Source organism: Vipera ursinii (assembly GCF_947247035.1).
Source record: "Vipera ursinii genome assembly, chromosome: 2".
In the NCBI taxonomy this organism is placed as follows: Eukaryota; Metazoa; Chordata; class Lepidosauria; order Squamata; family Viperidae; genus Vipera; species Vipera ursinii.
In genome coordinates this window covers 24,211,041-24,341,738 of record NC_139513.1, presented here as the reverse complement: position 1 = coordinate 24,341,738, position 130,698 = coordinate 24,211,041, and the positions used below count along the sequence as shown (strand labels likewise).

The 130,698-nt window shown below is 42.1% G+C and overlaps 7 protein-coding genes across 12 annotated transcripts; 3 read left to right on the top strand and 4 right to left on the bottom strand.

Moving 5' to 3' along the window:
- Positions 1 to 12,337: 12,337 nt before the first annotated feature.
- LOC310634792 (putative olfactory receptor 2B8) lies at positions 12,338 to 31,313 on the bottom strand (the record flags this gene model as incomplete). Its single annotated transcript, XM_083353329.1, has 2 exons — positions 12,338 to 13,153; positions 31,176 to 31,313. 2 exons carry the CDS (start codon positions 31,311 to 31,313, stop codon positions 12,338 to 12,340), a joined length of 954 nt encoding a protein of 317 aa, XP_083209455.1.
- Positions 20,896 to 21,837, bottom strand: LOC310636331 (olfactory receptor 2G3-like; the record flags this gene model as incomplete). The annotated part of the gene is made up of 1 exon (XM_083356076.1): positions 20,896 to 21,837. The coding sequence occupies one exon, from the start codon at positions 21,835 to 21,837 to the stop codon at positions 20,896 to 20,898; it is 942 nt and encodes a 313-aa protein (XP_083212202.1).
- Positions 31,314 to 36,746: 5,433 nt separating the features above from the next.
- On the bottom strand, positions 36,747 to 37,689 carry LOC310634791 (olfactory receptor 2G3-like; the record flags this gene model as incomplete). Its single annotated transcript, XM_083353328.1, has 1 exon — positions 36,747 to 37,689. Exon 1 carries the CDS (start codon positions 37,683 to 37,685, stop codon positions 36,747 to 36,749), a length of 939 nt encoding a protein of 312 aa, XP_083209454.1. The 5' UTR covers positions 37,686 to 37,689.
- Positions 37,690 to 42,328: 4,639 nt separating this feature from the next.
- On the top strand, positions 42,329 to 54,213 carry LOC310634790 (olfactory receptor 2G3-like; the record flags this gene model as incomplete). Its single annotated transcript, XM_083353327.1, has 3 exons — positions 42,329 to 42,352; positions 52,736 to 52,801; positions 53,317 to 54,213. The coding sequence occupies 3 exons, from the start codon at positions 42,329 to 42,331 to the stop codon at positions 54,211 to 54,213; spliced, it is 987 nt and encodes a 328-aa protein (XP_083209453.1).
- Positions 54,214 to 56,540: 2,327 nt separating this feature from the next.
- Positions 56,541 to 63,929, top strand: POLR1H (RNA polymerase I subunit H). 2 transcript variants are annotated; one of them, XM_083356104.1, is made up of 5 exons: positions 56,541 to 56,617; positions 57,939 to 58,088; positions 60,601 to 60,698; positions 61,241 to 61,346; positions 63,242 to 63,929. In XM_083356104.1, exons 2-5 carry the CDS (start codon positions 57,959 to 57,961, stop codon positions 63,352 to 63,354), a joined length of 447 nt encoding a protein of 148 aa, XP_083212230.1. In that variant the 5' UTR covers positions 56,541 to 56,617; positions 57,939 to 57,958; the 3' UTR covers positions 63,355 to 63,929. The 2 variants fall into 2 exon arrangements, with proteins under 2 accessions (XP_083212230.1, XP_083212231.1); XM_083356105.1 differs by having other exon boundaries at positions 61,241 to 61,350.
- A 2,813-nt stretch (positions 63,930 to 66,742) lies between these two features.
- Positions 66,743 to 94,189, top strand: PPP1R11 (protein phosphatase 1 regulatory inhibitor subunit 11). 4 transcript variants are annotated; one of them, XR_014491691.1, is made up of 6 exons: positions 66,743 to 67,069; positions 69,961 to 70,069; positions 71,555 to 71,930; positions 82,039 to 82,223; positions 92,916 to 93,067; positions 94,106 to 94,189. XR_014491691.1 is itself a non-coding variant. In XM_083356109.1 (3 exons), the coding sequence occupies exons 1-3, from the start codon at positions 67,004 to 67,006 to the stop codon at positions 71,776 to 71,778; spliced, it is 399 nt and encodes a 132-aa protein (XP_083212235.1). In that variant the 5' UTR covers positions 66,743 to 67,003; the 3' UTR covers positions 71,779 to 72,592. The 4 variants fall into 4 exon arrangements, 1 of the variants encoding a protein (XP_083212235.1); XR_014491690.1 differs by lacking the exon at positions 82,039 to 82,223; XR_014491692.1 differs by lacking the exons at positions 82,039 to 82,223; positions 92,916 to 93,067; positions 94,106 to 94,189 and adding an exon at positions 72,537 to 72,592 and having other exon boundaries at positions 71,555 to 72,434.
- On the bottom strand, positions 82,020 to 112,935 carry RNF39 (ring finger protein 39). 2 transcript variants are annotated; one of them, XM_083356108.1, is made up of 4 exons: positions 112,577 to 112,935; positions 94,310 to 94,335; positions 92,848 to 92,957; positions 82,020 to 82,256 (listed from the first exon to the last, which is right to left on the bottom strand). In XM_083356108.1, exons 1-3 carry the CDS (start codon positions 112,919 to 112,921, stop codon positions 92,891 to 92,893), a joined length of 438 nt encoding a protein of 145 aa, XP_083212234.1. In that variant the 5' UTR covers positions 112,922 to 112,935; the 3' UTR covers positions 82,020 to 82,256; positions 92,848 to 92,890. The 2 variants fall into 2 exon arrangements, with proteins under 2 accessions (XP_083212234.1, XP_083212233.1); XM_083356107.1 differs by lacking the exon at positions 82,020 to 82,256 and having other exon boundaries at positions 92,255 to 92,957.
- Positions 112,936 to 130,698: the final 17,763 nt, after the last annotated feature.

Genomic DNA, 130,698 nt, shown 5'->3' with positions numbered 1-130,698 from the left:
AAGGTTCAAAAGTAAATGTTTCCTATCCACCATTCATTTCAGCAGTCACAGGGAGCAACACTGCTTGCACTGTTCTGAGCTTTGAAAGTGTATAAATAGTCCTTGACTTACAAATGTTTATTTAGTGTCTGTTTAAAGTTACAACAATAGGTAAAGGTACTATTTGCACTAGCAAATAGTATTTAGACTTACATACTGCTTTACAACACTCTCTGGACAGCACTGAAAAAAGTGACAGGTTGTTTTTCACACTTACAACCATTAGAGCATTTCCACGGTCACGTGATCAAAATTTGGATGTTTAGCAGCTAGCATGCATTTACGGTGACCTCTGCGACTTTTTGACAAGCAAAGTCAATGGGGAAACCGGATTCATTTAACAACCATGTTACTAACTTAACAACTGTAATGATTCACTTAACAACTGTGGCAAGACAGCTTGTAAAATGGTGCTAAACACAGTTAACAACTGTTGCTTAACACCAGAAATTTTGGGCTCAATTGTGATGGTATGTTGAGGACCACCCATATATACATCATAGTATTAGAATATCTCTTCCAAGGCTTTCATGGCTGTTCTATCATGGCTAGTCTGTTTCTTCACTGCTTGTTCCTTTGCTGTTGATGATTGATCCTAAAAGGCAGAAGTTATCTGTAATGTATTGGGCTTGTTTTGTTAAGGGAACACCAGGGGTAATTGCTGGAAGGTTGCTTGAGCTGGGAAGCTGGCTAACGGCTTCCAGCTCCTCAGACAACCCATCTCCAGCGCCGCTATTGGTTGCCTCTAGGGTGGCAATAGGTTGCTTTAAACCTATTGGCCGCTGCCTAGAGGCCAGGGTATAAATTGCTGCATTTGCAGCTTGGTTTCTCAGTTCAGATCCTGCAAGCAATAAACAATAATCTTTGCTGAACTCACTTGCCTCGTCTTCATCATTAAGCAACAAACCCAGTACATAACATTATCCATCACTGGATGCCTTCCCTGTCAAAAATTAGGTTGCTGTATCCCTTATGATAAACAAAACCTCTCTGATCTGATGAGAACAGGACACCCCCTCCTCACCCCAAAAGACAAAATACCTTGGCAAATACAGGAAGAATCCTGTATTTGTCTGTATTCAGACTAGTCTGAATCAATGGCAGGCTGAGGCTAAACAAACACTTTACACACATGTTGCAAAGTATCAAATTTAAACCACAGGAATGCAGAACCAGCTAACAGCAATTAGAATTGACAGGATTAGAATAGAGACACTAAAAAGTACACAAGAAAATAATTACACCGGATCCCTCCTGGAACAAAAATTAACACTTTTTAGACAGAATTGATAAAGGAATTAACCCAACAATAGACACTGACCAACAAATCAGAGAAGACAAATTTTAAACTCACCAATTTTGGAAACCATGAAAGCGTATGAGAACTCACGTTTGAGGACCATTCTGTCTAGCTAGCCAGAGATACAGTACATGCTGAATTGTCACTCAACTTTAAACTCCGTGATTAAACCTCTCTTTCCAGTGTGGGAAGTCAGCTCCCCAGAGAAGGAAATATTAAAAGGGCAGAAAAGTATATTTCCTCAAAGGATCTTAAAGAGGCAGGAAAACATGCCCAGTTTTTCTTGATAACCCCAGGTCTCCCTCCCTCAAGCAGAAACCAGTTCTGTACAAATGCAGATGTAAATCCAGGAAGGTTGCAGGCCCCCAGCTGGGAGATTAAGAAGACAAAGACCTAAAATCTACATACCCCAACCCCAGGGAAGCAGGACATGACCTTTGGACATAATAGGATTAACTCATCACCAGCAGAATATCAGAAAGGCACACTCAGACTCAGGTCAAAAGTTCATGACACAGAAAATAGCCTCAAACAGGAAAAGGAAGCAGCTCCAAACAAAAGGCTCCAGAGGGTATAAAAACCCACTCCCTACATGTGTTCAGTCCTTTTTTTTCCTGCCAGACCATCTTCCTGTCTGGCTCACCTCTTCAATAAACTACAACCTTCTTCCTAAAGCAGTCGCCATGTTTATTCCCAGCTTGGATGGAACCATGATGAAGACTTTTCTTCCAACACCAGTAGCTGGCTTCACGTTCTATTTGTTCTCCTCTGCACTGCTTGTGAGAATCACAGCTGGAAGAGCCTGAATGGGGGAATTCCTCCCAACACACCAAAATTATTTGTTGCATGAAACTCAATATAGTGTTTTGTAAGGCAAGAATTGAGAGTGAAGATTTGCCTCTAAAAGGGGAAGCATGGTGTGGCCCCAATGCTGCAGAAGGCTCCAATAGTCCCCCCACCCATCTTTGTTGCCCCTTCCTGTCTGAGGGGGGGGTGGAGAAAGGCAAATATTGATAGCTCTTTTCACATGCCTGTTGACTTGCCAGTTGATAGTGCATTTTTGCCTAGACTCTTGGTGGGTTAAAAAAACATGAAAAAGCCAAATGAATTTTCAATACTAATCAAATTAGGGGGGGGAAACCCTTGTTTCTGGAATTTGCTGTTAAAAACAAAAGCCAGTATGACATTCTATCTTCCTTTCTCAAACTTTTTTTTATATATGAGCATATGCTTTAAATAAAATGAAGCATTAACAAGAGTGCCATTTTACCATCTTTGAAAACAAAGCATACTTGTGTGCTCAGATATGAGAGAAAGCGTACAATTCCACTAAGATGTATTTTAATAAGCCACATGATTAAAAAAAACTGTTCTCACTGTTTGCATTATGGAGCACATCCAATTGCAGAAGTTGCCAATAAAAGCTCCTTAAAGACTGCCAAGCACCAGCAAATTAGCCAACAGGGCAGTTTATCTGAATCCAAGATTGTAAGCCAGAAACTTAAATGAGATCCAATAAAATCAAATAAAATACAGCATGTAGACGCCATACAAACTAAGCAGCAACAAAGCAGTCATCAAAGTTAGAGATAGTGTGAATTAATATCTAATTAGAATACAGATGAATGCAATTGAAAAGCCTGGGAAAATAAAAAAAATCTTCGGAGAAGGGCGGGATATAAATGGGATTAAAAAAAAATTGATGCTAATATTGATGCCAGTCATGCCTGACAGGGGAAGGAATTCAAGAAATTATAGGTTTATTATGGCTCATGTTTATCTAGGGCAGCGTTTCCCAACCTGGCTGGGGAATTCTGGGAGTTGAAGTCCACACATCTTCAAGTTCCTAAGGCTGGGAAACGCTGATCTAGGGAATCCACTTAGAGCCAGACAGTATAGCAATATTTGTAACGAAATAACATTGGAGTGTGGGAGAATGGTGTGTTTCTAAAATGTAGAAAACATTGGAATTTAGCTAATGACACTGATTAGTTGGCCAGCAAGAAGACTTGTCTCAACCCACATACTATAATGAACTGGTGGATTTGAATATGTTGAGAGGAGAACCTGTTGTGGGAGTACAGCACCTCCACCCCACCCCCGAGAAAGAAATATTAAGGGAATATTAAAAGGCAGAATATATTTCTCCAAAGAATCGTAAAGGCAGAAAAGCAAGTCCAGTTTTTCTTAATAGCCCCAAGCAGAAACTAGGCAGAGGCCAGCTTTTAGAAATGCAGATGGGATAATCCTATTCAGAAAGGTTGGAGACAGGAAGCTAGAAACTGATGAGATTAGGAAGACAAAGACCCCTAAAATCTACGTATCCCATCCAAACTCATGACCTTTAGGACATAATAGTATTAACCCACTACCATCAGAATACCAGAAAGACAGACTGAAGCCCAGGTCAAATTTCATGCCACAGGAAGAGGAAACAACCTCAAAAGCCCAAGAAGGTATAAAAACCCACCACACACGGCTACGTGTGCTCAGCTTTCCCAGAGCCATCTTTGTGTCTGGCTCTCCTCTTCAATAAACTACAACCTTCTTTCTAAAGCAGTCTCCATTTTGTTTGTTCCGGTTTTGGACTGGACCCTGATGAAGATTTCCAAATGGCTGTTCCTCATGAGCAGATTGCAGGACAATGGTTTTATTTTGAATTTGAGTGCCAGAAGATTATAGAATCAGCCATCTTGCTCACAACCATGGCAAAGACTTTTAAAGGATATTGAATTTGTAAACCTCAGTTTCTAAGCATTTTCAGAAATTGACTATTACCTATTCTAAAAAAGAACTATTAGAGCCCTGTGGAACAACAGGCTTGAAAAATCTTCATGGGGATAATTTTTCTGCAATTCTGAACCAAAAAATAAATAGATAAAGAATCACAAGCCTAAGAATTTAAAGAATGTGTAATAAACAGCAAATAGCTAAAGATTTTGATTTAAGAAAGTTATAAATGTATTAAGGTTCGATATACATTTGGTATATTGACTTTTACTATAAGAGATTGGAATAGAAAATAAAAAATAAACAACTTCTCATGGGAAACAGACTTATTTTGGTAACAAGCTGGCAATTGTAAGTCATGACAAAAGGTAGGTGTTGATTTTAGAAACTGTGACATAGAACAGGAGTCCCCAACCCCTGGTCTGTGGCCTGCTAGAAACTGAGCCACGCAAACAAGCGAATTCCCATCTATGGGATGCAGGCAGCACATGAAACCACGCCCCCTCCTATCAACATAAATCTCTTTTAAATTTCATCCCCTTCTCTCCTTTAGTCACTGGGATAATGAAGTTTTGCATTTGGGTGGTTGCTAAAATAGTCCTTGATTGGTGGATTCTTTCCCCTCTCAACCTCACCAAGAAAACCTTTGGTGAAGAGTTCTTTTGAGATCTGGTAGGAAAAAAAGAAGGATTTTGCAGCTCTTCCAGTCAGTGGGAAATTGCACTCAACTTCTATCATTTTTGATTCTCCAACAAATTGATCGATCATTGAGCAAATCAACCCACTCAAGGCACTATCATCCAAGGGACACCCTCACATCCTACTATATCCACTGCTTCCCTGTGTAAAGGGTGGATCCCTTACCAGGTTTTTGCACAGTGGTGGGATTCAAATAGGTGAGCAACCGGTTCTCTGTGTGGATGCCACTTTCGGAAGTCCATTCTGGGTCTGGGCAACAAAAAATTAGCTACCGTTTCTGCCAAAGTGGTGCAAACCGGCTGGAAGCCACCACTGGATTTGCATTATAATAAGAATCGCACAAAGCTTGAAATAAGTGGGAGAAGTTTGCAGCACATCCTGCATATGATTTCACAAATGTTGGAGTGGGAATGACACTGATAGCTGTATTGGTAAGCAGATCATCATGAAACAGAAAGACTAATAAGACACATAGATAATCTGAGATCCCTGACTAAGCAGCTTTGTGTATATGAAGATGGGATTGTTTCAAAGTAGGAAAAGGTCTTCCAGATGGAAGAAATAGACTTTATTACCACCTGGTTACTGGTGTTACAGTATTCTGCAATCTTTTAGAGAGAGGGCAGAACCAAATTGTCCTTTCAACACACAACGCCAGAACACCTGAAGGTCTTGCAAGTTGGAGGGAACAAAGTATTCATGTCATGGTCATATGAAGATGTAAAAGTTCCTAAGATCCTCAGTGTGGAATCCAGGTGTTCCACGCCACACAGAAAGATGGAGCATATGAGTCCTACATACAACCTTTAGGAACTCTGTGGAACCAACTGTGGAACCAACCCTGTGGAATCAACTCCCCCTTGAGCTCCAGATGGCCCCGGATCTCTGGTCCTTTCGCCGCGGCCTTAAAACTTTCCTTTTTCATCAGGCTGACCTGGACTGACGACAGGGGTTTTTAAAATGTTTTTTTAATTTTAATTGTTTAGTTTAACTTATTTTGGGGCTGTTTATTTAATTTCTTTTAACTTTTGTATTGTTGTTTTTATTGTTGTTAGCCGCCCTGAGTCCTTCGGGAGATAGGGCAGCATATAAGTCCCAAAAACAAACAAACAAACAAATAAATAAATAAACTCAGGACTATCCAAGGACAGTTGGTGTCATGCATGTATGGCTGGCTGTAGGCTCACAGAAGACTTTCAGGTTCTGACCAAAAAGTTGTCCTGCACAAGCTAAGTCAGGATATCAGTTAGAGAGGACAAGGTCTTGGCAGGATCAAGGCTGCTTGGTGGGTCTGAAGCCTTCTCCACAAGGAAGCACAAGAGTAATGTTGAGACAATAACACAGAGAGAGAGACTATCACTTATGGTGCCTGCGTGGGTGAGTTATACATCTCTCTTGCTCTGGGCTCCACGGAGTGTGTTTTGTTGGCTGTCATGGCCTATGATCGCTATGCCGCCATCTGTCATCCACTACGTTACACTACCATTATGAGCCAATCTCTGTGTTTCACAATGGCTGCTATCTCGTGGGGAAGTGGCTTCAGCAATTCAGTAGATGAGATAGAAAGGGGGTAGACAGGGTAGACAGCCTAATGCTGGGAAAGATCGAGGGCAATAGAAGAAGGGGACGACAGAGAACGAGGTGGCTGGATGGAGTCACTGAAGCAGTAGGCGTGAGCCTCAATGGACTCCAGAAGATGGTAGAGGACAGGAAAGCCTGGAGGAACGTTGTCCATGGGGTCGCGATGGGTCGGACACGACTTCGCAACGAACAACAACAACAAGACAGGGAAAAAGAGAAGGGGAGAAAGAGATAAGTGGGAGGGGGAAAGGGAGAGAGGGGAAGAAAGGGGGAGACAGGAAGAAAAGGGGAGAGGGAAAAGGGGAGAGAGAGATTGGGATTGTGAGGGGAAGGGGGTAGAGAGAAAGAGAGGGGAAGAGAGAGAGGGAGACAAGGAGGAGGAGAGAGGCAGAGGGAGGGGGAGAGAGCAAATAAAAACCAGTTTGGTGTAGTGCCGTGGTTTTCAACCTAGGCAGCTTTCAGATGTGGGGACTCCAAGTCCCAGAATTCCCTAACCAGCAGAGAAATTCCCCAGACATGTGTTTCTCTTGCTGGACATTTGGTAGCCCTCCCCAGGATGGATGGGATACATGTCTGGCCAAGATCTTTGCTCATTCTGCTCCAGCACCCTACAGGGTCTGTTTATGTCTCACCATTCCTGAATTGACTCTGCCCCCTTTTTTTGATGCTATTGAAGCCTGGAGCACCACCTGAAGGCACGTGTTGCCTCTCACTTCTTTCAAGTCCTCTTCAGAACTCACTCTTTCTGTGAAGTCTTTGGCACAATCCTTTCATCCATTCTGGAGGCTCACCAAAGAATTTGTGCATTCAATTAGATCCTGCCTGGGAGCAAATAAGGAAATCCAGTTGGAGACTACTAGGCTGGGAAACTGAAAAGCCTCTGAAATAACGCGGTGGCAAACTACTTCCATCTTGTTGCCAAGAAAATAGCTTGAATGTATCCAAGAACTGCCCAGAGTCAAGTTTGACTTGAAAACTATTTTTTTCCCTAGCAAAAGGCACTTTGGGATATTGTTCCTTCTTTTGCTCCTCCCTGTTATGTGCTCCTGGCCACTTTCCTTTGTGATCAGAGGCAAGCTCGTCTGCCCTATAAATAGCCAAGACACAATGAACACCTCTCTGTTTCGTTTATTGCAACAAACGGGGAGAGAAGCGTATCAAAGTTGGGTTCTCTCCAAAGTTTATAATCTCAAATCAACATCTTTATACATTCCTTGCACTGACCGTCCATCCTGCTCATTCCCCATTGGCTGTGGCACTATGAGGTTACATTCCTTCCAAATGTCTTCTACATATTTTCTGCAACCCTCCCGAACATACTAAATCATACATTGCATCTGCATTATAATTAGCAGGTAATAAAGGCAGCTAATATTCAATAGTCTATTGAGCATGCTTTCTTAGCTTGTTTTTGAGTTCTGGGATATTTTATGATTTCTTAGAACAATATATTTTTTCCTGTTATTTAGTTTTAGTTTTGCCTTTCTATTTATCCAATTGCAATTTTAATTTTTTTTTACAATATTAAATTTTGAAGAGCATTCGCTTAGTCCTATCATCCCCATTTTGTTTCTCTTTTTTATCATTTTAATTTTTACCTACATTGAATGTAGGTGGAACTTTCCTCTTGTTCCTTGTAAAGTCTTAACTTACCTTCCTCCTCCTATTTTCCCCACAATAAAAGACCTGGGTGGTTGAAAAATTGGGCTGAGAGACAGTGACTGCCCAAGGTCACTCAGCAGGCATTCATGGCTACGGGAGAACTAGAACTCACTGTCTCCCAGTTTCTAGCCTAGTGCCTTAACCACCAGGTCAGGGGTGTCAAACTGCCGGCCTGCAGGCCGGATGCATCGTCTGGAAGCCCCACAAACCCCATTGCCAGAAATGACAAAACCTTCCCAATACGTTTCGCGATGTCACGTGACGTTGCGAGTTTGACATGTCTGCACTAGATAAAAGCACTATTCAAACAAAGTTTCCTGATGAATGTAAGACCCTATTTATAAAGTTATAAATTTTATAAAGGTATAAATCCCTATTTAAGAAGCTACCAGGCCTGTAATTATTTCTGTTGGATTGTTAGTGACATTCTTAGCGTCAACCCTACCCTGAGTCCAGTTTGGTCAAGCTCAGTTCAAAATAGATCTAGATAAAATTCTGGGAGATAAAATTTGCAAAAGCTTCATGAACCTCTGAAGAATTGCTGAGGTGGATAGGATTATCACCACCTTCTTCCTTTTGCACATGATTATGTACCTTTAGGTTTGCATGACTGATACCAGTTTATTAGGTGGGTTTTCTCCTCCTCTCTTTCCAGTTCATTATCTATCTGCCATGAACCTATAAAATGCAGAGGAATAGTACTAGAAGATGCATGGAGTGGTAATTCCCAGAATAGGGTTCCCCAGTCTGGTGGTCTGCAGATATATGCTACTTTAGATCAGGGGTCTTCAAACTTGGCCCATTTATGACTTGTGGACTTCAACTCCCAGAATTCCTCAGCCAGGCACACCAGGGCTAAGTTTGAAGACCCCTGATCTAGATCAACAGTCCCAACCTTTTTGGCACTAGGGACAAGTTTCATGGAAGATAATTTTCCCACAGACCAGAGTTGGGGGAGGAGAAGTGTGCAACCTAGATCCCTTGCGTGTGCAGTTTACAGTAGGGTTTGCACTCTTATGAGAATCTAATGCCTGATAATTTGGGGTAAAGCTGAATCGGTGGTGCAAGTGCTGGGAAGCAGCTGCAAGTACAGATGAAGCTTTGCTTACTCGTCCGCCACTCACCTCTAGCTGTATAGCCCAGTTATTAACAGGCCACGGAGGAGTACCAATTCATGGCACGGGACCCCTGCTCTAGACTGAATTCCAAGCTAGTATTATTTTGTAGGATTCCTGGAGTTGAGATCTTAATGTATCTAGAGAGTAGCAGCTTAGGGAAGCTGCTGAAGGATTCTCTGAGGACTACAATAGCTCATTAAAGTTTTTTAAAAACACATCATAGTTAGCCACTGTTGGCAACTCATTTGGGATTCATCAATAAACTTTCTGCCCTTAAAAATTTGAAGATATATTTTTGTGGTTCTATAATTATTAATAACTATCAGTGTTACTATAAAGCACAGTCCTCTTTGGGTACAATTTACCAGCAGAGAAAAAACTAATGAGACTCATTGTGCCATTTAAAACAATGAGATGTAATGATGACCTCAACTGGGGATCGGGCCTCCTTAGATAATACATCGCTCCTTACTCATTCAAATGTTCTATGAACACAAATTGCTAAAAGAGAAAGAAAGAAAGAAACAGCTCGGGAGATTCCACATAGGTTATTTCTGAATTTCAGATCTAATCAACACAAATGGCTGCATGTTTAACAGAAGAAACTTTATTTGAGATGAGGTGAAGTTAGTCCTTCCCCCCTGTGTGGTTTCATGGAGGACTTCCTTGAAGTTGCAGGATGTTTCCCCATCTCTTAAAGGGGCTGGCAACAGCTTTAAGAGCTGGCCAATCGAGAGCATAGAAATGGCATCATCCATCCAATTTCCCTAATCAAAATAAGGGAAACTTTGAAAACAAACACATTTAAGACCAATGCTGAATAAACCTTTCTGGATTATAGTCCCAACAGATGTCTGTGGAGGTTCTCAGTCACCCAAGTCAAAGTTGTCCCAAAGGTGCTTTTTCAAGAGGCAACTGGACTTTCTTGGTTTTTCCTTGAAGACGTTTTGCTTCTCATCCAAGAAGCTCCTTCAGTTCATGGCAGTTGACTTTTGAAAAAGCACCTCTAAGCCCTACTAGATGGTCACCACTCTGTCTCAAGTGAGTAGAAGAAGTCTAAAGAAGTTAGTAGAAATCTAAAAGGAGATTACTTGAACCCTTTACAACTGGACTGCTACTATAGATCTGGAACTGAAGCAGCTGTGCCTGTACGTCATTCCAATAAAAGGTGTACAGTATTTACTCATATTTGTTCTGTTGGTCTTCACAACCACTTTACATACCAACATCAGTGATAATTTCAGAGTTTCTACTAGAGATAACAGAATAACAGATTTGGAAGGGACATAGGAGGTATTCTAGCCAACCCCTACTCAAGCAGGAGACCCTCAGATAAGGTTATCCATTCATTAGAGCAGACATGTCAAACACAAGGCCTGGGGGCCGGATCTGGCCCGTGAAGTGGTTTCATATGGCCCGTGAAGCCATCCTGGAAACAGTGAGGGAACGGCCCCCGCTGCCTTGCCCCTGGCCCAGAGACCCTCCTTCTGCCAGAGACCCTCAGATCTGTCCCACTCCTGCCCAGGCCCCCATAGGCACCCTTGATGCGAACGATGTAGAGCTGGCCAGGCCCACCCAGCAGGCCATACGCACTCTAGCCACGCCCACCCAGTAGGCCACACCCACCCTGGCCATACCCACCCGGCCCCCTGAGGGCAACCTCAATGCTGATGCGGCCCTCAGTGAAATTGAGTTTGACACCCCTGCATTAGAGGATAGTGGACATTATTATTTTGCAGTAGCTTTGATCCAACAGTGAAGCAAGTCCAAGAAGATGGTGGTATATGTGGCATCTGTTCCATTTCCTGGTTTATGGTCTCTGGAATTCCTGCATTTTTCATCTCATTGCTTCTGTTAATTAGAATAATGAAACTGGAGATGTATATCTTCAATATGCTTGTCTACCAGCTCAGAATTTTCCTTCTCTTGCGAGTCTGGAAAGATTGTGGCAATCTTGAGGCAATCAAAAATGGAATTAGGGTGGATGGGAGCTACCAAGTAACAATTTTATTCCAGGCAAGAAAGAAATTATGGTGGTCAACAAGAAAATCAGTGTCAGATTTGGAGTACTATCTGTTTTGAACAGGTTCACTTCATTCTTCTGAGCCTGGACCTGGCATTGCTTCTGAATTTATGGCAACTACTGCAGGAACAGCTTTTCCAGCGCTTCAGCTAGTGACCCACTTACATCTTTTTTTGGGTTATGAACTGGGGCTTTCTACAAAATCAGTTCTCTTTGAATTTTGAACACCAATCTATTATTATGAGCCTTGGTGGAGCAGTGGGCTAATGCCTCCTTAAGTAACACCAGCTGCCTGCAATTAGTGCAGGTTCGAGTCCCACCAGGCTCAAGGTTGACTCAGCCTTCCATCCTTCCGAGGTAGGTAAAATGAGGACCCAGATTGTTGGGGGCAATTAAGCTGACTTTGTAATAATGCCACCTGGGTGTGTGTGTGAAAGCCCTAATAAGCAGGCATATACATAGAATGAAGGCTACTGCTAAGCTTGTAAGCCGCCCTGAGTCTTCGGAGAAGGGTGGGATATAAATGGAATTAAAATAAAAATAAATAAAATAAAAAATAAAAAAATATTAAACAGGTCCATGTGTTCTGGAAGCTCCAAAATGCAACTATCATTAATAACCCATCAATACCATTTATTAAATAATCATTTTGGGGGAGGCAACTGTTTTAAGAGGACTGAGATGGTAAGATCAGAATCAAACCGTTGAAAAATGTTAACAAAACCTGAGGCAGATGCCCTCTATGTTCAAAACTAGAGAAACAAGAGAAAGTAGTTGCCATGTGAAAACAGGTGAAACAGACCTCAAAGTTAAAGCCTGTTAGATTTTGCAGTAGTTTATTTTAGCTGGAATAATTTTTATTTGCAGCTTCTTTTATTGATGCTTCAAATAAAAGCAATTTCTTTGTCCAGGTATTGTTGGAACGTTTAGCTCTAGATTTGAATTCCTAAAGAGAGATATATTGAGCACAGATTTGAATTCCTAAAGAGAAATATATTGCGAAGGAGTGAGACTTTTAATATAACCTGACTCCTTGACCTATTCTAAAAATGATACAAAACAGAAAGAAAATGGTCAAGAGTTTGTACGAACAAAGTATATTAAGAACAACATTGAGCATTTGTCAAAAGTATTAGTCTTGTTTTGCTAAATAAAGTTGTGACCTTCATTAGTCATTGACCTTCATTATTGATCATCTTTATTCTTGATTTTTATGATTCTTTGGATGGCTTTATGTACCTCTTTGTTCCTAAGAGTGTAGATCAGTGGATTAAGCATGGTGGTGACAAAGGTATAGAAGAGGGAAATCATCTTGCCTCGGTCACGGGAATAGTTGGACGGAGATTGGAGATAGCTGGAGATGGCTGAGCCATAGAAGAGTGACACCACCATCAAGTGGGAGGCACAGGTGTTGAAGGCCTTCCGCTTCCCTTCAGCTGAGCGGATCCTTAGTAGAGCAGCCACAATGTAGCTGTAAGAGATTGCGATGAGACCCAGAGGTAGTAGAAGGATCACCACACTTGAGGCAAAGAGCTCTGCCTCATTAACAGAGGTGTCCACGCAGGCCAATTTGATCAAGGCTGGTACCTCACAGAAAAAGTGGTCTATCTGGTTCTGCCCACAACGTGGAAGACTAAGGGTCATGACTGTCTGTACTACTGAATTGCTGAAGCCACTTCCCCACGAGATAGCAGCCATTGTGAAACACAGAGATTGGCTCATAATGGTAGTGTAACGTAGTGGATGACAGATGGCGGCATAGCGATCATAGGCCATGACAGCCAACAAAACACACTCCGTGGAGCCCAGAGCAAGAGAGATGTATAACTCACCCACGCAGGCACCATAAGTGATAGTCTTGCTTTTTCTCCAGAAGTTCACCAACATATGCGGCCCAAGACTGGTGGTATAACAAAGGTCAAGAAAGGAAAGGTTGCTGAGGAAGAAATACATGGGGGTATGGAGATGGGGATCTAATCTTGATACCACAATGATGGTTGTGTTGCCCAACAGGACCATCATGTAGCAGGTCAGAACAAGTCCAAAAAGCACCATCTCCAAGTATGGGCGGTCAGCCATTCCCAATAATATGAATTCTCCTTGATACTTCTGGCTACTTTCTTTCCATGATGCATTTCTGTAGAACATCTGCTTAAAAAACAAAGCAAAACAATAACAGAGTTGGAAGGGACTTTGGAGGTCTTCTACCGCAACCCTCTGCTCAAACCGGAGACCCTACACCATTTCAGACAAATGGCTGTCCAATCTCTTCTTAAAAATCTCCAGGGATGGAGCACCCACAACTTTTGCAAGCAAGCTGTAACTCTGGTTAATTGTTCTTACTGTCAGGAAATTTATTCTTAGTTCTGGGTATGTTATCTCTTTGAGAAGTTTCCAATCATTGCTTCTTGTTCTGTTTTCAGGTGCTCTGGAGAATAGGTTGACCCTCTCTTCTCTGTGGCAGCCCCTCTATTATTGGAACCCTGCTATCATGTCACCCCTAGTCCTTCTTTTCACTAGATTAGACATACCAATTCCTGCAACCGTTCTTCATATGTTTTAGCCTCCAGTCTCCTAATCCTCTTTGTTACTATTCTCTGCGCTCTTTTTAGAGTCTCAACATCTTTTTGATTCAATGGTGACCAAAACTGGATGCAATATTCCAAACGTGATTTTTACCAAAGCATTATAAAAAGGCATGATACATGTGGATATGGAGATGGGGATCTGACCATGACACTATTTTGATGATTGTGTTGCCCAATAGGGTCATCATGTAGCAAGTCGAAAGAGCAGCATCTCTATGTAAAGGCGGTCAGCCACACCCAATAAGATGAATTCTTGGTAGCTTTGGCTATTTTCTTTCCATGATGCATTTTAGAACATCTGTTTTAAAAAAAAGCAAAATAATATGCATGAAAATATATCAAAGCATTATAAAATGGCAAGATCACTTCATAGGATCTTGATTCTATATCTCTGCTAATGCAGCCTAGAACAATACACATGAAAATAAACAGATCACCAGCACAATGCCTTGGTCAGCCCACACTTGGAACACTGCATCCAGTTTTGGTCACCACGATGTAAAAAAGATGTTGAGACTCTAGAAAGAGTACAGAGAAGAGCAGCAAAGATGATTAGGGGACTGGAGGCTAAAACCTACGGTTGCTGGAATTGGGTATGCTCAGTGGGTTAGGACGCTGAGCTTGTCGATCAGAAGGTCGGCAGTTTGGCGGGTCGAATCCCGTGTGCCGCATAACAGAGTGAGCGCCTGTTACTCGTCCCAGCTTCTGCCAACCTAGCAGTTCGAAAGCACATAAAAATGCAAGTAGAAAAATAGGGACCACTACAGTGGGAAGGTAGCAGCGTTCCGTGCTCCTTTGGCATTGAGTCATGCCAGCCACATGACCACAGAGACGTCCTTGGACAAGCGCTGGCTCTTCGGCTTTGAAACGGAGATGAGCACCGGCACCTAGAGTCGGAAACGACTAGCACGCATGTGCGGGGGAACCTTTACCTTTACCTTTACCTTTTAGTTTAATGAAGAGAAGGACAATGGGTAATATGATAGCAGTATTCCAATATTTCAGGGGCTGCCACAAAGAAGAGGGAGTCAACCTATTCTCCAAAGTACCTGAAGGCAGGACAAGAAGCAACGGATGGAAACTAATCAAGGAGAGAAGCAACCTAGAACTAAGTAGAAACTTCCTGACAGTTAGAACAATTAACCAGTGGAACAATCTGCCTCCAGAAGCGGTGAAAGCTCCAGCACTGGAGGTTTTTAAGAAGAGACTGGACAGCGATTTGTCTGAAATGGTATAGGGTTTCCTGCCTGAGCAGGGGGTTGGACTAGATGACCTCCACGGTCCCTTCCAACTTTATTATTATTGTTGTTGTTATTGTTATTACAACATGGAAGGCTACAAAGAAGTGATATAGAAAGAATTGTGACTTGACTGAGCAGCAAATATAGCTTGGGACGTGAATCTATGATCCAGAATCTTGTTAGATTCTGGATCATAGATTAAGATTAAGATTAAGAATCTTAATCTTGTTCCTAGCTAACTCAGTCTTTTAGCTTTGAATTCTCCATGAATTTCTATGTGAGAAAAGAATATAGTAAAAATGATTTTGCTACCCAGATATTTGGACAGAATTCCTTGTACAGGATTGAAGAAATTACTTTTCATTTACACATCTGTCTATCTTGATTAAGATAGGCTGGCTGAGGAATTCTGGGAGTTAAAGTCCACAAGTCATAAAAGGGCCAAGTTTGAAGACCCCTGGTCTAAGACGTACAATAGGAGTGCAAGAAATCCAATCATCAATATAATCATAGAACAAAGTTGAAACAATAAAAACCTGACACCTGTTTGGATGTTAAGACCTATCAAAATCACCTGTACATCTGTGAAGCTACAGTTTGAATTAGAGTGCCATTAATAATGTCATAAAGAAATCAACAAACTTTTGATTAAGTCAACTAGCTGCTGATTTCTTTATGGCATTATTTCTTTTAGGGCATGTCTTCTAACCTTATTTGATTCTTCTCTTCGAAAGGTGGCATTTATGTGAATTTCTCCTAATGTCTTCTCCATCTATCTTTTTCTTGCTTCTTTCTTTATCTGTTTCCAACCTTTTATCCTTTGAGGATCATCTTGCTTCCCTTTTCAAATTCTGTCTCCCCCTTTTCTCTCTTTTATTCTTATTTACATCTTTAAAAATAATTTTTTTTAAATGTAAAATTCCTTGAACAAATGATTATAGGAGAACAGTACTATAGTGAGCTTTAGCTCTGAAACATTATCTAGGGACAGAATTTTCATAACAAACCATCTATGACAGTACAGAACACACTGCAAGTACAGATGCCAAATTGAAAAAAAAATCATACAATTAGAATGAAATAATAGAACAGAACAGAACAGAACAGAACAGAAACAACTCCAAACAAACACAAAAGCCCAAGAAGGTATAAAAACCCACCACTCCCAGCTACATGTGGTCAGGTTTTCTAGACCCTCATTTCTGTCTGGCTTTGCTCTTCAATAAACCACAACCTTTTTTCTAAAGCAGTCCCCATTTTTTTTATTCCCGGCTTGGATTGGACCTTGATGAAGTATTTTCTTTCAACAACTTTCTTTTTAATGTGCCTGAATTAAAGATTTCAATTTTATTAAAACAAAAAAAAAAAAACAAAATCTAGAAATGAGCTGAAAAAGAGATGGAAGGAAATGAAATAGAGTGTTACACGAGAGAAAAAGAGCAAGAGAGTCAAGAAAAATGCAAAACAAAATAGAACAGAAGAAGATGGAAAGGAGGAGATCAATGTAGAAAAAGGCTGAGAAGGTCTAAAAGACATCTGCGTAATAGTACTCTTGAATGTAAGAGGGGAAAATATAGCACTGTCCCCTACTACTCACCCTACCAGTTCCTCTTCTGATCAGCCTCTTTAATTCAGCCTTGGTTATTCTGGTTCAACACTGCATCCCAAGGTATCAGGTGTGACTATGTGGAGGGTCTTGTGCTGCAGAAAGTAAGGACTGTTTTTGTGGGTGTCAGCATGGAGAGGGAAACTGTTATCTTCTCATTGTCTGCTGCATTCTGAAGAAAAATGTTCAAGAATCCTAGACTCCGGTGGAACACTAATTAGGGGAGAGATTAATCATTGCAGCCATGTATTTCCCCTCCCCAAAAGGCCTTTCACCCTTGAGTAACATCCTCTGAAGTGGTGCTGTGCAGAGGGGATACACAGGGAAGGGCTAATTAATACTTTAAGTAAGATGAAAGTTTTAAAAGTTTTTTTTAAAGTTTTAAAGTTTTAAAGCAATATAAGAAGCCATTTGAGGAGGAGAGAAAGGGCCTCTGTCTGAGTTCTGGATTTTCATCAGCAGGGTACAGCCACAACTGTATTTGTATCTGTAAATGTCTCTTTGAATTATTAAAACCTCAAACAATTTCACTTGTACAGTATATCCAGGATAACAACTTTATATATATCATCCTTGTAGCTTGCAATTTTTAAATAAACATTCAAGTCAATGTCAGTTTTGTCTCTTAGAGCTTGTTCATCTCCTGTAACAACACCTTTCTATGATGACAGATATATGCTTAAAATGAACTCCATTCATTGTTCACACAGGTCTTTCAAAAGCCCAATGTTAAAGTATCTTGCTTCATTCTGTTTTAACAAGTTGACTGTAATTCTTCTTCTTTAATCTTTAGTATTGTCTAGTTCTGTCTAGTGTCCATTAAAGTCTCATCCTATTATTCCCCCCCCCACAAGGAATCTAAACAACAACAGTATCCCACTAAAAGGATTCTTATAATTAATTTATTAATTTCAAATCCATCCAGATACTTAGTTCATTTTTAACTTTTCCAAATCAACACTCTTTTGCTGCTTATTCCCAAAAGTAAAAAAAAAATTCTAAGGCCTTAAACTGAAAAATAGAGCACTGTACAATGGAACAAATTCTTAAATTTGTTATGCCATTTCACTAAGAGATTCTTTATTTTTTATTAAACTTCACTGAACTTCACCATACATTCCTTCAAAATCTAGTGAACTGGCATGGTATATGATAATAGATGCTTTTTACTTGAAAATATCTTTGATCACCTCTTTGCCACATCCAAAATTCGGGTTGCAGAGTATATATTTTAAATTGACAGGTAAACCTACATATAGGTATGATTTCAGGAATATAGATATAGATATAGATATAGATATAGATATAGATATGGGACGCGGTGGCTCAGTGGGTTAGGACGCTGAGCTTGTCAATCAGAAGGTCGGCAGTTTGGCGGGTCAAATCCTGAGTGCTGTGTAACAAAGTGAGCACCTGTTACTCGTCCCAGCCTCTGCCAACCTAGCAGTTCGAAAGCACATAAAAATGCAAGTAGAAAAATAGGGACCACTACGGTGGGAAGGTAACAGCGTTCCATGCGCCTTTGGCATCTAGTCATGCTGGCCACATGACAAGCACTGGCTCTTCGGCTTTGAAACGGAGATGAGCACCAGCCTCTAGAGTTGGAAAGGACTAGCATGCATGTGCGGGGGAACCTTTACCTTTATATCTATCTATCTATCTATCTATCTATCTATCTATCTATCTATCTATCTATGTTTTCTGAGGTTTTCGCGAGTGTTTGTATGTAGATCTTTGGTCATTCAGGTTTTTCCCCCACGTAGAATTGGAGGTATCAGGGCAAAGTTTTGACGAAATCTCATCCATGGCCACTATCACACACTTCTCCCAGAAGAATGAAGCTGAAGTCACCAGCCTGAGGATGACGAATGAGATTTTGTCGAAACGTTGCCCTGATACCTCCAATTCTACGTGGGGAAAAACCCGAATGACCAAAGATCTACATGAATACCTTGCTAGGCCCCAAATACGGGGCAAATCTTATTTCCTGTCTCAGCCTAACCCAAGGCCATCCATAGGCTGTAATCACAACAGTGACAGCTCATATTTGTGTAAATTTAAAGGGAGGCTGATATGGCCATTTCAAACTCATTTGTTCTCATCAGTCAGTCATACCCTTCTGAGATTCAAACCTGGGCCGACTGCATCTTAAGCAGTAGTTTTAACCCCTAGGCCACAGGCTCTCTCTCGCTTTGTTAGCTGCAAGGCAAGGGAGATATGTGTTAAGTGTTTGTTAAGTAGTTTGAATACCTTGCTAGGCCCCAAATACGGGGCAAATCTTATTTCCTGTTTCAGCCTAACCCAAAGCCATCCACAGGCTCAAAAAAATAAAGGGAACACTTAAACAACACAATGTACTGTATTTAATAGTAGGATGTCTTATCTTGTGTTCCCTTTATTTATTTTTTGAGCAGTATATATATATACTGCAGTAGATAGATAGATAGATAGATAGATAGATAGATAGATAGATAGATAGATAGATAGATAGATAGATATAGATATAGTTATAGATATAGATATAGATATAGATATAGATATAGATATAGATATAGATATAGATAACATGCAATATGATCCTTCCCTTATATATTGTATATATTATGTAAGTAACTATAAACCCAAAGCATTCCACTCCCCAACCTCACCTGTGTCTGTGTAAGATAAATGTTGGCAACTCTTGGCTCATCGAGTTGTGTTGACTTGGAAGATCTTGGATTCCGGTACCTCAGGTAAGAATATCTGAATGTGACTCTTTTTCTATTTCTGATGAAGAACCAGCCTCTATTCAAGGAGCAGATGATACATTTTTCAGATGAAAATAATTCTCACTGGAGGATCTCTGAATGGGCTTTTTTATTCCAGAGATTAGAGGTGAAAACACTCAGGAAAATAGACAGGAAGAGAAATATAGGAACAGAGTCCAAGAAAGGAAGGAAGACATGAAATGAGCTAACAGGAATGAAGATTCAGGCAATGACCAGCCTGAAAATCATAAGACTGGATACTCCCATAGGGCTTATTCATAAGTAAATGGATATAGCATTTCAGTAATAATTTCAGGACCATTTTTCACTTGATCCTGTAGAGCAGGGGTAGGCAACCTTGGCTCTTTTATGACTCGTGGACTTCAACTCCCAGAATTCCTGAGCCAGCACAGCTAGGCTTGGAAACCTCTCACTTTCCCTTCAGCATGGCTGGCTCAGGAATTCTGGGAGTTGAAGTCCACGAGTCATAAAAGAGCCAAGGTTGCCTTCCCCTGCTGTAGAGAAAGAAAGATAGAATCAAAGATTAATGCATCTTTCTGTTTAAAGAAAAAAAAGGAGAAAATTTTTAGTAAAGAGACAGGAATAAGAAAGAAAGGGAATCCTTGCAGTTGAGCATATGGAGTGCTGAACAGGCAACATCAAAGCACATGGGAAAGGGAGAAGGTGAAGTTTTTCTCCACCCAATGTCAGGATCCTAACTCCATCTCTGGTCAGCCCACCTTCTGGAGCCCAGCATCTTGGCTCTTCCAGGTCAATGGGTGCTCTGGAATATTTAAAGATATCCCACAGACACACGTACAAAAGCCAAGCCAAGAAGGCAAAAATGGAGCAGGATAGTAGATTTTATAAGCATTGGTGAAATGAAGGAATATCCGTGCCTATTTCTCACCCTGTGATGAAAGTTGCTATAGAGTATAGTTGTTGTTGAGTCCCAGGACACCAGAACTCAAGATGAACAATTAGCAGCAAACAAGACATTTTCCTTCAGTGTCCAGTACAGCCCTTTGCAAAAGCTCATCCAGGAAGGATCAAGGCGGTCAAAAAAGTGACAGGAGCAAATATGCAGGAGCGGGAGGAAGAGATCTGCAAAAATTTGGATCAGCAAACAAAGGAATAAATTTTAAGTGGTGTCAGAAAATTGGATTTCCTATTGCAGGAACTGCATCATGGAACAAACTTCTGTGCAGCCTTTTGCAGCACAAGACGCCATGTTAAGGGTGGTGGGCAAGACACACATACACACAGACACTTCAATTGTTTCCTTCTCTTTTTATTAAAACTGTACAAACACATCTACATTCATTTATGGATAAAACCTCTTGCGGAAGATGCCTTTTTCACAGGGAAATAAAATTTCTGAGACATTGAGGGAGAGAGGGTTTTTTCACTTTTTAATTTACAGCCTGTGTAAATTAAACACTAGAGGTGTTATGTGTTTATTATGAAAAAAGAGAGAGAAAACAAAATACAATGAAAACTACTGGAAGAACAGCATAAAGAGTATTGCTGCTGAATCTTCAAATGCAGCTTTGAATCATGTTTACTTCTTCTTCATTAACCTGTGGAGAGCTTTATGTACTTCTTTGTTCCTCAGAGTGTAGATCAGTGGATTAAGCATGGTGGTGACAAAGGTATAGAAGAGGGAAATCATCTTGCCTTCATCACGGGAGGAAGTGGAACATGGCAGCAGATAACTAAAGGTGGCTGTGCCATAGAAGAGCCAGACCACCATCAAGTGGAAGGAACAAGTGTTGAAGGCCCTCTTCCTGCCCTCAGCTGAAGGGATCCTAATCACTGCAGCTGCTATATAGCCATAAGAGATTGTGATGAGACTAACAGGTGCTAGAAGAAACACCACACTACCAGAAAGCATCAAAGCTTCATTAAGGGAAGTGTCAACACAAGCTAGTTTAAGAAAGGCAGGGAGTTCACAAAAGAAATGATCTACCCGATTCCGTCCACACAATGGAAGCCTAAGAATCATCACTGTATGAACCAGTGAGACACTGAAGCCGCTTATCCAGGAGACAGCAGCCATCGTGATACACAGAGAGTGGCTCATAATGGTAGTGTAGCTCAGTGGATGACAGATGGCTGCATAGCGGTCATAGGCCATGACAGCCAATAAAATACACTCTGTGGAGCCCAGAGCAAGAGAGATGTAGAGCTCAGCCACACAGGCACCATAAGTGATGGTCTTACTTGTTCTCCAAAAGTTCACTAGCATCTGTGGCCCAAGACTGGTGATGAAGCAGAGGTCAAGGAAGGAAAGGTTGCTGAGGAAAAAATACATGGGGGTATGGAGCCCTGGATCTAGTCTCAAGACCACAATGATGGTTGTATTGCCCAGGATGGTCATCAAGTAGCAGGCTAGGACAAGGGCAAACAGCAACATCTCCAAGTGTAGTCGGTCAGCCACTCCCAGCAAGATGAATTCTTGGTAGCTTTGGTTACTCTTTTCCCACAAGATTTCCCTGTACATTGTCTATACACATTGAAACAAGTAATGACACACACAAGGAATCCAGTTGAAACTATTGACAGCAATCCAGCATGATCAATTGATTCACATTAGAAGTGCTGATTAATTTTGTGTCCAGATATCTAGGTGAAGCTTAATTAGTAAATTCTATGAAAATGATCCATATCCATTGGCACTGCTGTCTCACCTTAATGACCACAAAGGAGTAATTGTGTATGGATAGCAATCTAGAGGTTTACCTCAACTATGACTTTTGCCAATTTCCCAGTCTTTATCTAAAAAATTGATAATATAAGGTCATTCCTTTTGTACCTCCTGTCCAACTCTCCTGATATGATGTGGTTAGCTAGGTGCTAAGCTTTCCCTTTTCATACAATGAACTTCCTGTATAAAAATGTTCTTTTTTTTCTAGTGATACAAAACCTGCTCCCCTAATCATTTTTCAGTGAGATAGCCATTGTCAGGGACTCTCACAAATACTTATTCCTCCTAAAAACTTATTATATCTGTGAATGTAAAGCAGAATCCTAATATGTGAGAAGTGAATATGCTAATTATAGGGCAGAAAACTTTGCACCGTTGGGCAATATAATACAATTAACAGTTTTTGAAACTCTGTTTTGACATATCTGTCATAACTAAGAGGCTGAAAGGAGCCATATCTGTAGCAGAAACCACATGTAATCAATATAAATGATTATAAATATAAATCAATATCAATACAAACACTGCCCACAGTCCACCAGAATCCTTTTTCTAGCCCCAGAATGGGTAGGGTCAAAAGTTTTAGCTATGATTTTTAAATGGATATTTTAATAGATAAAGCTCAAATCTGCCTCAAATCATTAATATTATAGATGGGTCCCCTTGTCATAAAATCGGTGGCTTAAAGTAAGAGTTTGCCTCTGATATTTAGAAAAAGCACTTACAATTAAAATATAAATAGGGCAACATTGACCTAATTTGTGAATACAAAAAGTGCATGAATGAAGAAAATGAAGGATGTTTTATTTCCACCCTCACTATTTGCATGTTTCTTGCAGATGCTGTTTTGCCTTTAAATGATCCTCCTGTGCACATTCCCTGACTGGAAAAAACTTCCTCCAATCAGGAAAATTAGGGACGATACGGTATGTCCTCTGCTCCGCTCATGGATACAGTCTATGAATTCCCAGATACCTTGACTCCTATCACAATATGGAGCAGTGCTAAGCTTATTAGGGGCAGGACTAAAAGGAATGGCAAGATTGATTGACTTGGGTGTCCAATTTTGTGCAATAGGGCTGAGCTCTCTTGTGTTGGCAGAAGGTCAAAACCCTAAGCCTCACCCTGACCCGGGGTCAACAGCCATATGCAATCTAGGGTGATGGAGGTTGCCCGTGCCTGTTTTTAAACTGAGAACGAGTAAGGATGAATGCCTTAATTAATCAACTGGTTGATTGATAATATACCATCAAGCTGTTCTTAGTGATCGCATACATTTTCACCATGACATGTTACAAAACTCCTTTCTCTAATTGTTTGAGGGATACCTGGAAGAAGATGTAACAAGCCAGGGAAGGAAACAGTTCAGATGATTCTAAGACTGCAAACAAATTTATATAACAGGGAACAGAGATAGTTTTGATTACTTATAAAATATCTGCCTTTTGTTCAGCAAAGGAAAGGGAACTGCATGGACATGAATCTCAATTCTGAAGAAGATGGGCAAATCGCAGCATCTTCTAGATTTGATTAGGATTACAGGCCTTAAATAAACTAAGATTCTGTGACTCAACCACCTGCTTCATTTCCATCATCATTTCCAAGACGTCGTCACCTGTCTTGCACAAGTAGTATTTCCAGAAGCTTCCTTGAGGTTCCTATGTAACAGTGAAAAAAGATGTCTCAAATAAGTCTGTTCTGCTGGATCCCTTCCCCATGCTGCAGCCCATTTATTCCTTTATTCAGGTATTCATTTATTTATTACATTTATCTCTCACTAAAATCTGGAGACTCTGAGGTTTAAACAAAATATTTCCTAAAATGGTCCTTGCAGAATAAATGAAAATTTCAGGAAACCAGGAGATAAAATGTCATCTCCTACATCATAAACAGTAGTGAGATTCAGCCGGTTCGCACCACTTCAGCAGAACCAGTAGCTAATTTTTGTTGCCCAGAATGGACTTCCAGAAGCGGCATCCACACAGAGAACCGGTTGTCCACATATTTGAATCCTACCAGTGATCATAAAGGGACACGGTGGCTCAGTGGGTTAGGATGCTGAACTTGTCGATCAGAAGGTCGGCAGTTTGGCAGGTTGAATCCCAAGTGCTGCGTAACAGAGTGAGCGCCTGTTACTTGTCCCAGCTTCTGCCAACCTAGCAGTTTGAAAGCACGTAAAAATGCAAGTAGAAAAATAGGGACCACTCCGGTGGGAAGGTAACAGCGTTCCGTGCACCTTTGGTGTCTAGTCATGCCGGCCACATGACCACGGAGACGTCCTCGGACAAGCGCTGGCTCTTCGGCTTTGAAACGGAGATGAGCACCAGCCCCTAGAGTTGGAAACGACTAGCACGCATGTGCGGGGGAACCTTTAGCTTTACCTTACTGATCATAAATATCACATGCACAAGGAATTATGAATTTAGAAGATGGACAGCAGGTACAATAGAATAGGAGATCAAGTTTCTACAGATTTAACTGTGAAGGAATTTCAGCAGATACTGTATCAAAGAAAGAGAGAAAACTGAAGCAAAATTCAGTGTTCAAGAGACGAGAAACGAAAGAACACACCAGTCCATCTCCCAACTCCTGTCCTTTTCTCTTGGCCCTCCAGCAGCCTTGCCTGTCCAATGTCTGACAAATCTACTTTTCTCTCTTTCACACTATTTATGAATTAGATTCATATCCCACCTTCCACACAGAGCCATTTTATGTGGTGCCTGTTCTTCCTTTCTTTTCCACAAGAAGCGTCCAGTGAAATGGGAGAGGGAGGGAGGGAGGGAGGGAGAGAGAGAGAGAGAGAGAGAACATGATCCCAGCTAATATTTTTCATACAGGTAAATACCCTACTTCATGAATTATAGTCTAATATTTGTGGAGTCAACTTTACCAGGTATAAATCTTACTGACTTTATGCTTTTCAGCAAATTGCATATTAATTCTTGGATCACCACCATCAATCCAACACACTTAAATGAAAGAACAAAAGGCAGAGAGATGAATCTAGGCAATTGGTGGGAAACACTGGAAAGATATTCATTAGGAAAGGATTACAGATCTGATAGGTACGGGTCGGTTGTGATCAAAATCTAATTAACTTTTCAGTTTGTCCTTTTCCATTTTGACATTAATGTATAATTTTAGAAATAAAAAATGACCTTTAATTTGAATATTTCTTAGCATAGATATTTTTGTGCATATTTACTATGTACAATGTTTTCCACAATATAATTTTTACTACGCAGTTTTTTTGAAATATACAGTATATTCTTATACACACGTCCCCTAAAATTGATAATTATGTATTGGTCTCTGTGTGTATCTATATCGATGCTTAACTAGATTCAGGATTTTATTGTTTAGCTGCATTTCAGTTTGCATCTAAGCTGGGAACTATAAATTGCCCAATTTCATATTAAAATTCAAATCAAATTAATTTCTTATTTCTAGCACTAATATAAGTAAAGATTGTAAAGGAAAAAAAATCCATTAAAAAGTGATATTTTACAATGAACAGATACATTTAAAAATCACATTAACACCTTGGAACAGAGTCTAGAAGACATTAAGACCTAGGAGAAATTTGTTATATCTTCAGCTGACCTTTGGTGAAGTCAGCTGTAATCAGTGAAAAGCTAGGTTACAGTATATTTTGTAATCAACATTCACTCATTTCTAGAAAATATTCAAATGTATTAATATAAATAAATTTTATGCCTTCATAATTAAAAAAAGGAGTACACATCATAGATGATTAGACAGATGAGATAGACGATAGATAGATAGATAGATAGATAGATAGATAGATAGATAGATAGAACATGTAATCTTCTCCTTTACTATTACATAGTAAATAGAGCCTTGGTGGAGCAGTGGGTTAATGCCTCCTTAAGTAACACCAGCTGCCTGCAATTAGTGCAGGTTCGAGTCCCACCAGGCTCAAGGTTGACTCAGCCTTCCATCCTTCTGAGGTAGGTAAAATGAGGACCCAGATTGTTGGGGGCAATAAGCTGACTTTGTAATAATGCCGCTTGGGGGTGTGTGTGAAAGCCCTAATAAGCAGGCATATATATATAGAATGAAGGCTACTGCTAAGCTTGTAAGCCGCCCTGAGTCTTCGGAGAAGGGCGGGATATAAATGGAATTAAAATAAAAAAATAAAAAAATAGTATGTGTTTGTGTGTTCACATGTGTGTGTATTGCATAAGAAACCCCATTCCCCAACCTCACCTGTGCCTGGATGAGAAAAATTTGCTACTTCTTGGATCATCTGGATGCATTGACTTGGAGGATCTTAGATGCCTGTATGATCTCAGCTAAGAATCCCTAATTGTGACTCTTTTTCTACTTCTTATGAAGAATCAGCCTCAACTCAAGGAGCAGCTGATGTATTTTTCAGGCCAAAATAATTCTCACTGGAGCATCTCTGAATTTCTACTCAGTAGAGTAGAGGTTGAGCTGAAAAGTGGGGAGACAGATGGCTGGGGAAGGGAAACTCCCTAAAAAGAGAAGAGAAAGAGTCACTGATGAAACTGGATGCAAACAAAAATATTTAGATAGGAACAGAGGAAGAAAGAATCGAAAAGGGTTGTCAGGAATGAAGGTTGAGGCAATGAGCAACATGAAAATAGACTGAATAGCCCACAGAGCCCAACAAGGCTTAATCTCAAGCAAATGGAGATAGCATTGTAGCAATAATTTCAGGACCATTTTTCACTTGATCCTATAGGGAAAGAAAGGTAAAACAAATGCATCTGTTTAAAAAAAAAAGAAAGAAGAGAAAATACACTGGAGAGACAATAATAAGCAAGAAGGGGGAAACTTGCAAGTTGAACATTTGGAGTGTTGAGTAGGAATAGGTAAAGGTAAAGGTTCCCCCGCACATGCGTGCTAGTCGTTTCCAACTCTAGGTGCTCATCTCCGTTTCAAAGCCGAAGAGCCAGCGCTTGTCCGAGGATGTCTCTGTGGTCATGTGGCCGGCATGACTAGACACCAAAGGCGCACAGAACGCTGTTACCTTCCCACCGTAGTGGTCCCTATTTTTCTACTTGCATTTTTACGTGCTTTCGAACTGCTAGGCAGAAGCTGGGACGAGTAACAGCCGCTCACTCTGTTACGCGGCACTCGGGATTCGACCCGCCAAACTGCCGACCTTCTGATCGACAAGCTCAGCGTCCTAACCCACTGAGTAGGAATAGGCAACATCAAAGGAAATGGGAAAGGTAGAAGGGGAAGACTCCCTCTGTCAAAACTCTGATCAGCCCACCTTCTTCAGCCCACCATCTTGGCTGTTCCAAGTCAGTGGTGCTCTAGAAAATGTGATATCATACAGACACACAGTAATCAATCTGAGAAAGCAGAATGGTAGACTTTATGGGCGTTTTCTGGGGGTGGGAGAGGGAGGAGAAAGGGAGGAACATTTAGTGAAATTGTTATGTAGTTAAGTTGCTGTGTAGTAAAGTTGCCATTGAGCCTCAGGGCACCAGGACTCATGATGATCAATTAGTGGCAAGCAAGACACTTCCCTCCAGAGTCCAGCAAAGCTCTTGAAACCATTTGCAAAGGCTCAGCCAGGAAGGATAGAGAGGGTGTCAGAAAAGTGACAGGAGCAAAAATGCAGGAGTGGGAGGAAGTGATGTGCAAAGGTTTGGACCAGCAAACAAAGGAGTAAATTTCAAATGGTGTCAGAAAATTGAATTTGCCATTGCAGGAACTGTATGGGGGAACAAATTTCTGTGTAGCTTTTGCAGCACAAGATGCCAGGTTAAGGATGGTTGGCAAGAGACAGACACACACACACACAGACGTCAATTGTTTGCTTCTTATTTTATTAAAGTTGGACATACACATCTACACACAATTCTGGGTAAAACTTCTAGAATGCCTTTCCCACTACATCCAATCTAGACCCACCAGGAGGACATTGGGCCCTTACATCCTCCATGGACGTTCTACATTTTTTGCCACAAATTGTATTCCAAATGTTGGGAGCATTGCAAAAAGCACATGTGCATCCAGAAGGTCTTTATACTCTTGCTCTATTCTCTCTCTTTCCCTCTCTCTCCCCCCACCCCCCACCTACCAACCCCTGTCCTAAACAAAGCCAGCAGTGATCTACTGTGCGTTTTGGTCCATAATGAGTCCTGCTGAGCCTGCATGGCTGGTACTCAAGGTGAATATTTGGATGCCAGTGGTCTACATAGCAGTTGATATGGTGGTTTATATGTGTTTATAAACAGGATCTCTTCAGCTCCACCCAACTCTGGCCTTCTTAATCTTCCCTTCCACTTGAGCTACTTACTGCTTTATTTATCAATTTGTTTTGCAATCATCTTTACACACACTCTTTGTGTGAATAAACTGCCACAATGTTCTTTGTTCATCCTGGTCATTCAATTTATTTTCAGCCCAGACTGATCCCATCACTTGTTTTATCACAGACTTTTCTGACATTCTCCATTCACACCACATTCAATTTATCTGTGTGTATCTCTTTACATAACCAATTCTCATTTCCATATCAGTATCTACAAACATTAAGAAAACCAAGATCATGGCATCTGGCCCTCTCAATTCCTGGCAAATAGATGGGGAAGAAATGGAGGTAGTGACAGATTTTATTTTCCTGGGCTCCAAGATCACTGCAGATGGGGACTGTAGCCAAGAAATTAAAAGACGCTTGCTCCTGGGGAGGAAAGCCATGGCAAATCTAGACAGCACACTAAAAAGCAGAGACATCACCCTGTCAACAAAAGTGCGTATAGTCAAGGCCATGGTCTTCCCAGTTGCAATGTATGGCAGTGAAAGCTGGACCATAAGAAAGGCTGAGCGCCAAAGAATTGAGGCCTTTGAACTATGGTGCTGGAGAAGACTCCTGCGAGTCCCTTGGACTGCAAGGCGATCAAACCGGTCAGTCCTAGAGGAGATCAACCCTGACTGCTCTTTAGAAGGCCAGATCCTGAAGCTAAAACTCAAATACTTTGGCCACCTAATGAGAAGGAAGGACTCACTGGAGAAGAGCCTAATGCTGGGAAAGATTGAGGGCAATAGAAGAAGGGGACGACAGAGAATGAGGTGGCTGGATGGAGTCACTGAAGCAGTAGGCGTGAGCTTACCAGTAAATGGACTCCAGAAGATGGTAGAGGACAGGAAGGCCTGGAGGAACATTGTCCATAGGGTCGCAATGGGTCAGACACGACAACATCTACAAACAGGTCTTCTTCAGCCCCATAAACTGGTCATATTCCCTCCAATGAGCTATAACTAGTGCTGTCTTCATTGTCCTTTAATGCCTGACAAGGTATTTTATTCTCCCGAGCCTTTTAATAGTATGCTAATATTGATGTGATTATGTACTTTCTATTGGCTACTGTAACTTTTTTCATTGATAGTTAATTTCATTCTTTAGTTTATTTGGCATTTCATAAAATATTTTATTAACTGTTGTAACTACCACATATAAGTTCAAAACACTTTCAGCTTTATTTTCTAATGGCAAGCAGCAGAGACATGTTTCGTATCAAATAAATTAAATGTCAACTATTTACACCCTGTAGGGATCATGGAAGGGAAGAAAATCATGAGCAAACTCTTCTCTAAGGTTCAGGAATTAGGAGTGTCTGAGAAGGAGGGAAATGCAGACAGGAATTGGTCTAACAAAGCGACAGTGCAGACTGGATTTGCAGGACTGGAACAATATCATTAGTTCAAGTTCTTATTAAAATAAAATTGGAATAACTTCAGAATGTGTGTTTTTCAAAGGGGAATGAAACCTCATAAACATAAAGGGACAGAGTTGACACAAGATAATAGCATCTTATCCACAACAAGCTAAACACATTTCAGAAAATAAGTTCTGAAGTTTGTATACTCTTTAATTTATTAATTTTGGGCACTGCTGTGGTACCAAGATGTATTGCACATTTATTATGAACAAAGAGAGAGAGAGGTACAATCAAAAGTACTGCAAAAAAACCGAAGACCATTCCTGTGGAATTTTGAAATGCAGTTTCATATTATCGGTTTAGTTCTTCTTGATTAGTCTTTGGAGAGCTTTATGTACCTCTTTGTTCCTCAGAGTGTAGATCAGTGGATTAAGCATGGAGGTGACAAAGGTATAGAAAAGGGAAATCATCTTGCCTTGGTCATGGGAATAGTTGGATGGAGGTTGAAAATAATTGAAGATGGCTGTGCCATAGAAGAGCCAGACCACCATCAAGTGGGAAGAACAAGTGTTGAAGGCCCTCTTTCTTCCCTCAGCTGAGCGAATCCTCAGCACCGCAGAGGCTATATAGCCATAGGAGAGCATGATGAGACTAACTGGTACTAGGAGGAACACCACACTAGTAGAAAATATCAGAACCTCATTAAGGGAAGTGTCAACACAAGCCAGTTTTAGAAAGGCTGGGAGCTCACAAAAGAAATGATCTATCCGATTCCGTCCACACAGAGGAAGCCTAAGAGTCATCACAGTATGAACTAGTGAGACACTGAAGCCGCTTATCCAGGTGACAGCCACCATCTTGAAACACAGAGAATGGCTCATAATGGTAGTGTAGCGCAGTGGATGACAGATGGCGGCATAGCGATCATAAGCCATGACAGCCAGCAAGATACTTGGTGGCGCAGTGGGCTAATGCCTCCTTAAGTAACACCAGCTGCCTGCAATTAGTGCAGGTTCGCATCCCACCAGGCTCAAGGTTGACTCAGCCTTCCATCCTTCCCAGGTAGGTAAAATGAGGACCCAGATTGTTGGGGGCAATTAAGCTGACTTTGTAATAATGCCGCTTGGGGTGTGTGTGAAAGCCCTAATAAGCAGGCATATACATAGAATGAAGGCTACTGCTAAGCTTGTAAGCCGCCCTGAGTCTTCGGAGAAGGGCGGGATATAAATGGAATTAAAATAAATAAATAAATAAATAAATACACTCCGTGGAGCCCAGAGCAAGAATGTTATACAACTCAACCGCACAGCCGCCATAAGTGATAGTCTTGCTTTTCCTCCACATGTTCAACAGCATGTGGGGCCCAAGACTGGTAGTGAAGCAGTGGTCAATGAAAGAAAGGTTGCTGAGGAAGAAATACATGGGGGTATCGAGCCCTGGATCTAGTCTCGAGACAACAATGATAGTTGTGTTGCCCAGAAGGGTCATCATGTAGCAGACCAGGACAAGGGCAAACAGCAACATCTCCAAGCGTGGCCGGTCAGCCACTCCCAGCAAGATGAATTCTCCTTGGTAACTTTGGTTTTCCCATGAAATTTCCCTGTTCATTGTCTATATACGAATTAGAACAAGTAAAGACACAGAAAAGGAATCCTGTACAACAATGACAAAAATCCAGCATGATCAAATGATTCCTATATTTGGAGTGAGGCTTTTATGTTGTACCCAGTAATCTAGATTAAAGTTGAATTAGTGGACTCTATGAAAATGATTGGGGGTCCATATCAATTGGCACTGCTTTCTCAGCATTTTATGCCTTAAAGACCACAAGGGAATAATTGTGCATGAATGGAAATTTAAAACATTTACTCCATCCACTTTGTTGCCCATTGCCTACTCTTTGTCTAAAAGATTGATAATCTCAGATGATTTTCTTCTGTACATTTTGTTCACTTCCCCTGATAGGATGCAATTAGACAGGTGCTACATTTTCCCTTTTCATACATTGAATGTGTATAGCAATTTTGTGCGATAGTCTGACATTAAACCCCAGCAGAACTCAGAGTTTTATTATTGCTACAGCTTACCTTTGGTGAATTCCACTGTAATAAATGAACCAAATTAGAGCATATTTCATGATCAGCATTAACTTGCTTGTAGAAAATATTCAAAAGATTTCTACACAGAACAAATTCTATGCCTTGATAATTTAGAAAAAGTACTCATCATGGAGATAGATGTTAGATGGATAGAAGATAATAATAATAATAATAATAATAATAATAATAATAATAATAATAATAATAATAATAGATGATAGATAGATGATAGATGATGATGGAGAAGATAGATAGATAGATAGATAGATAGATAGATAGATAGATAGATAGATGATTGATAGATAGATAGATGATAGATGATAGATAGATACATACATACATACATACATACATACAGATACATAGATAGATACATAAATACATAGATGATAAATAAAAAAGGAGAAAGAGATATGACCCCGTTACTTATAATATGACCCCGTTACTTATATATTATATAAACTAAAACCCCAAAGCACTTTTATCCCCAACCTCACCTGTGTCTGTGTAAGAAAAATAGATAGATAGATAGATAGATAGATAGATAGATAGATAGATACATACATACATACATACATACATACATACATAAATGATAAATAAAAAAGGAGAAAGAGATATGACCCTGTTACTTATAATATGACCCCGTTACTTATATATTATATAAACTAAAACCCCAAAGCACTTTAATCCCCAACCTCACCTGTGTCTGTGTAAGAAAAACATGGCTACCTCTGAGCTCATCTTGTGCTGGTGTGGAATATCTTGGATGCCTGTATGATCTGAGGTAAGAATCTCCAACTGTGACTCTTTTTCTACTTCTTAGGAAGAACTGGCCTCTATTCAAGGAGCAGATGACACCGTTTTAGGACAAAATACTTGTCACTGGAGCATCTCTGAATGGACCTTTGTATTCCAGGGATTAGAGTTTGAGCTGAAAGGTGGGGAGAGGAGACAGATTAGCGGGGAGGTGAAATCCCCCCAAATGAGAACAGAAACAAGCCCCCAGGAAATAGATAGGAATAGAAATATAGAAACCGAGTCCAAGGAAAGAAGGAAGGCATGAAAAGGATGGACAGGAATGAAGGTTGAGGCAATGAGCAACAAGGAAATAGTCAGACTGATTATTCTACAGAGTCCCATAGGGCTCCATCTCAAGTTAATGGACCTAGCATTGCAGTAATAATTTCAGGACCATTTTTCACTTGTGCCTATAGAGAAGCAACACAGTACATTTTATAGGCATTTTCAGGGAGGAGGAGGGGGAGGAGGAGGAGGAGGAGGAGGAGGAGGAGGAGGAGGAGGAGGAGGAGGAGGAAAAAAAGGGGGGGAATATTCCTGTCTATTTCTCACTATTTACTGAAAGTTGCTATGCAGTAAAGTTGTCATGATTCCCAGGAGACCAGGACTCAAGATGAATAATTAGCAGCAAACAAGACACTTCCCTCCAGAATCCAGCAAAGCCCTTGAAACCATTTGCACAGGCTCACCCAGGAAGGATATAGAGTAGTGATGGCAAACCTTTTAGAAACTGTGTGCCCAAACTGTAACCCCAAACCCACTTATGTACCGCCAGATGCTGGATGGCCGTGGCCCATTGGATGGGCATGGCTGGGACGGTAACGGGAGACTGGGTGGGATTAAAAATTTCGTTCAGTCAATCAATTCCAACTTTGCAAGATCTTTTTTTCCCCCACGATAAGTTGAAATAGATTGATTGACTGAAACTTTTTTTTTTGCACACAGCAGCAGAGGCCCAAAGCGAAAAGGTTTTATAAAACCCAGCTGAAGGCCTAGGACAGGGGCAAATGGCGCGTGTGCCCACAGAGAGGGCTCTGCGTGCCACCTATGGCACGTGTGCCATAGGTTTGCCACCATGCATATTAGAGGGTCAGAAAAGTCACAGTAGATGCAGGAATGGGAGGAAGAGATCTGCAAAAAGTTTGGAACAGCAAACAAATGAGTAAATTTCAATGATGTCAGAAATTGTTTTTGCTATTGAACGAACAGTATGGTGGAACACATTTATGTGCAGCCTTTGTATCATAAGATGTTATGTCAATGGTGGTAGGCAACACACAAACACACATTTTGATTGTTTGTTTTTGTTTTTAATTAATGTTGCACACACACACACACACAGACATACACACACACACAAAATTCTGGATAGAATTTCTAAAATGTCTTTGTCCACCACACCCAATGTAGACCAGCCACGAGGGGATAAGGGCACTTACCCCTCCATGGACTTTCCATTCAGTCTGCATTCCTCTACCACAAATTAATTCCCAATGTTGGCAGCACTGCAAAAACCACAAGCCAACCCAGCAGGCCTATGTACTCCTTGTCAAAGAAGTAAATCAAAAACTCCTTATCAGAAGTCGATGAACCGTGGTTCATTTGACGCATGGTGAACAACAGGTAAAAGAAAGAAAACCCGAAACATATTCTACTGTAAAAACTTTAATCAGAAAATAAAAGAAAGACTCTTAACTGACTACATGCTCTGTCTCACCAGACAGCAAAGAGAGAAAGAAAAAGAAGAAACTTTTTGTTTGGACATGCGCACACAATAGTAGAGCCAGACATGAAATCAAAACATGGTTGAACATGTGACACTCACCATGGCTACAATGATAAGATAACAGTACAGCTGCAGAACAGACTGAAACGTGCTTGCTGACAAACACATAAAAACACAGTGACACTCCTGAACTGCTGCTCAGCAGTAATTTCTCTCTTTTTCTCTCCATTGAGGTGCCACCATGGAGGGACGGTATCTTTAGCACTGCCAAGAAATGGTAGGCAATTCGCTAAGTGCCCAGCTGCTTTCTTACTTCATCTGATCAATGTGGTCTCAGATTTGCCATTGTGGGATCCTAAAATTTTAGTTCTGAAAGACTTCAGCACCCATTTTCAATACGTTTGTGTGTGTGTGGTGGTGGTGTAGCAATCACTACAGTGGTGGGATTCAGCCGGTTCGCACTACTTCAGCAGAACCGGTAGCTAATTTTTTTGTTGCCCAGACCCAGAATGGACTTCCAGAAGCGGCATCCACATATGTTCACATATTTAAATCCCATAATGAGTGAGTATTATTCTCTGCAGAGGGATGGAGCAATTAGATTGGGCTTGTGCTGGGAGTTGAGGGATTCCAATGATTTCCAGAAATCTCTGGAGGATTTTCCAGTCAGTATGGCTGGTACTCAGGGTGAGGATTTGGCTGCCAGTGGTCTATCTTGCTGTTGGAATGGTTGTTATCTGTGTTTATAAACAGGGTCTCTTCAGTTCCATCCCACCGTGGCCATCTTAGTCTTCCCTTCTTCTTGAGCCATTAACTACTTTCTTACATGTATGTTTTATCTTTACACACTGCCTTTGTGCGAACTGCCCCAATGTTCTGGTCACTCAATTTATTTTCAGTCCAGGTTGATAGGCTTCTCTATTTTGATTTTCATTTTGTGAAATAAATGATGACATGTGTTGTTGTTCATCTGAGGTTGTATTTACTACTTTTAAGAACTGCTAAGGAGCAGAAGATTTATACTATGTAAAACTAAAGAACTCAAAGAGGGTGTACTCTCTTTTTCACAAAAACTTGTAAATAAAATCCCTAATGACTGCATTGCTGACTCTGGATGGTATTATAGTCCTCAAAAACTGCATAGAGGGAAAGTTTGGGAACTGCTCTCTTAAGAGAAGAAAATCATGAGCAAAATCTTCATTTAGATTCAGGAACAAGGAGTGTCCAAAAAGAATGGAAAAGTCACAATGCAACTAGGGTTTGGTCTAGCAAATGTTACAACGGAATTAGGACAGTCAGCACCCAGGGTTCCATCTTAGACCCAGTACAGTACTCTTCAATATTTTTATAAATGATTTAGATGAGGGTGCTGGAATACATGTTCACATGGTTTATGCAACAACTACAGCCAATCAGTAGATGGCAGTGTTTGCAAGTTTGCTAAGTATAATATAGTATATAAAAAGGTAAAGGTAAAGGTTCCCCCGCACATGCGTGCTAGTCATTTCCGACTCTAGGGGCTGGTGCTCATCTCCGTTTCAAAGCTGAAGAGCCAGTGTTTGTCCGAGGACGTCTCCGTGGTCGGGGCCGGCATGACTAGATGCCAAAGGCGCACGGAACGCTGTTACCTTCCCACCGTAGTGGTCCCTATTTTTCTACTTGCATTTTTACGTGCTTTCAAACTGCTAGGTTGGCAGAAGCTGGGATGAGTAACAGGCGCTCACTCTGCTATGCAGCACTCGGGATTCGACCCGCCAAACTGCCGACCTTCTGATTGACAAGCTCAGTGTCCTAACCCACTGAGCCACCACATCCCTTAATATAGTATATAAGGACTCCCCAAAAATTTGTATTGATGATTTTGGATTATATAATAATCCTCAAAAACTCATGATAGCAATGTCACATTCTGCATAAAGAAAATGTTTAGGAACTGGAAGAAAATCATGAAGAAACTCTTTTTTTAATGTTGAGTAATTAGGAGTGTTCCCAAAGAATGGAAAAATCACAATGCTGACAGGATTTGGCCTGGAAAAAGCCACAAAGCAAGCAAGATTTGCAAGGGTGGAATAATAACGTTAGTTCAAATTGTCATTAAAAGAAAATTGCAAGAACTTCAGAAGATGCCTTTTTCCACAGGGGAACAAAACACATGAAACATCAAGGGACAGAGTTGACCCAAGATGTGTGTTATCCAGGACAAGCTAAACACATTTCAGAAAATAAGTTCTGATTGTCGGTTTTGGGTTTTGTGTATTCTTTAATTTTACAGTCTTGAGTACAACTGTGGTACCTAGATAATAAGACATGCTTATTGTGAAATAGAGAAAAGAAAATGCAATGAAAATTACTGCAAGAATAACAAACAAACAGCATTTTTGTTGAATCTTCAGATGCAACTTCAACCCATGGGGTTTAGTTCTTCTTGATTAGTCTTTGGAGAGCTTTATGTACCTCTTTGTTCCTCAGAGTGTAGATCAGTGGATTAAGCATGGTGGTCACAAAGGTATAGAATAGGGAAATCATTTTACGTTGATCGTGGGAGGAAGTGGACAGAGGCTGGAGATAACTGAAGATGGCTGTGCCATAGAAGAGCCACACCACCATCAAGTGGGAGGAACAAGTGTTGAAGGCCCTTTTCCTGCCCTCAGCTGAGCGAATCCTCAGCACCGCAGAGGCTATATAGCCACAAGAGATTGTGATGAGACTAACTGGTACTAGGAGGAACACCACACTAGTAGCAAACATCACAATTTCATTAAGGGAAGTGTCAACACAAACCAATTTAAGAAAGGCTGGGAGCTCACAAAACAAATGATTCACTTGATTCCGTCCACACAGTGGAAGCCGAAGAATCATCAGTGTATGAACTAGTGAGTTGATGAAGCCACTTATCCAGGAGACAGCAGCCATTGTGAAACACAGAGAGTGGCTCATAACGGTAGTGTAGCGTAGTGGGTGACATATGGCTGCATAGCGGTCATAAGCCATGACAGCCAACAAAGTACACTCCGTGGAGCCCAGAGCAAGGGAGATGTAGAGCTCAGCCACACAGCCGCCATAAGTGATAGTCTTGCTTTTTCTCCAGAAATTCATCAGCATGTGGGGCCCAAGGCTGGTGGTGAAGCAGAGGTCAAGGAAGGAAAGGTTGCTGAGGAAGAAATACATGGGGGTATGAAGCCCTGGATCTAGTCTCGAGACAACAATGATGGTTGTATTGCCCAGGATGGTCATCAAGTAGCAGACCAGGACAAGGGCAAACAGCAACATCTCCAAGCGTGGCCGGTCAGCCACTCCCAGCAAGATGAATTCTCCTTGGTAGCTTTGGTTTTCCTGTAAAATTTCCCTGTTCATTGTCTATACATATTAGAACGAATAATGACATACAAAAGGAATCTGGTTCTAACAACTGTCAGCAATCCAGGACGATCAATTGATTCCCATAAAGTGGGGCTTGAATTTTGTCCCCAGTAATCTGGATTAAACTTAATTAGTGAACTCTATGAAAATGATTGGAGGTCCATATACATTGGCACTGCTTTTCACCATCTCATGCCTTAACAACCACAAGGAAATTATAGTGCATGGATGGAAACTTAAAGATTTACTCCATTTACGTTCTTGCCTATTGCTTTCTCTTTATCAAAAAGATAGCTGAGAGTTGCTACAGTTGTATCAGAAACCAGATGTAATCAATACAAATAATGAACATCAAACAGTGTCCACAGTTTGCTGGATCCCTTTTCCAGTCCCAGAATGGATAGGATCAAATGTTTTGGTGATTATTTTTAAAGGCTATGTTGAAAGATAAGACTCAAATTGTCACCTCAAGCCATTGTTCTTATGCGTTGGTCTCCCTTGACATAAGATCAGTGGCTCAAAGCAACTTATCCTTTATAAAAAGCCCTTAAAATTAAAATATAAATAAGACAACAGTACCCCAGTTTGTGAACCCAAGAATTTCACCAATGGACAAGATGAAGAATGTTTATCTCATCCCTACTATTTGCAAGTTTCCTGCAGATGCTGTTTTGCCTTTAAATGATCCTCCTGACTGTGCACATTCCCCAAATGCATAAAGGTCTATAACAATATTTAGATCAGAACTTTCTTTGAAAACAGCCACCTCCATCCATAAAAATTAAGGATTATGTTGTTTTTATGTCCCCTTGTCATGGATACAGTCTAAGAATTCTCAGATAGTTGGATACCAATCATAAGATTGAGCAGTCCTGAACTTGTTTGGGACAGGACTCAACAGATTGGAAGACTGGTTGACTTGGAAATCCAATTTTGTGCAATGGGGCTGGGCTTTCTTGAGATGGGGGGAAATCAAAACCCTAAAACTCACCTGAGTCTAGGGTGACGGAAGTTGTCCATCTCTGCCTTGTAACTGAGTGGACAAGGATGAATATCCTGATTAATGAATTGGCTGATTGATAATGTCCCATCCAGGGATTCTCACTCTTAGGGAATCACATAGATTTTTTTTACACAGCATGTTACAAAAATGCCTTTTTAAAATTGGTTGAAAGAGACCAGGAAGAAGCTATAACAAGTCAGGGAAGGGAACACTTTCCAGCCATTTCAGATGACTCTAAGACTGCAAACAAACATATATAAATCTCTGCCTTTTCTTCAGCAAAGGAGAGGGAGCTGCATCAACGTGATCCTCAATTCTGGAAGCCATGGATGAGTCTCAGCACCGCATAGATTTGATTAGGATTTCAGGCATTAAATATCCAAAACTTCTGTGAGTCAACCACATCCTTCATTTCCATCACCATTTTCAAGATGTCATCACCTGTCTAGTACAGGTAGGTTTTCCAGAAGCCACCCTCAGGTTTCTATATAGCAATGAAAAAAAAATGTCCCAGTTAGGTCTGTTCTGCCGGATCTTCTCCCCACCTGCAGCCCATTTATTCCTTTATCCCGGTATTCATTTATTTATCACATTTATACATTACTAAAATCTGGCATCTCAGAGGTTTAAACAAAAAAGCTTGCTGAAGTGCTTCTTGGCAAATGAAGGAAAGTTTCAGCCAAAGGGGAGAAAAGATATCATCTCCTATCCTACAATAATCACATCCACAAGGAATTAAGGACAGGATTAGGAAATTGACAGCTAGGAGCAAAAGAAGATCAAGTTCTGACTTCCAATTTGCCGATGCAGCCACCACGGGCGTTTGAGAGACAAGCTCCATCTCCCTCATCCAGTTTCGTATCGCTGGGATAGGCATCCTGAACATCAGATGTTGTGGGGAATTCTGACAAAGGGAATTGGGGCCATTTAAATCTTGGAAATGATTACAAATAAACGTTAAACTTCAATATTAATGGGAAATTAAAACTGGGAAATTTCACTAGGTTATTGATGGTCTAAAACAGTGGTGTCAAACTGCCGACCCGCGGGCCAGATGCATCATGAAGAAACCGCACCCACCCCATTGCAGGCAATGGGGAAAAAGTTCAGATACATTGCACGATGTCATGTGACGTTGCGAGTTTGACATGTCTGGTCTAAAAGATGGAATGTTAAAACAACTAAGCCATGCATAAACTAAAAATTATTGATAAATGTAAGAAAGCTACGTTGTATCTGATTGATAGAATAAGAAGTATACTAATAAGAGACAGTACACATTAAGGGAATTAGAGAGGAATATTGGCTGAATAGATGGAGATTTGTATCAATAATATCTGTATGGAATTGAATCATTGTAACTCAGCCACCACGTTGTTTTTCAAAGATATAATTATAACATTAAAAAATAAATAAAAAGTTTAACTAAAAAAAAAGATCAAGTTCCTACCTACAGGTTTAACGGGGAAGGAATTTCAGCAGGTGCAGAATCAAAGAATGCGAAAACTGAAGCAAATGTTTGTGTGCAAGAGAGGAGAAATGAAAGAATACTCCAGCCCCTCCCCCCTCCGCCCTTTTCTTTTGACCATTCAGCAGCCTTGCCTGTCCGATGTCTGACAAGTCTACTTTTCTCTCTTTCACACTATTTATGCAACATGTTCATATCCGACCTTCCATTCAGGAGCTCAAAGCCATTGTATGTAATGCCTCTTCCTTCTTTCTTTCCCACAAGTGCTCCACAAAGTAAACTGGCGTGGAAGTGAGAGGAGTTATGTGAGGGAAACAGAGAGACAGTCACTCAGAAAATGTCTCTTACTAAACGTGCCCTTGAACCTGGATCTTTGAACCCAAGTTTGTCTCTTGAGCAAAGACAAAAGAGTGGACCAAAGTCGCCCAGGAAGCCTCCACTGTGTATATGTGGGAGGGATTACAACTTGGGGCAGGTCTTTTCCATATTTTAACTAGTATCTTACCCTGGCTATGTATGATGAAGGCATAGATGTAACATTTCCATGTAATGTTCCATGAAATACTCCTACAGGCAGGGCTTTTTCTCTCATAGAATGCTCAGAACGGAGTTCCGGCACCTTTTTTGGATGGAACCTTGTAGGGTAGGCAAGGTGGTTTGTATGACATGTGTGAGTTCCGGCACCTTTTTCTTTTACAAAAAAAGCACTGCCTACAGGTCTCCATTCATTCATGTAAATGCAACATAACAGACAGAAGACGGAACCCACAAGGTCTTAGCTTGGCTTCTCTCTTGAAATTGCACAGCAGAACGTTGGAAGATGCTTGACAGGTACTATGCTGCATGGTCACAGCTAACCTAACTTTTATCTTTCATGTAGAACAAGATACAGACCAAATGCATAGCTTAATAAGTGTGCAGACTGGAAATGCACTGTGCAGGTGCTTTAATCAGGTGTACATCCTACAGCACTTTATGGTTTTTCAGCAATAACACCTTAATTCTGCTCCATAAGCCTTTCATCTTTACAAAAAAAAGAAAACAGTCCACCCTAAACTAAAATAGGAAAACAGGTCTGAGGTTAATAAATGTAGGCAAGCAATTTATATTCAGGAAAGGTTGGAATTGTACTTGTTAGAAATGGGTATATGGGTCAGGTTCAGCTATGGTCAATTTCTCAGTAACTCTTCAGTTTGCCCCTTTCCAATTTGATATCACTTTCTCATTCTGGTAAAGTCCAATTTTTTTTAAAAAAATTACACATTTTAATTTTTCTTACACTTGCACATCTGTGCGCATTTTCTATAGTTTTCTATCATACAGTTGCTACAGTTCATATTTTTTTAAAAATATATATTCCTATACAAGTTTCCCCTTAAAATTGATATTTATATAAACATGCTTGTGTACGTGTGTGTGCAGTTAGAAACCACTTGACAGTTTGTGGATTTCATTATGTAGCTGCGTTCCATTTTGTATATTAATTTGGGATGAATATTTCCCAAATCAATACAAATTAAACAAAGGTCTTCCTTATTTCTAGGACTATTATCGGGGGCTTGTCAAGAAATATGTCTAACATAAAGTGACATTTCATGATGAACAGACACATTCAACAATCGCCTTAGCAACTTTGAGTGGATCCTACCAGAGATTAGGACAGGATGTTTAATGAATTTGGCTATAACCAGTGGTGGGATTCAGTCGGTTCGCACCCATTCAGCCAAACCGGTAGTTATTTTTTTGTTGCCCAGGCCCAGAATGGACTTCCAGAAGTGGCATTACACAGAGAACTGGTTGTTCACATATTTGAATCCCACCACTGGCTATAACCAATGAATACTTACATGACAACATGCAGTATTTCATAATCAAATGAAACAACAAAAAACATTCAAGGGAGTTCTAAAAAGAAAAAACAACAACAACACTATACCTTCATGTTGGCTCTTTCAGAACAGTGGCGCTCCAGAATATTTACAGATCTCACAGACACATAATAATCAACTTGAGAAGGTGAGAAGTGGAGCAGGATGGTAGAATCATAGTAACACAGGGCTGGAAGGGACCTTGGAGGTCTTCTGCTCCAACCTCCTGACCAAGACAGGAGACCTTATTCCATCCTGGACAAATGGTTGTCCAATTTGTTCTTGCAAACCTCCAGCGATGGCGCACCCACAATTCTGGGAGGTAAGCTGTTCATTGATTCATTGTTCTCACTGTCAGACTTTATAAACATTTTCAAGGACAAGGAGGAGGAAGAAGCCGGATTATTCCTGCCCACTTGAAGAAAATTGTTGTAATGTTATCACAGACTCGTGATGGAACAATTAGGAGCAAAGAAGGCATCACTCTCCCCAGAGTCCAGCAAAGCCCGAGAGCTCCTTTTTTGCAAAGCTCACCCAAGAAGGGATAGATAACATCAGAGAAGTGACAGGAACAAAGATGCTGGAGTGGAAGGAAAAGACCTGCAAACGTTTGGCTAGGATCAAAGTGAAGGACTTCTCAGATGGTATCAGAAAATTATATTTGCTATTCGCAGGACTATTATGATGGAATAAATGTGCCTGCAGCCTTTGTAGAACAAGGCACTACATCAACAGTTGCAAACAACACACCCCATAGACATTTTAATTGTTCTCTTATGTTTGTATTATATGTATGCCCACATAAAGGTAAAGGTAAAGGTTCCCCCGCACATGTGTGCTAGTCGTTTCCGACTCTAGGGGCCGGTGCTCATCTTCGTTTCAAAGCCGAAGAGCCAGCGCTTGTCCGAGGACGTCTCCGTGGTCATGTGGCCGGCATGACTAGACGCCAAAGGCGCACGGAACGCTGTTACCTTCCCACCGTAGTGGTCCCTATTTTTCTACTTGCATTTTTATGTGCTTTCGAACTGCTAGGTTGGCAGAAGCTGGGACGAGTAACAGGCGCTTACTCTGTTACACGGCACTTGGGATTCGACCCGCCAAACTGCCGACCTTCTGATCGACAAGCTCAGCGTCCTAACCCACTGAGCCACCGCGTCCCTCATATATACATGCAATTATCGGTAGCACACTTCTAGAAGCATATTGACGCAGTAGTTACTTTGTTACTCTGAGAGTAACAGAGATGGTGCAAGAAATTGAAGGCAAGCTAAAGGAATTTGGTTGTTCAGCCTAGAAAAAAACAAAACACCAAGGCTTAAAGGAGATCTGATAGCTGTGTTCAGATACATTAAAGGGAGGGAAGATTGTCAAGAACTATTTTCCAATGCCACAAAAACTAAAACCAGCTCCATAGGAGAACGTTTTCTGATATGGTGCCTGCCTTGTGGAACATAATTTTCCAGAACTTGAAGGACTGAACTGGGGAATCCAATGGGTTCCATAAATCCCTGGAGAGTGGTTGGTGTTCAGTGTGAAGATTTGGCTGCCACTGAAGCACACAGCAGTTTTAGATGTGTATCTGAAAGGAACTCTTTCAATTCAATCCAATCATGAGGAGCCTTAATTTTTAATATGACTTTGGAGTCCTGCAGATGGTATGAAAGAGACTTTGTATATATGGCATCCGGAAAGAATGCATTGCTGACTCTGCTTATATATGATCTTCAGAAGCTTGTGGTGGGAATGCAATGGTCTGCATACAGGGAAAAATTGGGAAATGTTCTCATAAAGGAAGAAATCATGAGGAAACTCTTTCCGTGGAAGTAGGGATAGGCAGGAAGGCTGCAAAGTACAGCACAATAAGCACAACGCAGCCAGGATTGGTGACAGCAAAAACTATAAAGCAGACTGGATTTGTCGAAGCAGTAATAAAATAAGCTCCAATTCCCATTAAAAGAAATTTCCAAGAACTTCAGAAGATTCCTTTTTCACAGGGGATCAAACAAAATTGAAAAGAAATCATGGGACAGACTTGACACAAATTGTGCATGTGCTAGTGACAACAAACTAAACAGATTTCAGAAATTCTCTCTTTATTGCATGAAAGTGAACTATAAATTGTGTGATCATCTCTGTGGCTTTGGGTTTTCTTTGCTCTTTTATTTATAGTCTTGTCTATTGCTGTGTAAGGTACAATAAAAAAAATCCACACCAGTAACAAATAGGGAGCACTTATCATTCACCTTCAAATGGGGCTGTGAATCATGGGCTTAATTCTTCACTGTTAGTCTTTGGAGAGCTTTGTATACCTGTGTGTTCCTCAGCATATGGATCAGTGGATTAAGCATGGTGGTGACAAATGTGCTGTATAGAAAAGGGAGAAAAAATTGCCTCAGGAACTGACAGGCTGGAGATAATTGAAGATGATGGGTCCATAGAAGAGGGACACCACAACCAAGTGGGAGGAATAAAGGTTGAAGTCCCTCTTCCTGCCTTACAGCTTCTATAGAGCCATTACAGCAGGGGTGTCCAACCCAATTGCATCGCAGGATGTATTGTGACATATCGGGATTTTTTTTTGCAGGGTTGGGGTAGGCATGGCCTGCGCAGGCCGGATGTGGCCTGCAGGACATGTGTTTATGATAAAACTAATTAGTGCTAGAAGGAACATCACACTAGTAGGAAACATAGCTTCGTTAAGTGAAGTATCAACACAGGCCGTTTTTAGAAAGGCAGGAACCTCACAAAATAAATTATTCTTACTGGTCTGTATGAAAGAGTTGCTGAAGCCATTCACCCAGAAGACAACAGTCATTCTGCAAGGGATGACACACTGCAGCATAGCAGTTATAGGCCATGACAGCCAACAAAATATGCTCCGTGGAGGCAAAGCAAAACAGATGTCCAGCTGGCTCAGGAATTCTGGGAGTTGAAGTCCACGAGTCATAAAAGAGCCAAGGTTGCCTACCCCTACCCTAGAGGGTCTTGAAACCATTTGCAAAATCTCATCTTTGAAAGATAGATTGCATCAAAGAAGTGACGGGGGAAAGATGTGGGTGTTGTGTAGTGAGTTCGTTGCGCAGGAATGAAGACAAGGCGAGTGAGTTCAGCAATAGTCATGTTTATTTGTTTACAGGATCTGAACTGAGGAACTGAGCTGCAGCCTGCAGCAATTTATAGCCTGGCCCTTAGGTGGCAGCCAATAGGTTTAAAGCAACCCATTGCCGCCTAGGGGCAGCCAATAGCAGCACTGGAGATGGTGAGTCTGAGTTGCTGGGAGCCGTTAGCTAGCTCCAGCTTACCACGTTGTGTTACAATTAAGCCCAATACATAACAGTGGGAATGGGAGAAACAAATCTGCAAAGGCTTGGCTCAGTACAGAGTGGAATGAATGAGATAATTGTATTTTCTATTTGCAGGAATTTCCTGATGGAAGATGTCCACGTGCAGTCCTTGCAGCACAAGATGCTAGGTGAAGGGTTGCGAGCAATACATGACACATACCATCACCCAAACACTTTTATTGATTATATTTTTGTCAGATTTGTTGATACACATCTACACAGCACACAGGAATTATTGGTTCTTGAAAAAGTTCTAAGAACCTCCAAGATCACTCCCACCAACACTGACAGAGCAAGCCGCTAGTGAAAGCAAACCCCACTTCTTCCTAGCACTGAGAATGTTAACCTAGTTCAGGGGTCAGCAACCTGAAACAGTGAAAGAGCCACTCGGAACCGGTTCCCTCACAAAAGGAAAAACTGGGAGCCGCAAAACATGTGTGCGCATGCGCATGCATGGACGCATGCGCAGAACAGGGTTTGGCTGAAGAGTGGAGCCAAGGCGAGATATGCACCTACCCTGCATATTTGAATTGATTGGTTGAACTTTTTTAGTCCCACTTTTTTTTTGGACTGCACATGGCAGAGGACTGGGAGCCGCATGCGGCTCCGGAGCCGCGGGTTGCAGACCTGTGACCTAGTTTGAGTAACGAAATGTCTACAAGAAAACCACCAAGCTCAGAGAGCGCTAAAGTCCCCACAGTTCAACCCTCAGCCACAAATATTCTCTTTTATCGGTATTGATAGAATGGAATGTATTAGCCTATTACAAACAAATGTTTCCTTATCTGTGGCAAAAACAGGTGCCTCCTTATGTATACTTAATACAGGTGTCTCTTTATCTTAGAGTTAAAACAGAAGTGTCCTTAAATGGGTATTTTATCTTTCTACACATACGTTTTTCTAGGCTACAGGTCTTCCTTTACATGGGCTTTGCTATTTGATGTGCCCATTTATTTATAACAACAGAAACCAGGCTTTCTAAAATGACATTACTACTGCCTGTGCAATCTTTCTTCATTTCTTAATTTTTAAACGCACAAGGAAAGCATTCGAACACAGGTTTATAGAATTAATTCTGTCTTTATCTTATTGTGATAAAGTTGAAGTTCTGTAGTTTCTGTTCCGTTTATTCAGAGTTACCAGATCAAAAGCAAAGGTGAAATGGAAGATTTTCATGGAGGTTTTTCAGGCTGTGTAAGCAGCGCAGAGGACTTAATAGAACAAGGCATGCTAGTGCAAAATATAAACAATTCTGTAACCATCAAAAGGCCCAAATTCAAGGAGCATTCAGACTTCAGTGGAAAGAATAGAAGAGTGGAGGAGAATTACAGTGGAATACCATAACTAGTGGTATGGAATATTACTAGCAGTACTGATTTGTAAATTTTCATGGTATCCACTCATTGACACATGTCATAGGTGTGATTCATAATGAAATACAGTATCTTTTGAATTTTATATTCATGATGCATGGCATGTCAACCACCCTTATTCTCATCCTTAAGATAACCCTACACATTACCTGGAAGAAAAAAAACATGGGCTACAAATATTCAACCTGCCTATTCCAGTGAAAATGTATGTTCAATCTAGATTCAGGGTGGGTTTTACAAAGCACTGTGCTGATGTAACCCAGTGAATTTTTTTTAAAAATTCCATTTATATCCCGCTCTTCTCCGAAGACTCAGGGCGGCTTACAAGCTTAGCAGTAGCCTTCATTCTATGTATATGCCTGCTTATTAGGGCTTTCACACACACACCCAAGCGGCATTATTACAAAGTCAGCTTATTGCCCCCAACAATCTGGGTCCTCATTTTACCTACCTCGGAAGGATGGAAGGCTGAGTCAACCTTGTGCTGTGTCTACAATTATTTGGAAAGGCTCAAAACAACTATTAGAACTCACATGTTTCAAATACAGAATGTCTGTTCTAGAGAAGAGTGATCAGTTCATCATCTCCTGTTTTAGATGAGATGAGATAGCATCTCTTAGTGACAAAGTATTTAGTGGAGTTTTAAAAACTTCAGTTAAACTAAAAGATATAATCAGGAATGCTTCTTCAAAAGAATAAAATAATCTCTGGATGTAGGTTTGTAGGTTGATGTGTGGCTCAAAGGCTGTTGGGTTCTCTCTCTCTCTCTCTCTCAAGTTATAGGTTCCTGGGGATGCTCTGCCTCTGTGAGGTGGCCTTTGGGACTTCATTACCAATTGCCACCTGAAGAATATGTAGTTTGGCCCTAGGAGTTCACTCTGAGTTCTGATTCTCTAGAGCTCTATGGCAATTTTCCAACTGATGTCCTTGTTATTAACAATAAATGTATATACTAGAGTTCTGGCAATCAGATTTCCTTCCCTTTTTTTTAGAAATATAAAGGTAGGAAATCTGTTGCACATACAGGCAAAGAGAGCAAGGTTCAGCTGTGCAGAACTGAATGGCCCCTCCATGATACAATGCAAGTGTTGTGATGAAATAGATGGTCAATCACGGTAGGAGTTGCAAGGGAGATCACCTTCTTCCTTGCTTTTTCTCTTTCAGCTTGACTGTTAAACTTCAGACTCTTAACTTTCTGACATTCTAAATCCTCACCACCATCTTTCTACCGCTGTAGTCCTTTTTTGCTCTTATTTTCTTCCTGCTTCCATGTATGTTACACGTTTGGCATCATCTTTTTTCTTTATTCTTTCACTAATTGTAATTCCTAGCTTATTTTTATTACAACCATAAGGCCAGAAAATGGATCTCATAAAGCCTGGGTTCATTTTTCTAAATAAGCTAAATTTGCATCAGTCCATGTCTTTTGTTTCTCTCTTGACCAATTGGGTCGTTACTTTCTCTCCTTTGGGGCTTCTTCCCACTCTATTATTTTTGTAATTCCAAGAATATCTGGGGAACCCGATGTCAATATCTTCCATTTGTAATTTTTCTACATTTTTCTACTTTTTCCATTTTCTTGCTCATTGCAAAAACATCTGCATAGCTGCAGAATGGCGTATCAACATAACCTTTGGAACTGGCCATCAGGAACCTCACAAACAATCTTCTATTTTTATTTTAATCCCTTCCTCCTTCCATGTCTTTATCCCACAATTGTCTTGGCCCCTATTTGTTCAGCTCTTGTCCTCTTGTAACTTCAGCCTGGCTTTTTTTTGCTAGCTTCTTTCCCTGAAACTAGATTTATGTAGTTTTAACCCATTGGTTTTGATCTTCCCCTCAACTGAGTCTTCATCAACTTGTACATGAAAAATATTTGGCTTCAACTGTTGTGTAGCTTTTGCCTTCAACTGAATCTCTTCTGCTCTTCTGTTGTTTCTGGAGCTCTTTAGAATCAGTCCAAAATGTTACTGTGAATAGTTTACTCTCATCAAGGCCTCTCCTTCATGGACAATACTTCCATGAGACCAAGACAATATGAGACTAAGTAAACCATCCTCCTCAAGGAGAAGATGACAGTAGAAATCCTACAGACTTTCATTCTGGACATGGGTTTTTATAAGAGGTTAATGTTTGGAGTGTTTTATTGCAAAGGACATTGTCTTACCAGCAATGTAGAAGTATTGCAAGATTCAACTTCCACTGACATGAAACCTTGGAAAGCTTCTCATTTTCTCAGAACAAGGAAGAGTAAGGAGAATCTAAGAAAGAGGAACATCTAAGAGCAGTTTTGCTGGAACAATTGAAAGCCCATCTCACTCCAACTTTTTATTTCTTGCAGTGTCCTGCCAGATGCTTCTCTGGGGTACTCACAAGCAGAAGCAGAGAATGTACCCCTCTCTCATAATTATTTTCCTGCAACTGGTATTTGGAAGGATGCTGCACCCAAATCAGAAGTAATCATGAGTTTTAGGATAAATAGCTATTGAGAGATATGTCATCCCTGCATTTATCCAATCTTCCTTTTAAGCTATACAAATTAGCCTATAGTTTGTGGGAATGAACTCCAGATTAAGACTGTTCTGTATGGCCTGGAAAGGTGGGGGGATCCTAAGTGTTTTGAGAGTGGGAAAAAACTCCTACCTATTTCCTCTACGTAATGCATGATTTTATTTAATATGCCCTCAAACTGTCTTTTTTTTTTTACAAACTAAAGTATCTCAGTTTTTTAGCCTCACAAGGAAGGTTATTTTTTCTGCACCCCCAATTATTTTCATTACCCTCCTCTGCGTGTTTTTCCAGGTCTATAGTAACCTTTTTAAAAAAAATTGAACAACCAGATGTAAATGAACCAAGGATTTGTTTCAGGGTTTACAATGTAAATATATTTATTTCCAATACGGTTGACAGCAATTCCTAGCATAGAATTGTCTTTTTTCACAAATGCCATACTAAGTTGATTTCAGTGTGTTATCCATTATAACCCATGTTTTGCTCCCTACTTAGTTGCAGGCAGTTTATACCCCAACAAAATGTATGTAAAATTGAGAGAAGTAGACGCCTAGTGTGATAACTTCACTAACTTAAATTGAACTCCCTTCATCCAATTTAAAGAGATCCTTCTTGATCTCTTCACAACCATCTTAGGATTTTACCATTCTGAATTGTTTAATAACATTTAATTAAACAATAATAATTGTTCTGCTATTCTGTTTTTTTCCTGAAAACCAGACACTGCTTACCCATCAAAATTATTTATTATTATTATTTATTAAATTTATATACCGCCCTTCTCCCGGAGGACTCAGGGCGGTGAACAGGGCATATAAATAGAAATACAAAAGTTAAAAAAGGATTAAATAATTGCCCAATTAAAACAATCACAATATAAAACCCATTAAAACCCTAACGTTCCCCCATCAGGCCAGGCCAGGTTGTTCAAATAAATGGGTCTTTAGCCTGCGCCGGAAGGAGCGAAGATCCGGTGCCATCCGGAGCTCAACCGGCAGTTGGTTCCATAAAGCCGGGGCGCCCACAGAGAAGGCCCTCCCCCTGGGGGCCACCAGCCGGCATTCTCTGACCGGAGGCACCCTGAGGAGGCCCTCTCTGTGGGAACGCACAGGGCGGAAGGAAGTCGACGCCGGCAGCAGGTGGTCCCCGAGGTATTCCGGACCCATGCCATGTAAAGACTTAAAGACCATCACCAAGACCTTGAACCTCACCCGGAAGACAACTGGTAACCAATGCAGCTCGCGGAGCAAAGGTGTAACATGGGAGTACCGGGAAACTCCCAAGACAACTCTCACGACTGCATTCTGTACCAGTTGGAGCCTCCGAGTGGTCTTCAAGGGAAGCCCCATGTAAAGAGCATTGCAGTAGTCCAGACGAGAGGTCACGAGTGCATGAGTGACCGTACACAGGGCATCCCGGTCCAGATAGGGCCGCAACTGACGCACCAGGCGAACCTGAGCAAAAGCTTAATTTATGAACAAATTAAAAATATCAGTCCCCACACAGATCCATGAGGGACTTCATAAAGAAAAGTACTCTTTATTCTTACAAATAGAAATGTTTGCTTTGCTCTGTTAATTTGCAGTGCATTAAACACCAAATCCTCTTAAACCACAGCCACTAAGTTTTTAAGAACCCCTATGAGAAATTTTGTCAGAGTCTAATGTAAAATCTATTATATCCTTAGAGCTTTTTTAAGACTGTACAGATTATGATGTCAACATCTGATTTGCATTATCTCAAGCTCTGCCTTCCTAGATGTGTTTTTATATTACTTTCAGCGTAGTTGACAGTTTCCCTCAAATTTCTCTTGCTGTTTTTGAGCTTTCTGTCCTGGTCATAGCAGTGAAGGGGGTTGTTGCTTTGCGTTACACATTTTTCCGTCTTTCTGAAGCTTCCCTGGCTGCTGACTATTCTCAATCTGGAAAAGGTGGAGTGGAAGGAATTTCACCTTGGTAACTTTCTATGGATTTGTTCTGATGTTCGGAGAGGACTGGGGAGATAATTGTACAATACAGGGCAATGTATTCATCTACGCTCTTTGGCTACCTCCATTAAAGAAGTGGAAGAACAACATTTTCTTCTCATTGTGAGAAATTTTGGAAGTGAATTCCCAGCCATCAGAAGACATTTCTCCACGGCAGCCTTCAGCTGCTTGTTCCCTGTGAGTAAACTAGCTGGAGATTGAACCCTTTTAAGAAATGCTTTTCTGAATTTCAGCTCTTCCTCGGTTTCAGCCATAAGGATGCATAGCCTTCAATTGCTGGTTTCCCCAGAAGTCAGGACCAACTTTTTTCTCTACGGGAGAAGGGGGGGGGATGTCTTTTGAGGACTCCACTCTTTTGGTCACTGGGCCTAGAAAGGGAAACAGAACTCTTTGTCAATTTCATTCAGTAAAAGGGGAAAAAGCAACAGTCAGCATTTCAACATTCTACTACAGTACTGATCCCACCACACCAATTCTTTCATCAGAGGCCACCCAGCAGTGTTGTATAAAATGGAGGCCAATGGCAAACAGCAAGATCCAACTGAGGATGCCCCTGTTTAATTGTAACAGAGATATTTGTGGAGTCCTTGGTGCTTTGAGCTTGGTTGTTTTCTTGCAGAAGGTTCATTACCCAACTAAGTAATGAAAGATGTTTCTAGTTGAGTAATGAAACATCTGCAAGAAAACAACTGAGCTCAGAGAACACAAAGGACTCCACAGTTCAACCTCAGCTACAAATATTCTCTTTATTGGTAGAGATATTTGTGTAAGACAATAAGCACAACAAGTGATTGAACTGCCCCAGTTTCAGCAGCAGGAGAATCAAATACTACTATTAATGTGGAGCAAAAAAAATATGAGCGAAAGTCATCTTAACCGTGAGGAACAAGGACTTGTACTTCTGCCCTCCTGAAACTATAACGGTCTGGGGTAATAATGGGGCAAGCAAGATCAGCTCTGAATAAGAACTAAAAAAAAATGGGAGGTTTTTTTTTTTTGCTAAAACTACTGAAAGTCCTAAAACTCAAATACTTTGGCCACCTAATGAGAAGGAAGGACTCACTGGAGAAGAGCCTAATGCTGGGAAAGATCGAGGGCAATAGAAGAAGGGGACGACAGAGAATGAGGTGGCTGGATGGAGTCATTGAAGCAGTAGGCGTGAGCTTAAATGGACTCCAGAAGATGGTAGAGGACAGGAAGGCCTGGAGGAATGTTGTCCATAGGGTCGCGATGGGTCGGACATGACTTCGCAGCTAACAACAACAACAACAACAACTGAAAGTCCAGGAATATTTTTGACAGAAGGCAACACCAAAAATATTCTTGGATTAATCAGAGCCAAAGTCAGAACTCAATTCAAATGTGGAAATCATTGGGTGATCCTCAGTAAACCTTAATATTTCACTTAAATTACTTTCATTCAAGTCAGCATCCATAATCTATTTCCATTTCTTCTGCTGCTCTTTTTATTTCCCTAAATTTTTTTTTAGAGGATGTCCAGAGACTCAACATGGGAAAAAGGAAACCAAAGCTACCAAGGAGAATTCATCTGTTCTGTACCAGCCTGCTACCAGCCCTGCAGAAAAGGCAGGGACAACTCCTTTACAAAGGGCAAGAGGCTGGAATTAAGCCTGCCAAATTTATTAACATAAAACAGAGCAAAACAAGACACCAACCATGAAACAGGAGCTATGAAACAGGAACTAATCAAGCGGTTGCCTTCAGCAAACCAGCCCTCCCACGCATTCCCCTTTTATACAGTTCAGGGCGTGGCTTCTCTCTGCCTCCTTCCGAGGTGCCCCATTGCCTTCCTCTGTTTACTCCTGATTGACTGCCTCCTGCGTCGGGCGTCCTTGAACAGGGCCAGCTGTGGGTCATCTTCATCCACGCTGTCAGGCTCACACAGCTGGGTCTCCGTCGTGACCAGGTGGGAGGGGCCTGGCTGAGGGCTCTCATCAGCAAGATCTTCAACCCCCTCAGCAAGCTCTTCAACACCCCCCTCCTCCTCTGAGTCGTCTGACCCAACTGCCGAACCCACAGGCTGACCCTGAATCACAACATCATCTTACTGGGAGTGACTGACCGGCCACACTTGGAGATGGTGCTCTTTGTCCTTATCCTAACTTGCTATCTGATGACACTGTTGGGCAACACAACCATCATTGTGGTATCAAGATTAGATCCCCATCTCCATACCCCCATGTATTTCTTTCTCAACAACCTTTCCTTCCTTGATCTCTCTTGTACCACCAGTCTTGGGCCCCATATGCTGGTGAACTTCTGGAGAAAAAGGAAGACTATCACTTATGGTGCCTGCGTGGGTGAGTTATACATCTCTCTTGCTCTGGGCTCCACGGAGTGTGTTTTGTTGGCTGTCATGGCCTATGACCGCTATGCCGCCATCTGTCATCCACTGCGTTACACTACCATTATGAGCCAGTCTCTGTGTTTCACAATGGCTGCTATCTCGTGGGGAAGTGGCTTCAGCAATTCAGTAGTACAGACAGTCATGACCCTTAGTCTTCCATGTTGTGGGCAGAACCAGATAGACCACTTTTTCTGTGAGGTACCAGCCTTAATCAAATTGGCCTGCGTGGACACCTCTGTTAATGAGGCAGAGCTCTTTGCCTCAAGTGTGCTGTTCCTTCTACCACCTCTGGGTCTGATCACAATCTCTTACAGCTACATTGTGGCTGCTGTACTGAGGATCCGCTCAGTTGAAGGGAAGCGGAAGGCCTTCAACACCTGTGCCTCCCACTTGATGGTGGTGTCACTCTTCTATGGCTCAGCTATTTGTAGTTATCTCCGATCTCCGTCCAAGTACTCCGGTGATGAAAGCAAGATGATTTCCCTCTTCTATACCTTTGTCACCACCATGCTTAATCCACTGATCTACACTCTGAGGAACAAAGAGATTCGGAAAGCCATCCGAAGAATGATGAAGATCAAGAATAAAGAATATCAATAATGAAGGTCAATGTCTAATGAAGGTCATTTATCAACTTTATTCAACAGACCAAAACCAATACTTTTAACAAATGCTCATTCTTTGTTACTCCAAACGTGCTGGAAAGACTAATGATGAAAAACTAAAGCTAGTAGCTGCTATTTCTTTCAGAAAAAACATGATTCATGATAATTACAATGATGGTGATGTTTATAATTGCAGGGACAGTGTGCTTTATTTTTTATTGCTCGTGTATATCACCTTTGGAATAATCCAACAAATTACACAGTGCTGGGAAAAATGGTATTTAACTATAAATGGTGTTTAATTTAAAAGCACTTCAAGAGTTTAAAAATAGGTAATTTACTCATTCCAGATCTTAGTTAATCTGAATTTCCACAAATATGCATTCTAATGGTCTATAGCAGCGGTGTCAAACTCACGTCACGTGATATCTTTTTTTCCCATTGCCAGCAATTGGGTGGATGCGGTTTCGCCATGATGCATCCAGCCTGTGGGTCGGCAGTTTGACACCCCTGGTCTATAGTGTGTACACATAAATGATTACCTATTTTAACTAATTTGCTACTTTTGATCTTTAAAACTCTATAAAACAGTATATATATCCACATTTCTGCATAGGTCCATTCAACCCCTTAGCTATTTCCTTGACCCTTTGCGTTAAATATATAGTCAGTGTGGAATATCCTCTCCAAGATAATAAACTCATTGATTCATGCTGTTGCTGCTGGTAATGCGTTAAATCAAGTGCTGAAAAAGAATAAAATAGGCGATTGCTGGAAAGGCTCCTAGTTTAATAAACCCTACCTTTAACAATGTTTGAATAGTAAAAAAATAAGATATAAGTTAAAAAAATACATATGTGTTTATGCGTGAAATAAATAAAACAAGGTTGTGCAGTCCTTTGGAAGAAGTGTATTAAAACACGCTAGAGCAGGGGTGTCAAACTCATTTTCATTGAGGGCCGCATCAGCATTGTGGTTGCTCTCAGGGGGCTGGGTGGGCATGGCCAGGGTGGGCGTGGCCTACTTGGTGGGTGTGGCTAGAGTACTATGGCCTACTGGGTGGGCGTGGCCAGCTCTACATCGTTGGCATCAAGGGTGCCTATGGGGGCCTGGGCAGGAGTGGGACAGATCTGAGAGTCTCTGGTAGAAGGAGGGTCTCTGGGCCAGGGCCAAGGCAGTGGGGACTGTTCCCTCAATGTTTCCAGGATGGCTTCGCGGGCCACATGAAACCACTTCGCGGGCCGCATCCGGCCCCCGGGCCTTGTGTTTGACATGTCTGCGCTAGAGTGCAAATGCAGAACACATCTGCAACTCAAGTACTGTAGTGAGTTTTTCAAACAGCTGAGGGGAGGTTTTCATTTCACTTTTTCAGATCCATTCTCTTCTTTTACATTTTTTAAAAATTAAATCCAAACAACAACCGAAAGAATACACACAACTAGCCTTTGGATATTGATAAAGGGGTTCTTTATTGTACCATTTGTAGTAGACATACTCAAAATTACTGTAATTCCCACAGTATTTTGAATTTTGCATGGAATTTGCACGGAACTCTGAGGAAGATAGGTGGTTAAGAAATACGAAATATAAATAAATTCCCATTAAATCTGCATTATATTGTTCTGTTCCTTTCTATGGGGTTCTTCAGTTCTGATGGTATTTTTGAAAAAGATGCTAAGGTTGCATTCCCGAATCTAGAATTATGCCATTGTGCATACTTTCTGACCAATAAGAACTTTTGGAAAGTTTCACAGTATAAATTCTCTTTACAATAAATTCTCTTTACAATAGAACTGTGAAAATTGTAGGATAGGGTACTCTCTGCATTATGGGCTCCAATCTGACCCTGATGGGGGATGGGTTGGGTTTTTATTGTCATTTTTAATATATGTATTTACTGTTTTTAGTTGGGCATATGTTTAATTTTCTTTTAACTTTTGTATTTTTGTATTTTTTTTATATATCTGCCCTGTTCACCGCCCTGAGTCCTTCGGGAGAAGGGCGGTATATAAATAAAATTATTATTATTATTATTTTATCCATTTTTTTTGCCCCGTTCAATCGTGTCTGGATCTCGGAGACTGCTTGGGCAAGTCCCTGCATGGATTTTTGGGCGTTTTCAGATACTTGGTTGGAAACAAACCTTGCATCCTTATTATACATGAACGCATCGCGATCAGAAAAAAAAATCGGTCTAGAAAACTCATCACAAGAGGAAGAGGATTGTTGCGTGGACAGTCTAGCGCTTATTCTTTTTTTTTTCTACTGCTCTTGAAGAGTGGCCGCTCTGCGCTCTCGAGCTTGTCTCTCCGGGAAACCAATCGAGCGTTCTTTCGGAGTCTGCACGTGGGGTTACATTTAGAAGCCGACGACAGGTGGTAAATGGACTGAGAGCAAAGGTATTTTTTTTAATTTTTATTATAGACTATGTCGAATATAGCGATTAGGATTATGATTCGAGCATTTGGACTTTAAGATGCAATCACGAGCTCCTCCACTAAACTGTTACATTACACTTGGGGGGGGTACTTAAGAGTGGTAGAAATTGCATGGAAACTTAAATTGCTCGATTTTCTCAGCTCAAAGCGAGCTTAGTGAGAGGCATTCACAGAAATCCTTGTTCTTCTCAAAAACTCGGGCGCAACGTTTCTTCAAGTGTCTCTTACTCCCGATTTGGAGGAAATTCGATTCCAACCCTCATTATTCTCAGCCGGTGGAAAGGGCTGTCTAGAATGAGGCAGATCGTCAATCTAGCACACCGAAGAGCTTCCAGACCGGAGAAAATCGAAGTAGATGCAATTACTCTTCTGCAGAAGTAGACCATCTGCTTCTTTTTGGTGGAATGGCGACATACCAAGACAAACCCGTTTCGTCACATTGATAAGAAACTTCATCGAGAGGCGAGCTAGATCTAGAGCAGGGGTCTTCAAACTTGATCCTTTTAGGACTTGTGGACTTCAGCTCCCAGAATTCCTCAGCCAGTGTGCTTGGCTGAGGAATTCTGGGAGTTGAAGTCCACAAGTCATAAAAGGGCCAAGTTTGAAGACCCCTGACCTAGAGCGTTTTTACTTTTCTGGGGGACGAGTTAAGCAGCATTTGGGCAAGTTCAGTATACGGAGTAGAGAGGGAAATGTATGGCTCTGGAATTGTGGTTGAATTTCAGCTTGTATCAACCCAGATCATTATGGCCAATGGTGATCTATTATTTGGGAACATTTATATTTGTTTCTGCATTAAATTATATATCGAAATATACAGAACAGTATTAACCGTTTTGGAAAAATAGATAGATCCACGTTAAACTAGTTCGTATTAATTAAACAGAGCTTGGGAAGATTATTTACATTTTCATTTCATACATTTGCATTGTATATAAATATAGCTGCATACATTAATTCTTTCACTATTTACTCCAGGTTTTTTCTCCCCTCTTTCTGGGTTTAAAGTTATATGGAAAGAGACCTGTCCCTATTTATTTGACAAAGTACCAGACCCCAAATCAATAATTTTAATATTAGAAAACATTTGAGATAATGAATGATTAGGGAAAGTGGCTTTTCCATATAAGATGAAAAAACATCAGCTTGCCAACCAGCAAAAGAAGGTCAGAAATCTCAAGTGGCCCTCAAAAGTGTTTATTCTTAAGATAGGGTATGAGTGATTATTCTGGGATCACCTTTTGATTTTTATGATCAAGTGTATGTGTTCTTTCCCATACAGCCTCCGTTTATTTTCTAATTATGGAACAAGGAGGTTCCTGCTTTGAGTCAGAACTTGATTTTTGTCCTGAGTGTGGTACTGTCCTGCCTCTGCCAGGTATCCAGGATAAGGTGATGTGTCCCTGTTGCTTTTTCAACATTGATGTGCAAGGTAAGTTCTGTTTTGTAGGTGTATATTCATCCAGGAGCATAGATACCAAATTCTAAGCATACTTTTCAGCGTTCTTTTATTAAAAGAAATTGGTAATTATTTTCTATCTTTCCCATCTGAGTTCATTCATTTAATACCTCCACCATTTATTTCTGCACTTGAAGCAATGAATGAAATCTCAGTTTCATGCACTATTAGCGGGCGGGGTGTCTATTACTGTAATGAACATCCATTTAAATTGGAAATTACTTATTTCATGTTTAAATATGGAAACGTGTTTATTCTGAGTCCTAAATGTGCTTAATTTTTCAAAACAACAGAAGAGATTAGTGTATCCCTTATAACTAGAATCTATCATTTCATAGAAAACACAATCTTTGAAAACAAAAAAAAATGATACAAAAAGTGGTACCCTTGATTTATTTTATTTATTTATTTATTTTAATTCCATTTATATCCCGCCCTTCTCCGAAGACTCAGGGCGGCTTACAAGCTTAGCAGTAGAATTTAGAAAACTAGTTGTCAGGAAAAAGTTGTAATTTAATCCTCTTCCTGATATGCTAAATTTTTATCTGTTGGAAATAACACAGCTTTAGTGATCATGTGTTCCACTCCAAATTGTGAGAATATAAGGAACATTAGATGAAATATCAAACCAGTTTGGTATAGAGGTTAAGCACCAGGCTAGAAATTGGGAGACTCTGAGTTCTAGTCCTACCTTTAGGCATGATGCCAGCTTGGTGACCTAGGTCCAGTCACTTTTTCTCAGCTCTAGGAAGAAGAAAAAGAAGACAAGGGCAACACACTTCTGAAATGTTGCCGGTAATATTACAGAGATTTGTCTAGGCCAGAGGTTTTCAAACTTGGCCCTTTTATGACTTGTGGACTTCAACTCCCAGAATTCCTCAGCCAGGCATGCTGGCTGAGGAATTCTGGGAGTTTATTTATTTATTTATTTATTTATTTATTTAATTTATATACCGCCCTTCTCCCAGGGGACTCAGGGCGGTGAACAGGGCAATACATAAAAACTAGATACAAAAATTAAAATTATTAAAACATGATTAAACAATGCCTATAAAATTAATACAAATTAAAATTAAAATTCATTTATAAAAATCCCACCCCGTCCCATCAGGCCAGGCCAGCTTGTTTAAAGAGATGGGTTTTAAGATCGCGCCGGAAGGAGCGGAGATCGGGCGCCATCCGGAGGTCAACCGGAAGATGGTTCCATAAATCCGGTGCACCCACAGAGAACGCCCTCCCCCTGGGGGCCACCAGTCGGCATTCTTTGACCGGTGGCACCCTGAGGAGGCCCTCTCTGTGGGAGCGTACTGGGCGGAGGGAAGTTGACGCCGGCTGCAGGTGCTCCCCAAGGTATTCCGGACCCATGCCATGAAGGGCTTTGTTGGTCATTACCAACACCTTGAACCTCACCCGGAAGACAACTGGTAGCCAATGCAGCTCGCGGAGCAAAGGTGTGACATGGGAGTATCGGGAAACTCCCAGTACAACTCTCGCGGCTGCATTCTGTACCAGTTGGAGCCTCCGAGTGGTCTTCAAGGGTAGCTCCATGTAGAGAGCGTTGCAGTAATCAAGACGAGAGGTCACGAGCGCATGAGTGACCGTACGTAAGGCATCCCGGTCTAGATAGGGCCGCAACTGGCGCACCAGGCGAACCTGGGCGAAGGCCCCCCTAGTCACAGCTACAATATGGTCTTCTAAGGAGAGTTGTGAATCTAGGAGGACTCCCAAGTTGCGAGCCCTATCTACAGGAGGTAATGACTCACCCCCCATAGTGAGGGGTGGGATATCCTGAATATCCCGGGATGCCGGTACGCACAGCCACTCAGTCTTGTCAGGGTTGAGTCGAAGCCTGTTCCTCCCCATCCAGACCCGGACCGCCTCCAGGCACCGGGACATCACGTCGAGGGCATCACTGGGGTGGTTTGGGGTCGAAATGAAAAGTTGGGTATCATCAGCATACTGATGATACCCAACTCCAAAACCACGAATGATCTCACCCAGCGGTTTCATGTAGATGTTGAACAGGAGAGGCGAGAGGACCGACCCCTGAGGGACTCCACAAACGAGAGGCCTCGCGGTCGACCTCTGCCCCCCTGCCAACACCGACTGCGAGCGTCCCAGGAGATAGGAGGAGAACCACTGAAGAACCGTGCCTCCCACTCCCAATCCCAATCCCCTGAGATGCCGCAGCAGGATACCATGGTCGATGGTATCGAAAGCCGCTGAGAGGTCTAATAGGACTAGGACAGAGGAATATCCCTTGTCCCGAGCCCTCCAGAGATCATTCACCAGTGCGACCAATGCCGGAGTTGAAGTCCACAAGTCATAAAAGGGCCAAGTTTGAAGACCCCTGGTCTAGGCAGTTGCCAGGAATCAACATTGACTTAAAAGCACACAAAAAAAAGAAAGAAGAGAAAAGAAAAATTGACAAGCTTGAATTAAGGAGCATTTTAATCATTCTTCATACATTTTCTTCTTTGCATAGATTTTGAAAAGAGAGTCATCCATACATCTGTCACATTCAACAAAATAGATTTTTCTTCTTTGAGTGCAGAGGAAGGAAAAGAAGTTAAGGGTCCACTGGTGAGTGAATGAGAACACTAGTTATTAGTTCCATTAGGCACCATAGGCATGATGGTGTCAATATGCAAATGATGAAAATTACATGATTTGTGGCTCTTTGCTTTATTTGCATAATTACGTCACCCTTGCAGATCCTGTCTGGCTCACCCTGTGCTGACATGGGAAATAACAGACCCCACCCTGCCCCATCAAACATTTAAAATAAGCTTTGACTGTATTATATTTTCTGGAAACAATTTTAAGAAATAATCAATCTGGAATAGCTGCAGAGAAGGAAAATGAACAGGAGAGCAGAAATGAATTCCTTTGCAGTGGGGGTCATGTTTACCCTTGAGGAAAGACCAACTCCATTCTTAGATTTTTTTAAAAAAAAAATTGTGTGTAGGAGGTTACACGAGACATAAGCTTGTATAAGGGCACCTTGAAAGACTCTGCACCCTGTACTTATTGCCTCAGTTTCTCAGTTGCACCTTAAGGATTCTGCCATACCAACATCAAAAGGTTTACTGAACTCTTTATTTTGTTCATTTCAATCTTTTCAGATTGACAGAAAATGTCCTCGGTGTGGGCATGAGGGCATGGCCTACCATACTCGGCAGATGAGATCTGCAGATGAAGGACAGACGGTTTTCTATACCTGCATCCAATGCAAGTAAGAGCTTGTATATTTTAGATTTAGATTTTAGATTTTATTAGATTTATATACCGCCCTTTTCCCGTAGGACTCAGGGCGGTTTATAGGGTGTTTAAAACATCAATACAAAAATTTAAAAACAATTAAAAATGATTAAATTCAGTCCCTGAAATAAAAATATAAAAACCCCAATTAAAACTCTCAGCCTGGGCCGGAAAGCTCAAAGAGCCAGGTCTTTAGGTCCCGGCGAAATGAGCGAAGGTCAGGGGCAGTCATAAGCTCCACGGGCAGCTGGTTCCAAAGGGCAGGCGCACCCACTGAGAAGGCCCTCCCCCTGGGTGTTATCCGCCGGCAGACGTACCGCCGGCACCCTGAGAAGGCCCTCCCTGTGGGAGCACACAGGACGAAGGGAACTTGATGCCGGCAGCAGGTGTTCCCTCAAATATCCCGGACCCAAGCCATTTAGGGCTTTATAGGTCATCACCAGCACCTTGAATCTCACCCGGAGGGCAACCGGAAGCCAATGCAGCTCGCGGAGAAGAGGTGTTACATGGGAGTATCGGGAAACCCCCATCACAACTTGCGCGGCTGCATTCTGCACAAACTGAAGCCTCCGAGTGGTCCTCAAGAGCAGCCCCATGTAGAGAGCGTTGCAGTAGTCTAACCAGGAGGTCACAAGCGCATGAGTGACTGCGTAGGGCATCTCGGTCCAAGTAGGGTCGCAACTGGTGCACCAGGCGAACCTGGGCAAAAGCCCCTCTGGTCACGGCTCCCATGTGATCTTCAAAACTGAGCCATGAATCCAGGAGGACGCCCAAGTTGCGAGCCCTATCAACGGGAGGTAACACCCCACCCCCCATCGTTAACGATGGAATAGATTGGTTATATTGCCTCCCTTGACTTGCTTATGATGACTAGATATTTTAAATTAAGTCCCGTTTGTTTTGTCCCAGCTATATTGTTTGCTTGTTACAAGACTCAACATTAAATGTTAGGATTAGCCCTTAAGACCATAAACTATTTAGGATTTATATATTTTACTATTTTATTCAGGGATTATCTAAACTTGTACAAATTCCCCCAAGAATATGGCACATTGTTTTCTGGTTTACCAGTAGAAGCTGTGAATGTTGTTCTAAAGGCCATCTTTGGTAGCCTCACACCTGGTGATTCCCTGTGATGGAAATATATCTGAGTTCCAGGAGGACTTTAAAGGCTTAATTTACAATTCATTTTAGTCCTCACCTAATGACAGTAAAGCAGCCGTAAAGTGCAATGTCAAGTGACCATGACCCTTAATGATAGAAATTCCAGTGCTCCTGCTTGCTGTCATTAAGTGAATCACTGAAGGTTGTATAGCAAGAGCTTCAAGAGATTGCAGTTTGCATCTTCCTGCTGGCTTCTCCCTTGACTTTGCTTGTAGGAAGCCAGCAAAGAAGGTTGCAAATGATGATCACATGATCATGGGATCCTGTGACTTCATAATTTGAGCTGAGCATCAAGCACCCAGATTGCAAGGTCACCATAGGAAGATGGCATACAATGGCTGATCATAACTACCACTCTTGTTCATCTCCAGTACTCATCTGAGTACTTTTCAAAGATAAGGATTGGAGATACCATTTGATGATGGCTCCAGATTTTTCTGCAGAATAGGTCTCAGATGCATCTTCATTCTCCTGCCTATTCTGCTTTTGAAGTTCTGAAATAATCTTACCTTGTCAGGTTATTTAAATTATGTCTAAAACACGTGGGAGAGTTGTACAGATGTTATAATATTAATTGCTGTGTAAAATGATTACATGAGTCATTAATTACTCCAGCATATGTTTTTAATCCATAGTCAGCAATCGCGTGGAACTATAATACATCTCAAGAGTATTTATGCTGTTTGTTCTTTAAATTCTAGGTTTCAGGAGAAAGAAGATTCTTAATCATGTTTGCCAAAATATGTGGGGGAGAGTACTTAAAACTCCACTCGTGACAGAGAATCATTTCTGGATTTTTATGAAGAGACTGTAACATTCTTAGATGCTTTAGAAGCATCTTGTTTAAACTGGATGATTGACAGATGGTGACTGGTTGCACAGTTCAAATGAAAATGGAAACAGCAAAAATGGGACAAATGGCCTTGCATAATTTCAAATCTCCTTTACCTCAATTGTTTTGATCAGTGAAAGAACACTATTGATAACATGGGTTGAGTTGCAAGTTTCTCTTTATTGCTGCTGTTACCTGCATTTATTTCCCTATAAATTCATGTTTTTATTGAATTTTACTGGTTCCTCCTGCTTCTATAAGCTTCTGAGCTTTTCACAGGACAAGGAACAAGATTGATCTTCCACTTTCCTTTGGATATGTTATGGCTTTCGTCATGCAGGTCTGAATTCTGTTTCAAAATGGAATTAAGAGGATTCTGTGGGGTGGTTGCTTAGCAATGCAATTGTATGAACTAATAATCCTATATTTTGCAAAGTGATCTAATTCTTCTGTTTTGTGGCTCTTTAAGAAATTGATGTGAGACTTTAGTAGCAATAAAATGAACATGATAGGAATAAATAATTTGTAGTCTTTCATGAGACATCATGAAGAAGCTATGCAAATGTTCTGATTTTTGTTATTGTGAGTCTCAAAAGTACCTCCCCTTAAAGGAGATGGGGCTGCTTGTGTAGTTTTTAGATATTGTACTAAATATCGATGAATAGGAGACATTATTCAATCAATTTTGCCTTTATTGGGACTTTCCAGGCAGTTCTGCATCCTCCATACTAGTTATTCAGTGTCCAATCTTTTAATAGGATTTGAACTCATTGGCCATTCACTTGTTGACTACTGTATTACTGTGCAATTAACTTTTAAGTTATCTTGGCCTGGCTGCCAGTAGCTTGCAGGAAAGATAGGCTTATAAAAGCCATATAATAATGCCTTCCTTTTCTTATATCCCTTCATATTAGAAAGTTTTCTGATTGAGGCCTGTAGGTTCAACTTCCGTTAACAGTTGAACATAGATCATAGCATGAGGCTGCCTAACCTGAATAATCCTAGTAACAACCAAACATGTTACATAGTGACTCCTACTGGTCAGTAGCTAACATAACATCAAAGCATCTTGAAGATTTCAAAAGGGTTACTAAAGTCCATTTCAGCTGGATACCAGTACTGTTTGATACACAGTCCTTTTGAATCATTGTGGGTCCTTAGCATCCCAATGCTGTTTTCTATCAATCTTTCCCCTTGGGTTTCCAAAATTTGATTTTCTTGATAGCATTCAATACAAAACAGAACACTGGGAATTGGCTTGTATATTGAAAAGTCATTGGGTGTGGGCTTATATTACACTTCTCTAATTAGGGAGGGAGGACAGAAGCGTACTCTTTGATGGTGTTGCATAATTTGGAGAGGTGGGCATCTTTTTGGCTCAACTCATGCACTGGTGTTAATGCATTGGACTACACACTTACCAAACTGATAAAGCAGTTTCCTAATAGAATCTTGAAAAAGCCATTATAGTTCTGCTTGTTTAAAGTCTGGACTAGTTAGCTGGGGCGTCGTTGGAAATCTTCTCAAATACAGGTATCAAATGTTGCAGGAAATGAGTGATCAGCTATTAACGGTAGAAAAAAAACCTTCAGATTCATAAGAGTTCATTTGTCAGATAGTAGTTTGAATTCCAAGTCAGGAATTTGCCTTTAACTACTGGCTTGCAATATTAAAATATTGAAAATGACGATACCATCAGAAGGTTGTCACGTATTCCAGGATAGGTGTAGATGTTATATAGGTATCTGGTGATACTCCACGCATCCAAGTTACAGAAAGAAAAAGCTTTTATCAAGGACTGCCTGCATTTTGAGATCCATGGTTTGCTTTGTACCATTCTAGGCAGCAGAGATTCCTGATGCTGCGTGCAGAGATTGTCCCTAGAAAGACGTGTTCCTTCATGGACCATTTGAAAATTTACTGTGATACAAAGTAGATCTGACCAGAGGCTAGCATCTTAGTCCTAAAGCATCTTTACAGATAGCAGCCCTTCAGAAGCCAGTGCTCCAGGGGGCAGCTTTTGTTTGTATAAACTGACAATGAAATTAACTGACCTTGCATTTTTGTTCCAATTATGTCAGGTAAACGTCAGGCAATAATGTGACAATTTGAAGTTCTTCGATAGTTTTAGGTTAAGCGTCTTGCTTAGCAATGGAAGGTTTGGGCTCAGTTGTGGTTGTAAGTCAAGGACTATCTATAAATGTTTCTATGATAGAGGTCCATAATGGGAGCTGATCCAAGGCAAATGGCTTACATAGACATAATGGTCTGTTTCATTGTGAAGTCTTTAACATTTTAACCCTTCAATAAATATGAAGTAGTATTTGGTGAAGGGACGCGGTGGCTCAGTGGGTTAGGACGCTGAGCTTGTCGACCAGATGGTCGGCAGTTTGGCGGGTCAAATCCCGAGTGCCGGGTAACAGAGTTGAGCGCCTGTTACTCCTCCCAGCTTCTGCCAACCTAGCAGTTCAAAAGCACGTAAAAAGGCAAGTAGAAAAATAGGGACCAGTACGGTGGGAAGGTAACAGCGTTCCGTGCACCTTTGGCGTCTAGTCATGCCGGCCACATGACCACGGAGACGTCCTCGGACAAGCGCTGGCTCTTCGGCTTTGAAACGGAGATGAGCACCGGCCCCTAGAGTCGGAAAACGACTAGCACACATGTGCGGGAGAACCTTTACCTTTAGTATTTGGTGAGTCAGCATTTCTAAAGCTGGAACAGTTATTTTAAAGGCTACAGGATTCCTTATCATCAACATTAAATTCCTGACAATGCCCCCTAATAGAAGTCGGCTGTTTTACTTTATTGATTCATCAAACAAAAATTACAAATTCAAAGAAAGAAAACAAAACTGACAGGGACCATAGGCACGCCAATGCACTTGATGCACGTCCCCTTAGGGCAGGGGTAGGCAACCTCGGCTCTTTTATGACTCATGGACTTCAACTCCCAGAATTCCTGAGCCAGCCAAGCTGGCTCAGGAATTCTGGGAGTTGAAGTCCATGAGTCATAAAAGAGCCGAGGTTGCCTACCCCCTGCCTTAGGGACTTCTTAAAATGTGAAGCGAGGTCCACGGGAGTTAAGTTAGAATGAAAGCTGGAGAAAGTTAAGAGCTGCGACAGCTTGAACCGGGTAAGACATTCCAGACATTAAACATTTCTATTACAAAAATCGGATTTTTTTTTTTACAATCGAGTTTCCGTGGTAAAGCTTCGGGGCTGCCGTAAACAAAAGCCCGTCTTTTCATCGAGTCCGAAACTAGGATTGTGACCGTCATCTCTTCAGAACCAACCATGCCCCCACCCCCCACCCACCCCGGTCTCTAACGCGCTCAGGCGGCTCGCTTTCCTTTGGGGCACACCGGAAGTGAGTCTGGAATCTCCACGGGGATCGCTTAAGGCAACGCACATGCACCGGAAGTAGGAAGTAGGGGTTGGAAATCGACCGCCGCTGCTCCTGCTTGTGAGGTAGAGGCGGCGACTCCAGCGGGAGGGGTGGGCGCTGCGGCTGAACAGGCGCCGGGAGGTGAGGCTTGAGGAGGGCTCCGTCGAGCCCTGGATCGGGGCTCGAACGGAGATTCTTCCTTCCCGCAAGCAGCTCCATCGCAGACGGGCTCCCGCCTTGCCGCAGCATGGCCGAGTCCACTTCTAAAATGAGACCGACCACGACCGTCACCGAGACGGAGGTGACTGAGCCGGTGAGGAGAGGGCCGGGTGGGGTGGGGGGGTGGGTTGGGGTGCAGCCGGCGGCATGGCAACCGTGATGACGATAGAGAGGGAAGAGCCCCGCCCGCGGAACGTCGGCGCCTGTGGTTGTCGTGGCAACCACGAAGCGGGGAGAGGGGAAACTTCGGCGGTGGCGAGAAGGGCCGCGCGGCTGCGGCGCGAGCTGGCCCGGGATGGAAGGGAAGGGTTGCCATAACTTGGCGGCCAGTGGCTCTAAGGAGCGGAGGGCAGGCCTTTTGCCAGGTACTGATTCGCTGAGCGGAAGGGCTTCTCTCCGAGTCGGAAGAACGTCTGGAGCAGGGGTCTTCAAACTTGGCCCTTTTATGACTTGTGGACTTCAACTCCCAGAATTCCTCAGCCAGGCACGCTGATTGAGGAATTCTGGGAATTGAAGTCCACAAGTCATAAAAGGGCCAAGTTTGAAGACTCCTGATCTGGAGGGTGGGAGGAATGCTGAGGCTGCCCTAACACCTTGCTGCAGTGGGAAGCAGGACCTGGTCAATATAAGTCCATGTGTCAACTGAACCCGACCCGGTTTGAACCTTTTAATTGAGTCGGCATAATGGAGTAGATTTGGAAATAAAAGAGACTTCTGTCTCAGAATACAATCGCCTGGAATTTGGCAGATTATCACATAAATGATAATGTGACCATCATCATCATCATCAGAAGAAGAAGAAGAAGAAGAAGTTGGAAGGGACCGTAATAATAATAATAATAATAATAATAATAATAATAATAATAATAATAATGAAGAAGAAGAAGAAGTTGGAAGGGACCTTGGAGGTCATCTAGTCCAACCCCCTGCTCAGGCAGGAAACCCTATACCATTTCAGAAAAATGGCTATCCAGTCTCTTCTTAAAAACTTCCAGTGTTGGAGCATTCACCACTTCTGGAGGTAGGTTGTTCCACTGGTTAGTTGTTCTAACTGTCAGGAAGTGAAGAGAGGAATTCTGGGAGATGAAGTCCACAGGTCTTAAAAGTTACCAAAGTTGAGAAATAGCAATAGCACTTAGACTTATATATTTATCGCTTCAGAGTGCTTTACAGGCCCCACTGTAAAGCAGTTTACAGTGTTAGCATTTCTCCCCCACCCCACCCACCATCTGGGTCCTTATTTTGCCGACCTTGGGGAAGATGGAAGGCTGCTGTAGGAAGAAAAGTCTCCATCATGGTTCCTCCAAGCGGGGAATAAACATGGCAACTGCTTTGGGGAGAAGGTTGTAGTTTATTGCAGAGGAAAGGCAGACAGAAAGATGGATCCAACAGGAAAAGAAGAGCTGAGCACATGTGGGTAGTGGGTTTTTATACCCCCTGGACTCTATTGTCTGGAGTTATTTCCTGTTCCAAGCTTTGTATTTCCTTTGTCACGTATTCTGTCCTGAGCCTAGGTGTGCCACTCTAGGATTCTTGCTGGTTGTCTGTCCAAGCCCACCTCCCTGGGGCAGGGGTATGTAGATTTTAGAAGTCTTCTTAGCTTCAACCTTCCTGAATGGTTTACATCTGCATTTCTATAGAGTTGGTTTCCGCTTGGGGGAGGGAGACTTGGGGCTATTAAGGAAACCTGGGCATGCTTTTCTGTCTCTTTAAGATCCTTTTAGGAAATATATTTTCCTGCCCTTTTAATATTTCCTTCTCTGGGGAGCTGACTTCCCACACTGCTTTGAATGCTTCAAAAGCCAAGATAGCATCTGCGCTAAAGGCACTGAAAATGAATCGGATTGATTTGAAGTTCTCTGATTCAGAGAACCGTTTGATCAAAGTGTTGTTCATAGAAACAAATTCCAGTATAAACTTAATCCAGAGATTCAGCTGAACCCCTTATGAACTGAATCTCCAAAAAGGGCGTGTGTATAGGCATATTGATCAGAAGCTAGACCTGTGGTGATATCCAGTAGTGTTGCTTGTGCAATCTAAATTATTTTTGGGGTGTACCTATTGTCTTTTTTTTTTACAATTATCAACTGTCTTCACAGACATTATTTATTTGAATTTTACTTCTACCTTGGATATTACAAGGGGCTGAGAGAATTTGGCTCGTGATCACCTAGGGCTAGGCCACTTACAATATTGTTTCAGTTGCAGAAGGTCCTTGACTTACAACCGGTCGCTTATTGAATAAAGTTACGACAGACCTACTTTGGGCTTATTTACGGTCATTTACAGCGTCACACAGTCATGTGATAATGGTTTCACTGAAAACCAGCACTTCCTCTCTTTTTTTTCTCCTTTTGGCAAAACTGTGCCCACAGCGAACCATGGATGATTTTGTAGATTGTTGCTGAGTGTATCATATCAAGTATACCATTTAAATTTTCTCTATTTTAAGATGCTTTCTGATAGGGAAGAAACGTGCTAGACACTCTGATGTGATTATTAATGGATATAGTATTAAAGTACTACATTGTCTTGCAGCAGTGCTGCCCGTTTAAATGTTCTTCTGCTAGTGCTCTTCATAAAACCTAAGAGCTCTTATGTAGAATTCAATTAAGCCTTGGGTTCTCTATCAATATCTATGGACAGCTCATATTTCTGCTCCAGAACCCATTAAAATATAAAATGTAATTGTCTCGATATATAATGAAAGGCTTCTTTGTTTTGTCTCCATGGGCAAGATAATGGCATAAGATATTGTGGTATAGGAGGGATTTGATCCAAAAAGCGGCAGCAATTAAACTTTGAAGTTGTCTTCAGAACTGTCTGGAGTTGTCTTTACTGGCAAAAATAAAAAGGTTCTTCCTCAGGTACGGAGCTATGTAGAAAGTATTTCCCAGAATTGAAAATCGAGCTGTTGTAATATTGAATGAGAAATTCCTTGATTATCTATAAATCAAACCCTCTTTTCTTCTGCCTTCTTCCCAGGAAAATCGTAGTCTCACTATCAAATTAAGAAAACGAAAGCCATCCAAGAAGGTGGAATGGTCAAGTGACACAGTGGACAACGAACACTTGGGGCGGAGATCTTCCAAATGTGAGCACTGCCCTTCTCTACCATTGTTTCCTAAAATACTTCTCCCTTACTTGTATTTCTCCTGATGTGCGTGCATCATCCAGGATGCACTAATTGAGGGTAACTCATTTTTTACATTGTTTTAATCCACCCCTTTCTTCAGAGATGTGTACATGTAGATTGTTGGCTTTAGGGTTACTCTCAAGTGTTCTTAAGGGCCATATGACTCTTCTTTAGACTGGTCATCTTCTACCATACAATATCAGAACATAAGCATAGGTAATGAGATCCAATTCCACAGTATACTGACAAAACTGGTGGAAATAGGGGAAACATTTCTGGTAAAATAGGTGGAGTCCTGTATCATCATGTATGCTGGCCCATACATACTCCATCGGTCCACTTGCTATAATGGACATGCTCCATGGTTGTTTCTTGATAATATTTAGAATATAATCTTTAAACTTCAATTGGAAATGATAAGCTTTGGGGACACAGGTTGCTTATGGCATTGTAACTTGGAGAGGATACTAATTGCCTCAACCATAGGTACTTAGCAGTACTTATTGGAAATTGATGAGAAGGCAACTTGAGATGATCACAGTAGAATAGAGATATTACTATAACAAAAAGTGAATCAACTGGAGAGATGCTCTTTGTCCTATTTCTAATTACTCCCTGCGGTTCCCTGGCCAAATAAATGAGCAGCAAGAAGAATTGCTACATAATTCAAACATCATGTAGAGTCTTTACTTTTCCTTGATGGGTTGGGTATAAAGAGGCTAAGAACTTGCTGTATCTCTACTATCCTGGCACCCAGATGTATCAATAAAGTGAATTATTTGCTTCTGGCTATCCTGATCTGATCCCTATAGATTCATATGGGCAGTGCTTTTTTTGTATAAGAAAAAGGTGCCGGAACTCACACATGTCATACAGCCCGCCTTGCCTACCTTACAAGGTTCCATCCAAAAAAGGTGCCGGAACTCCGTTCTGAGCGTTCTATGAGAAAAAAAGCCCTGCATATGGGATAGAGAGAAATGTTCTGAGTTTGAAAAGGTCTGCATAGTCTTTCATTTTCTAAAAAGTGAAAATTGTGAACAAGTGACTATTCCTTTGTCTCCTCTTCCATTGCTCTAACTGCTAGTGAATTCTTGTATTTTTGTGCTTATCTCTCTCGTGTTTTCCTCCTTTCTTTCTTTCTTTCCTTCCTTTTGTTCTTCCTTCTTCACTGTCTTCCTTTGATTCCTTATCTTCATGCACCCAATATTTCCGCTTCATATATTTCACTCATTTTGCATTTTATTAAACGCTGTCCCATGCCATTTCAACGCTCACTTTCCTCCTCCTTCACAATCTTCTCATTTCTCTTTATTCTCCCTCTTTTCTTTTTTCTTTTTTTTTGTTCCATTTTTTTTATGTCCTCGATGTATTGCCTCTGAGTCCTTTTTACCTTCCCTTTTTTTTTGGCCATTCCTCTCCACTTCTTCCCTTTTCTCAACACAGGCTGCTGCATCTATGAGAAACCCCGGGCTTTTGATGAGAGCTCAACAGAAAGTGAAGATGAGGACGACGAAGGCTGCGGCAATGCCCACTGCATCCGAGGCCACAAGAAAGGCCAGCGGGGGAAGGCACAGTCTAAAGCGGGAGATGGTGCTGGTCCAAAGGAGAACAACTCCAAGAAGGTGGAGCTACCTGACCAAAACCACGCAGGGGCGATGCAGCACTGAACCGTACTGGGCCATGGGGCAATGAAGGAGTTCCTCCACTCTCCCCCAACGAAGGACTGACACTGCCCCAAATGAGGCGAAGGATGAAAAGGAAGGGGAGGCCTATACATCCAATTCTCAGCTGTCTTGTGCTGGTGCTGCCTTGACTGTGGGTAAAGGGGAGGGAGGGAAGGGAGGGCACGCACACCCAGCTCCATGCCTGTCTTGTGTCAGTGCTGCTACTGTTGTCTCTATCCATCTGTGGCTGGTGAGTCTGTCTGGTGCCACCCATCCTCACCCTGCCCAACGAGGAATGTATTGGCAGGACCTTCTTGGGTGCTGTGGCTGATTTCCCCACCCCCCTGCATCTTAATTAAATATTTGTTATCAGTGATGAATGTGATGGGGAGTGGGGTCTGCTTTGAGAAGAGCAGTGAGAGAGCTTCAGCCAAGATCCTTTCTCCTTCCCCTTGTCTCCCTCAGTATCTCTGCTTTCTTCCTTTATTGCAAGCCCCTTGGTCTTTTTTCAGCCCCGTGTCAGAAACCTACAATCCACCTGGTTAATCCTTGCTTGTATTCTTCTTGTGCGCTTGAACCTGCATCACTGTCGGCTCCACTGCCTCCCGCTTGCAGGCTCACTCACGCAAAATCACTGCTGACGTAAAGCTGCCTTAAAGGTGCAGTCATCAGATCCCTCCACCCTCTTAGGCTCCTAGTTCCTGGAAGGGGGTAGGTTCCACCTCCTCAGTGATAACACGACAATCTTCACTTGTTTTCAGGTATCTTCTTAAAAGGACATGTTTCCCCTGTGATGTTTTCTTTTAAAAAAAATAAATTCTTACAAACGTCTGTAAGAATTCTTAGTAGTGGGAATGAAAGGAATGGAGAGGGTGCAAAGGACGCGGGAGATGGTTGGAAACTACTGATTTGGGACTGAGAGGAACTTGAAAGATGTCAAAGAGGTGAATGTTGTATGCAAAGGCACGGGCTGATGTATGGACTCAAAGAGAAAAAGGAAGTTGGGCCCAGTCTTTATGATTGATAAAATCCCCATGATCACCTTGCACAATCCCTGTATGTTCTATTCCTTGGGCAAACGTTCCTATTAAATAAGACCTTTCCTAAAACCACACGGGACTCAGCAGGAGCCTGAGGTACGGGACCTTTTCTTGCACTGCATGAACATTTAATTACTCTGGCTACCTGTGGTTTTATGTGGGAGAAGAGACAATTGTACACTCTCAAAATCTTTCTCTTTCCTCCGTGTGTTTATCTTAGCACCCTGCTGATTAAAAAAAAATTACATTCCACAAGAAATGCTCACAGCAGTGTAACCTTTTGGACGGGCAAGCAGACTTGGGCTCACTTTAGTGAGCCTTAGGGCAGGTACGTTTCTCAGCAGCCACGATGCCTGAAGAACTACCTCTTTCAGAGGTTAAAGTTGGAAGGTGCGTGATCATTCTCAGTGGAAACCTTTAAAATATGAAACCAAGGGATACAAGTCTTGCCCCTTAGTGAGGCTTAACCCTGTTAATTTTTCATCACTTATTTGCTGAAGTGGGTTCTTGCTTAGGGAGAAATCTATGCAGGAAAGTTTGGGCTTCGGAGATGCCTGTTGTATTTTGTGTTCTCACTAGAGGAAAGTTGGATTGCAAAATAACAGAAGAAGGCTGGACCTCCTGGCATTTTGAGATAAGCCTCATACTTAGCCACTATTTTTAGGCAAGTTGCATGGCACAATATGATAAACACTGTGGTTGATTGAGCTTATGGACTTCATTAGGTGCCCTTTGCTTTTCCCCCCTCTACAATACAAACTTTTGAGTAAACTACAGGTGTACAAATCTGGGCAGGTTCTATAAGCTTGTATAGTATTATTGTCTTTTTTTTCCACCAAAGAAGTAAGATATGTGTCTGTTTGCTCATAACCAGCTGACAAAACAGATTACGCCTCTGTGACTGCCGTATTTCAAAGCTAACATGTTGTAAAACAGGACATTGGATGGAAGAGTTGGGTGGACTGGCCCAGCAAACACAAGAAATTGCTTATAAAATGCTATAAAATATTTTTTACAGGAAAGCACACATTGGGTGAAATGATTGGGAGGTTATTTAGACAGCTTCTTGTTGGCCTTGTTGGAAAATGTTCATATTTTGAAAGCATTAAAATTTAAAGTATAGATTCATACATTTGAACTAAAGCCTTGGCTTCCTGGATCCCTACAGCAGCCTAAGAAAATTGGCTCTGCGTTTAATCAACACCACCATCTCAAGGTCGTGCACGACGGAGGGCCAAATTTTGCATGTGACAGATTTGTATCATTCTTACATACAGCAATTTAATTCTAGTTCATTGAATAAAAGTCATGCTTGGCAGATAAACAAGCTGCCTACATATTTCTGAGGATGGTGGCCTTAACATTAAATAGCATAATAGAAATTACATGCATAACGTTGGGGAAATTTGGTATGCATTAACGCTAGGAGACCAGAAATTCAATCAAAGAACTTCTTCACCCTCCCAAGTTATAAACCTCCTTGCACTTTCAATTTCATCAACTTAAGATTTTGCTTGAAACTTTTTGAGAGTTAGGATTTTTCCTGGTTTAAAACACTCCTGAAATAGCTCTAATCTAAATAAAGTACATTGCCATAAATGGCCAAACTAAAAGTCACTGGTTATTTGGGTCAACCATTGTTTGGATGATTTTGCTACAACTGTCCCTGTTGTTATGAACTGCCGGGTGTTGTTTTGAAAAGCTGTGCCATCTTGTCAAGCTCTTGCATCTCGAAGTGCCGAGCCTATGCCAAAATTGTGGTCTGAACACTTTAAGTTGTATGGGTTTTGCTGGTTAATATGTCTGATTTATGTTCGTTTGGAATGTTTGGAACTGTGGGAAAGCTGCCTTGAGCTTCTTGGAGAAGCAGGATATAAATATATACTGAAGAATAAAATGTCTGTTCGATGAATAAGATATGAAGTTCTTAAATGGATGTCCCTCAGAATATAGGAAAATGACTGATGTGCTGTATCTTGATCTGGTAACTAAGGTTTTAAACCTTTTTCTAAGAGGGGTGGGGGATCTGAGCAGCACCTGGTCCCACAGAATGACGGATTACAAGGTCCCTGTGTTTCTGAGAAGTCATCAGCAATCTAGCAGAAGATTCTTCTCTTATCCTGTTCTAGCAGTACTGCAGATGTTCCTATTTTAAGTATATGTGCATTTCAGCCAGGAAAAAGTTAGTTTATTTTTCCCATCCCACAAGACATTGGGGAAAAGAAATGTGTAGTTCACTGCATGCCACAAATTTTTTTTTACGTACAAACCTCTAAAAGCAAACACCTCTAGCAGCATCAGTGAAAAAGATACACCTTGTTATTTTTATAGACCAAAAGGGGGAGCAAGGTCACCAAGCAAGCATAGTTCTAAAGAAGAATTTTACAAACAGGTGGAGAGTATAAAGTTATAAATTGCTGGAATGACTGTATTAAACACGAGTCTGTTAAGTAATTCATAGTATTTTGGTTCCTTCATAGCCAAAGCAAAATCAGAGAAGTCACAGTATGGCTTAACACCTTGTGTTGGCCTCTCTAGAGACTTATCAGTTAATATAGTTATTTATCATTTCCAGGATCAGAAAGGGCACAGACCTGAACATTAATAATTGGAGACCACACGTCCTGCTTGAAACCTTCTTAAAACACGTGTTTTCTAAGAAAGAAAGTTGGGCTGGATAATTTTTATTGTGCTGTTGTGTTTTTATAACGTGGCTCCCCAGTTCCTGGGGGCAACCTTGGTTTTGGATCTGGTGCAGCTTATAAACAACTCTGTGCATTTCGCACTTGAAGAATCTGAATGGTAATATAAATTCTGCCTGAAGTATAAAAGTCTGTTTTGCATAATTGATTCTACAGTGGCTGATTTGTCTTAACTCTGGGATTAGTCATGTAGAAAAGCAAAAGCTACGCAATCACACGTGACTCTTGTTTTGAACAAAACGTAGTTTCAGCAGTGATCCAGTATATGTTGCCATGAAGCCACTCAGTCTTAGCTTGGCAGGTTGTGCTTTTCTCTCTTCCTTTTTCTGGTGTTTCACAGGGAAGCATTATCATAACAGCAGATGGATGTCAGCTGCTCTTTACATATGGCATTCCAGAATGGCAGGACAAGGGCATTTAACTCAAAATGCTGTAGAGCAGGGGTGTCAAACTCATTTTTACTGAGGGCCGCATCAGCATTGCGGTTGCCCTCGGGGCCGGGTGGGCATGGCCTACTGGGTGGACGTGGCTAGAGTGGGTGTGACCTACTGGGTGGGCATGGCCAGCTCTACATCGTTCGCATCAAGGGTGCCTATGGGGGCCTGGGCAGGAGTGGGAGAGATCTGAGGGTCTCTGGCAGAAGGAGGGTCTCTGGGCCAGGGCCAAGGCAGTGGGGGCCATTCCCTCACTGTTTCCAGGATGGCTTCGTGGGCCACATGAAACCACTTTGCGGGCCGGATCCGGTGCCCGGGCCTTGTGTTTGACATGTCTGCTGTAGAGAATTCATAGCTCAATGCTACCCAGCCTCTCTTCTGCCAGATCATTGCTATCCATCAGGTGGAGGCGAGGGAGCCAATTGTAATGGATATCAACCTCATCATACGGAAGACCAAAATCACAAAGACTCGCTTGTCATTTCTTTTCTCATATTAGCAACTCACCTAGGTGATACACAAGCTTAAAACTATATTCTAAGAGGTAAATCCCACTAAATTACAAATGCAAATTTTGAGGCGCACATGGAAAAAAAAATTGGCTGCCGATGAGGCCTGGACATCCAGCTAGGTGGAGAACCAGCCATTGGCAAAAGGTCTCCAAATTCTGTGAGAAAAGTAGGGTTGCAGGCTGTCCCTATGTTTCTGTTCACTGCTTAGGCACCTTTCAAAGTTGGTGCTGGGGTGCCCCTTTCTACTTAAACCGGGCTTCTTCCTACGACTTTAAGCTGAACTTGCAGACATTTACCAGCTAATCCCTCCCCTTCCTGTATCACACAAATCCTTGGCTGAAGTTAAAATGATAAACGATGAGGCTCCTGCATTTGCTCAAATTGCAGAACCAAGATGAATGGTAGTGCAGTGCAAGAGAATTGGTGGTGTGTGTGGGGGGGCGGGGTGTGTGTGTGTGTGTGTGTGTGTGTGTGTGTGTGTGTGTGTAATCATTCAAAACACCCTACTTTGAATCTGTTCTCTTTGAGCAGGTGCAGGCACAGAACGCTAGCATGCCTGTTATTTATGGCTGTCGGATACAGGAACAAAGATTAAAAAGAAATAATTAAAAACTGGGATGAACACTTTCCTGTTAAGACTTCAAAAGGTTTAGCAGCCCTTCTCCCGCTTCTTTTTTCCTCCCATGTCCTTAATAGGGTGCTCTGCTCGGCTCCAGGCGAATTCCTTTTTATTTTCCTATCTTTTCTTAATAAGTGCTGTAACAGCTACAAAACTACTGCTGAGGTTTTAACCTGTCTAGATAATATAAGAATCTACCATTTTCCCCCACTGGTTTTCTAGATTAGGCTAATCCTAACTGACCAGCAAAACTCTTAGCCTTTCTGTTTCACTGCTGCCATTTGATGGTTATCCGGATTCCTGCCTCCCAAATACGCTAGTACAGACAGTCCTTGACTTATGACTTGTCATTTTGCTAAAAAAAATAATATATGACCTAGGTTTGAAATTGCAGCACCTACCCCCCCCCCCCCCCCTGCATGGTCACACTACCTCACTCTGGGCACTCAGCAACCTGGTTGCATGTGCAGTTGTTTGCAATGTCCCGAGGTGATGTGAACGTGTTTTGTGATGGTTTCGCTGAAATTTACTTGCCACTTTTTGGCAAAAACCAGCCCATAGTGAACCACTGGTTCACTTAACCACGTTGTTTGCTTAATGGCCACCGCAAAAATTTTAAAATCGAAACAGTCGAAGCAATGACCCTAATGTTTGACTGTCACGACTTTACAACTGTGATAGGCAGGTTCCATTAAAGTCATCACTCGAGGACAACTTGTAATATTTTAGAAACAGAGCTGCTGTTTAAAGTGATGAGAGCCCCCACCCCCACCCCTTGAAATGGGAGGAAAAGAAGCAGCTGTCGTTTCAAGAGAAATCTTCAGTGTTTTTGCACAAGTGACGCCTTTGCATTCTCCAAGCAGCCTCGACGCCAACATTGGATGGAAACTGGCTGTAATCAGGTTGTCATCTGCCTTATAATATATCATTCCGGCATGCTGAGGCAGAGAGAGACCACGCTCATGTAGGAACAATTAAATAGGTATTTTGAACAGGCCCCAACTTCTGGGATGTATTTCAATCTAGGCTTTGCCTGAAGGGGCCTTTAGCAATGCATTATAATTGGAGGAGAAGGTGAATTTGTTACAGGAGGTTTTCTACTTGTTTCACCTCCCCCCCCCCACACACACACACTTGAAAGTGATTTAAGGTCAAGGCTCCCTGAAGTTGAGCTCATTTCCTGTTGACTCCATGGGTGCATTCATGTCGTTTTTCTTGGCATGTGCTTGGAATGGCTTTTTTTTGTTGTTCTTCCTGAATGTGGTTTTACCTCTCGGTTTAGCCTCTAGCCCTGGGGTTTCTAGTGGTCTCTCTCATCCAAGTATTCACCTGGCCTGACCCTGCTGATCTTTCTTGGGTTAGCCAAGGTTGATTAAGTGCTGCCACTATCTGGCTGTGCTTTCCCATATTTAGCAGATCACATCTCCCATAAATATCAGGCATTTGCTTCTGTGGACCAACCCCTCCACAAACGTGCATAAATCCAGCTGGCTAAACAGTTGTTCTCTAAATGTCCAACTTAACCCCTCTCCCCTGTATGTTTACACATTCCAGATGCCAATGGCAAATCAGATAAAATATATTGACTGGCTCCACACATTCTATTAAACCATATTCTCCTTTAATGAAGATTTCTTAAATATGATACAAATGACTAGGTTCATGGCATTGAGCCAGTCACACCAACCGCATTCTGGCTTGGCTCAACTGCAGAATTACAAGTGAATTGAAACAATTCCATATTTACATACCGTTTCCCTGAAAGTAAGGCCTACCCAGAAAATAAGCCCTAACTTAATTTTGGGGTGGTGGGCCTAATATAAGCCCAACCCCAAAAATAAGCCCTATTTTTGGGGTGAGGCACACACTTAAAAATCAAGCTAGGGCAGGGGTGGAGGTGTGGATCTACCCGTGCGCTCCACATCCACTCACCTTGCAGCCAGGCTTCTCCTCGCCGGCACCCTTCTTCTGAGGCGTCTTCTGCAGCCAGGCCTGCATTTCTCAGTCAGGCCTGCATTTCTGGAAAGGCCACTGTAGCCTAGAACCGAGCCATGGATTGAATCCATAGCTTGAATCCATAGCCATGGATTGAATCCATAGCTTGGTGCTCGGCTGCAGAGGCCTTCCAGAAAGGCCTAACTGCAAAATGCAAATAGCTGCAGAATGAAACTGCTTCTTCAGCTACAGAAGTGGGCCAGCTGGGCAGGGCTGTCAGTGCAGGAGGTGAGTAAAAAAGACACCACCACCCCGAAAATAAGACCTGATGCCTTTTGGGGAGGCAAAAAAAAAAAAGACCTGGTCTTGTTTTCGGGGAAACACGGGTAGCTCTGTAGAATAAACACCTGCGTTATTTATTTCTTCATTTCTGTAGCTGTTAAAAAATGATTTATCAGCTTTCAAGAAGAACTCGTGTGTGTTGAATTACAGCAGGGATCTTCAAACTTGGCCCCTTTATGACTTGTGGACTTCAACTCCCAGAATTCCTCAGCCAGCATGTCTGGTTGAGGAATTCTGGGAGTTGAAGTCCACAAGTCATAAAAGGGCCAAGTTTGAAGTCCCCTGAACTACAGCATCCTTTCCTAAAGGAATTGTGAAAAAGTTTTCTTAGCTGCTACTAGAAATACCAGGGGTGGCGATGAAGGAAAAAACAGTGTCTGCACAATCAGAGAAAGCCCTCTTCTTTTCCAGCCCCATTTTTGTAACCTAGTCCCGATTTCCATTTTTACTATTGGTAGTCCTCAACATACGACCACAATGGGACTGGAACCTCTCACTAAGCAAATTTTTCTGTCCTTTTTTGCTGCAATCCTTAAGCGGATCACCCAGTGGTTAAGCAAACCAGGCTTCCCCCATTGACGTTGCTCATTGGAAGCCAATTAGAAAAACCACAAATGGCAGTCATAGGATCCCAGGACACTGCAACCATCATAACTGGTGGCCAAGTACCAACATTTTGATCCTGTGACTGTGGGGACGCTACAACGTAAGTGCAAGGACTGTTTGTCAGTCACTTTTTTCAGCACTGTTTTTATCTTCAAACGGTCACTAAACAAATGGTTGTAAGTTCAAGGACTACTTAGATTCTGTTGCTATTAGAAAAGCAGGAGCACTACAAAGATGGCAACGTTTCTAGTCAGTGTTTTGGATTTCTGACCTGTATTGTTCTGCAGATTGATTTATTCTCCCCATTTCTACTGTGCACAGTCTAGACTCTAGACTCTAGAGCAGGGGTCTTCAAACTTGGTCCTTTTATGACTTGTGGACTTCAATTCCCAGAATTCCTCAGCCAGCTTGCCTGGCTGAGGAATTCTGGGAGTTGAAGTCCACAAATCATAAAAGGGCTAAGTTTGAAGACCCTTGCTCTAGAGCCTCTTGATGGCTTGTATCAAGTATTGTATGTCCTTCACAGTTGATATTGGGCAGGAGGGGGGGAGAGGCAAATCATTTAAATGCTGCCCAAGGATTGACTCCAGAGCTTACACTTGAAGTTATTATTATTGAAAATTCCAATACAACACCTCCTGCAAGAAGATGCCCCAATTGCTTTGGCGGTCAGCCTTTTGATTTGCTCTAGGTTTTACATTCAAGTCCAGTGCCATGAAGGACCCGAATACATTTACAATCAAGCACAAATTAAAAATCACTCTATTACAGATAAAATAAAAACAATCCAGTGTTAACTATGTGATGGTAGTGCAGTCTCCTCCTCCTTCGTGCACGTGCGTACCATTCAGTAGGGGAACGAGAAATCTTGTTAATTCGTTTAAAAAAAATTTTTTTAAAAGGCAAACAAAGGTAGAACACTCCAGAGGTTTTCCCATAAGCAGGCTCTGGCTCAACTTTGTAAGAACTGGTTGACATTAGTGACATTTCTTTCCCCTCAAGTCCTAACGTTTTCACCTGTTGGTGGTTTAAGGAATGATTGTACAGTGATTTTTCAGCAAAATTTGATTTCATGCCAAAAATGCTCTCATTTTTGCTGCTCCTCGGTGATCGGCATAGAACGGGTTTGTGAATGGTACTCAGTATTTGTTCTTGTTTGTTGAACGAGGCCACTGAAGCCTGGTTTGCACATTCTGCTAAGCAACAAACAATCCAGGTTACCCCTTTATCCACACTGTGGTGTCCTTGGTGTACTAAAGAAAAGAACAACTCGCCTCCTGGAGGTGTGGGTGCTCAGTGGCTGGAGGTTTTCAAGAAAAGATTGGGCAGCCATTTGGACGGGATAGTACAAAGTCTCCTGCCTTGAGTAGGGTTAGAAAACCTCCAAGGTCCCTTCCGACTCTTTGATTCCATGAATGCAGAAGGTAGAAAGAGAGTTCCCATCAGGAAAGAAGATGAAGGAAAGTGACCAGTGAAATGAATTCTGGGAGTGAAATGGTAGACAACTAACTCAAGAAGCTCCAGCCCAGGAGCCTCAACTTTGGCCCGGGAGACTTTATAAAAGATCTTCTTCCTGCCTTGTGCTAGAGAAGGTGAAAGAAATATTGCCCACAATATTCTGCCAGTTTACAGGAAAATTACATACTTTACCACCTTTTGCTGACTGGGACTGCTCCTGGTAGCTGTGACAGTGATGCCAGGCAGGTTTGTTGAAATGGCATTGTACACCTTTCTGTGTTTTGCAGGATTGCAGCTCCAGTGCCCTGGTTGCCCATCCTTACCTGAGATCCGTTTCCCCTCTCTGGGTTAATTTTCAGTCTAGATTCAGCAGCAACCTTAAAACAAAAACCCACCAGCTTCTTTCTGTCACGTCACCCATATCTAGTGACGCCTGGAGGAGGCAGAGGGGGATTTTTCCAGAGTGCTGGCTAGAACTCCCAAGTCTTGGCCTTAAAAAAGTAAAGGCTTTTTCTCTAAGTGAACCCATCCCAAAATCTGGTCTGCTCAGTTATGGGTGGGACTTCTTCTGAAGTAGAGGCAACTTCAATCCTGAAATTTGGTTCTACTGTTCAGGTTCTGTTGAAGAGGATATGAAGAAATGAAGTCCGGAGGTTTCCAGGCATCTGCAAAGGACTTTTTTTTTCTCAATGTGTCCAGAATTCAGGACTGGCAGCAACGTTAACTTCTCCATCCCTTCCATGCAGTGGGTTTTGGAAACCAGAGACGGTCATTTGGAAGAGCTCTGGTTGAATATTCAGGTGAAAATGGGTGGTGAAGGTTCCAAACCTTAGCTATGGAGAGGGGAAAAAATAAAGTATAAGTCGGAAAGAATGGAGACAGCAACATTCCCATTATTGCTTTGTGCCAATGTCTCAGTGGGGGAATCAGAGGCTGTTTGTAGGAGAGGTTGCCCTTTGGCATGTAAGCTGATGATATGACGCATTCATACCACGCTAACCTGCATTTGTATCTAGGTGAAGCTCGGTTAGTGTTAACCTCGTTTTGTTTTTTAGTAGCTGAGTGTTATGGTTCAATATATTATGCTGTTGTGATATCACTTGGCGTTCACAGGATTGACAGCCACTCCCCAGCCAAAGAAATACACATTTCACATGTCTCAAGCAGAACCCCCCTCAGAGGTGCTGGCCAATTTATCACATAGCCAAATAATTTCCCCATAATTTCTCCCTATCCACGTGGAAAAGTTTTTGTCCTTTTTGGAACTTGTAAACAATGTTCTAACTGAAAAAGGCAAACTAGGAGCTGTGAGCTGAAATGGAGACATGGGAGAAAGACAATTCAAAACCACTCTCTCATTAAAACGGGAATTTGTAGGAAGAAAGATTTTCCAGGTGCTATAACAAATTGACATAGAGGAAATACCTCTTCAAAAATCATCCTTTCTGTAGAGAAGTAAAAAAACAACAACAAAACCCTAAAATTGTGCTTACTTTGTTTTTCTGTTTACTTAAATTTATTTAATCTATTGTTTCTGGTATCTACTGTCTCTATACAAGCTCAATCACTATGTGTTTTTATTCAACTTGGAATCTTTTTTCATCAGTTTTATTTATTCATGCCACTTGGCTTACATGCTGCTCCAATCATTCACTGATTGTGACAGGCTACATTCCAATCATGTGTAAACAAGGTTAAAATAACAAATGATAAGAATAAATAATATAAGTAATAAAATATTCTTATGGCAAAGAGTCATGACGTGTGTGTTCCTCTTAGATCATTTTTCCTCAAAGGCCTGTTGAAATAGCCAAGATTTAATAGCTTTTGTGTATGAACAAATACAATCGTCCTATATTTTGATTTTCTTCATCACTGAATGCTTTGTGAGTAAGTACTCAAGGTTAAAAAGCAATGCGTACTTTCTCTCTTTTTCTTTTTAAAATAAAGTTTTATTCATTTTGAGATTAGTCTTATCTCCTCAAACAAAGAAAAGGAAGCTTGGTGTTTCTAGCTCCAACCTCATTGTTACACTTTTCCCATTTCCCCCCCACTTTCTGTCAACTGTGAGGCCCTATTTCTCTCACATACTGGTAGTCCTCATTTAGCAACTGCAGTTAAGTGAAACCACAATTGTGCTAGTGATGTTACTTGAGCTTTCCTATTCCTTTACAGACCTGTAAAGGAATGGTTGTATAGTTACATTGTCATCGCCATCTTAGCTGCAAGGAATAGAATAGAATAGAATAGAATAGAATAGAATAGAATAGAATAGAATAGAATAGAATAGAATAGAATAGAATAGAATAGAATAGAATAGAATAGAATAATAGAATAGAATATAATAGAATAGAATAATAGAATAGAATAGAATAGAATAGAATAGAATAGAATAGAATAGAATAGGAGAATAGAATAGAATAGAATAGAATAGAATAGAATAGAATAGAATAGAATAGAATAACCTTGGAGGTCTTCCAGTCCAGCCCATGCTCAGGCAGGAGAACCTATGCCATCTCAGGTGATTGTCCATGCTTTTCTTAAAAAATCTCCAGTGATGGAGCGCCCACGATTTCTTGGAGTAAGCTGTTCCACTGGTTGATTGTCCTCGCTATCAGGAAGTTTCTCCTTAGATCCAGGTTGCTTCTCTCCTTGATCAGTTTCCAACTATTGTTTCTCATCCTTCCCTCTGGTGCTCTGGTGAACAACCTGACCCCCCTGCCTTGTGGCAGCCCCTCAGATACTGAAACACTTCTATAATGCCTCCCCTATTTCTTCTTTTCTTTAGACTAGTTCAATTTGTTCATTAAACCAGGACTACCTGTATTGGACAATCATTTGTCTCAAATAGTATAGGCCAGGGTTTCCTGCTTGAGCAGGAGGTTGGGCTAGAACATCTCCAAGGACCCTTCCAACTCTGTTATTCTGTATAAGAAGGACAGGGGGGGTGCAAGGTCCTGCCTTCTGTAGAAGATAAGTAATAGAGGCAAGAACCTCTGATTTGCCCATCAAAGCAGGTGGAGGTAGAGTTTATAGACCCAGAAGATCTCTAGAAGATGAGAGATGGGTCCTCCAACATTTCAACCTATGGATCCAGCTCTGCTCCCATGTGTCCAAACTCAGTACCTTGTTTAATTCATCAAGCAATTAATTCAGTAAATGACTTGTAAGGGTGCAGTCTTTGGAAGCATTCAATAAATCTTGTTTATCAATATTTCCAGTTTCCACAAAAGACAGGATTCCTAACTGCACATTTTTTTTAAAGCAGGACACTACAGATTTTAGTTTTGCTTGTTAAATAAAACAGATTAGGCGGGCGATGATGTGAAATCTTTCTGCTGGAGACCTGGAGAACACTTTTTTCCAGTTGAGAGATTCCTAACCACATCATTTTTTACAAATAGCTGTGCTACCTGGAGCTGGTGGAGTTATGATCTAAGGACTCAAAACTATTGTTGATAATATTGAGTTACACAGATGAAGAGCTTGGCAGGACACCAAGCACTTCCTATATACTATGCTGTCCAAAACTGTAAAAGAAAACCCTTCCAGAATGAGTTCACATTTTGTTGTTGTTAGCTGCAAAGTCGTGTCCGACCCATCGCGACTCTATGGACAACATTCCTCCAGGCCTTCCTGTCCTCTACTATCTTCTGGAGTCCATTTAAGCTCACGCCTACTGCTTCAGTGACTCCATCCAGCCACCTCATTCTCTGTCGTCCCCTTCTTCTATTGCCCTCGATCTTTCCCAGCATTAGGCTTTTCTCCAGTGAGTCCTTCCTTCTCATTAGGTGGCCAAAGTATTTGAGTTTTAGCTTCAGGATCTGGCCTTCTAAAGAGCAGTCGGGATTGATCTCCTCTAGGACTGACCGGTTTGATCGCTTTGCAGTCCAAGGTACTCGCAGGAGTCTTCTCCAGCACCATAGTTCAAAGGCCTCAATTCTTTGGCGCTCAGCCTTTCTTATGGTCCAACTTTCACTGCCATACATTGCAACTGGGAAGACCATAGCCTTGACTATACGCACTTTTGTTGACAGGGTGATGTCTCTGCTTTTTAGTGTGCTGTCTAGATTTGCCATGGCTTTCCTCCCCAGGAGCAAGCGTCTTTTAATTTCCTGGCTACAGTCCCCATCTGCAGTGATCTTGGAGCCCAGGAAAATAAAATCTGTCACTACCTCCATTTCTTCCCCATCTATTTGCCAGGAATTGAGAGGGCCAGATGCCATGATCTTGGTTTTCTTAATGTTAAGTTTCAACCCAGGTTTTGCACTCTCCTTCTTCACCCGCAACAAGAGGCTCTTTAGTTCTTCTTCACTTTCTGCCATTAGAGTGGTATCATCTGCGTATCTTAGGTTGTTGATATTTCTTCCGGCAATCTTAATTCCAACTTTTGATTCATCTAGCCCTGCCTTTCTCATGATGTGCTCTGCATATAAGTTAAATAGGCAGGGCGACAGTATACAGCCTTGCCGGACTCCTTTCCCAATTTTGAACCAATCAGTGGTTCCATGTCCAGTTCTCACTGTTGCTTCTTGACCCGCATATAGGTTTCTCAAGAGACAAATAAGATGGTCTGGTACTCCCATCTCTTTAAGAACTTGCCACAGTTTGTTATGATCCACACAATCAAAGGCTTTAGCATAGTCAATGAAGCAGAAGTAGATGTTTTTCTGGAATTCCCTAGCTTTCTCCATGATCCAGCGTATGTTGGCAATTTGATCTCTAGTTCCTCTGCCTCTTCGAAATCCTGCCTGTACTTCTGGTAGTTCTCGATCCACATACTGCTGAAGTCTAGCTTGTAGGATTTTAAGCATGACTTTACTAGCATGAGAAATGAGTGCAATGGTGCGATAGTTTGAACATTCTTTGGCACTGCCTTTCTTTGGAATTGGAATGTAAACTGATCTTTTCCAATCCTGTGGCCACTGTTGAGTTTTCCAAATTTGCTGGCAAATTGAGTGTAGCACTTTTACTGCATTGTCTTTTAAGATTTTGAATAGCTCAGCTGGAATACTGTCACCTCCACTAGCTTTGTTGTTGGTCAGCTTTTCTAAGGCCCACTTCACTTCACATTCTAGGATGTCTGGCTCGAGGTCACTGACCACCTCATTGTGATTATCTGGGACGTTAAGCTCATTCTTGTATAGTTCTTCTGTGTAATTTTGCCACCTCTTCTTAATCTCTTCTGCCTCTGTTAGGTCCCTGCCATTTTGGTCCCTTATCATGCCCATTTTTGCATTAAATGTTCCCTTCATCTCTCCAATTTTCTTGAAAAGATCTCTGGTCCTCCCTATTCTATTGTTTTCTTCTATTTCTTTGCACTGTTCATTTAAGAAGGCATTCTTATCTCTTCTAGCTATTCTCTGGAATTCTGCATTCAATTGGGCATATCTATGTTTTTCTCCCTTGCCTTTCGCTTCCCTCCTTTCCTCAGCTATTTGCAAAGCTTCCTAAGACAGCCATTTTGCTTTCTTGCATTTCTTTTTCTTTGGGATGGTTTTGGTTGCTACCTGTTGTACAATGTCGCGAACCTCTGTCCATAGTTCTTCAGGCACTCTGTCTATCAGATCTAATTCCTTAAATCTATTTGTCACCTCTACTGTATATTCAACAGGGATATGATTCAATTCATACCTGAGTGGCCTAGTGCTTTTCCCTACTTTCTTCAGTTTAAGCCTAAACTTTGCAAGGAGAAGCTCATGGTCTGAGCCACAGTCAGCTCCTGGTCTTGTTTTTACTGACTGTATAGAGCTTCTCCATCTTTGGCTGCAGAGCATATAGTCAATCTGATTTCTGTGTTGACCGTCTGGTGATGTCCATGTGTAGAGCCGTCTCTTGGGTTGTTGGAAAAGAGTGTTTGCTATGACCATCGTATTCTCTTGACAAAATTCTATCACCCTGTGCCCTGCTTCATTTTGTACTCCAAGGCCAAACTTGCCTGTTATTCCAGTTATCTTTTGGCTTCCTACTTTAGCATTCCAATCCCCCATGATGATAAGGACATCATTTTTGGGTGTTAGTTCTATAAGGTGCTGTAGGGCTTCATAGAACCGGTCAATTTCTTCCTCTTCAGCACTGGTGGTTGGGGCATAGACTTGCACTACTGTGATATTGAATGGTTTGCCTTGGATTCGAACTGAGATCATTCTGTCATTTTGAGGATTGTATCCCAGTATTGCTTTTCCTACTCTTTTATTGACTATGAAGGCTACTCCATTTCTTCTGAGGGATTCTTGCCCGCAGTAGTATACCTGATGGTCATCTGAATTAAATTCACCCATTCCTGTCCATTTTAGTTCGCTGATACCTAAGATGTCGATGTTCAGTCTTGTCATCTCTTGTTTGACCACGTCCAACTTTCCTTGATTCATGGATCTTACATTCCAGGTTCCTATGGAGAAAAAATCTTTACAGCATCGGACTTTCCTTTCACCACCAGACACATCCACAGCTGAGCGTCCTTTCGGCTTTGGCCCAGTCGCTTCATTCTTTCTGGCGCTACTAGTACTAGCCCTCTGCTCTTCCCCAGTAGCATATTGGACGCCTTCCGACCTGAGGGGCTCATCTTCCAGCGTCATATCGTTTTGCCTTTTGGTACTGTCCATAGGGTTTTCATGGCAAAGATACTGGAGTGGTTTGCCATTTCCTTCTCCAGTGGATCACGTTTTGTCAGAACTCTCTGCTATGACCTGTCCGTCTTGGGTGGCCCTGCACGGCATAGCTCATAGCTTCATTGAATTACGCAAGCCCCTTCGCCACAACAAGGCAGTAATCCATGAAGGGGTGAGTTCACATATCGCTAAGCAATTACGTGGATTTTTTTTAAATCACTGGATACAATGGTATGTGAGAATGACCTTGGAAGACAGGAGAAAGAACCACTATCTAGACAACAAACAATGTCTGAATTTGAAGGAGAGGTAGGGATGAGAAGGCATCTCAGAAGGGACCATCCCTTTTCAGGAGAAAAGTGAGAGAGGAGAGAGGTACTTTGAGATTTGCAAGCTTCTGTGACTATAACTTTACAATAAAGGCAGTGTTAATACTCATGGTTGGTATTTCCTGTCTGAACCATCCCAAAGGAGTGGCATCACTTTTGCAAATCTCAAAGTACCTCTTCCTTCCCTTACTTTTATTTTCTCTAAAACCTAGGGAAGGTCCACCCCCACTCTTCCTTTGGATTCAGATTTTATTTGAGGGGTCGTTGATGCTTAGAGAGCAACAAAGACCCCTCATTTCAACCCTGAGCTACAAATATTCTCCTATTTTATAGGTATCAGATTTGATTTATCAGACCACTGTCTAGGCTGCAATTCTTCCTCCTGTCTCCCACAGTCATTTTCACATTATGTTTAGTACAATGTATGAATGTAGCCGTTACAACTTGTAAGCTACAATGTATGCCTTGCTTGTTGTGTCAAATATTTATTAAACCATAAGCAAATTATAGCTTATATATATGTGATGCATGAATCAGTTCTAACCTGGCATAAGAATCACCCAACTGTAGAGTATTTTACACATTGCAAATAAGCTGTACGTAGAATGTGTTAAACCATAAATCACTATGTGCAAACCACAATAGCTGAGCTCACACCTCACGCTTAGCCAGCCCCAACAAGCCACACAATATCTTGGCGCAATGTGTGAATCCTGCCCAGTGACAGTAATAGGCCATTGACTTTGGATGCAGACAATTCCAGATTCCGCCTCTTGAAACTGTTTCTAGAAAAATCCCATGTGATGGGAAAATGATATTTTCAGAGTCATCTGAACCATGAGATGGGCAGAAAATAAATTAGATATATTAGATAGATAGGTAGATAGATAGATAGATAGATAGATAGATAGATAGATAGATAGATAGATAGATAGATAGATAGATAGATTTGTTGTTGTTGTTAGCTGCGAAGTCGTGTCCGACCCATCGCGACCCTATGGACAACATTCCTCCAGGCCTTCCTGTCCTCTACCATCTTCTGGAGTCCATTTAAGCTCACGCCTACTGCTTCAGTGACTCCATCCAGCCACCTCATTCTCTGTTGTCCCCTTCTTCTATTGCCCTCGATCTTTCCCAGCATTAGGCTCTTCTCCAGTGAGTCCTTCCTTCTCATTAGGTGGCCAAAGTATTTGAGTTTCAACTTCAGGATCTGGCCTTCTAAAGAGCAGTCAGGGTTGATCTCCTCTAGGACTGACCGGTTTGATCGCCTTGCAGTCCAAGGGACTCGCAGGAGTCTTCTCCAGCACCATAGTTCAAAGGCCTCAATTCTTTGGCGCTCAGCCTTTCTTATGGTCCAGCTTTCACTGCCATACATTGCAACTGGGAAAACCATAGCCTTGACTATACGCACTTTTGTTGACAGGGTGATGTCTCTGCTTTTTAGTGTGCTGTCTAGATTTGCCATGGCTTTCCTCCCCAGGAGCAAGCGTCTTTTAATTTCCTGGCTACAGTCCCCATCTGCAGTGATCTTGGAGCCCAGGAAAATAAAATCTGTCACTACCTCCATTTCTTCCCCATCTATTTGCCAGGAATTGAGAGGGCCAGATGCCATGATCTTGGTTTTCTTAATGTTAAGGTTCAACCCAAGTTTTGCACTCTCCTTCTTCACCTGCAACAAGAGGCTCTTTAGTTCTTCTTCACTTTCTGCCATTAGAGTGGTATCATCTGCGTATCTTAGGTTGTTGATATTTCTTCCGGCAATCTTAATTCCAACTTTTGATTCATCTAGCCCTGCCTTTCTCATGATGTGCTCTGCATATAAGTTAAATAGGCAGGGCGACAGTATACAGCCTTGCCGGACTCCTTTCCCAATTTTGAACCAATCAGTGGTTCCATGTCCAGTTCTCACTGTTGCTTCTTGACCTGCATATAGGTTTCTCAAGAGACAAATAAGATGGTCTGGTACTCCCATCTCTTTAAGAACTTGCCACAGTTTGTTATGATCCACACAATCAAAGGATTTAGCATAGTCAATGAAGCAGAAGTAGATGTTTTTCTGGAACTCCCTAGCTTTCTCCATGATCCAGCGTATGTTGGCAATTTGATCTCTAGTTCCTCTGCCTCTTCGAAATCCTGCGTGTACTTCTGTTAGTTCTCAATCCACATACTGCTGAAGTCTAGCTTGTAGGATTTCAAACATGACTTTACTAGCATGAGAAATGAGTGCAATGGTGCGATAGTTTGAACATTCTTTGGCACTGCCTTTCTTTGGAATTGGAATGTAAACTGATCTTTTCCAATCCTGTGGCCACTGTTGAGTTTTCCAAATTTGCTGGCAAATTGAGTGTAGCACTTTTACTGCATTGTCTTTTAAGATTTTGAATAGCTCAGCTGGAATACTGTCACCTCCACTAGCTTTGTTGTTGCTCAGCTTGTCTAAGGCCCACTTCACTTCACATTCTAGGATGTCTGGCTCGAGGTCACTGACCACCTCATTGTGATTATCTGGGACGTTAAGCTCATTCTTGTATAGTTCTTCTGTGTAATTTTGCCACCTCTTCTTAATCTCTTCTGCCTCTGTTAGGTCCCTGCCATTTTGGTCTTTATCATGCCCATTTTTGCATTAAATGTTCCCTTCATCTCTCCAATTTTCTTGAAAAGATCTCTGGTCCTCCCTATTCTATTGTTTTCTTCTATTTCTTTGCACTGTTCATTTAAGAAGGCATTCTTATCTCTTCTAGCTATTCTCTGGAATTCTGCATTCAATTGGGCATATCTATGTTTTTCTCCCTTGCCTTTCGCTTCCCTCCTTTCCTCAGCTATTTGCAAAGCTTCCTCAGACAGCCATTTTGCTTTTTTGCATTTCTTTTTCTTTGGGATGGTTTTGGTTGCTACCTGTTGTACAATGTCGCGAACCTCTGTCCATAGTTCTTCAGGCACTCTGTCTATCAGATCTAATTCCTTAAATCTATTTGTCACCTCTACTGTATATTCAACAGGGATATGATTTAATTCATACCTGAGTGGCCTAGTGCTTTTCCCTACTTTCTTCAGTTTAAGCCTAAACTTTGCAAGGAGAAGCTCATGGTCTGAGCCACAGTCAGCTCCTGGTCTTGTTTTTACTGACTGTATAGAGCTTCTCCATCTTTGGCTGCAGAGCATATAGTCAATCTGATTTCTGTGTTGACCGTCTGGTGATGTCCATGTGTAGAGCCGTCTCTTGGGTTGTTGGAAAAGAGTGTTTGCTATGACCATTGTATTCTCTTGACAAAATTCTATCAGCCTGTGCCCTGCTTCATTTTGTACTCCAAGGCCAAACTTGCCTGTTATTCCAGTTATCTTTTGGCTTCCTACTTTAGCATTCCAATCCCCCATGATGATAAGGACATCATTTTTGGGTGTTAGTTCTATGAGGTGCTGTAGGGCTTCATAGAACCGGTCAATTTCATCCTCTTCAGCACTGGTGGTTGGGGCATAGACTTGCACTACTGTGATATTGAATGGTTTGCCTTGGATTCGAACTGAGATCATTCTGTCATTTTGAGGATTGTATCCCAGTATTGCTTTTCCTACTCTTTTATTGACTATGAAGGCTACTCCATTTCTTCTGAGGGATTCTTGCCCGCAGTAGTATACCTGATGGTCATCTGAATTAAATTCACCCATTCCTGTCCATTTTAGTTCGCTGATACCTAAGATGTCGATGTTCAGTCTTGTCATCTCTTGTTTGACCACGTCCAGCTTGCCTTGATTCATGGATCTTACATTCCAGGTTCCTATGGAGAAAAAATCTTTACAGCATCGGACTTTCCTTTCACCACCAGACACATCCACAGCTGAGCGTCCTTTCGGCTTTGGCCCAGTCGCTTCATTCTTTCTGGCGCTACTAGTACTAGCCCTCTGCTCTTCCCCAGTAGCATATTGGACGCCTTCCGACCTGAGGGGCTCATCTTCCAGCATCATATCGTTTTGCCTTTTGGTACTGTCCATAGGGTTTTCATGGCAAAGATACTGGAGTGGTTTGCCATTTCCTTCTCCAGTGGATCACGTTTTGTCAGAACTCTCGGCTATGACCTGTCCGTCTTGGGTGGCCCTGCACGGCATAGCTCATAGCTTCATTGAATTACGCAAGCCCCTTCGCCACGACAAGGCAGTAATCCATGAAGGGGAGATAGATAGATAGATAGATAGATAGATAGATAGATAGATAGATAGATAGATAGATAGATAGATGATAGATAGATGATAGATAGAGTAGATAAAAAGAAATAAAGAAATAAAGATAGAAGATAGATAAATAGATACATATAGATAGAAGATAGATAGAAAGATAGATGATAAATAAATAGGTAGGTAGGTAGGTAGGTAGGCAGGCAGGCAGACAGGCAGACAGAAAGTCAAGACAGACAGACAACTTAGCAGGACCCTATGGGATGCATGCATCAGCCCCCAGTCCTGCACCTTGAGCTAGAAAAAAGTCTGACCTGGTATAAAGCAGCTTTGTTTGTTCTTTCTGCATTGCTTTCACTATTCTGGCCTTGCTTCTTTCCAGCCATCAGTCTTCGGGCAGGAGGATTTTGCCAAGTCACCATAACTACATAAGAAATCATGGACCAATTCAGAGACAGCAACATTACTTGCATTCAAAATGGCGGTGCCTGCTGTATGAATGGCTGCACTGGGTTTGGCATTCTCCACTGAAAGGTATCTTCAGAAAACTCACACAAAATCTCTGGGAGGGTGTGTAAATCCTGTTCTAAGGGTAACTCTTTTTATGAACATAAATGAGAATTATTATTTTTTAGAAAGCGTCCTAGAGATTCATGTAATACTGACTTAAAATGCTCACCATTTGGGAAGTATGAATAAGTGTAGTATGCGTAATACAAAATAATTTTAAATTTAAATTCACAGAAACTGAAGGAAACAAGAGCCGGTTTTAACACTTTAAGCCTAGAAAATAACAGTGGTGGAAACTCCTTGTGGCCACTTCTTCACAATTAATTTGTAAATGCCACAGGGTCATCCAGCCATCCTTATGGCAAGATTTAAAAAACCACCTTCATTACTTATTATTATTATTATAAAATCTTTTATTCATAAAACATGAAACTCAGTCAACTGAACACTCAAATTGACTGGCACTAATGGTTGACATGGGTTGCTGCCAGCATCCTAGGTACAGTATATTATTATTATTATTATTATTATTATTATTATTATTATTATTATTATTATTATTATTTTCAAAAATTCCATTTCTATATTGAACAGTGTGTTGTCTAGGTATACAAGTATTAGAATATAAAAATCTTGCTTATCTTTGCTATGTTCTTGGCCATTTCTTTATTTAAGAAGCTCATCTACTCTTATTCCTAAATAAGAACATAAGGATTTCACAACAGTCTTTTAACCACACATGATGCTTCATTTTAGTTCTGTCCCACAATTCCACTGAGGCTGTGACTGCCATAAAATCTTAAACCATAGACAACCCTACACAATCATGCGTATACAACATGATTGCAGCCACAATTTAGGCTAACATTGTATGAATCTGCAAGTTCCTGAAGACCTGGCTATACCATCAGACTTGTCAGAAGGGGTCCCAGAGGACAAGGGAGACCTTGCAATGATTTCCTGTCTGTGGCTAATTTTATTTCTTGGTCTTGTGCTTTTCACAGTTTTTAATAATGGCTGTTTTGATGTATTTATTGGTTTTCTTTTTTTAATTACCTCTAGAACACCATACAGAGTCATGCTCTTGTGAGATGAGTGGCTGTACAAATATGAAAAATCAATAAAATAAATGAATCCATCTGGTGAGATCCATGTTTTCCCTTCATACATCACAGACCAACTATATAAATTCGGGGGTGGGAGGGGAGTGAGCCTGATTGCTGCTTTTATCAGTTTTTTTCCCCAAAAGAAGAGAGTGTGACTCACCAGCTGCAGAATTCTCTGAAGCTTTCCTAGGAAGAGACAGGGAAGGAAGATAGCATTAGACAGGTACGTAAAGAGGATTATTTTTGCACACCTGTTGATGAAGTGAGGCAAAGGCAAATATAGAGCTCACGGGCAGATTTTCTTTGGTTGACAGCAACTTTGAAATGTTCTTGAATATTAGTAGCTCGGGTTGGTAGTTGGGATGTTGGTTTGATCTCCAAGCTTGACTGTCAGAGCATGCACAGTCTTATTGTGCTGAGGTAACCCAGGAGTAAACATAGTAAACAGTGGTCTATATTAAATGGTGGTTTATCTTACACTATCTACCATATCATATACCAGGAACACTATACATACATGTGTTAATAGAGCAGTCTCCAACACACAGCAGTTACAGCAGGAAACAGAAGAGAGAGAACACAGCAGCAAAGCCTTCCCTTTTATACAAAGGCTCTTAAAGGGATACAGACCCAGATGAGTCATTCCCAACATTACATCATACATTTTACATTACATCAGCTGTTTAGCTTTTAAATAATTACCTTGATATTGGCGATTTGGTTGCAAATGGACTGAAGATGTCCGTCCCCCCAACCGAATGGAGGTGAAACATTTGCAACCAAATCACCAAGTTTGGAGATTAAACCAACAGCTCGACAACAACTTTCCTTTATCTGGCTATATTGAACCAGAGTTCCCTTCCACCAAGCCAGTTGCATTGTCTTTGCCAAAGATGGGGGAAAATGATGTAGATAGAACAACTGCTGTTCAAACATATTGGAAGGTGAAAACCAGCAGCACAAGTTAGAATAATTTATTTATTTTTTTATTTTAATTCCATTTATATCCCGCCCTCTCATGTACGCATGAGAGTGCGTAATTTTAAGAAGCCATTTTTCAGGTTAGGGTAAGGTCAACAAGTGCCCTAGTCCAGTCTGGGAGGCTTTCTAGTGTGGAAAAGCTGGAGAGAATCCCAGCTGGAAGGGACCGGTAGAAGCTGGAAAGAGTCCGTTTCTTCAGCTCTTCCTGGGAAGATCCATTCTCCAATCTACACCAGATAATTCTCTAGGAGTCCTTTGGTGTTCTCCCAGCTTGATTGTTTTCCTATAGACTTTTCATCACCCAAACTAGGTAACATCATCAGTGCTAATAAGGAACCGGGTTTGGTCTCAGTTTATATTCTAAGAGGCTTGGTCTGTCAGTGTTGGTGGCATTGGCCTTAGGCTGTTGGCTTCTTTGGCAGTTTCTTGATTGGGGTATTGTTTACTTGATTGTTGGTCTGATGTTAATCTTGGCGTTAATCTATATTCATCTGACTGCTGATTGCTGGTGGGGAGGTGTTTTGGTCTTTTTGTTGCTTTTTTTGCTTGTTGATTGTCTCTTTTGCACAGCATGTAGATGTTGTTTATCTATGTGACTATCGATGGTCAATTTGTCAGAGTGCCAGGCGGCCAGGAATTCTCTAGCGTTTTGGGACTTGGCTTGGTCTAGGATAGTCTGTCCAAGTGTGGAAATAAAAAGTTTTCATCATATCTTTTGACTGTTTAGTCTTCTGCTTGTTTGTCCTACATCCGTGGTGGCGAAACTATGGCACGCGTGCCACAGGTGGCACGCAGAGCCCTCTCTGTGGGCACGCGCGCTGTCACCCCAGTCCTAGGCCTTCAGCTGGGTTTTATAGAACTTTTCTCGCGGGGAAAAAAAAGATCTCGCAAAGTTGGAATTGATTGATTGAACTTTTTAGTTACTACTGCAGCCACGCCCACCCAATGGGCCACGCCCACCCAATTGGCCACACCCAGCCAATAGGGCACACCCACCCGGCACCCGATGATACATAAGTGGGCTTTGGTTTGCAGTTTGGGTACTCCATCTCTAAAAGGTTCGCCATCACTGTCCTACATAGCAGCTGTTCCAGTCTTTACACTGTATACGTAGATGACACCTGTTTTTTCTTCTGCAGCTGCTGGGCCTTTTGTTTTGTTTTGTATGTTTCGGAAGGCTTTAGTTAGTTTGTGTGCTTATGCTGATTCCATGAAGTTGTCACAGTCTGATGTTGGTTTCTGAGATGCTTTTGATGTACAGCAGTGTTATCCTTTTTTATGGCTTGTGTGTGTTATGCTATATTGGGTTGATGATGAAGTTGCATGGATATCCATTTTGTTGAAAGATGTTGTAAAGATGATCTATTTCCTTTTTCTGCTGCTCAGAGTTGCTGCAATGTGTTTGTGCTAATCTAAATAGAGTTCTTAACAGCTTCTCTTGTGGGAGGGTGCGTTGTTACCTTGGCAGTGGAGCACTTGATTGATGTGGGTGGCTTTTTTCGGTACACATGTATTTCTAGTTTGCCTTCATAGTCTCTGCTGAGCAGGATATCCAGGAAGAGTAGTGAGTTGTTTTCTTCTTTCCTGGCGAATTGAATTCCTTTGAAAATGTTGTTGATGGTTCTGTGGGTGTTCTCTAATTGGTCTTTTTTATTATGATGAAGGTGTCATCTTCATATCTGATCCATAATTTGGGTTTCATTTGTGGGAGGGCTATTGATTCCAGACATTGCATGATGACCTCAATTATGAGTCCTTAAAATGGTTATAGTATGGGATGCGGTGGCTCAGTGGGTTAGGACGCTGAGCTTGTCGATCAGAAGGTCGGCAGTTTGGCGGGTCGAATCCTGAGTGCCGCATAGCAAAGTGAGCGCCTGTTACGTGTCCCACATTCTGCCAACCTAGCAGTTTGAAAGCACGTAAAAACACAAGTAGAAAAATAGGGACCACTACGGTGGGAAGGTAACAGCGTTCCGTGTGCTTTTGGCATCTAGTCATGCCGGCCACATGATCTTGGACAAATGCTGGCTCTTCGGCTTTGAAACGGAGATAAGCCAGCCCCTAGAGTTGGAAATGACTAGCACGCATGTGCGGGGAAACCTTTACCTTTACCTAAAATGGTGTTCCCATAGGTGTACTTTTTGTTTGTAGGTAAGCTTTTCTGTTGCATTGATCCTGGGTGTTCAATTTTCATGTATTTGATTAGATCAGGTGTGCCATGGAGCAATGTTGCAATAGATTCTTTGGCTAATTCTGGGTCTATCAATGTGAAAAGAGCTGCGACATCAAATGAGACCATGGCTTCATCTTTATCTATTGTCACGTTTTTGATTCTTTGAAGGCACTGTAGTGGGGAATTGATGGAGCATTTGCTTCCCCTTGTGAGGAGAATTCTCTAGACATGTCATCATAGCTTACAAATTAACAAGAGCGGAGAAATTATTTGCAAATGAGGAAAGCCGAGTGACCTACCTAGAATCAGCTACAGTTTTCCTCAAATAAAGGTCATTCTAAACTGAACTGATGTTTCGCAGATCAAATATATTTATTAAACAAATTTATATGGCCACCCAACTCACAATTAGGTGACAATTAGGAGAGGAGAGGAGAAAAGAGGAGAAAAGAGGAGGAGAAAAGAGGAGAGGAGAGAAGAGTTGGAAGGGACCTTGGAAGTCTTCTAGTCCAATTCCCCTGCTCAGGCAGAAAACCCTATATCATTTCGGACAAATGGTTATCCAGTCTCTTCTTAAAACTTCCAGTGTTGGAGTGTTCACAACTTCTGGAGGCAGGTTGTTCCACTGGTTAATTGTTCCGTCAGAAAATTTCTCCTTAGTTCTAGGTTGCTTCTCTCCTTGATTGGTTTCCATCCATTGCTTCTTGTCCTGCTTTCAGGTGCTTTGGAGAATAGCTTGACTCCCTCTTCTTTGTGGCAGCCCCTGAGATATTGGAACACGGCTATCCTGTTCCTCCTCATCCTTCTCTTCATTAAACTAGACATACATACTCACAATTATTATTATTATTATTATTATTATTATTATTATTATTATTATTATTATTATTAATTGTATTTGTATACCGCCCTTCTCCCGAGGGACTCAGGGCGGTGAACAGGGCACATATAAATAAAGAATACAAAAATTAAAAAGAATTAAATAATCGCCCAGATAAGAACAATAACAGTATAAAAACCCCATTAAAAACCCTAACATCCCCCATCAGGCCAGGCCAGCTTGTTCAAATAAATGGGTCTTCAGACCGCGTCGGAAGGAGCGAAGGTCCGGTGCCATCCGGAGCTCGACCGGCAGTTGGTTCCATAAAGCCGGAGCGCCCACAGAGAAGGCCCTCCCCCTTTGGGCCACCAGCCGACATTCTCTGACCGGAGGCACCCTGAGGAGGCCCTCTCTGTGGGAATGCACAGGGCGGAGGGAAGTTGACGCCGGCAGCAGGTGATCCCTGAGGTACTGTGGACCCATGCCATGTAGGGACTTAAAGACCATTACCAGAATTAGGTGACTCCTGGCAGCTTACAACATGAACAATTACAACATAAAACCTCACCACCCTTTAGAGACACCTTGGATAGCTCAGCTCAGCATACAGTAGGTCTGTTGAGTGCCTTTCACTGGTCCTGATTTGTTCTACTTTTAGTTTTAATTAAAAAAAGACCCCCGTTCCCACTTTTACACAGAGAATTCCACACACACACGAATTAGCACAAATGTTATTTTAGAGAAATATATCAAATATTAATTATTCATTTTTATTCTTCTCAGTTATATAAGTACAAGAAGTAACAATTTTGTATCCCCAAGGTGGAGAGTTCATCTCCTCCTCCTCCTCCTCCTCCTCCTCCTCCTCCTCCTCCTCCTCCTCCTCCTCCTCCTCCTCCTGTTTTTCATTTATTTTTGTAATGGAGGTAGAAGGGGATAGTTAGTTTTCATTTATTTAATTAAAAAAAAACTTTTCAAAAGCAATATTTTTGTATTTAGAAATCTACAGTTGTTCTCAAATGAGGAGGAAGAAAAAAAGTTATCCACGTACAAGACTGAATAATAAGTAGTCAATTTAACATATGCATTCAGAGCAGACTTTCCAGTCTGAGCACTGATATAACAATGCATCAATAGTTTATTACTTATTTATTAGCCATGATTCCATCACAGCACTGGGTGGCACACAGGCATGAAACCATTATATGAAACAATACTTTACAAACATTATCAAGTGGACGAGAAAGCTGTGAAGAATACTCTAATGGCATATATAAGTAGATGGCTCCTCAATAAATATCAGGAATAATGTCATACATATAAACAAAACCATCTCAAGTTGTAACATTGTGAAATGGAGGAAAGCTTCTCTGTTGACGTGTTTATGCTATCCATGATTGCATTTTCAACCTCTAAAGAAAACCTCGGTTGCCTACAATATGTTGTCCACGGCACCAAGTGGAGGAGACAGAGGAAAGGAAAGGGAGATGGCCAAGTTTATTTATTTATTTTTTATTTTATTTTATTTTTAATTCCATTTATATCCCGCCCTTCTCCGAAGACTCAGGGCGGCTTACAAGCTTAGCAGTAGCCTTCATTCTATGTATATGCCTGCTTATTAGGGCTTTCACACACACACACCCCAAGCGGCATTATTACAAAGTCAGCTTAATTGCCCCCAACAATCTGGGTCCTCATTTTACCTACCTCGGAAGGATGGAAGGCTGAGTCAACCTTGAGCCTGGTGGGATGCGAACCTGCACTAATTGCAGGCAGCTGGTGTTACTTAAGGAGGTATTAGCCCACTGCTAATTAGCCCACTGCTCCACCAAGGCTCTGTAGTTTGATTCTCCGTCCATCTTAAAAAGTGCCATTCCTGACGAAATTAGTTCCTAAGCAGGCCAATGCCTTAGGCTGTAGTCCTAAATTCAATTTGTTGTGTCAATCCTAGCTCACCTAAAGCAACCAAATCACTTTGAAGATACAACATAATCTTATTAGCCTGCAAAAAACGAAACGGTACATACTGGGCTTCCAGCAAAGCATTGGCCTTTTCTTGAACAGCCCTTAGCAAAGGCAGAACCAGATCTCATATACCCTTAACTTACTACAGGTAGTGTTTGACCTTACAACCACCACTGAGCCCAAAATCTCTGTGGCTAAGTGAGACAGTTGTTAAGTGAGTTTTGCCCCATTTCAGGACCCTTTCCTGCCACAGTTGTTAAGTGAATCACTGCAGCTATTAAGTTAGTAATACGGTTAAGTGAATCTGGCTTCCCCATTGACTTGGCGTGTTGGAAGGTCACAAAAAGTGATCACATCACACACACACACACACACACACACACACACACACAGGAGAAGCAACTATCATAAATACATGCCACTTGCCAAGCATCCGAATGTTGATCACATAACCACGATGGTACTGCATTGGTCATAAGTGTGAAAAACAATCATAAGTTATATTTTTCAGTGCCGTTGTAACTTTGATCATTAAATGAATGGCTGTAAATCGAGGACTGCCTCTACATTGCAAAGGCAAGGTAAACTAAAAGGCAGACGCTGTGTAAATTACAGCATGGTGTTGGAATGCTTTGGATAAACTCATCTGGATGACCTTGCTATTTACCCTTCCTTATAGATATGCACAGTAGCTATAATAAACAATTTGATTTACTGGGCCATAGGTTCCTGATTCGTCCTCCCCTATTACCACCTATGATCAATTCAATTTCCTCACAAGGGGGTTTGAAGCATGTCTGGAGGGTGGAGGCATCTCATAGGCTTGGTAGTGAATTCAATCCCCAACTGTATTGGGTAAAGAGACCATATCACCACCAACTCCAAAGCACTTAGGTTTGAGTTGGCCTGTTGCAGTGTGTTCCCTAGATCAGAGGTCCCCAACCTTTTGGGCACCAGGGATCGGTTTGGTGAAGAGAGGTGTTTCCACGGCCTGGAGGGTGCCTGGTTTTGTGTGCTGCCTGCATCTCGCGGATGGGGTTTTGCTTGTTTGTGCGGCCCGATTGCTGACATGCTGTGGCCTGGATTTCTGCCCTAGATTGAATTGAGCTTTCAATCCGAGGTAAACAAGAAAGCCGGACCTGCCAATTGTTGAAATGCATAATGTGGTTTGTTTGTTTGGTTTGGGATTATTACAACATTGAGATTTGTAAACCATGAATTATAGCCTAGTAGTGAAATTAGTCATAGCTAAAGAAAACATGGTTTTGTGCTGTCAAAGCCCAGGCTGGAGGCTTGTAGGCATTTAATGTATGTTGTTCATTTAAAAAAAAGTTAACATTAGGTGTTTTGGTTTTTGGATGAGTGGGTAATGAGCACCACAGCATGTGGGGAGGTTGGAGCTGTCTATGGAGATTCTGAGTCATCCAGGTCTGAAGAACTGAAGAAGCTTCTTGGATAAGAAGCGAAATGTCTACAAGGAAAAACAAAACCCAGTTGCCTTTTGAAAAAGCACTTTGGGATAACACTTTCCATCCTCTTCTTTGGTTCCAAAAACTATCTCATCTCCTTCTTCCAAAGCTTGTATCTACCCTATGAAAACACCTTTCGCCTGCAAGAAATAACTCCATTCTTCTCCAACAGAAAATCCTTCCCTTCAACATTTACACAGCATCCAGAAATTCAAGAGATGCAGCATTTACCATCCCTGCCTGTTTGTGGAGGCAAAGGGTTCTACCTGTTGAATTTCTACCTGTATCAGATCTTACCTTGCATAAAGCTTTGGCCCAGACCTACATGACTCAACTTGCTGATCTGGCATCCTAAGTACTCTGCATTCCCGAGAACTGGGAGGGTCTGGCTGCTGTCCAGCTGACACAGAGAGTAATGTCAGCCATGGCCTTGATCCACCTTACTTAATTTTTGGCCTCTGAGTGATCAGTCACCAAGCGGGTGGCACCTTTGAGATCCTTCCATTCAGCAATGCACGTGCCCAGCTTCAGCCTCCTCCATTGTGTCATACCATCCTCACCACTTTGCTCTTTCTACAGTAACTTCCAACCATCCCTATGAAGTCATTTCCATCCAGCTCAGCTGGTAAGAATTCAGGCACCTAAGAAGTTCTGGGTTCCTTGTACTAACAAAAATGATGCATTGGTTAAGGAAGCTGAAAAAGAATGATTGGGGAATGAGAGGGAATACAGAATACAGAGGTGGTGATAATTCTGCACATCTAATTATGGCATGGGTCCGGGTTATTTATGGGATCACCTGCTGCCGGCGTCATCTTCCCTTCATCCTGTGCGCTCCCACAGAGAGGGCCTCCTCAGGGAATGTCGGTCTGGCGGCCCCCAGGGGGAGAGCATTCTCTGTGGGCGCGCCTGCCCTCTGGAATCAGCTTCTGGTTGAGCTCCGGATGGCTCCCGACCTTCGCTCGTTTCGCCGTGACCTGAAGACTTGGCTATTTGAACTTGCCGGCTTGGACTGAGGGACTGGGATTTTAGATTTTTAAATTTTAAAAAATTTTAAATTTTAGAATGTGTTTATTGTTTAGGGCTATTTAATTGAATTCTATTTTAATTTTTATACATTATGTGCTATTTATTGTGTTTTAATTGCCCTGTACACCGCCCCTTCGGAGAGGGGCGGTATATACGGTAAATCCAAATAAATAAATAAATAAATAAATAAATAATGCAAAACACCAGGGTGTGCGTACTTTGTGGCAAGGCCACAGCACTCCCTATACTTAAGAAGTAAGCTAATATAATAATTGTTTTTTCTCACTGCATGTGCCATTCCTTATTGCACGATATTTTTTTCTGAGTGTGCCTATCTAAGATGTTCTTGCTCATCGTAGTAACTTCATGGATTCTGGGTACTATGCTGAAAACAGAGTGGCCGAATTAAAGACCATTACCTGGACTAGGGCAGCTGGACAGGTAGATGGACATAACCTCAGTTATAGGTTTGCCTTCTCATCTGAAAACACCTCTGATTATTTCAACATCTGCCTTGCCAAGCATACTTCAGACAACGCTACTGTATCTGAGTTGTAAAATCCAGATGGCCTAAGCGGATGGCAGCAAACACCTCATCATTGCCTTCCAGTAGCCATAATGACTTCTGCAGTCCACATGCAATATCTCTTCCTTTGAGGAACCCCAAACATCTACACAGGTGTCAAACTCAATCATGTCACGTGACGTATCATGATGTATTGCAAAGTTTTCTGCCTCTGTGGAGCTGGGGTGGGCATGGCCTGCGTGTGACGCATCCAGCCTGTGGGCCACCAATTTCACACCCCTGAATTCTAGGAGATATCTCTTAGGCTGACCATGATGGAACAGGTCTCCAGGACATTTGTCCCAGCTGATAGTAGATGTGGTTTATAAGAATCCCATTAGAGAAATCTAACTGTGGCTCTTTCATGATTTCACCCACAATGGTGTTGAAGTTTAGAGGGGATCCCAGTAACTGAGTCTCTGCATAAAGGTTTGGCCAACAACAACATGGCAGGTGGGAATCCCTGCCTATCATCATGCAGTAAATCTGTTCACCGGCTGGGCAGTATATAAATCCAATAAAATAAAAAAATAAAAAATAAAATAAACTTAAACATACGGCTATTAGAAGGATCCAGTTGGCAGGATAATTGTTGTGACTACACACCACACCAATTGTTATTACTCAATCAGTCACCTTCATTGCTGTGATCCCCCACTGGGGCCCCAAGCCGACTGGCAGAGCCAGGTCTTTAGGCCCTTACAGAAAAAAAAGGAGAGTTGGGGCTTAGTAGCATTTACATTTATTTGATCAATTTTGGTAAGACAATCTCTTGTTAAGATGGATAAAGAAATCATATATCTAATGGGAGAAAGACAGAGTGCTTTAATCCACTCTCTATTCTTCATTTCTTGGGCACAGGTGACAGAGAGACAGATTACAGGACCAGAAGATGAGAAGAACATACCAGAACTGGTGCTACTCTATCTCCCACTACACCTTCTTTCTAGGTGGAGAGGAGAGGAGAGGAGAGGAGAGGAGAGGAGAGGAGAGGAGAGGAGAGGAGAGGAGAGGAGAGGAGAGGAGAGGAGAGGAGAAAAGAGGAGAGGAGAGGAGAGGAGAGGAGAGTTGGAAGGGACCTTGGAAGTCTTCTAGTCCAACCCCTTGCTCAGGCAGAAAACCCTATATCATTTCGGACAAATGGTTATCCAGTCTCTTCTTAAAACTTTCAGTGTTGGAGTGTTCACAACTTCTGGAGGCAGGTTGTTCCACTGATTAATTGTTCTAACTGTCAGAAAATTTCTCCTTAGTTCTAGGTTGCTTCTCTCCTTGATTGGTTTCCATCCATTGCTTCTTGTCCTGCCTTCGGGCGCTTTGGAGAATAGCTTGACTCCCTCTTCTTTGTGGCAGCCCCTGAGATATTGGAACACGGCTATCCTGTCCCTCCTCATCCTTCTCTTCATTAAACTAGACATACCCAATTCCAGCAAGTGCTCTATATGTGTTTTAGCCTCTAGTCCCCTAATCTTCTTTGTTGCTCTTCTCTGCACTCTTTCTAGAGTCTTGTGGTGACCAAAACTAGATGCAGTATTCCAAGTGTGGCCTTACCGAGGCATTGCAAAGTGGTATTGTACGGTGACATCCTTTCACTCCCCCCACTCCTGCCTACACCGCTCAGTATAGCACAGAATGGGTGCTTTTACACATTGCAGTGAGAGATGGGAGGCTTAACACAGTCCCATAGCAATCCAAGATGAAACCATCTTGGGAAAATGCCTTGAATTTCACTGATGTTGACTTTTCTTTTCCCAGTTCGGGTTTATTTCATAATTAAGGGTGGAAATAGAAGAGATCTAGAGATAATCTAGCTTCCTCTATGGTACAAACCTAGCCAATGAGATTTGTTTCTGATCACCCTATATCAGCGTAATATGAAATGAATAAACTTTCTGGACTATTGTTTCCATTCCTAATGTAAATTCAAACTCATATCTTGCTCGTGTTTAACTTGGACATCTTACGCGTGTTACCAAGGGGCCATGTTTTGATATAGCAACTCATCTATTGCAAAAGTTTTCTTGTTTATCTTGCTGGCTGTTATCTCTGCTTAGGAAATTATAATGAAATCCATATGATATGTTGTCTCTTGGACTGTTCAGAGGAAGCAGATAAGATGTAGTGATAGGAATTATCCCAAGGGAGGAAAGACAAACTACAAGGTGGTTATTATTTAAAGGTGGTTAGTATAAACACTGGAGATCCAAAGAAAGACTCCTATCCATGAGTTCCATCAACTCTTGTCTCTTTGGCAATAGGGATGTTCTACACGTAAAGATCCAACAATGGCTTCACTACATGCAAAGATTTCTTCCTGATATTCCTTTTCAGGGAGGAACATTTTCATAAATAAGAAGACCTTTGGCCTATTTTGAGACACTCATTAGACATATTATCATGCTGTGCTTAAGGCTCATCATGTCAGATTATTCAAAATCCCAGGCAGGAAGATAACTTGGCATTTGTATGGTTTGACTTATTGAAACACCATCTTGAGCAGGAATATGCTGGGACTGCTGAAAATGTAAGCACCAAACAGCTTTACCTGCAGGAGACGTTGGTTCCCATGGAACAGATAAGTCCAGCCCAGTGGTGGAATTCAAATATGTGAACAACCGGTTCTCTGTGTGGATGCCACTTCCAGAAGTCCGTTCTGGGCCTGGGCAACCAAAAATTAGCTACAGGTTCTGCCGAACTGGTGCGAACTGGCTGAATCCCACCACTGGTCCAACTTGGTGTGCTGTTGAGGTACTGAACCTCTAGATGTTCAGTGTAATGGCCAGGAGCATCAGCGTGCCTAGTAACAACTCCAATGTCACCCATCAGGCCCCCTCTTCGTTTAACATCTTACACTAAGTAAAAAGAGGATGTTGATATAATGCAAAATACTAGCCTCCAGGAAAGCCATATTTCCCAAAACTTTCAATCCCCAAATGGCCCTATAAGCTTAGCCCATAATAATGCTGGCTAGCTATACTCCGTTGCTTTATTTGGGAATGTGTTTCCTGTCCAGAAAAGAATAAAAATAAAAAAGGTTCATGGGGATTGTTCTGTGGCTGGCTACAGGCTACCAGGGTGGGAACTATAATTCCGATAAATCAGGGCAAATGATTTCATTCCTAACAACAGGCATTTATAGGTCAGGGCTTCTATAACATAGTCTCGAAATTTCAAATATGCTCACTGAACCCCAAATGTAACATTTTGCGTGGGAAAATGTCAGAACTTGCTTTACTTTCTTGCTATCACTGTCTCTCAATAAAAGTTCCTTTTTGGACAATGCCTGTTTCAGGAGTTCTGCTTTCTTGGGAGGATTAGTTGAGGCAGGACCTTACAGTTGGGGAGTCCTAGTCTGCCATTTTCCTAATTTCCGATATTTACTATTTCCATATTTGTTTGTGTGTGCCCACATTCCCATTTTCCAATTTCTGTGTTTCTGCCATTGAGTTTGATACATCTGTCTTCATTCATTCCTGAAATCTCCTATCTGACCCTAAGCCTCTGCTGAACTTGAATCCATCCCAACTATAAAAATTATATTCCATTCCTTTTAAAAAAAACACCAGCTAATATATTTGTCCTTCTTTGTCAAGAAATGGCCCCAAACCATTGCATCTGCCCCTCCAAATTGGTACATGAGTATTAGATATGTGGAACATCTCTAGGATAGACAGCCTGATCGAGAAATTAGTCATTATCAGGAGGAATGCTAATCTTAGATGAATTTTCAGCTTTCTGCACATGCTGTTTTATCACACCTATTTTTACCATCTATCTTTCCACATTATTTCTTTCCATCATCGGCTTTTTCTCTTTCCCACCTCTAGAAGCTACAGAGAAACCCATCATGTTTTTAACCGCAGGAACACCTTGCTGCACCATGGTTTCCTTAACAGCAATTTGCTAAAAGCACAATTTTCCTATGGTAAACCACAAATCATGGCTTACAAATCACAGTAATAGCAACCAAACAACATGCTAAGATTCAAACAATCCACACAAAACCTATAAATAAGTCTCTCCACCCAATTTAAAAGACCACTACAGGGGAAGAGATTATTGACTCTTATATAACTGACAGCCTTCTTTTTGGCTGGTTTTGATCTAATCATTTGGACCTTCTCCCTGATCTCATTCAATGTGAGATTCCAGGGATTTCACTTAGAACAGGGGTAGGCAACCTTGGCTCTTTTATGACTCAGGGACTTCAACTCCCAGAATTCCTGAGCCAGCCATGCTGAGGGGAAAGGGAGAGGTTTCTAAGCTGAGCCATGCTGGCTCAGGAATTCTGGGAGTTGAAGTCCATGAGTCATAAAAGAGCCAAGGTTGCCTACCCCTGACTAGAACCTTCTATATGCAAATGCCCCCCCCCATCTATGACTATTAGCAGTTGGGGTGTTTTTACTTATTTTGTAGCAAAATAATTGCAATAGGAAGTTGTGGAACCTCTTTATAAACCAGGGTCTAAGGACAGGGTTTAGGCAATGGACAATTTCCATTTCTGCTAGAATGGAGAGATTTGGAGTTAAATGTCTGGAAGGCAACTTGTTGTCCACCCCTGATCTAGGAAGAAATAAAAAGAAAGTTTCCTTTGAATCAAGCTCAGGTAATGGACAGTGTTTACAGAGAAGGGGATACCCTTTAAATAATTAGCCACAGAGAGCTGCAAAACACATGGTAGAACCTCACTGCAAAACAGGTATTTTAAGACCCTTATTGTGAATTAATTAAGGAAGCAATTTTGAAGGCCATACAACTCCAAAACACTCGGTGGTGTACAGCATTAACATAGTAAAAAACAAGGAAAACAAGGGGGAAACCCCAGTGTATAACCAGACACACAATCCTACTAAAAAGATAAAATCCTATAAGAGGCTCAAAGCCCTCCACACCTTCAACAGATTTCTTGTCCCTAAATATCTCCAAATTATGTGCCTTATTTAACCTGTTCATGATCCCCATTTGGGGATTGAAAGAACAAAGAATTTAATCAAGAGACGGAGAATAAAGTGTGATGTAAAGGCTAGGTTTCAAATCTCATTCCAGGCATGAGGCAATCCTCTTACCAGACAGAATAGCTAGCTAGGCAACCTAGAATAAAATAGGGTTTTTATGACACCCTAAGTTTCTGAAGCATGGGATAGCTGTTAATAATGTGAAGGTATTGCGTTCTCAGGTTTTAAAGATGAATATTCAAAAGCAAGGCTAATTTAATGCTTTGTTCTCAGCAAAGGAACAATGGTGACATTATCCCTCTAGAAAAATGCAAGCTCCTACTGGTTCTTGGGACAACTGTTCAATAAACAGACTGGCCTTGGAGCTGCTTGTCCCACAGCACTGAAACTCTTACAAAGTGGATCACAAAAATACAAATAAATACCAATAAATAATCATTACATGCATCAATAAAATAATGACCAAAATGTTGGCTAAACTGGGGCCAGACAGCTGGCTTGACTCTTGTCCCTAGAGGTCCTTCAGAAAGGCAGTTCTAGAGCTGGGATGGCTAAGAAGTCAGAAAGACAATGACAACATCCAGTTGCTCTCTTTGGAAAACAGCTCGGTTTCAGCTAGGTCACCATCCCTAGCTTGCAACTCCTACCCCTCCTTCAAGTTTCCCTGACACGTAGTCTGCCTTGAACTGCAAAGCAGCTCTTTCTCCAGCCTCCACCTTAGCCATGTAGGAGAAGGTGAAGCAAGATGGGAGGAAGGATGTGTGGATAGAGCAGATAAGATACGGATGGTTTAGTCAGGAGAAGATGAATCAGATGAAGGCACGAGGTTCTTCCAGTGGGCTAATGCCTCCTTAAGTAACACCAGCTGCCTGCAATTAGTGCAGGTTCGCATCCCACTAGGCTCAAGGTTGACTCAGCCTTCCATCCTTCCGAGGTAGGTAAAATGAGGACCCAGATTGTTGGGGGCAATTAAGCTGACTTTGTAATAATGCCGCTTGGGAGGGGTGTGAAAGCCCTAATAAGCAGGCCTATACATAGAATGAAGGCTACTGCTAAGCTTGTAAGCCGCCCTGAGTCTTCGGAGAAGGGCGGGATATAAATGGAATTAAAATAAAATAAATAAATAAAATAAATAAACTCAAGGTGACGGCCAGTTGGCTCTCTCTTTCCAATGGGTCTTCTTTGCCACGTTCTGATTTTATTAAGCTTATGATCAAGAAGGTCATTATCTTGTCAGGTGGCCTCTTCTTTTTAACCCGTCGATGCAAGTTGAAGGTTGCTAGAGCTTCCCTTTCAGGAAAAGTAGAAATCAAGACGAAAGGGTGTTGTAAATGAAACCTGGATTGGCAAGCGAACTAAGCTCATCACCAATGCAAATAGACTGGTTACACCAGGGAACGTGAATTAATAGCAGACTTTGCACATCCATAAATCCTTGCTGGGGCACATACATATCCTTGTGCAAGAAAGCAAATCATTCTTTTAATTCTGTGTGGTTGCAGCACTGACTTCATTATGTTATGTACATATTATATTATCAACAGAAGAAAGAACACTTGAACATGACTCTGGAAGGATCTATACATAGATGTCCATTTTGCATTATTTAAATATATTTTCTCCCTTTTACTCTGGCAATCCTTCCTCTTCTATTTACCTTCTTTGGTGTAATAATCAGTTACTTCCATCTTCACTAACCACAACGATCCTTGTTGTTCATTCTTATTTTCACAATTGTAAAAGTTTTTCCCACTGAGGCATTCATCTCAGATTGCAATCATACGAATAAATCTAAGCCAGACCTCATTTCTCAGATACCTGTAGTTCTAGTTCAAGATCTGGCTTAGAAAATATTTAGTTGGTACTACTGCTCCATAAATGCCTATTCTACTCATTTCTTTTGCAACTCGTTGGGATATTTTCTTTCTAGGTGATCTATCTAAAGTAGTCCTAGCATTGCTAACCTCTTGCTTTGACTGTGTTCCTGTGCCTTCAACACCAGCAGGGTAAGATGGCAACGCCGATTTGTGGAAAATGTGGTATAGAATAATTACCAGCCAGTTGAAAAGCTCACATCACTTCATGATTGTGACATGACTTTACTGAAGACATTGCAGAAACAATGTGAACCATGCTAAAAATGAAACATGCAAGAGGCACAATGCGGACAGAGAAACATGCTTCCTGAAACAAGGACAGGAAACTTGAGGCATTTGAGTCATTTTGAAGTAGCTGATTACCTCTGGAAGACATCGGGTTGCTTGTTGTTGTTAGCTGCGAAGTCGTGTCTGACCCATTGCAACCCTATGGACAACGTTCCTCCAGGCCTTCCTGTCCTCTACCATCTTCTGGAGTCCATTTAAGCTCATGCCTACTGCTTCAGTGACTCCATCCAGCCACCTCATTCTCTGTCGTCCCCTTCTTCTATTGCCCTCAATCTTTCCCAGCATTAGGCTCTTTTCCAGTGAGTCCTTCCTTCTCATTAGGTGGCCAAAGTATTTGAGTTTTAGCTTCAGGATCTGGCCTTCTAAAGAGCAGTCAGGGTTGATCTCCTCCAGGACTGACCAGTTTGATCGCCTTGCAGTCCAAGGGACTCGCAGGAGTCTTCTCCAGCACCATAGCTCAAAGGCCTCAATTCTTTGGCGCTCAGCCTTTTTTATGGTCCAAATCTCACATCCATACATTGCTACTGGGAAGACCATAGCCTTGACTATATGCACTTTTGTTGACAGGGTGATGTCTCTGCTTTTTAGTGTGCTGTCTAGATTTGCCATGGCTTTCCTCCCCAGGAGCAAGCATCTTTTAATTTCTTGGCTACAGTCCCCATCTGCAGTGAACCTGGAGCCCAGGAAAATAAAATCTGTCACTACCTCCATTTCTTCCCCATCTATTTGCCAGGAATTGAGAGGGCCAGATGCCATGATCTTGGTTTTCGTCATGTTGCTTATCCCTTCACTAAAAGAAAGAGACTTGCTTAGTTCATTTCTATTCTACTTTTCTTCTGAGGAGCCCAGCATAGCACCTGTAGTCTTTGCCATTAGTTCATCCTAGCCCCAAGAAACCAAATAATTTTCCTCCATTCCTTCTAAAACTGGCTTTTGCTTAGGCATCCTGACATCTTCTGCAAATAAAGCAGGAGCTCTGGTGTTAAGCTACAGTTTTCCCAACCTTTGGAGAAAGAAAACTTGATGTGGTCTGTGCTGTCTCATGAGCAGCTTGGGAGAGTATTTTCAGCAAAAATGCAATGTAGAAGAGAAAGGCCATCCCCTCTTCCCAACTGCATGCCTTTCCCATGTCTCTTATTTACCAAAACTGAAAGAAATCCAAACCCACATTTCCACCCATCATATCATGAAATCCAGCCTCAGGTGAGGCCCACAAAGAGTCAATTACTTTGTGAATTGATTTTTTTTTCTCCTTCGGCCTTAATTTATGTTTTTTCAGCTTTTTATTTTGCATCAGGGTTGATGGTTAGCCACTTTGAAATTTGGTGGAAAAGTAAGATCAATCAAATGAGTAAATCCACTAATGTTTTGCCTTGTTATATTCAAGCAAGTGTTATCATCATCATTATCATGGTAACACCACCTTGGCTTTCCCTTGAAATTTTCCAGATGTGTGGATTACAAAGGGCAACACTGACAAAGCAGACGATGGGACGGTGGTCTAACACATCTGGAGAGCATCAGGTGATGCATAATTATCTTGATGTATGTTTTCTTTAGTAGGTCCATAAGCACAAATTCAGTTTTTGCATCAGCATCCATGAGAGGAAATGAAAGACATCTTCATGATAATAGTAAGAATCCAATTTTATGATCTCATTCACACATAATCCAGCAAGCAGAACACATTCATGTTTTCCTCCTGTTAGCTTTTTACCAATCTGGTGCTTTCAGATGTGAGAAATAAAAATCCTGGTCACCTCTAGCCTTCATAGGATTTGCAGTTTCCATCATTTCCAGGCATATGAGATCACATATACCTGGTGAACATCTGGCTAGGAAGATGTCTGCAAGTACTGGGACAACAGGTAAAGGTTTGTTTGGGTTTTTTTTTTGCCCATTTTCCTTTCTGCGTTGAGTCCTGGTGCTGAGAAAAGCTTCATAAACTAAATTAATGTCTAATTTCCCATTGTTTAAAGGGATATAAACCTCTGTGGCTGGCTTCATACCACATGAAGAAGTAGAAATTGTGTATGACTTTGGTAACAACAGGGCATCATAGCAAGATGATGAGAAAGAAAAATATTTCTAGCAAATATATCTCAAAAGCCTATTTCTCAGTACAATTTTCAGACAAAATTATTCTGGTGTACACACTTACCTGAATACCACACACTGCATATTCAACTTCCAAACACCAAACCCAAATCTAATGGGGAGAGGTGCATTTGCAGTACACACTGCGCATGATCAGAGATCCTTTTGCTATCATTCCCCTGGGCAGCTGAACCTTTCACCCATGACCTACCTTTTCTTTCGGGATGCTGGTTGTGGGTCTCCACCCTCCACGGCGGCGCTTGGACTTTGGGGCAAGGGGTACCTGGGCTGTCTTGGCATTGAGGTGTTGAGTGATCTTGACTTCTACAGCCAGCTTGACATTGGTGCGGAGGTTCCTCCTCTCAAAGACTTTCTTGCACAGGGGGCAAGATAGCACCCGATTCCCCTTTGCGGTCTCCTCGTCCCAGTAGCGAGTGATACAAGCCCGGCAATAGCTGTGGTCACAGTCGAGGATCACTGGGTCCTTAAAGTGACCCCTGCAGGCCGGGCAGATAGCCGCTCTCTGCAGCTCAGCCACCAGCCCTTTGCCTTCCATGGTGCACGACTGTGTCATCCTTTGGCGTCTGTGTTCTGATGCCAGCTCAACACCTCGGACTATATAGGCAGGGAGGAAACCAGAGGCGGGTTGGGGAGGAGCATCTGTCCGGCTACAGGTAAACAGCCTTGCATAACCATCCAGTTCTTCCACTCCAGGGACTCGTGCCAGAACGTGGCAGGCAGGAACTGCCGCTGGGGTAGAAGACAAGTCTGTTATGCTGTTAGAAAATATCGCGTCGTGTGATAGGTTACGGCCGTGGGCAGGGTGGGGTGTGCAGAGCCTCGGGTTCATTTTGTTTTGATTTCTGACCTCTGCGAAGGCCAGCTCATCCTCCTCCTGCATCCCAGAGCTTTGCAGGTCTGCTCCAGTCTCCTCCACCGATCTCAATTGCTCTGCCAAGCAACACTCGACACCAACTCGACAGCAAACCACCTGTGCCTTCGGACGCTGCGGCTCCCCTGATACGTTCTGAAGCATTAAAGAATGTGTCCAAAGCTCCTGGCCCTACTTGGCGCCTTTCAGATGTGTTGGGACGACAATTCCCGACATTTCTAGATTTGCCAACATTTTCATTTGTTGTAAGAACTATTTTCGAAAGAATTCTTCTGTTTAATGTTATCCAACCGGCCCTTGTCGTTATTGGGTTTAGGAAAAACAGAAACGATTAGAGGAAAAAAGGAAATTGGCAGGGTGAAACTTCCCTGCTACAGAGTCGTTTTCCTCAATCACTGTGGTTTCTAGGTGATGGGAGTTGCTGTCTGGAGGACATCAGGCACGGCAAGACCCCAAGGTCAAGGTTGAGATTCTCTCTCTCTCTCTCTCTCTCTCTCTCTCTCTCTCTCTCTCTCTCTCTCTCTCTGTGTGTGTGTGTGTGTGTGTGAAATTACAGCCCTGAAAAAAAAATGTTGCAGCTACAGACTTCCCCATCAGGTAAAACTGCCCCTGATCAGTCAAGAAACAGAAGTGATGAGAATTGTGGCTACACCCTGCAGTGTAATCTGATATCATTCTAGGAACATTTGATGGCATTACCGACAAGCCCCACCTAAGGTAGGTCTTCTCCCCTCCCTTGTCAAATTCTTGCGTTTCCTTCCCCCAGCCATCTGGCACTTGCTATCTTGTTTGTTCTGCCTGCAGTATGCTCTGAATTCAACAGTAGGCTGAAGAGCATGCAGATTCAGCAGTTTAGAATTTTCTCTTTGGAACAAGAGCTCCTTAAACCATTCTACTGTTTTGCGCCTTAGTTCTATTCTCTGCCCTTCCTGTTTTCTGTTATAAGCAGCAAAGTTTTGCACTTCCAAATCTGCTCCCTTCTTTGGCATCCCCTGCTCTTGCAATGAGTGTCTATCACACAGGTTTGCAACCCGCGGCTCCGGAGCCGCATGCGGCTCTTTCAGCCGTCTCCTGCGGCTCCCAGTCCTCTGCCATGTGCAGTCCAAAAAAAAAAAAAAGTGGGACTAAAAAAGTTCAACCAATCAATTCAAATATGCAGGGTAGGTGCATATCTCGCCTTGGCTCCACTCTTCAGTCAAACCCTGTTCTGCGCATGCGCGCATGTACGCGCATGCGCACACACTTTTTGCGGCTCCCAGTTTTTCCTTTTGTGAGGGAACCGGTTCCGAGTGGCTCTTTCACTGTTTCAGGTTGCTGACCCCTGGTCTATCATTTCTGCCCCTCCCCCTCTTACGCCTTGAACCCCTTTCCAAAATCACCCTCATCTTCCTACAATCCTCTTCCAAATAGGTAGTTCTTGACTTACAGCCGCAGTTGGGAACCAGAATTTCCGTTGCTAAGCAAGGCTGTTTTTAAGTGAGTCAGGCCGATTTTATTACGGTTGTTAAGTGTGGCTGCTGAGTGAATCACAAGGTCATTAAATGAATCCGGATTCAGCCATAGCCTTGTCAGAAGCCAGCTGTCCAGGATCGGTGGCGGGATTCAAATAGGTGAATAACCAGTTGTCTGTATGGATGCCACTTCCGGAAGTTCACTCCGGGCCTGGGCAACAAAAAATTAGCTACCGGTTCTGCCAAAGTGGTGGAACCGGCTGAATCCCACCACTGGCCAGGATGCTTCAACCAGTGTAAAATACATGCTGGTTGCTAAGCACCCAAATTTTGATCACCTGACCGTAGGGATGCTGTGACAGTCATTAAGTGTGAAGACCAGTTATCTCACTTTTTTTCAGTGACGTTTGTAACTTTGAACGGTCGCTAAATGAATAGTCGCTAGCCAAGGACTATCTGCAATCCTTATGTTAGCTTTGGCGGAGACACTGCCTTCCAGGACCACCAGGGCAGAGCTGACTGGGTTGATTTTGCTCACATCTGGCTCTTGATCAGGGCTTCTCAACCTGGTTGCCCTCCAGACGAGTGAACTTCAACACTCCCAGAATTCCTCACCTGGAGAGAATTCTAGATATTGAAATCCATACATGGGGAGGGCAGCTCTTGGGGAAGGCAGCTCTTGACTCATCTTCACTAAAGGTATTTTAGGTTTGGGGGCGGGGCTTCCGATTCTTGCTGAGATTTCTCCTCTGATATGCATAGAAAAAGATGGAATGCAAGTAGAGTCTTTGGCCTACCTTGGGCCAGTTCTACTATAGATAGTTCTCGACTTACAACTACAATTCAGCCCAGAATTTCTCATTTGTTAAGTGAATTTTGCCCCATTTTGTGAGCTTTCTTGCCACAGTTGTTAAGTGAATCACTGCAGTTGTTAAGTGAATCTGGCTTCCCCATTGACTTTGCTTTTCAGAAGGTTGCAGAAGGTGATCACACCACCTTGGGATACTGCAAGGGCCATAAATATGAGTCAGTTGCCAAGGGTCTGAATTTTGATCATGTGACCCTGAGGATGCTGCAGCAGTTGTTAAGTGTGGAAAAGCTGTTATAAATCACTTTTTTTTTTCAGTGCCACTGTAACTTTAAATGAACTGTTGTAAGTTGAGGATTACCTGTATTTGGCAGCACAGCACTTTGCCTTCCTTGGCAACCAGGAAATCCCCTCTGCTACTTCTTCTTCTGAGCTGGGGAATTCTGGGAGTTGAAATCCCAGAATAAAAGTTCACAAGGTTGAGAAAAACTGTCATGTTACAGAACATAACTGTGTGATCCCAGATTTCTTTTTCCTCCCCCAATCAAGAGGGGAGGAGAGGAGAAGAGGATAAGAGGGGAGGGGAAGGGAGGAGAGGGGAGGGGAGGGAGAGGGGAGGTGAGCAGAGGGAGAGAGAGAAGGAGAGGGGAGGGGAGAGGTAAAGGGAGAGGAGAGGAGGAAGTGGGAGAGAGAGGGGAGAGGAGGAGAGGGAGAGGAGGAATAGGAGAGGGAGAAGGAGTGGGAGAGGGGGGAGAGGGGAGTAGAGGAGGGGGAGGGGAGAGGTACAGGAGAGGAGGGAGAGGGAGTGGTAGAGGGAGAAGGGAGGGGAGGGGAGGAGAGGGAGAGGGAGGAGGAAGAGAAGAGAAGAGAAGAGAAGAGAAGAGAAGAGAAGAGAAGAGAAGAGAAGAGAAGAGAGGAGAGGAGAGGAGAGGAGAGGAGAGGAGAGGAGAGGAGAGGAGAGGAGAGGAGAGAAGAGAAGAGAAGAGAAGAGAAGAGAAGAGAAGAGAAGAGAAGAGAAGAGAAGAGAAGAGAAGAGAAGAGAAGAGAAGAGAAGAGAAGTTAGGAGGGATGGTCTCTAAAATATCCCTGTTAGCAACTGGTGTGGGCATACAGTATTTACAACCAAACCAGTGCTTGAGTGTGAGTGTGTGGGTGGGGGGAGGGGGAGCCAGGCCTATCTGACCTTCCAGAGAAACTGAGATTGGGACCCTTTCGACTTTTCAGAACGTAATATGGCTTTTCCGCCAGATGTCAGGCCAGGAAATTAGACAAGCTTAGTATAGGTGTGGTTTGTGTTATGAGTTGGCTATATGATGCCTCAGTGTACCGTGTTATTATTTCAATTGTGTTCATTATTTTGTTTATAGAGGTTTTATTACCTTGTTTTCTTGTGAACTGTGAATTGTTGTTAGACGCCCAGAGTTAGGCACGTACAATGGGCAGCCATATAAACTGTGTAAGTTTTTCCAGTCCAAGAAATAATACAGACGTACACTCATCAAACTTCATGTATATTTAAATTTAATCAGTTTAAATTATATAGGTAAAGGTAAAGGTTCCCCTGCACATGTGTGCTAGTCGTTTCCGACTCTAGGGGCCGGTGTTCATCTCCGTTTCAAAGCCGAAGAGCCAGCGCTTGTCCGAGGATGTCTCCGTGGTCATGTGGCCGGCATGGCTAGATGCCGAAGGCTCACGGAACATGCATTTTCCCTTCTGCTACAAATTCAACCCTAGTCTCTAGTCTTTTTTTTCAGCGCTGATGTAACTCCCAACAGTCACTAAATGAATGGCTGTAAGTCAGACATGTCAAACACAAGGCCCGGGGGCCGGATCCGGCCCACAGAGTGGTTTCATGTGGCCCGCGAAGCCATCCTGGAAACAGTGAGGGAATGGCCCCCACTGCCTTGGCCCTGGCCCAGAGACCCTCCTTCTGCCAGAGACCCTCAGATCTGTCCCACTCCTGCCCAGGCCCCCATAGGCACCCTTGATGCGAACGATGTAGAGCTGGCCACGCCCACCCAGTAGGCCATACGCACTCTAGCCACGCCCACCCAGTAGGCCACGCCCACCCAGGCCACACCCACCCGGCCCCCTGAGGGCAACCGCAATGCTGATGCGGCCCTCAATGAAATTGAGTTTGACACCCCTGCTGTAAGTGAATCACTACCTATATATGCTTGAAATCTCAGATCTGGTTAAGGAACTGTAATGATATGTGGGAATGACTTTAGGAAACAAGACAAGAAGACATAGAGAAGGGAACAATCAAATAATAGGTAGCTTATCCCACAGGAGGAATGTGGATGGGGCAAGAAGCTCAGAAGAGACCCCCTTTAGCCTTGTGATGCTGTAAAGGTGACTGGGAGAGGGGAAAGGAGTAATTTTAAACGGCAAGATTGCAAGATTCTGCTAATCTAACTTTATAACGAAACAGAGTTTGTTCATCTGAATGTGTTTTCTGTCTAACCTACCTAGTAAGCCTGACAAGAATTATTTATTCCTTCAGATGAGGGGCAATTTATATTCATTCAGAATAACAAAATAACAGAGTTGGAAGGGACCTTGGAGGTCTTCTAGTCCAACCCCCTGCTCAGGCAGGAAACTAGTCTATACCATTTCAGACAGATGGCTGTCTTCTTAAAAACTTCCAGTCTTGGAGCATTCACAATTTCTGGAGGCAGGTTGTTTCCACTGATTAATGGTTCTGTCAGGAAATTGCTCCTTAGTTTTAGTTTGCTTCTCTCCTTGATTAGTTTCCATCCGTTGTTTCTTGTCTTGCCTTCAGGTGCCTTGGAGAATACACTCACACACACACACACACAAACATGAACTCTTCACTCTATATTGCCCACTGAGTCCTTGGGGGATTTGTTTCTTTCATTACTAGCTTAAAAAGGTAAAGGTAAAGGTTCCCCCGCACATGCGTGCTAGTCGTTTCCAACTCTAGGGACCAGTGCTCATCTCCGTTTCAAAGCCGAAGAGCCAGCACTTGTCCGAGGACGTCTCCGTGGTCATGTGGCCGGCATGACTAGACGCCAAAGGCGCACGGAACGCTGTTACCTTCCCACCGGAGTGGTCCCTATTTTTCTACTTGCATTTTTACATGCTTTCGAACTGCTAGGTTGGCAGAAGCTGGGACGAGTAACAGGCGCTCATTCTGTTACGCGGCACTCGGGATTCAACCCGCCAAACTGCCGACCTTCTGATCAACAAGCTCAGCGTCCTAACCCACTGAGCCACCGCGTCCCTTACTTACTAGCTTACCTGTATGGCAACACGGACACACAAGCAAATGGAATTTTATCACGTTTTTATTTATGGTCCAAAACCAGTCATTAAAAATATTTCAAATACTGCAGATTAAAAGCCCAAAACAGTTCATAATGTAAGGAAGCTGCCAGAAACAATTCATCTCAGCTAGAGCTATTGATAAGAATTTTGCAATCTTCTTGGAAGTATCTGGAAATTGGTCACCTAAAAGAAAAGTGGTCACTTCTCAATCATAAGAACAGTTAAATCTTCTGACAATGGCTATCTGAGTTCTGTTCGCCAGGGAAGATACAATGGGGACGTCAACAGGTTGTGTCATACAGTTTCAATTTCTATACTGGAGTATTTACAGGTCTGGTTTTGATAAGGGAGGCTAATATACAGGTAGTCCTCAACTTTCAACCAGTCACTTAGTGACTATCTGAGGTAACAATGGACCCCCCCCCCAAAAGGGACTTATGACCCAATTCTGAATTCTGAAGTTCACCTGGCCACATTTTGGGCACTCGGCAACTGACCTGCATTTACAGCTGTTTGCATTGTCCCCAGTCACACGACTGTGATTTATGACATTTTTGCTGAAAACTGGTCTTTACTTCTGGCAAAAATGCCCCATAGTGAACAATAGGGCTACTTAATGATTATGGATTCACTTAATGCTTATGCTGACTTGCTTAATGACTGCCAAAAAAAAGTCATAAAATTGGGTTGGTCACATGATGACTTGCTTTGGGACTGCCACGATTCGGGCAGGCTCCATTACGGTCGTAAGTCGAGGGCTCCCTGTATCTGCCTATCATCATTCTAAGGGTAAGGCATCGGTTTGGGCCACAGAAAAAAATGTCTTTTATTTGGGACATGTAAAATGTTGGGAAAAAAATCTTGAGGTTGTCCAGGATGAGGGAGAGGTTGTGCTTCAACAGGGATGGGAAACTTTGAATGCTTTGGATCCAGATCCTCTGGTTAAGCCGTGGTGGCACAGTGGTTAGAGTGCAGTATTGCAGGCTAATTCTGCTGACTGCCAGCAGTTCGATTCTCAACAGCTAAAGATTGACTCAGCCTTCCATCCTTCCGAGGTCAGTAAAATGAGGAACCAGATTGTTAGGGGCAATATGCTGACTCTGTAAATCACTTAGTGAAGGCTGTAAAGCACTGTGAAGTGGTATATAAGTCTAAGTGCTATTGCTATTGGTATATAAGTCTAAGTATATAAGTCTAAGTGCTATTGCTATAGCCCAGGTTTTTTCAAAGTCAGTATTGCCAGAAGGCAAATGCCAACTTTGCATTTCAGTATCTGTTCTTTATCACTTGAAACACAGGGAGCTCCAAGTAACTCACTCACCCTTGAACTTCAGTTCTTGAACAGATCATGAAAAGGCCCTGTATGGTTGAAGCAAAGACGATAGATTGACTAAATGGACTGCTTTGATTCAAGAAAAAAATAAAGTTACTTTTGTTTTTACTTGGAAATCGCTTCTGGACTTTGTGCTTGTGCTTGAGGTGGGGAAAAAAATGAAACTTTGATTTTGGTTTTTATCAATTAGATGGATTTGTTGTTATAGAAATGACCAGTTTATACGACTATGTAAAAGTGAAAGCTGAGGTTTAATGCTAAATATCTTATTCTACTGCACCAAAGGGAGTCGGAAGTCAATGCCTTTTCTTTCTTTATTCCCCTTTTCCCTACACTTTTACCTTCCCTTTTCCCTCCCATATTTTCCTACCATCTTCTTTTGTATTTTTGTATTTTATATTATGAACTCATTAAAAAGAAAAGATGATAGCCAGTCCAACTTTTGACAGACTAGAAAGAGACTGTGACTCAGGCATCATACAACATTCCTGCTTGCTGAGTGATGTTCACCTTCTTGCACTCTTAGTGACATAAGTCTGAAGCTCCTTGTTACATGATACCCTGAAACCATATCCTCAGCGGCATCACATTCCCAGAAAGCTACTATCTCTTGTTATGTACCACGTGCCACGACTGGCAAGTTTCTTGTTCCTTTCCCTTTGCCATGCATTAGCCCAAACGTGGGTTGTGCATTGCACGATAAAAAGAAAGAAAAAAAATCTTTTTAGGCTGATCTCAACCAGCCATTACGTCACCCTGACGCTGAGTTCCCAGATATCTCAACAGGCCAAGAAGGACACGAACAATTGGAAAGGAGGACACATTGACAGTTTCATTTTCTTGGCATCTACAACAAAAATTAGTGAACAGTAAAAAAAAAAAGGCATTTAGGCCTACACACATATGAAATTACTTTTCCCAGCTACAGAAAGGCTGGCTTGATTAAAGGAGTGGATCTTATTGAGGAATAGAAGATTGTTAAATTTGGACACAATTTCAGATATGTTCTACAGCAGCAGCCCCAAAACCTTTGGGCACCAATTCTGTGGAGGGGTTTTCTCCATGGATTGGGGGAGCGAGGTATTGCAAGTTGCTTGGATCTCATGGATGCATGAATGGGGCTTCACTAGCTTGCATGGGCCGGCTCCTGGTGGGCTGCGGCCCAGTGCTGCACCACGGCTCAGGGATCGGGGACCCTGTTCTACAGATGTATCATATCCAGGTTTAAAAATCATTATATGAGAGATGCGCTATTAAAAATCTGGAATAAACACAAGAAAAGGCTGTTTCTGAAATTGTCATTGTATACCTCAACTCAAAGGGATGTGGTGGCTCAGTGGGTTAGGACGCTGAGCTTGTTGATCAGAAGGTCAGCAGGTTGGCGGGTCAAATCCCGAGTGCCGCGTAACAGAGTGAGCGCCTGTTACTGGTCCCAGCTTCTGCCAACCTAGCAGTTCGAAAGCACGTAAAAATGCAAGTAGAAAAATAGGGACCCAATGGTGGGAAGGTAACAGTGTTCCGTGCGCCTTTGGCGTCTAGTCATGCCGGCCACATGACCACGGAGACGTCCTCGGACAAGCGCTGGCTCTTCGGCTTTGAAACGGAGATGAGCACCGGCCCTTAGAGTCGGAAACAACTAGCACACATGTGCGGGGGAACCTTTACCTTTTTACTTACCTCAACTCAATAAGCTTTTCACAATAGCCATGAAAAATGGTTTAATTTATGAGGATTTCCAGATGTTTGTTAAGTGGAAAACCTATACTTAAGACTATGTACTTGACCCGGTTTGCCTATGCATAAATAAAGGCGCAATTTGAAAATGACGTGAAACAAGGAGAAATAGGAGGGAATAACTATCATCCGAAATAGAATTATGCGAAGATGACAAAACATGTAATTGCAAGAATTTATAAACTGCTGTTAAAATATGATACAGAAGCTGCACAAGTTATAGAACATATTATTAAATGGATTACATTTTGGGCACAGTACTGACATGGATATTTGGGGAACCTGTGGAGTAGTTATGAAAGACTGGTTTTTCAGTATGAACGTTTTTTTAAAAACATATTTTAATTTTCAAAACCACAGGTAGTCCTCAACAAACAACCCCAATGGAGCCTAAAATTTCTGTTGCTAAGTGAAACATTTGTAAAGTGATTTTTGCCCCGTTTTGCAACCTTTCTTGCCACAGTTGTTCAGTGAATCACTGCAGTTAGTAACACAGTTGTTAAGTGAATCTGGCTTCCCCATTGACTTTGCCTGTCCGAAAGCCGCAAAAGGTGATCACATAACTCCGGGGCATTGCAACTGTCATAAGTACAAGTCAGTTGCCAAGCATCTGAAGTTTAATCACATGGTCATCCAGATTGGTGTCTTTTGAGTGTTTATTCTGGGTTTTTCTCCCATTTTTATTCCAAATGGTTGTGTGTTTTTTTGAAGTGGACGATTCTGCCAATCTCTTTGGGATTCTTTGTCATGAGATTACAACATCAAAAGAAAAAAACCTTTAATGATGAGGAGGAAAGGCAAGAAGAAAGGAATCTGATGATCTGGGTGATGTTAGTGAAAAACACTCCCAGTGACAGAGGAAACAAATACCTTACTGTGGGGAAGGGAATTACGTACCTTGGCTAAATCAATAACCTTTTTGTTATGTCAGCTGCCCACAGTGCTGCTGAAACCCAGTGCCTTTCAGACGCACTTAGTACAACTTCCCTCATGCCCAACCAAGCTAGGGAGAGGAGGTGATGAGGTTATGTTCCTCATACCAGGTATGTGCATGTTCCGTCAGTCAGATTTCTTTGGCAATCACATGGACAAATGTTTTAGCAAGATTTTTAGAAGTGGCTTTCCTTTGCCTTCTTGCTAGGCCAGTGTGTGTGTGTGTGTGTGTGTGTGTGTGTGTGTGTGTGAGAGAGAGAGAGAGAGAGAGAGAGAGAGAGAGATATCAACTGGCTCAAAATCACCCAAGTGGCTTTGTGCCTTAAGGTTGAGACTTGAACTCACCATTTCTCAATCTCTGGCCCAACACCTTTAACCGCTACACCAAATTGGTACAGAGCCACGGTGGCGCAGTGGTTAGAATGCAGTACGGTACTGCAGGCTACTTCTGCTGCCTGCCGGCTGCCTGCAGTCTGGCAGTTCGATTCTCAACCTGGATTCTCCAGGTTGACTCAACCTTTCATCCTTCCGAGATCGGTAAAATGAGGACCCAGATTGTTGGGGGAGGCAAATATGCTGACTCTGTAAACCACTTAGAGAGGAGCCGAGGTAGGCAAGGCAGGCAGCGCTTCAGCAGCTCCACATCCCCCGAGGTGGGAAACTCCCGGTTTTGGGAGTGACATGGCGCGGATCTTTGCCTCCAACCGTTTAAAATGAGCCGTTTCCCACCACGGGCATCACAGAAAATTGCCAGTTTCGGGAGAACGGCCAGGAGCCAGCCAGCCAACCAGCGAGAGCAGGGTTGGGTGGGGGGATCTGGATCTGGCCCCTTTTACCTCGTGCAGGGGCCGGGGAGATGTTGCCTGCCAAGCATTCCTCCCTTTCTTTGAAACAAACAATCCCCCCAATCCTCCCGCTTCTGCCTTCTGAATTAAAATGAGAGAAAGACAAGTTTTTTTCTTTTGTGGTCTTTACATATTTAAACTGCAGCTAGAAGGAAGTGGGGAAGAAAACCATTGTTTGGTCTTTATTCCCCTCCCATCTGCTGGGTGGTTGCAGCAGGTTTTGGTCTCTTCTGTCGTGCTTTGAGGTTACCCACGAAGCACATTTGTTTTTTGGGGGGAAAATCCCCACTCTGGTTGCTAAGCTTGCTTAAAGCCTCTTCCTTCTCCTCACCGGAGCTGCCCTGTCTGCAACCAGCCCCTGCCCCAGCCCCTGCCTCGCCTTGCCTTGCCCCATGGCAATGGCACCCTTGCCTTCCCCCTCCCTTGCCTCACCTCACCGTGCAGGGTGAGCCTCCTACCCACTGCCCCACTCCCCAGAGAAGCCCTGGATCTCCTCCAATCCTGCCCGGCCCCCACAGGCATCCCTCGCCAGGAGCGACATCAAGGTGGCCACGTCCACCCCAGCCACGCCCAACCAACCTTTGGGAATAGGGCGGTATATAAACCGAATAAATAAATAAATAAATAAATAAATAAATAAACCATGCTGCCATGACTACCATAGCCATGCCCACTCGGTGGCCACACCCCCAGTACCCGGCGATGCATAAGTGGGTTTCGGGTTGCAGTTTGGGCACTCGGTCTCACAAAGCTTCGCCACCACTGCCCTATACCATTTCAGCCAAACGGCTGTCCGGTCTCTTCTTAAAAACCTCCAGTGTTGGAGCATTCACCGCCTCTGGAGGCAGGTTGTTCCACTGGTTAATCGTTCTAACTGTCAGGAAGTTTCTCCTTAGTTCTAGGTTGCTTCTCTCCTTGACGAGTTTCCATCCGTTGCTTCTTGTCCTGCTTTCAGGTGCTTTGGAGAATAGCTGGACTCCCGCTTCTTTATTTTTTTATTTTTTTATTTTAATTCCATTTGCATCCCGCCCTTCTCCGAAGACTCAGGGCGGCTTACAAGCTTAGCAGTAGCCTTCATTCTATGTATATGCCAGCTTATTAAGGCTTTCACACACACCCCAAGCAGCATTTTGTGGCAGCCCCTGAAATATTGGAACATGGCTATCCTGTCACCCCTCGCCCTTCTCTTTATTAAACTAGACATACGCAATTCCAGCAACCGTTCTTTATGTTTTAGCCTCCAGTCCCCTCTTTGTTGCTCTTCTCTGTACTCCTTCTAGAGTCTCAACATCTTTTTTACATCGTGGTGACCAAAAGTGGATGCAGTATTCCAAGTGTGGCCTTACCAAGGCGTTGTAAAGTGGTATTACTATTAACACTTCACGTGATCTTGATTCTATCCGTCTGTTAACGCAGCCTAGCACTGTGTTGGCTATTGCAAGCTCTCATGTCTATGTGAACAAAGGAATACTTAAGGACAGCACAGAAAAATTAGAATCCTTTTGCTGGAAAGACCATTTAGCTGAATATTCTTTACTCTGTGCACCAGAAGTAAACAGAAAGGAAAGAGAGAGGGAGGACCTTATTATTGCAATCATATGCTAATTACTGAAAGTTTCCTTATTTGCCCAAAGAATTAAACAATCCATTAGATAAAGCACTGGCTCAGTGGGTTAGGACGCTGAACTTGTCGATCGGAAGGTCGGCAGTTTGGCAGGTCGAATCCCGAGTGCCGCGTAGCAGAGTGAGCGCCTGTTACTTGTCCCAGCTCCTGCCAACCTAGCAGTTTGAAAGCACGTAAAAATGCAAGTAGAAAAATAGGGACCACTACGGTGGGAAGGTAACAGTGTTCCGTGCGCCTTTGGCGTCTAGTCATGCCGGCCACATGACCACGGAGACGTCCTCGGACAAGCGCTGGCTCTTCGGCTATGAAACGGAGATGAGCACCGGCCCCTAGAGTCAGAAACGACTAGCACGCATGTGCGGGGGAACCTTTACCTTTACCTTTTATTCTTGGAGCAAGGACTTCCCAAATGATACTTTCTAAAGGGCTCATCATGGGAAACCACTGCCGTGTCTGTTCTTAGAAAATTGCTTTTTTTCATTACAGTATTAGAAAGCAATGCTAAGTAATTAAGCACTTAGCTTGGGGTAAGCAAATTGTCATCTTTCAGTTGCTTGTACAGCTCTCCCAACTGGAAAGGTGCAGTTAAGATCTCTCTCATCAGCTCTGTTATTTGTCGATGCTGAAAAACAGGAATATGGCAGGATTGTTAGCCTCACTTTCTCCAATTAAATGTTAAACACAAACTTACGAGGATTCCTAAGAAACTGACTGGTGCGAATTTTCTGTTCTGCGGTGCAGGTTCTGAGGTTTTGCTTGATTAAAAAATACAGGAAACCAGACGTTGCCTTTAAGCTTTACGTTTTTATTCAGCTGAACAAAAACGGGCTCCTCTAAAAGAGAGAAGCCCTGAATGACAAGAAATCCTTGTATTTATTCTTTCTGATTACATAAGCAATCCACCCAGCAAAGCTGACACACACAAGATAAAGATTTCACCCAGTAAGTCTGGCACGCTGTAGATAAGAAGGGAGAAAGCAGAAGTAGCTAAAAATGTTCCCTTTGGGGTGTTTCTCTAAAGCAGGGCTTTTCAACCTTTTCACCCATTGTACCACTTTTAGGATACGGCAACATCCGAGTACCACCAGTCACCTAGCAAGGTATCAAAAACTTGATGACCAAAAAAAAAAAGGAAAAAAGTGATGAAGAACAGGTAGTCCTCGACTTACAACAGTTCACTTAGTGACTGTTCAAAGTTACAATGACACTGAAAAAAGTCCCCCCCCAAGCCACAGCCGAGCAAGACACCTGCCTGCCCGCCCAGCGGCGCTCTTCCTCCTGTCCGAGGTTTTCATTGTTGTGAGCATTTCAAGGATTGGCAACAGGGGTGGGGTGAGGTGGGGGGTGTTTGGTTTTTATTTCCCCCCCCCCCCTGCTGGGTGGTTGCAGCAGGTTTTGGTCACTTTACATGACCCTGGGACACTGTGACCATCATAAATATGAACCAGTTGCCAAGCGTCTGAAGGTAAATCACAAGACCCTGGAGATGCTGCAACATTCCAGCTGATCGGCGCTTCTTCTGGGCTCAGCATAAGCACCAGGATCAGCACCAAGCTCCAGCTGGAGCCTGGCGCTGATCCTGGCGCTTCCATTGAGCCCTGACAGCCCTGAAGAAGCGCCGATCAGCTGGAAAGCGGCACTGATCCTGGCGCTTCCGCTGAGCCCTGACAGCCCTGCAGCTCCAGCCGTCTCTCGCTCAGGCTTGTGCGGTGCTGCCACCAGTTCAGCTCATTCTCCTCCCCCACTATGACTTTTTTAGGATGGTCTCGTACCACCAGCCAGGTGCCAAAGTAGCACAGGTGCTACCCATACCACTGGTTGAAAAGCCCTGCTCTAAACAAGTTGGAAATGAACTCTATTGGGCCCCGCAAATATTTTGAGAGCATGTGAAATCTTTACTTGAAGCAATTGGTGCTGTGAAATCTTATTACAGGTAAACCTCACTTACTCTGACTTTTCACTGTTATGACGGTGATGAAAAAGTAACTTTGCAATCTTCTCAGGTCTGTAAAGCAGGTGAAAGGTGAAGTAAGATCACAAGCACAACTGTGGTTTCACTTAGTGACCAATTCTCTCTAAATGACTAAGTTGCCAGTCCCAGTTCTGGTTGTTAAATAAGGACTATCCATAATCAGTTTGGGATCTTCCCCCTATTGGGCTTTGCCAGTAAAATTATTCAAGGAGTTTGTCTTTTTTCTAGGAAGCTTCATATATTGGATCTGGCCCGCTGGGCCCTTGGACAGTTTGCTGTCCAGCAGAAGAATCCAAATTCATTAGATCAAAAATAGCATTCCCGATTTCAGAGCTGAATAATATGATTGCTAGGATCCACCCACATGGAAACAAAAGGGGGCATGTTTTGAATTCTTCAGATTTTTTTCATTAGGCAAGATGAGACAAATCCCACCCACCCACCCCCGGGGGGGGGGGGGAATATGGAAAAAGCTGTAATTTAAAAATTGGGCCAGATGTACAGATAGAAGAGAATATTTGTAGAAATAGGACTAAACTGTGGGGTTCTCGGTGCTCCCTGAACTTGGTTGTTTTCTAGCAGACATTTCACTACCCAACTAGGTAATATCATCAGCACCCTTCTAGCATTGATGATGTTACCTAGTTAGGTAATGAAACATCTGCAAGAAAACCACCAAGCTCAGAGAGGCCCACAGCCATTCCATCTTCCCTTTACAACAGGGGTGGAGAACTATGGCCTTCTTATGACTTGTGGACTTCAACTCCCAGAATTCCTGAGCCAGATGTTTTAAACATTAGGTAGCCTGCAGCTCCACAGCTCAGAAGCTGTTCTTGTAGAGCAGAGGTGGGGAACTATGGCCCTTCTGAACAGGAAGAAGAGCTGTTACGAACGCATGTCACAGAAAACAAGCCTTTTCTAGTTCACACAAGGATGAAGTGACAGGAAAAGCACATTCAAGCTTGCAAGATTTTTTTTTTTGCTACAGTTGCTACAATATAAAACTTGTTCTGGCCTACATGACACTGATTTCAATCTGGTGTAGCCTCCATGATGGAAAATGTAGACTGAATATGTTGTTGTCATTGTTGTTTTTATTTAATTACCTGGGCCCTCCCATCCAACTAATAACTATGGGTTATCAAGCAGATCTATCTTTTCCAAATGTCCAAACATGAAACTATAATTAATGACCAATCAAAAGAAGTCAGTTCTTACCCAGATGAGCAACTCTCTTCTCTAATTAGCCATTACTCTTAAATATTTAAGACCTCTATCATAGCAACATATTTTCACATATGGTGGACTTGTAAAAAGGTTAAGGCTTTTTGGATAAAAATTTGGTGGAATATGCAGAAGATTTTCAAGCAAAGGATAAAGTTTTGTCCGCAACTTTTTTGTTGGGAATAATTACAGATGCTACGGTTGTGGACACTAAGTTGATGTTGAATTTAATTACGGCAGCAAGACTCTTAATAGGTCAGTATTGGAAGAAAGAGGAACTGCCGACTATAGAAGAATGGACTTTAAAGGTTTCTGACCTGGCAGAGATGGCAAAGATTTCGGCTTATTTGAAAGATCACACGCAAGAACGTTATATTATGGAGTGGAGAAAATGGATTGAGTATATCCAGAACAAATATGGGACTAAAAATTTTCATGTAGCATTTGAATAAGTCTTCCTTTCTTTTCCCTTTTTTCTCTTTTTTTATATATTTTATATTAATAGTGTTTGTAGTTATCCTATATGAGCTAGAGAGTGATAGATTTTAGAGTTTATGGTTGTTAGCATATGGATGTTTATGATTGTTTTTTTTGTTTTTTAAACCTTGTACTTAGCTCTGGGAAGTCGGGGGGGGGGGGGAGGGGAGGGGGGAGGGGTAGGGAGGGGGGGAGGGGTAGGGAGGGAGGGATAGGGGAGGGGTAGGGGGGATTGTTAAAGTTAAAATGTATGATAAAACTTTTCAATAAAAAAAAGACCTCTATCATAGCATACAGCATATTGATTGGAAGATTGAATACAAGCAATGATTGCCTCATATTTGTATAGTCTTAAATATCTTTAATAAATTATACTGATTGGTTTTTAATTATAGCCTCCACAACAACCACAACACATTCAGTCCAAAATTCATATCATGGAAATTAAGATTTAATAGATATTTTCTTGTGATTAGCTGTTGCAAAAATAGTTTCGCTGTGCATATTTTATTTCCAAGGACATGTTCTGCTTTTGAGGAACCTCTTTTGAAGCGGTCATTGGAAAATTACAGTCATAAGAGATTTTTCAAACCCCCTCCCCCCCCCCTCTCTCTCCCCCCTAGCTTTGGTTTAAGGCAAATCCCTAACATAAACACTAGGAATAAAAAATAATCACAATGTACCATATGAAACTCTATTTGCTCACGAAACTAATGAACAATAGTAATCAAAGTCAAGGTCCTAGTATAAAAACAAGGAACAGCCTGTGCTGTCAGTATTAGACAAAATTTAACATATATATATATATAATCCCATCAATATCATGCTTTTTTCTGTCTGGTCATCCTGGTTATCTCGTCATGAACCCTGTTTACAATTCTTATTTAAATTTATTTTCCCTACAATGTTCAAAGCATTCTTACTGGTTTTAACCAGTAAAAATGTAACTTAAAAGTAGAAAGAAAAGCTACTTTTTCAGACTCTTTGATAGTTCAGGTGGTAGAGAGAGGGTTGCAGAACGTCCAAGAGCAGTCGTCCTTAGGTTGCTGTTTCAATTGTGGCTAGTCACATTTTGCTTCTTGGGATCCAAATACGTCTGTGAAAAGGCAGGGAGCAATGATAGAATCAGGAAAACAGAGCAACACAAGTTGTATGCATGAAGTCATTGTTTGTGGCAAGGTGTGCCTTCACAACTTTTACAATTCACTGACCAAAGAGGAGTTATAAACAAGGAAGCAAAATTTCAGATTGAGCTGGGCATGGAGGTATGACATTTGGTTAAGCTGGATGTTGAAATCTCAGTAAATATAAAATGGCATTTAAAAAAAAATACATGGATCAAAGTCCAGTTCTCTTTCTTCACCCTAGAAAGTTCACTACTTTTGCTTTAAGGAAGTAAATAAGATTTCAGAGAGGACATGCAATGAAGAACTGCCTGCAGCTACCATAATTTCAGCCTTAGCCAGGCAACAGGAAGCCCTTTTTAGGTTAAATAGTATATGTGTATGCAACTAATTCACCAGAATAATAGCATCCTTACTCATCCCAGCTTCTGCCAACCTAGCAGTTCGAAAGCACATAAAAATGCAAGTAGAAAAATAGGGACCACTACGGTGGGAAGGTAACAGCGTTCCATGCGCCTTTGGCGTCTAGTCATGCCGGCCACATGACCACGGAGACATCCTCGGACAAGCGCTGGCTCTTCGGCTTTGAAACGGAGATGAGCACTGGCCCCTAGAGTTGGAAACG

Excerpts from the sequence above, each read along its gene's own strand:
- RNF39 (XM_083356108.1), bottom strand. The coding sequence starts at position 112,921 with ATGGAAGGCAAAGGGCTGGTGGCTGAGCTGCAGAGAGCGGCTATCTGC. Across the intron at positions 94,336-112,576 it reads CCAGCATCCCGAAAGAAAAG|GAAAGCTTCAGAGAATTCTG; the intron begins GTAGGTCATGGG and ends GTCTCTTCCTAG. Across the intron at positions 92,958-94,309 it reads TTCAGAGAATTCTGCAGCTG|TTATGGTGACTTGGCAAAAT; the intron begins GTGAGTCACACT and ends TTTCTTATGTAG.
- PPP1R11 (XM_083356109.1), top strand. The coding sequence starts at position 67,004 with ATGGCCGAGTCCACTTCTAAAATGAGACCGACCACGACCGTCACCGAG. Across the intron at positions 67,070-69,960 it reads AGACGGAGGTGACTGAGCCG|GAAAATCGTAGTCTCACTAT; the intron begins GTGAGGAGAGGG and ends CCTTCTTCCCAG. Across the intron at positions 70,070-71,554 it reads GGGGCGGAGATCTTCCAAAT|GCTGCTGCATCTATGAGAAA; the intron begins GTGAGCACTGCC and ends TTCTCAACACAG.
- POLR1H (XM_083356104.1), top strand. The coding sequence starts at position 57,959 with ATGGAACAAGGAGGTTCCTGCTTTGAGTCAGAACTTGATTTTTGTCCT. Across the intron at positions 60,699-61,240 it reads AAGAAGTTAAGGGTCCACTG|ATTGACAGAAAATGTCCTCG; the intron begins GTGAGTGAATGA and ends CAATCTTTTCAG. Across the intron at positions 61,347-63,241 it reads TTTCTATACCTGCATCCAAT|GTTTCAGGAGAAAGAAGATT; the intron begins GCAAGTAAGAGC and ends TTTAAATTCTAG.